This window comes from Seriola dumerili, unplaced genomic scaffold (assembly GCF_002260705.1).
Source record: "Seriola dumerili isolate Sdu_G_001 unplaced genomic scaffold, Sdu_1.0 BDQW01000121.1, whole genome shotgun sequence".
NCBI classification, from domain to species: Eukaryota; Metazoa; Chordata; class Actinopteri; order Carangiformes; family Carangidae; genus Seriola; species Seriola dumerili.
In genome coordinates, this window is record NW_019174376.1 from 1535352 (window position 1) to 1679530 (window position 144179).

General features: G+C 39.3%; 8 protein-coding genes across 12 annotated transcripts in view; 5 read left to right on the plus strand and 3 right to left on the minus strand.

The window, feature by feature from the left end:
• Positions 1 to 5682: 5682 nt before the first annotated feature.
• On the minus strand, positions 5683 to 11757 carry alas1 (5'-aminolevulinate synthase 1). The gene is made up of 11 exons (XM_022748306.1): positions 11599 to 11757; positions 10000 to 10240; positions 9644 to 9826; positions 9397 to 9543; positions 8933 to 9152; positions 8215 to 8399; positions 7881 to 8060; positions 7440 to 7604; positions 6611 to 6879; positions 6308 to 6470; positions 5683 to 6002 (listed from the first exon to the last, which is right to left on the minus strand). The coding sequence occupies exons 2-11, from the start codon at positions 10205 to 10207 to the stop codon at positions 5842 to 5844; spliced, it is 1881 nt and encodes a 626-aa protein (XP_022604027.1). The 5' UTR covers positions 10208 to 10240; positions 11599 to 11757; the 3' UTR covers positions 5683 to 5841.
• A 2528-nt stretch (positions 11758 to 14285) lies between these two features.
• Positions 14286 to 25563, plus strand: LOC111224005 (protein shisa-5-like). 2 transcript variants are annotated; one of them, XM_022748351.1, is made up of 5 exons: positions 14286 to 14445; positions 15879 to 16029; positions 16404 to 16537; positions 22114 to 22368; positions 23274 to 25563. In XM_022748351.1, exons 1-5 carry the CDS (start codon positions 14379 to 14381, stop codon positions 23441 to 23443), a joined length of 777 nt encoding a protein of 258 aa, XP_022604072.1. In that variant the 5' UTR covers positions 14286 to 14378; the 3' UTR covers positions 23444 to 25563. The 2 variants fall into 2 exon arrangements, with proteins under 2 accessions (XP_022604072.1, XP_022604071.1); XM_022748350.1 differs by having other exon boundaries at positions 14287 to 14445; positions 15876 to 16029.
• A 1565-nt stretch (positions 25564 to 27128) lies between these two features.
• Positions 27129 to 30672, plus strand: LOC111223984 (extensin-like). 3 transcript variants are annotated; one of them, XM_022748315.1, is made up of 5 exons: positions 27129 to 27266; positions 27556 to 27712; positions 27910 to 28064; positions 29171 to 29326; positions 29738 to 30672. In XM_022748315.1, the coding sequence occupies exons 1-5, from the start codon at positions 27200 to 27202 to the stop codon at positions 29881 to 29883; spliced, it is 681 nt and encodes a 226-aa protein (XP_022604036.1). In that variant the 5' UTR covers positions 27129 to 27199; the 3' UTR covers positions 29884 to 30672. The 3 variants fall into 3 exon arrangements, with proteins under 3 accessions (XP_022604036.1, XP_022604038.1, XP_022604037.1); XM_022748317.1 differs by lacking the exon at positions 27556 to 27712; XM_022748316.1 differs by lacking the exons at positions 27129 to 27266; positions 27556 to 27712; positions 27910 to 28064 and adding an exon at positions 28551 to 28806.
• A 4886-nt stretch (positions 30673 to 35558) lies between these two features.
• On the plus strand, positions 35559 to 72855 carry itga7 (integrin subunit alpha 7). Its single transcript, XM_022748260.1, has 25 exons — positions 35559 to 36058; positions 51220 to 51347; positions 53348 to 53427; positions 53639 to 53894; positions 55058 to 55189; positions 59335 to 59542; positions 59975 to 60171; positions 60653 to 60741; positions 60895 to 61022; positions 61193 to 61288; positions 61434 to 61495; positions 61833 to 61996; positions 62335 to 62484; positions 63389 to 63504; positions 63856 to 64042; positions 64207 to 64281; positions 64984 to 65063; positions 65208 to 65285; positions 65657 to 65759; positions 65872 to 66087; positions 67066 to 67182; positions 67432 to 67545; positions 68024 to 68122; positions 68431 to 68556; positions 70960 to 72855. The coding sequence occupies exons 1-25, from the start codon at positions 35841 to 35843 to the stop codon at positions 71113 to 71115; spliced, it is 3375 nt and encodes a 1124-aa protein (XP_022603981.1). The 5' UTR covers positions 35559 to 35840; the 3' UTR covers positions 71116 to 72855.
• Positions 72856 to 77530: 4675 nt separating this feature from the next.
• npff (neuropeptide FF-amide peptide precursor) lies at positions 77531 to 79889 on the plus strand. The gene is made up of 3 exons (XM_022748367.1): positions 77531 to 77680; positions 78614 to 78729; positions 79769 to 79889. The coding sequence occupies exons 1-3, from the start codon at positions 77531 to 77533 to the stop codon at positions 79887 to 79889; spliced, it is 387 nt and encodes a 128-aa protein (XP_022604088.1).
• Positions 79890 to 86417: 6528 nt separating this feature from the next.
• On the plus strand, positions 86418 to 115182 carry ppp1r1a (protein phosphatase 1 regulatory inhibitor subunit 1A). The gene is made up of 7 exons (XM_022748337.1): positions 86418 to 86654; positions 98858 to 98918; positions 107908 to 107945; positions 108081 to 108144; positions 110092 to 110274; positions 112676 to 112795; positions 115035 to 115182. The coding sequence occupies exons 1-7, from the start codon at positions 86574 to 86576 to the stop codon at positions 115112 to 115114; spliced, it is 627 nt and encodes a 208-aa protein (XP_022604058.1). The 5' UTR covers positions 86418 to 86573; the 3' UTR covers positions 115115 to 115182.
• A 4514-nt stretch (positions 115183 to 119696) lies between these two features.
• pde1b (phosphodiesterase 1B) lies at positions 119697 to 132283 on the minus strand. Of its 2 annotated transcripts, none has more exons than XM_022748313.1 (13): positions 132160 to 132283; positions 130553 to 130734; positions 130046 to 130112; positions 129804 to 129920; positions 129375 to 129515; positions 128291 to 128391; positions 126388 to 126513; positions 124444 to 124545; positions 124097 to 124217; positions 121908 to 121989; positions 121451 to 121568; positions 120409 to 120545; positions 119697 to 119879 (listed from the first exon to the last, which is right to left on the minus strand). In XM_022748313.1, the coding sequence occupies exons 1-13, from the start codon at positions 132271 to 132273 to the stop codon at positions 119782 to 119784; spliced, it is 1506 nt and encodes a 501-aa protein (XP_022604034.1). In that variant the 5' UTR covers positions 132274 to 132283; the 3' UTR covers positions 119697 to 119781. The 2 variants fall into 2 exon arrangements, with proteins under 2 accessions (XP_022604034.1, XP_022604035.1); XM_022748314.1 differs by having other exon boundaries at positions 130553 to 130735; positions 132170 to 132273.
• Positions 132284 to 138965: 6682 nt separating this feature from the next.
• Positions 138966 to 144179, minus strand: part of nckap1l (NCK associated protein 1 like) — a 22077-nt gene continuing 16863 nt past the window's right edge. Inside the window, exons 25-31 of the mRNA XM_022748290.1 lie at positions 144169 to 144179; positions 143394 to 143474; positions 141877 to 141970; positions 141642 to 141758; positions 140894 to 141003; positions 140469 to 140558; positions 138966 to 139617 (exon numbers count right to left, since the gene is read on the minus strand). The exon at positions 144169 to 144179 is cut by the window's right edge and continues 72 nt beyond it. Of these exons, the coding sequence (XP_022604011.1) occupies positions 139501 to 139617; positions 140469 to 140558; positions 140894 to 141003; positions 141642 to 141758; positions 141877 to 141970; positions 143394 to 143474; positions 144169 to 144179 (620 nt within the window). The 3' untranslated portion in view covers positions 138966 to 139500. The remainder of the gene's footprint in view (positions 139618 to 140468; positions 140559 to 140893; positions 141004 to 141641; positions 141759 to 141876; positions 141971 to 143393; positions 143475 to 144168) is intronic.

The window sequence follows — 144179 nt, forward strand, 5'->3', positions numbered from 1 at the left end:
AGTAAACTGGTGAGAGTGATAATTGTCCTTCTTTCCACATACAACCCAGTCAGGGTCATTTCATTCCTCTCTGATCTCGTGTTCCATGAAGAGGAAGCCTCTGCAGTCATAACACCATTCACAGTAAACCATCAAAGCTTATCTGTGTAGTTTCCTGTATATTGCACTCAACAAAGACTGTATTTACGGTAGCAGTATTTCCTTAAAGAGCTTGCATCAGTTGTTTAATAAGTAATTAATGAGCAAAAGGTACAAAGCTTAAAGAATCAATATACAGTGAGAAGAGGTGTTACAGTCAGCATTTTTTACTTTTACTTTTAAGAAAAATTTGTATAAAATCTAAATGTGATCAAGCATACAAAAAAAAACTGCTCATACTGCCATGAATCCAACAAAATAGTCACAAGGAATCAATACCCACAGTATGTGCATGTGTTGTACCTGCGTCAAACTCTGGAGGGAATTCAACAGGAAATCACTTCACTTGTCTTTTTAGTTTCTTTAACTGACACAGGAAGCCTTAATTACGGTTTTCTGGGGATATTTTTGTCATTCTCTGCTGCTGTGTTGCAAGAACAGATGTGTCTCTGATGATCTTTTTTTCTCCACAACAGACGTAATTGAGCAATAGCCAGTTCAATAACCGCTTGTCCTTGGTGGTCAATGTCAATACATTTACACAGGGAGGAATTATTAAGTGTTCCAGTGTGACTCAGGGTCGCCTGTGTTAAACTGTATGATCTAAAGGAGTCAGTGACAGAGATTAATGATAAAGTTGCCAACTTTATTGTCTTCTCTTTAGGGATTTATTTTGCTAAGTATCTGGCAAAATAACAAGTGCAACTAAAAAAGGCTCAAACATGAAAATAAACTAGAGAACCCGATAGTTAGAAAACTGATTGACCGTAATGTTTTGTCTGAGTTACAGATGCAATGAGAGTGAATGGAGCTTTAAAAAATGTAGCATTAGCATTTTATAGCCTACAAAAAGGTATATATCTCATAACTGTGCATGTCATCAAAAAACTTTTTCATGGCTGATCAGTGTGCAGAGGTGATCATTTTGTACTGTATACAGGCACTATGTTATAAATACAATGGGACTGAAAGTCTTTAATGTATCATACCACTCATAAACAAGACAGATCATTAAAAATGACGTATGTACAGTTGATAAGAGTGCAAAAGTGAGCATTTTAAAATCAGAATGGAGTCTGTGCTGTACACAATCAGTGGGTTAAAAATACAATGGGACTGACTGGGCCTCCATTTTCTTCACTGCATCATATTACTTGTAATAACTCACACTATGCATGTCATCAAAATTAGCTTACATACTCTTAATCAGTGTGCAGTAATGAGTACTTTAAGCATAAATGGAGTTTATAGCTTCTATATACAGGTTCTGAATTATGATTAAAATGAGACTGAATGGGACTCCATAGACTTGAATGTATTCTATAATCATAAATTGTATAGGCCATCATGATGAACTTTTTGCTATAATTGATCAGTGTGCAATATTGAGCATTTAAACATTTGATTGAAGTGTACAGGCAGTAAGTTATAAATACAATGTAACTGAATAGGCCTCCACTGACATTAATGCAATACACAGTATAAGAACTGCTGCACAGCAAACACATTAATTCTACAAATTTTGTCCCAGTAATGACATAGCCCACAGACCCAGTGTATACTCAAGGCATCTTTCTATTTGCATCTGACAGCACGCAATTCATGCAGACACATGCACTCCTCACCTTTCAGCTGAAACAGTGAAACAGTCACATGGTAGCATTCCTGGAGGCCCCAAGGACCTCCAGTTATCTGGACCCTGATGGCTACAGTAAGGCAGATAAATGAGGTCAGTGCTAAAGACAACCAAAGCATGAGATTGGAAAGAAAAAAACATTTTCATTATGCCTTCAGCTAAAATTATATTAAGACAGCAGCCACAGCCATTTTGATAATGCCGTGTAAGTCTTTTTTTGAATCATTGAAAGCAGAAATGATACTACCTGACCCCAATAAAGTAACAACCTGTATCTACTCTAATTCTTTGAGAGCCAGGTGAACACAGAGTTATGAATGATCATGTTACATTTCAAAGAAACTTCATTTTGAAAGATGACATTGCAGTCCTAATAAGGGACGTATTGTTTTCAAAACCCAGCTGCAGTGAGGACCTATCCGTGGAAACACAGGAATGATTACAACTTTGAAATCGAATGCCGTTTTAATCAGCTTCATACTCTACAAGACAGTCACACGCACACACATGATGCCAAGGATATGAACAAGTAAAAAATACTGTGTAATCGTGTGTGTGTGTGTGTGTGTGTGTGTGTGTGTGTGTGTGTGTGTGTGTGTGTGTGTGCGTGCGCTAAAACATATCTGCATATCCATGTTTTAGACATGCAGTGGGCTGTTTAACCAGTTAATTACCTGTTTGTCTCTGTGTACCTCTGTGGTCCCTGTGTAATGAGGAAGTGAGTTTTCTGAAAGCGGTTAAGCTCTGACAGACATAAGCTTTCAATCAGTCGAGCTGAGTGGTTGATTTATCCGTAGCCAGGGAGGTTGACACTTCTTTAGTTAGCAACTCAGTTAAAGAACAACTGTGATAAGCGCAGTCATCCTTTTAAAATGCTGTTTTTGTCTATTGCACCACGGCTGGTTCAACCAGCGGCCAGTTCCTGCTCTGCAACAACTGTTGCAGAGCAGGAACTGTAACTATTTCTTAAAAAATGTTGAATTAGCTTGGTCACAGATCCTTAATATCTCCTATAACCATAATGAATGTCCTTTTGGGTGAATGGACGTCTGGTTTCCCACTGTGGTGTTTCCAAAGTGCAATTCAGCATTGTTACCAGGCAGATAAGCCAAACCATTGAATGTTAGAAGTATCTGACACTTTCTAACCTCAGCTGTGAGCCTGCTGCAAGTTTCATTGCTCTTTGCTTTTGTCTGGACCCTGAGAGTTTGGCAGCCATGCAGGAATCAGTAGTCATGGAAATGGTGGATAAGGGTGAAGCACATGGAGCTAGCTGGTGGGGTCAGGGATATCACACACAAAGTAAACAAATCTCACAAAAGCACAAAAATGCTGGTCAGTTTAATGAGTCAATAAACCATACACAACAGTGACAAAGATGCCCTAACATCACAGATCAATTAAATGAACTATAATGAAACAATGACGACAACATCAAACAGTGACTTAGACGACACTCACATTAGTGACGGACAGAACAGAGTGCACAGTGTACTAGAACACCACACGCTCACCAAGGGTCAGGGTCTGAGATTTCCTATTAGTGATATTATGCTGTGGGAAAATAAGTTCAATCAAGTTCATGCACTGTTCGTGTGGACATGAACAGAATACACACAATAAAGGAAGAATACATATAAATTAGTTGATAAACATAATTGTAATTGTGGTTTCAAACAGGCAACAAGATGTGACTGACTGATTTGATGCGTCTGAAAATATATGGGGAATCATGTCCTGTAGACAGACATGCAAGATAATTCTGTCCACCGCCATCATTGACGCCAAATGAGGGAGCATTTTTTTCCCCTCCACTTCTTGTTTGAAGTGTCTTTGCTAATTTAAGTGTGGATGCAGGACTTGTAGGCCAAAGTGCAGAACCAGAGCTGTAGGATTAGGATAGGCCTTGTAATACATTTTTTTTTTATTTCTAATAATAATTTTAATAACAATATATATATATATGCATATGACAACTAAAACAGTTGAATCTTGAAATACAGGCATTTGTACACGTGAGTTTATTTTTGTGTATCTATCTTTGTGTGTGTGTATGCGTGTGCGTGCGTGTGTGTGTGTTTGTGCGTGTGTGTAGAGGGGGTGGGGTTGGGGGGTGTGAGTCACGTAGTTGAGGGTATAAAAATAGCTGAGGAGTCAATTAGCCAGAAGATACTGTGTTAGTGCTACTTTACCCTACACACTCCTAATCCCTCTACAATAGTAATACTAATACTGCCACAATTCAAAATTACAACAGCAACATGAGGGGATCGGCTACGATATTAACACAAATTACAAAGTACATTACTATCAATACTTATAAACATATACTCACATAATGTAAAGTTGCACAAAATTCCATGTAGAGAACCAGAATGTGCTGAATTCAAAATCATGCTCTAGTGTCTCCTGCTCTACAAGCTCTCTCCTCTCAATATAGAAAACCAAACTGTTTATTGCACAGTTGCACCGCAGATGTTCTTAAGCAGACAGTCAAGAAGAGGGCAAACATCTGTAACCACAGGATGAGGTTATAGCAGAACTGATACCCTATTTTTGCTAATGATCTCCTCTGATAGCTCAAGTAGAAATAGAGACAAACACAATTCAATCATGATCAGTATTTGGCTGCTCATCACATGAAGTATGTTTTGCTTTCTCTGGTAAGAATGCATGAAAACCCACTGCTTCATTAAAATACTAAAGTTAATATATTAAAATCTTTAATGTATTGAACAGTTGAGGACTAATATCAATCTTATACGTATGTATACCATGATATGAAATCTTATAAATGTGTGTTGATGTTACAGACAGTTCATAGTTTAATGAAGAGTCAACTCAAAAGAGGAAGTATCCTTACTTACATAAACCAGTGGCAACATCAATTCTTTGCAACAGCTAAAAATATTTTCTCACTTCCATTTTCATTTTAGTTCTGTCTCTTATGAGGCAACAGTGGCTTTTACAAAACCTGGACACTGTGTAAGATTGTGATTAAATTACAGTAACTTTGGATTAATACGAGCTGATAAAAGGGTGATCCAAACAATCACATTTTCTTGTCTGTGTGCCTGAAAGTGAGGCTGGCCTGGTGTTCATGTCCCTGCAACCACAGTCAACAGTAAACATGAGCCATCTGTGATGCCTTCTCAGGTGGATCTGGAGGATGTGTGCTTGCGCTGTTGTGACCATTGTGACCTCCTTTATTTTGTGGATCTAGGTCATCTCAGGTGTCATAGCTACATTTATGTCATCCCCATCTGAATTTACAGGACAGTGGGTTAGCAGGTCTGCCTCAGTGCAAAAGGTCACCCGATAAAATAGCACAATGTGCAATCTGTTGCATTTTATGAGGAGAAAATGTTTTATGTTCTAAATAGCAGAGTTGCTATTGCTTCCTTAAGGTGTTTCATCAGCGCCAAACAGGAAAACAATCTTTTTCAATGTCCTAAAGAACACAAGTAGGCCAGTGGATCAAAATAATTAGGTTACTAATGCCACCATCAGCACTACAACGGTTCAGCCTTTTCATCTTTTGAGCCAATCCAATTGTGGTGACCCATTTTTGTAGCCTTACAAAACTAGGCGGACTTCTTGTCAGTATCAGAAGTGTAATTACGCAATTCACAAAATTATACAAAAGTCACTTTTCTGCCTTCTTGTGATAGGATTCAGTCATGGCATCATTAGCCCAGTTCAGAGAATGTAAGCACATCATCTATGTAGCCTTAGATGGCCTTCCATAGGAAAACTGGTACACACAAAAATAATCTAAAGTGCTGAATGAAAGTCTGAATATATACACGTTACATGCATTTCATTTGCGATGCATTTGAAATCTGCGAGACTATTGTTGGCTTCTTAAATTTTGACAAAAAAATACCACACGAACACAGACTTACTTTCCATCCAATATTTTATTTGGAGCATATAGAACATCTGAACATAGAAGATTTTAAATAATGTGTACAAGGACTTATCAAAGATAATTAATACATTCCATGACAGTGACAGGGGAATGGGTGTGTGTATGTGCCGTCTCGAGCCTGCAATGATGGGTAGTGTTATGCACAGGCTGAGATAGGGTGGCTGAGGCCGCTGAAGTAAGACTTTTCTCGTTCGCTCATCAGCTCGAAGTGCAGCGGCTGCTGACAGAACGTACACTCTGCTGAGGAGTGGGGCTTCAGCTCCAGGCCCACCTCCTTCCATGTGTGCACCAGCCTCTCTGAAGAGGGAAAACAGAGCAGAGGGGAGGTCAGGGAGATAAAGCTACAGTCAGCTACAGTTCCAAGTTACTGAAGGTGCTGTGAAGGTAATTGTATATGAATAATTAAAGGAGTTTGACTTTAATCTTTCAAAGAACAGTGAAAGCATGAGGTAATTATGACATTTATACTGATTAACATCAGTCCATAGTTTAACCACCTTGAGCTGTTTGATCAAATAAGTTTAAATACTTTGTCCGACAGGGTTAAATTACAATTTCACTGAATGCACTGTCACATCAACAGGACAATTACATCCTCTTACCAACAAAGTATTTCATCATCTCAGGGGTGTGGTGAGGTGTTGGAGCGATACGCAGGAGCTCTTCTCCCCTGGCAACGGTGGGGTAGTTAATGGCCTGCACGTAGATGTTGTGGCGACTCATCATGATGTCACACACCTCAGTATTTTTCTCTGCGTCTGACACCTAAAAACAACAAAGACACACATGATGATTAGGAAGGAGCCATTGGGGAGACAGACTAAGAACCTCTTAGTTTGGTTTTAGTTGTAATGTGGCTGTGTGTATCACTGTGTCTGTTTGAATGGCATTAGGCCATAAATTACCCGGAGGGGGATGATGTGGCTGGGGCAGTGCACCACAGGCAGCCCTGAGTCCATCAACATCTGTCTGAGCAGCTTGACGTTGCGCTGGTGTTTACGTCTCAGTGTGCGACCCTCTTCCCCTTTGAGAACCTGGATGGACTGCCTGGCTCCAGCTAACAGCATCGGTGGCAGAGAAGTGGTGAAGATGAAACCGGCAGCGTAGGAACGCACTGTGTCCACCAAGGCAGAAGTACTTGCAATGTAGCCGCCCACACAACCGAAAGCCTTGCCTGGAAGAGGACATGACATACAGATGGTTATCCTCTCATATTATTTGATGCAACAGCACCAGAGACATCATTTTGGATCCCTTAAACCAAGATTCTTGTTTAAAAAGTCCCCTTAGAGGTCTATGCAAAATCTTCCCACACTAATCTCAAACTAGATCTTTCTGAAATGGCAGCTGCAGGAGTACAAGAGCTGTAGAGCTCTGAGTTAGAAATAATTGTCCCTTCAGCTTGACAGCGACACACACAGACAGAGAGTAATTCAATAAGAGCACAACAAGAGCCCCCAGTCTCCTAGCAACAACAGAGCTGCCCCAGCTTCTTTAAGCCCACTGGCGTATTTGTGACACAGCTGAGGCCTGATCTTGAGTATAACAACAACTAGATTCCTAATTTCTGAGAGCAGTTTTTTGTTTAATAAATAAAGAAATACAACAAAATAAAAATGAAAAGATCAGTTCAGTGATAGAAGTAGTAATGATTCAAGAACATTTAAGTCTGGCTTGAAAGTCAAAATAGCTCATATAATATTGAGTAGTACTGAGAAGGGATTTCATGCTGACCTAGTGTCCCTGAGATGATATCCATCTTGTGCATAACACCATCCCTGTCTCCGATGCCCCCTCCTCTGGCGCCATAGAGGCCCACAGCGTGAACCTCATCGACGAAGGTGATGGCCCCAAACTCGTGGGCAACATCGCACATCTCCTCCAGTGGACACACAGCACCTGTGTTACAGAGAGAAAAGTGCAAGCACAAACTTGGTCATTTTACTCTGGCCTTGCATCAATAACCTATGCTTCGTTTGCTAGACAAAAGTCAAATGGCTCAATTCCATCAAATGCTGGGATTTGTGCAAGCGCAACTTTCCAGGAATACATGCGGTAAAACACTGCAAAACAACCACTGAATCCCCATTCCTCACAACTGCCACATCAGTGATTCCTGACATTTTGATCACAACAATGATTAACAAAACGGATGGGTGACCATCCTATACTAACCATCCATGGAATGGACGGTCTCAAAGGCCACGATCTTCGGTTTGGTGGGGTCTCCCTTCTGCAGCAGCTCTCGGAGATGGGCCACGTCATTGTGGCGGAAAATGAATTTCTTAGCACCACTGTTCCTGATACCCTGGATCATTGAGGCGTGATTCCCTGCATCAGAGTAGATCTCACAACCTAAAATAGTTCAGAGTGGAGAGACAGGTGAGAATGAGAAATGTTAAAAATAACCCTAACCCCATAACGTTAAAGTGACTAAATGCCTAACTATAAAATATACTTTAATGTTAAATGTACTGTACAGTAAATGTATAAAAACTCTTTTGTATACCAGGCAGCATCTTGGCTAGGGTGAAGAGGGTGGAATCATTGGCCACAAAGCATGAGGTGAAAAGCAGTGCAGCGTCCTTCTTGTGGAGGTCAGCCAGTTCTTGTTCCAGTTCCACGTGGAATTTACTGGTCCCAGAAATGTTCCTGGTGCCTCCTGCCCCTGACCCATGTTTTCGTAAAGTATCCCTGGAAACAGAGGACAAATTTAGTTTTACCTTGTCTGTTTTTCTGAGGTCCCACAGGAAAAATGGTACACACTTGAATGCCAGATATAAGTTTAAGAGAGGGTAAGACTACAATAAATGGAAAATTTTCAATAATTAAAGCTGCTGAGTAGTAACTGACACCTTGGTTGAAGGTGTTACTGCTACACAGATCTGGGCAAGCTCAAACACGCCGCAAGGAAAAGAAGAAAAACACAGGGCCCATGAGGTTTAGGTGTAATTTATGGCCAACTAACACTCTACACCCACACAAACAAAAGACTAGGTGTCAGGTTGTATTTAATTATTACGTGCCGTCTCTTCCTTTCTCAGTTTCTTTCTGTCTGAACTCTGCACTCCCAGTGGGACGAAAGGTAAAAAGTAATCGGAGAAAGTGGACATGCAAGAAAAATATCTGTCCTATATTATTATTTGTCAACGCATCTGAACCCAAGGGACTGAATCAAATGTATTTGTTCCTACGCTACGCACACAAACAGCCCCTTCAATACTCACATGATGGACTGCACGACCCGAGGGTGTCGACTCATGCCTAGGTAGTCGTTGCTGCACCACACGGACACCTCCCTCTTTTCTGCTAGAGAGCCTGTGAAGTCGTCGGCCATGGGGAACTCGTTGGCCAGGCGATTCACTGTCTTAAACACGCGGTATGTGTGGTCACTCTTCTTCTCTTCTATCTTCTTCTCAAAAAAGTCATCATAATGGAAGCGGGACACTGCCAGAAGAGGAAGACAAAGCTTGCTTAATGTGGCTCAACACTTCTTGCATGTTGATGGATGAAGCAATTTCTAAACTGAAATCATTTCAGTTCATCTTATTCAAAAAACATTTAAATTACTACTTAATATCAGTATGAAGGTGAAGTCGTTGCAAGTAGGATCACAGTTTGAGAGAGTGGCAGTTCTATCTCAATAATTTTCCATTTGAATATGTTGTCAGAGCATCAAAATAAAACTTACTACTGCCTGGCAAGTTGTCCTGCAGCAAGTGGGAGACCATTTTAGGTCGCTGTTTCAGGAGGGTCCTCATTAGATTAGTTGGCTCCCCTCCGCTTCCCTTAGAGGTACTGGCCAAGGACGGTTTCTTCAACTGGGCAGGGGACACTTCTGAAAAGGGCCAAAGGAGGAAAAAACAATAGCATTAAATTCTGTTCAAAATGATGGGCAGAAAAAAGCATAGGCTGGTCAATTTCTAAACAACCCTTACCCTTCTGGACAGTGCGGACTTCCTGAACATCCTCTTGGAACTCCATGCTGACCTGACGGACCACACTGCTGTTCTTCTGGCCCATCTCAGCAGCCAGGAAAGGGCATTTTGAAGCCACCGCCTGGCCTGAGGGTGGGATAGGGTGACCAGCAGGCAGCTTGGTCTCCACTTCTTGTTTGGGTCCTGCAAGTGGACAAAAGGAGTTTTAGACCTCAGCTATATCAATTCTTAAAACCCCAAAACAATATCATATGTAGCAATAATTTAGTCTTTAAGTCAACTCGGATATTTTACTTCATGTAATGGCGATACAGTGTAAATTTAGATATTCAGGTTAAAAAGTTCATCACCCCTACCTTCAACAGCAGACATGGTGTCCTCAGTCTTCTGGTGGGAGGAGGATGAACAGAGGGCCCGTACCATTGAAGGGGCCATGGGCTTTGAGGCTAGCTCCATCATGATAGGGCATCGCTGGGCGTACACTACCAGAGATTTTTTAGGCTGCTGGAAGAAGGCCTGGGGCACACGAGTCAGGAACGGACATCGACGCACAATCACATCCATAATCAGCAGTTGTGATGATGATTGTCCAGAGATCTGAAGAAGACAGTTGAGACTTCATTGAAGCGTGCTGTGGACAGTTAGGTACTACTTTCTATGTGCTGCAAAGAGCTGTTTTGCAAGCTGTCGTCTTAAAGGTACAGTACACCCAAAAACACAAAGGTAGTAATGTTTTTGCCCTTTTTACCTGAAATGCAAACAATCCATTCTAATAGTTTCAGTGTCATTTCGACACTGTTACACAGTAATACACACATTTAATTAAATGTGTCATTTTCCTTCTATGTAAGGTATGCAACTGTTAAAATGCAATGGTAGAGAAATTGTTCTCAGTGAGTTCTCAAATGAAGAAAGTGAAAAGAGAATTTATTTTACTTGAAAATGTTTTAAAACGATTAGTCCATTATCAAACTAGTTGTCATTAATTTTCTACTGATCGGCTGACTAATTAATCGACTAATCCTTGAAGCTCTACATCTTTGTTTCTTACATTCATGACACATTTCTTCCGACAAAACCATCACCTTACAAGTGTATTTCTTTGACTGGATCAAATGTTGTGCTTATAAACAGAGGTCTCATCGTGACACAGTAATACGCGTTTAACAATTAAGTTTGGTTGCGCAAAACCGAAAATTACATAGTTTACGTCTATCCCTGCTAACCCTACCCCCAGCTGGAGTCAGATTTACACATTCCTCGACAGAGTAATCACTCCCGTAATTTTTTCCACTTCAAGTGCTCGGGAAAACGGACGACAGCCAGTAAAACAGAAAAAAATGCGTGAACATATTTGTGACTAATTTTATTTTCAAAATGGTCAACAGCCTACCTAAACGACTTATTTTGATGGTGATTTTAAAATCACACTGAGTGTTGAGTTTTTCTTCTAATGAGTCAACCCATGAGTCTTGTGCAACAGAAAATCTTCAGTTGTGTGACACTAAAAACTGTATCCTGACAGATTGTGTGTGACCTCATCAAATATCCTTTTAACAATAACGTGTGTAATTTTACCGATGGAATAAAAATGAGGACTTTGACACAACCCAGGAGCTACTTTTATTAAAAGCTCGACAATATTAGCCACGTTTAGTTTGCAAGTGCTCATAAGCCGATTGAGTTGGCCTTGACTGTCAACAGATTTAGTGGTTATTACACTTTCTGGGAGCAAGAGTCACGACTTGACTGTCTTTGACGTTAAATAACATTATTAATAAAATGATATATCACAGTTAAAGCATTTTGGGAAAACCTAATCTAAGACACGCTGAGTCTTTGCCCATCTGCTCGTGATTCTAGCCGGTTGACCGGTCTTAACATTAGCTAGGCTGCTAGCATTAGCTCAGAAATTACAACCAGAACAGGAAACGATGCAGAAAATCAGAACTTACCTCTACAAAACTGCAAACTTTAAGGTGTAATCCTCTTTATCAGTCGTGTAGTTTACAGGAAAACAGCAGCAAAGATACTGAGATGCTTGTTGTGAGGCAGTGAAGGTGATGAGCGCTTCGTTATCCTGCACTGAGGACGAACGAAAAGGACGAGGACGTGTTTGCGCTTATAAGAGCAACACTATGGACGATACCGGACGGAAGTCCCGCGAGATCTTATTCGTTTACGTCACAAGACATGCCAGGCAATCAGCCATACGAGTTATGCACGTGATCAAACACTCTTCCCTAATCTAAGTTTGTGAATGATTTATTTAATATGCAGAGGTGGATGAAGCACTGAAGTAAAAGTAGTAGTACCACTTAAAAAGTACCCCCCCCGTTCTCCTTCGTGATACGTAATAAATGGTTTACAATAGACTGTAATGAGGTTGTAAACAGATTTAGCTAATGTGTTTATTAATACACTTATTGACAACTATAACTCATCCCGTTAGTGGATGCTGCTGTATAAGCAGATGATGAATGACAGTATAGTAAAGAACACTATAATAATATGAAATAGTCTGTCCTCACGGGAGAAGCCAGAAGCTGTTTATACACACTTAAAAATGTCCTTTGATCTGGTTACTGCTATATTATAGTCGGCTATAAACCATTTATTACATGTTCATATCTATATATACTGATTGCACATGATAAATACTTGAAGTAAAGTTTACCTATACCTTCTTACTGGTTAGTAATTATCAATGTGTAAGCATCACTTAAATGTTACCATTGGTAAAGGTGAAGCTAATTTTAACTACTTTATTGCTGGGTAGCTCAAGCTATGATAATATGCCATGATTTAATTGTTGAACACATTTTGAATACATCTAAATCTTCAAAGTAACCATAGCTTTAAATGTGGTGGAGTAAAATGTATATAATATTTAACTCTCAACTGATGTAGAGTAGAACTAGCATGCATATACAACATAAAAGTAGCCTACTCAAGTCAAGTACAAATACCTTAAATCTGTTCTGTACAGGAAGGTCCTGTACAGTTGGGGTTCACAAAATCTTAAAGAACTTCTTCAACTGTCATATGTCTAACTTTTATCACAATCTAGTGTCTTTGAATGGATCTATCTACATGAGTTCTTACTTTAGATGAGGACTTGAAAAAATTACTTGATGCCCTGGAGTAGAGATTTTCTGCACACTTGTGTCCTCTGGTGTTGAAAAGGAGACATTAACCCTGAACAGGCTCTTTAACATAGATGTATACATGTGTGTTGAGTGACTGTATGTTAAGTCTGCTGGATAGATGAGAAAACATAATCTATGTATATGTGTGTGTGTTTGCATGGGTAATTGCTGAAGACCATTTAAAAACTATTTACAAAGGAGGTATCCACTTGAGGCACAGTGTTGATTTCCAACCTGTGTGTCTCAAACATTTTAGTCAAATTTGAAATTTTATTCAGAATGCATTAACACTTACATATAAATATCGGATACAAAAAAATTAAACTTCACTAAATATAACCGAACAGCACCACACACTCCTGACCAAAATGACCTCAATTCACAGGCTATAGGCAAATATAAGCAAAGCTTATATTTAGCAACTGTAGCAAACAAACACATAAATAACAGATCAATAAACTTGGCTTTTTCTAATTGAAAAAAATGCTAAATTGTCTTCTCAAAGAAAGAAGCAAATAACTTAGTCTGCATAATTGATTTATAAAATCAATTTCTGTGACATCTGAATGTGTTTATGGAGTCTTGTGTCCTGCAGACCTTGGCACAAAGTTACTTCCTTTGCATGGACAGCCATGGTGTTTTGCTGCCCTCTACAGATCTCTTTAAGCATTGGCACTGTTTCCTTTAAGAGTTTACCTGTAGATGAGGCATGTTGTAGTTTGTTTTAATATACCAGAATAGCCTTCTCAGACTGAAAACAGCAACCAATCAAGATACAGATAAATTTAACATACTATGAAATCTTTTAATGTATAGACTTGATTATTTAACTTTTTTTTTCTTTTTAAAAAATCTTTTCAGGGTTTTTTTTATCCACACAAACTCAAGAGTGTCTTGCTTTTATGTGGCAGGGGTGCAGGACCAGGAGAGGAAGCAGGAATAGAATAAGAGATGATGAGTGGAGTGAGAAGGGAGTGAAAAGCTAAAGTTAAGAGCAGAGAGGAGGAAAACATGTAATAAAGAACCAGGAAGAGAGGAGTGGAGAACGGGTGAGAAGAGGACTGAAGAAGAAGTCTGGATTTGATGAGTGAAGAAGAGAGTAGAAATGGAGGAATGAAAGAGATGGGGAGGAAAAGAATGAAGGAGAGAAAAGCAAATGAGATGTGAAAAGTTGTGGAGAAAGTAGGTGAAGAGCAAGAGGGACAAGTATGGAGGTAGATTTTTCTAAATATTAGTGTCTACAGATAGTGTAGACGAACTTTGCAGCTATATTTGCCCGATCCGTGTGTCAAGATAGCCTTGCCCTCCCATTACAGCGTCCCCTTCGGTGGTTAGGATTAGGACAAGGGTCATAATGGTACAACGTTAGGGTTAGGGGAAACACATAATAACGGCGTAACAGACTCCACCATAACACCGGAAACTCGATTTGCTCTACGCATGTGTGAAAATGCTCGCGCATGCGTGACGCAAATCGGGTAATGACAGCAGGAGCCGATCCGAACATATCAGACCAGACTTCCTCTTACTAGCAGTCGGAGTAGATTCCCATTTTCTGCCCTCAATCCGGGAATCTCGAGGTAGCCATGGCGTCCGGCCTGTGCAGTGTTGTTGTCTTGGTTTTATGTGTGGTTCTGGCCCCTTCTGTATCTGGTGAGTTTGATTTTGAAACTGTAAACTGACCTATTCTCGTCGTCTCTCACATTCTTTTTGGCGTTGTTTTGTGAACTGCGTATTTCAATAGTTAGCTCGGGTCGACATGTAGGTTTAGATACAAACCGGGCTAAACACTAACTAACTCAGGGCGATGTCAGTGACGTTAGGTCGGCCACTGAGAGCCGGGTTATTATTATTTTAACATTACTTTGTCTCAACAGACTAATGGGAAATCAACTGAATCCGGTCTCTTTATTTGTAGTATTTGTTGGTCAACATTGGTCGAGAAAGTAAACACCAAAATACACACAGACAAATTTAACGTTTGGGGAGTCAGCTGACTACCCACTGTCAGTGCTTGGGTATTTAATGTCTTTTCTTGTAGCTTTAGTCCACTATACTCTGATCATTTTAAATAAAAATTAGGCTGTCTTAAGAATTTCCATTTAAAAATCCGTTGTCTATACAGTATAATGTAACCATGAAATAAACACTGCCCTCGTGAAAGGTATAATGTTCAAATGTTATTTAAATCGTAGTTAGTGTTGACTTGTATGGTATTGTATTGAGAGGTGTCTCTGTTATGTACTCCATCTTCGTTGATATAGATGTGGTTGGACAGAACACGAGGAGCGTCTCTGTTCCGCAACATTATTCAACACCACCTCAAACTACAGCCTCCGAAATAACCATAAAGCTGAATCAGCACCTCTCTAAACGTGTCTAAAACATTACATTACAACATTACAACATTATAATCTTCACGAAGGTAGCTTAGATTTTTTTTTAAAAATTGATTTTAGATAGGTGTACCATATAAACTGGCGACTGAGTGTATATAAGGGTGAACAAGGTAACCTCTCTGTATAATGCAATGCAGTTAAACGGCACCACTAACTACAAATTACTGCAAATTACCATAAAGGTGAACCAACGCTTCTCTAAAACAGTTTCAACAGACATATGTATGATTTAGTTATTTTGTGGGTGTTGAGCTGAGTGTAAATGCACATTATAATTGAACAGAGCCCAGCAACATATTTGTCTTTTTTTTTTGTCCAAACAACAGTCCAAAACTCCAAGATATTCAGGTCATTAACATATATAATTAAAAAAAGCAGCAAATCCTTACATTCGAGGAGATGGAAGTAAAGAATATTTAGCATTTTTGCTTGAAAAATTATTGAAACAATTAGTCAATTTTAAAACAAATTTTCTATCCATCAACAAATCAGTTAATTGTTTCAGCTTTATTAGAGTGTCTTAGACAAGATAATATATTCCAGAATTACCAGTGATGCCTTTTTTTTTAAGTGGGTTCAGGGATATGTGTGCACTACTCCTATTTTACCTGTCTCTGAATTAAATCACTTTTCATGTTTCACTTTTCCTGCCTGTCTCTGCTTTTTATCTCTGCTCTGTTACAGCAGGGGACAATCACTGTAAGTCCTACACAGATTTAACCAACACCTACATTTCATCAAAATATTGCTACTCTGGATTTTGCTGTGGTTCCTGCATGAACAGATACTGCTGTCAAAGTAGTTTCCTGCGGCTTCCTGAGGATGAGCAAGATGAATGGTATTCTCTTCTGTTTTACTCTGTACTAGTTGAGGAGTTGCCTCTTACTTCAGTTGACATTGTTCGTATTCTCTCTCCTTTTTCCTGTGTAATCACAGTAGAGATGTGTGGTTGCAGGCCATTATTCACAAAACTTAGGGTAAAGAAACAGGAAGTAGTGTCTTCCTGTGCACGACCACCAGCATGAAGCAACAGTATGAACCAGCTAAAACTTGCAACAAAAGACTTTCACTTACGGATTCATAAAATACCAGCTTGTGTAGCTTATGTGCCTGATGTAGGATTGACATCATTCAGCTGTTATATTATTCTATATACACGAATGGCAACATAAATATTTTTAATTAATTAATTTTGTCTTTGTTTTCCTTTAGTTCTTCTTACCATGATATGACACCCTTGTCCATGGTCCTTGGTATAAGTACTGTTGTCGTCATCGTGCTCATCTTCATCTGCTGCTGTGTCTGTCCCTGCTGCTGCCTGTACAAGGCATGCTGCAAGCCACGACGTAAGTACCCCTTCACAAACAATTTTGCTGACTGTGGCTGTTGATGATGCTTTTAGATATAGAACTGGCAGCTAGTTCTTTGGCCAAGAGTTCAGCTACCTTGAAATTTACAATACCCAATGTTTCAGGAGCTCAGAATGGTCAGGGGTCTGATTTTTTTTGGTACATAGGCCTACACAAACATTTTTGTATCAGTTAGGCACTGATCCCTCATTTTGTTTGGAATTTTTCTCAATAGTCTTACTGTTTAGGAGCTATATCGTAAACACCAGAAATCCCCTCAAAATTTCCACTTATGATGAAACGTATTCCTCTTCTGTAGAGGGATGTAAGAAAGATGTAATTTTGGTGCAGTGCGTGCAGTTCAATGTTGCTACTAAAGTAACTACCGGGTAACAAAAAAGATCTTGAAGGGGTAGTTCAGCTTTTTTAATAATAAGGTGGCATGAGTTACTTATCATTCATGGGGTTAGGAGAAATGACAATATATACCAGAAGATGATATAAATGTTGTCTACTGTTATAGATTTTATCATATAGTTGATACTGTATCTATCCTTTCACTATCTCCGGTTGTATTGTTTACCAAAGTTTAGCCAAATCCTGTTAAGTCTACATCCCGGATCTACCTAATCAGCAAGTTAACACAAATGGGAGCAGGTGTTTAAACTAAAAATAAACTTATATAGAAGATTTATAGGGGAAATGTAAGGAAGTAACTTGATCTGAAAGGCATCTAATTAACTGGAATACCACAAAAGAAACATCTATTTATTTCATCCAGTTGTCCGATTGATTTACCAGAACGTCACTATTACAAGATATACCTTGATATCACAATATAAAATTACAGATGCTAGAAGATTTTATCACTCTTGTCACCTCCTGACTCATAGAGATATGATCCACAGACACACGTTCAGTCATTTGGATGGAGATATCCTCATTAGCTGGCGCTTTGTCAGACAAAAAGTGACAAGAGTGACAAATGACCCGGGTGCCAAAACATAATTATGTAAACAGATAATTAATAGCTAAAGCAGTGAGTCATATATTGACAGCTTGTAGCCATGTGCTGCTGCTTCTGCAACATGTCGCTGCTCATGTGCAGGTTTCCTGCACACAAGCAACATATTTTTGAGCTGCTGTCTGGCTGTTAAGACCTTCTCTACCTACATATGCATGTAGTGTCTGATTGTTTTCCTCTGTTTAAAAGAAGTCAAACTCTTGGTTTCCAGTGTGTTGGAGTGTTTGTCTGTCTAGTTTGCAAAGCAGAACATGAGGGGACTCATTTCAGGACTGTTGGCCCACCCACTGCATGACTTTCATTACTGCAGTTGCTTGGTCTTAATAATAACGCAGACAACAGGAAATGGAGTACAAATGATCTAATGCTTCCAAAATCACAATGATATGCAAAGGATACGTGGCACTGATATCAATTACAAAGAAGTACTTCATTCATTTAAGTTCAGCGCTGTGAAATTCTTCATTTGATATTTGTGTTTGTCATCATTTGATATGCTATGCAAAGTTTCACTTGGCTTTTGTGGTGAGCAGTGTATCCCACAGGTTAATGTTGCAGTGTAGTCGTCAGAGAGGGTTGTTGTTTGAATTCAGACCAAACTTGAATGCTTTTTGCTGCTGTGTTACGAGTCAGGGCCTGTATATTTGCAATGCTATGAGTAAGAGCATAGATATGATTGAATAAATGTTCTGTAAATGTAAACGCCAGCTTTAAGATGCTTAAAAAGCAGGGTTTATGGGTCTTTATAGTTCTGGTCAGATTGTCTTTATTAAAGGATAATCTGGTGATAGTCTGTATTTTGTCAACAAATCCCATGAAAAGACCAAAACCAGCAATGAATTGATCCTACTAAAAATTGTGTTGCCAGACACATAACGCATTAATAAACAACAACATTAACGGAGTGACATTTTCTTTTGTTACAATGAACATGGGTTCTGTAGTTTATTTTGAAATGATCCCACATACACTGTCCTTCTGTCATAAATACTCACTAGTGCACCAAACCACGTCTGAAAATAGTCCCCCAAAAATTTACTATTTACTCCTGTTTAAAAACTATTTCCTTAAAACTACAGTGCCCAGCTATTTGAAGAAATTATTTGCCTTTTTTAAAAATAGAAATATACATGTCTTACCAGTTTGTTTGTTTTTTGAAAGGATTATATCTACAGTAAAGGCCAGTGGGTATGTGGCTGAATGCCACAGACAGGGTGGGGAAGTTGGAAAGTTTTGAGAAGAGAACTAACACATTGTTGGCTTTAGTCTTTTCATGGAATTTGTTGTCACTATCCCTATCCTTTAAATGATAAGACAACTTATATTAATCTGTAAGTACTATATACAGCTATATTTACATCACTTAAATTACAGTAACACCCATCTTTATATCAGGTGTAAACATGAGCTGTGGTGTGCCTGTTAGCTGTCTCTGACATAGATACTTCAAACACTCTCTATTTTAATTTTCCTGCCACAGAATTGTGGTTAGTTTCCTTGTTGTCCTATGTGGAAGTCGGCGTCTGAGAAGCTGACATTAAGCTTTAACTGCTGCTTGGCTGTGACCACTCCTGCTTTAGAACAGCTATCGCGTTCCCACAAGACTCTTTCGTTTTTGAGACAAGACGTCAGAATCAGACAGGTTAGTTGAACATCTCCAGGAAGTGGGCTTAGTTTTATGACGTTAAAAACACTCACATGGTTTGCAACCAGGCCTCTGCCTTTCACAGTTTCATCTACATCACATGCTGATCTAAATGTAATGAAGTCTTGATTTTGTCTCGGTCTACCAGATTTCTTTCACTACTTAAAGGTTGAGTAATGAACTAAGACAATGACCCTCATGTGTGAACATTTTTGGTATCCTAAACCTCACTACTTTCTGTGAGGTGTCTGAGTATGAGTCCAAGTCAGATTCACCAAACCCCCTTAACTGGATTAAGTTTTTGTAAATCGTGTGTTTCAACCTGATGAATGTCACCTGCTCATGAGGGGTCGTCATCATTTACATAACCAGTGTCCTTTAAATTCCCATAGGAGTCGACCCGTTCCATCCCCTGTGTTTCTGTCACAAAAATATTACCAAAGAGTAAAAAGAAGTACTTCACACTGCGGAGCTTCAAGTCCTGCTTTCAGAAATCAGCAGACAAAAACATGACAAGTTTAGCAATTTCCTTGGTGGTGTTAGATGACCCAAAACAGTAAGAAACTATTAGTACTCTTATCCACGACATGTCATCAGATCAGTGGCATACTGAGATCTCAATACATATGAAGAACAAATAACAAATATTATAGCCAGGTGCAACAGAGGATAACATTGCACAACATGTTAATTTGATGAACAGAATATAAATTTTGCATCAAGTCTGTCTAAGTTATGTTTTATTTTAGTTAATATTGGAATCATATTTAAAGTCCAAATTCAGTCAGATTAAGGCGTTATGATTTCAGGTCAAATGAGCGTGTTTTCCTCCTTTGAAGAAAGGCAGACTGTCCGTACAGGATTAGTACGACAGGTCAGGACTACTTGTGAATTTCGCTTGTATCTAAAAATTACAGATTCTCTTAGATCGCTCGTACAAGCCACTTTAGATTGAATCTGTGGCGGGTCTTGAATGGGATCCCTTGTGCTTGGTTGAGACCAGCATGTTGGAAGGAAAAACACAGACAGATGCAAATATGTATTGGGCTGAGTGTTTGATATTGTCAGTCTAGTTGGTGACTCTTTGACCACTCACAGTAAGTATACCATGGAATGTGATATTTCCATGCCTTTTTCTGAGCTCTTTGTAATCAGTGACAGACAGCCTCTGTCCACTGCGCTCTCCGTTACAACAGGGTAGATTTCGTTGCAGTTTATGTCTCTTTAGTCCTTCTTGCCCTTAACCCATTATTCCTGCTGCCAGATTTCTCTTCACAGTTATTAAACTAGATAGCACTTATGTTCACCCTTTGATTCACTTCTTTAAATGATTCTCTTAAAAATTCCCCACAGTGGAAAAAAGCACTTGAGTTGTGTGAGTGTGTGAGTGTTTGTGTTGGCACTCAAGCACGTACATTGTTGGTAATAATACCCACTCTTGCACTTCCTGTCAGTTTGGTTCTTTCAGCCCACTTGCGCAGGTTGTGCCAATGCGTAGACCAGGCTCTGGCAGAGAGCAGCAGTAGGCAAAATCACAAGCAAGAATTTGGATTCCCTGACTCGGGCTGATGCATGTTGGGATCACATCCAGGAATGCAAAAGCTCCACCTCATGTGACTCATTGTTTCCATGACAACCGCAGTAGGGAAAACTTAAGATCTTCCCACGTCATTTACAGGAAGTGGTCATGATGCCTCCCCCACTCCCACAATAGTGGTGGAGTGACACGCGCATACACGCGCACACACGCACACACATGCACACGCACACATCTGTCTTCCCTCAGGTTTTTTTTGCTGTCTTTCAATTTCAGTTTCCCCATAAGGGTGAGGGCTTGGTTCTGTATTTATCTACATTTGTGTCAATTAATAAGTAACATGCTCTCCCTAACAGTGGTGGTAAAAAAATAAATAAACGCAAAGCAGTGTGAATCTTTGTATTGCTAATGCACTAAAGCAGAGGTTTCCAAACTGAAAAACTTAGCACAGAGGAGGGAAAGATACTGTGTGAGTAGTCTGTGTCTGTCATAAATCAGAGTCAAATGTCTGAACAAACAGATGTGTTATTTTTAGATTTAGTGTCACTAAGATTTTCTGAACATCTGGTCTCCAATGTCAGTTGCAAATAAACAACATTAAATCTGCTTTGAAGCCATACAAAAAACAAAATCCTTAGAACTCTAGCACTTGCCTGAGAATCATAAATTTTTTTATAAATTTTCACTTTTCAACAGAATTTCCAAAACAACGTCCATAAAGGACACACTGTTGCAGGTAAAGCTCAGATGAATGAACAAAAATTTTTATAACCTCTTCTCTTGTCTGGATTTTGGCAGCTGGACAGTCAGAGGACATTGTTTAGAGGGATTTTGAAGCATTTCCTCTGTGGACATAACACTCATGAGTACCTGTACCCTCCTCCAGTGAAAATAATCTGAAGACCATGCAATAATTTTAGTAGACACCATCTTAAGTAACAGCCAGTGGACGGGACAATTTTAGAAGCTTGTTGACTCGATAGCATTTTTTTTAGCTCTCTCTCTCTAGTTTCACTGTGAGATTTGTGCAGTTGGATAAATGCGGGAGTGGTAGTCTGAGATAAGTCTTACTGCATATTTAACAAACAGAAAAATTGCCTCTCTGTGTGAAATCTGAACTTCTCTTTTGTTTTAATGTTGTAATACTTGAAAGTGTTGGTCATGCTGGTTAACGTAGTGACAAGTTTAGCATATATTCGGGGGCAATTTTCTGTCAGTCTCAGTGATCTTAGCTTTTAAATTATTGCTGAACAACGCCTCCCATAACCGTACTCCTCCCACTTCATCGGAAATTGCGACTGAACCCCCTACCTAGTCCATATTAAATGTATTTCTCATCTCTTTCTGTGTTGTGTTTTTGGCTTCAGCTGTGGTAGCGACAACCACCCACACAACAGTGGTCACCACTTCTCCTCAGCCGTACCCCCAGCAGTCGACTACAATGCCCAGTCAGCCTCATTGCTACCAGGGGGCCCAGTATTCGTCCTACCAGCCCGTACCAGTGCAGCCAGGATATGGAACCCAGCCCATGCCTCAGGGCTACGGAGCTCAGCCCATGCCCACGATGCCTTACTCGGGCAAAATGTTCACACCAGGACCACCTCCAACATATCAGGAAGCCAGTGAGTGTTACAAAGGGTGAAAATATTACAGGTGTCACTGGGATAAAAGCTTGTTGTCCAATCAAGGACAACTTGACCACCAGTATTAATATCGAGAGCAAAAACATGGTTAAAAACACAAAAATAAAAAGTAGCCTTTGAAAATGAGAATGAAGGTGAACATTTTTCATCAATGAATAAAAACCAAACAATAACGTCACAGATGAGCAAATGGACAAGTGAATTAATATCTGTTTTAATGCAAAGTCTTCTTCAACCTGAATGCATCTGTGGAATTACACATTGAAACTCTTGATTGGTAAAATGTGTTGTCCTCCACCCAAGAAAACTCTTTTTCAGAGGGTGATTTAGCTGCTAGGCTAACGGGCAGAATCTTACATTCTGGAACACAATGTCTCCGTCTATAATATTATCTATTATAATTATCTATTTCTTGGAAGGAAAAAAGTAACAGATTAAAACTCAGTTAAAACTCACCTTTTTTTTTATATATATAAGAGCTGTCTGTGTACTTCATACACAACTTTAAGAGGGCTGTGTTTCTCACACAGAGCTGTGGGGAACTGACAGGGATGAAAGTCTTTTAGGAGTAACATTATCATTACACAAAGTTGATGATTGCATAGTGTTTGTTTTTAGAAACACACAGCATGCCATAGAAAAGCACCCTTTAACATAAGGTAATGACACATTACAGTGAAAATGCAATTTGGGAGCTTCAAAATGGCTGCAATCGGAAGCGGAGGTGGAATAACTGCTTCCGGTATACACTTGTGTCATGTCTGGATTTTGTGAAATAGGAAATCCATTTATGGTTACTCTGCTTGACAAAACTGAAGTTGTGGTTACTGTCTAAGCATTTTCAACCCTTTCATCCTCTTACCATGTTTTCTTTCTGTGTCCAGCCGGTCCCGCCTACCCTCCCAAACTGATGCCTTACAGCCAGGCTGCGTTCAGCCCCGGCCAGCCAGCGTACCCTATACAGCCTCCCGTCCAGCCACAGCCCAACGCTCCGCCCGCACACACAGACTACCATAACCAGCCTGCATTCAACCCAGATTTTGTTGCACCATAGACTATATAATGAACCACAGTGCCACACTCTCAGCCACTTTAAACATGCTGCAGAACTGGAAATGTGTGATCTGAATCAATATGAGAGTTCTTCCTGTGCGTCTTGATTCATGTGTTTCAGTGGTTAAATATGGAAATTTAACTACACATATGTAGTTGTTGAAGTGCTGTTGAAGAGTTACCATGTGAAAAATGTTGATACCTCTTGACTCGTATTGCATGGACTTATACAAGAGGTGAGATTACTTTTTGTTTTTATATTTCTTAATGGCTCCATCATAGTCATCTTGGTGAATTAACCATAAAACCTCTGAGTCTGATTTTAAAGAGTAGATGTAGTGATTGTCATCAGGCTACTGAACATGCCTCAACATCTCCCTCCTAGTCCTTGTCTATACAGTGCACTGGCTGAACCTGCTTGACCTCTTTAATTCACCATCTGCAGTGATTGTCGTCACACTCAGTGGTCAAATTTTGGAGGAGTTGTCAGTGTCCGTGGCCATAATTTAATTGCTCACTTTCCAGTTTACTTCAGACCAATAAAGTGCTTCGAACTATGTTTTTCATGTACTTTCCCAGGAAAGCGTGTAATGCTTCATGTGTTATACATCTTAATTGGGGTAAAATCAAGTCCAAAATATGTATTACTTCTCACTGGAGGCTTTATGATTGTCAGTTGACTACCGATATTCAGAGGGTATTAGGGTCTTCGTTTAACCACCCGGCAAAAGGGAACATTCATCATTTCAATTCAACAAAGTAAGCCTGGTGGCACACAGGGAAAGTTCACTTGTGTTTGTTGTTTTATGTTTTTTCTTTTCTTTTCTTTTTTTTATTCATTGTTTTCATTTGGCCATCTTACAGCTGTGCACGTGTTACTGAGCTAAAATGCATCGGCAGCTTTGAATCAATAACCAAAGGAGATTCATTACTTTTATTGCAACCAAACATTCACATATTCTGCAATTAACACAAATGTTATACTTAAATGCAAGAAACAATTGTGCCTTCTTAGTCATATGACTTTTATTAAACAACAGTGTGCATGTCATTTAGAGCACTTTAAAACCTTATTTTGTATTTATTCTTGAGTCTTTGTTTCTGATATTGTTGTGCTAGTTACACTTAACTGTTCTCATAAAGGCTTAGATTTAGCCAAACCTTCCACAATATTTTTCAGTGTGCCGTTTCAACATTACTGCCATCAAACTGTGTAGCCTTATCACTTCTCTATTTCTTATACAGTACTGTGTTATTTTGCTGTGATATTTTCCCTTGTCATTGCCATCACCATTGCCTTTATTAGATAGCACCAATGTACCAGTAAGGATTTTGGAAAAATAATCTTTAGGTTTTTTTTGTATCTAAAAGCTAAAGTAATAAGCCTTGTCATGTTTGTTTTCTTTGGTTAGCGATTTTGCAGCAAAGCCATCACTTCCTCTTTCTGCTAACTGAAATTACTTGAAAATAGTTTTACTAAAGTGACCTTTTCCTTGTAGGTAGTCACAGCTCATGTGATAGACTGATCTTTTGAGTCACCCTGTTGCCTGATTTCTCAACTTCCTTTGCAATTTTGGTTGTGGTCAAAGAAAATAGTACCTAACATATTGCATTATGTGCAAGTATCCCGGGTGCTGATTTAAGAACGGCTTCCAGCCACATCTATGCGGTGGCTTATTTTACCCTCTTGACATATGAGAGACCACACGCCAGCTAATGAAAGGGGGCTAATGACGGCACACATCACTTGCAGTTTGCAAAATAGTTTATCTGTGAGGAGGGGTTTTGTGCATGGGTTTCCTACATCAATCATGGATACATTACATACCAATCAGTTTATCTGTATTTCATGGTAGGCATGCCTTATGACTCAGATCTGTCTTTATAAATGTGTTCTGCCTCTGATTTTAGTCTTCTGGCCAGTGTTGATTCTTCAAGGTGACTTAAGTTGGAGTGTTTTTATTTGTGTGTGTGGATTATAGCCATTCATGTTCCATCTGTTTCTCGGCCAAGAATAGTTGTCATTGATGCTTGTATGACAATATATGTACATGACTTTTATTTTGTTAAAAACCCTCCAGTTATCCTTTAGAGTTCAATAAACTATATATTTTTGCTTTCCCCAACTGGTTATTGAATTTGCAGCAAAATGGTAAATTAGTGAATACAGTAACAAAGAACCGAAGATATACAAGTTAGTTGAAGGAGTGAATATAATTATTCAGAGTAATTCCATGAATTACAGGTCTAATCAACAAATAATTTCCCAAATGTTTTCTAGAAAAAAAAGTAAGGTACTATATAATTTGGTTTTAATTCTGGAGAAAATAGAGACAGTGTCCAGTTGGTACGTTTAGATTTAATTCTTCCAAATAATTGCAAGTGTAACTAAGAGAGGCTTTTTGTAAGAGCAGAACATATGTGAAGAATAAAGCTGATAAATGGAACTATATTACAAGTGCTAACATGCACAAAGGACAGATCACAGGACAGTGGGTGGAAGCAGATAAAAATACTAATTCAAAGTCAATTTGGGTGGAGTCACATGAATGTATTGCATCCACATGCTGTATTGCTCAACTGAACAGGAAGAACATTTAACAATGCCAGACCTGCCTGTGGTCTAAGTTTCTATATGAGTTGTTTTCAGTTTCATCCTTTATTACCAGTGGTGTAGGAAGTTTTCAAATCCTTTTAAGTAAAAAAACACCGTTTCAAGCAAAAGGTTTGTGTTGTATTGTATATTCAAAATGCACGTAAAGTATAAAGGTATTCAGACAAGGCAGACAAATGTGCACCGTATGCGTTACGCAATTAACTTCATTTACATCCCCAGTCTGCAGGAAGCCATTTGGCAGAAGAGACTAAAATCAGATATGGGGGGAGGATCCTAAGGCCCGATGATCCCAGGACTCTTGGTGTCTTTCCAAATATCCCACCTCCACCGACTGACTCCATTGTTTAGTCCGACGTCATTAGAGGCCTTGGTTATAAACAGCTAAAATTAAGTGTACATTGTATATACATTTTCTGCAAACAGATCTGAAGGTAGTAACTGATGGTGTGGCTCCGGTCAGTGTTTCTGAGATGGTAAATTACAGGTATTCCTGCTCATCTGAAGTACATGCTCATCCAAAATGTACAAGGACACGTGGGGTAACTTGCTCATGCACGTGGCTTCCGTCATGCCTCAACATTTGTTTTCAGCGTCTCTTTTGGCATTTCCCTACATCCTGTGCACTATTGAGGCACACCCAAACCGTGGATGCGTAGTATAAACTTTAAGACAACTTCACTGAGTAAATCAACTCCAAATGCAACTAAATCAAATACACAGCCATGTCTGTAACCTTCGGACCTCCTCTATCCTCTCCACCGGGAGACTGTGAGATTTCTGTGGTTTGTGGTTGATGGTAACAAGTTACCACTTTCTCAGCCTGTTTGTCTGTTTGAATTTATTATTGCAACACCTTTTTTTTAAACCTGTCGTCTTAGCCAGCTCACTTAAGAATAATGGTTTTAATCTTAATTAGGCTTTGAAATAAAAGAACGGAAAAAAAAGAATTTCTGGGGGTCAGCAGTAGTTAGATTTAATTTGAATACAGCAACAACTGCTGCAACAAACGTCCACAAGTGTTTCACATGAAAGGAATGTTGCTGGGTTACTTGCAAAAGGGTGGTACAGGCATACAGGTTGAAACGGTTGTCTCAGAGTAGTCGGAGTCCAGAGTTCCTTACCACACTACATATATCAGTTATGGTTTCAAGTGTCTTATCCAGTCTTGTGTGTGTTTTGTGTGTGATCCTGCTCCCGGCTGTTTGGGGTGAGTTTTATTTTGGTACTTATTCAGCAGGTTTAGGATGTTTAGGACTTCCTCAGTCATATGTCGACAGTCACCGAGCGAAGCCAAAATGATCCACTCGAGTTACACTAGATAATAATCACATGTCACAGTTTAGTAACTGCAACTTTGACTTTACTTCTCGGGAGGATCACTGGCAGTGACACTTGTTGTCGAGTTTAATTCATCAGTTCATATTACATATGCTAACTCCTTAATCTCTCACCCTCCACCCACTCTTCAACATGACCCTGTGTTTCATATCTTACAGCTGATTACTGTAGCAGCTATAGGGGCACGGATGGTCTCTACCATGATCCTCTCCAATGTGGCTCACAGTATTGCTGTGGAGACCTGAACAAAATATACTGCTGCAGTGAACAGGAAAACCGTTTATTTCAAGAAAATAAAGAAGGACATTTTGAAAGGTGTGCTCCTGTTTTGAACCCGTGTTTCTCTCTCCATGATTTAGAGATAAAAAAATTTTAAAAAAAAATCAATGTCACTTAAAAAACATGGTTTTCTAAAGTAGTGGCATCAGTTCACTGGCTAATTACCTCTGAATATTCTGTTTTTAAAAATATGATTACTTAAATCTTTATACTTTTCTGTGCTTTTTCCCCAGGCTTAGCAGACGTCCCGATATTGCTGCAATTATAGGGAGCATTGCAACTATTATTATACCCATTTTCATCTGTGTGATTCTCATCATTTGCTGTGTGTGTCCCTGCTGCTTGTTATACAAGAAGTGTCGAGAAAGACGCAACGGAATGCAGCAAAGTAGGACAAATTATTGGTTACAGTTTAGTTTGTGCAGGCTGCTATACTGTAAAACTCGATAATGCACTCACTATGCAGCTGATAACAATTACATTTAGGAAAAGTTCTGCATTTTGGGGAATACAATACACTTATTTGTTTTCTTGCCATGAGTTAGATGATACCACTCCCATTTATATACACTAGGCTAAATACGAAGTTAAGCCAGCAGCCGTGCTAACTTTTATATTTGTACTTCATTCATGTCGTGTGTTGTTTTAAACTGTAATTACAGCGCAGTCAAGTGGAAAAAAACAGTTCACGTCAGCCGCCTACATGTAACTCCAAGGCAGAGACATCAGGAATATCTAACAGCGATGATATCTCCCACTTGGTGAAAAAACATGCAAACAATCTGTCGGCAGAGTGGTTGCAAATACACCAACGATGGCAGCTACATTAATGTAAAATCCAGCTCTAACACTAATACAATCCATTTAGCTAATTTCATAGGGCCTTCACACTATTTGTGTCTCTATCACTTGGTAATGAGCTGCAATACACAACAACAATGCAGCTAATTTAGGCTACTTATATGGTGTGACCTAAAGGTTAGCACTAGGGCTAACCATCTCAGAAAAATGTGTCAACACTCAAGTCGGAAATAAAGGGTGTTTTTTCCATTCTGCAGACCCTGTGTGAACACAGCGTTAGCAATAAGACCTGATGCAAGGGGAAACAGCTAGTTTGGCTCCGACCAACGGTAACAAAATCCAACCAAGCTGCACCTGTACAGCCCCACTATGTTTAATGCGTACAATGACAAATTGCTATTTTTTAAGCAGTTATGTGTAGGCTTATCTCTTTACCTGTATCACTTGCTAGTCAACCAGTGTAGACTCCAGGAAGTCCTGACCAAGACATTGTCCAGCACATAACCACCTGTAAAACAGAAAAAACACATGATATATGAAGTGTTACTTAGTGAGCTTTTAGAGGTGCTGGTAGGTGAATTTCTATTGGACTGAGCCTCTCAACTCTTGGCAAGAAAGCAAATATTGTACTGTATTTCCCAAAACTGAACTAATGTGTATCTAACTAAACTAAATCTATGACTTTACCTACAGCTGTGATAACCACCACTGTAGTGAACCCACCCCAGCCGCCACTCACACCCTTTGGATATGAGCCATCCCACCCAGGCTACCAGCCTGTACCTGTCCTGCATGGATATGGAGGCCCACCCATGCCCACAGCACCACCACCTTCATACCTGGAAGCTAGTGAGTTCTGTAAACTTCTGATTCCCATTAAGGGATCAGTGTTGGTGTTTCTTACCACACACTGACAGCAATACTCAGTTTTAAAAGGACAGGTCTGGTGAAATTCTTTTTCTGTCAAACCTGTGAAAATACCAAAACCAGAAATGAATTGGTCCAGCTAACAAGTATTATATAAAATTGAGTGCCCAGGTATTTTAAAGCAAATATATATATATTTCTGACATGTCTTAAAAGATTTATGTCTTCAGTGGAATAGGCTTTGGGCTGAGAGCAGCAGATGGGATAGAGAAGTATTGTCATTGAATATGTTGACAATAACCAAAATAAAGAATAACACCTTTATTAGAAAACTGGGAAAGCAACAAACTTATTCAGTAACAACAAACCAAATATTTGTTTTTGTCTTTTCAGCTTATCCAGCTCACTCTCCAGTTCCATACCCTCAGGGGCAGCCGATGTATCCCCTCCCCCCTCCTGGCCAGAATTATCCCCCGCCATCGCATTTAGACGAACTCGTACAGATGCCCTACAACCCTTCTTATAGGCCAAACCCCTGAACTAGATAGATAACCTGATCACTGTATGGTGGTTGTACCACTATTCCCATGGCAATGTGTGGATGATTGTGTGTATTGGATTGTGTTTATACAGCTTTGTGAGATGTCAAATTAATTACAACTGGTGAAATTTTATAGTAATGTATCCATGATTTAAACCAAACTACTAAAAATCTTTGCTGTATCTTGCAGCTGCTGCTTTTTATGTGTAGACCTATATGAAGAACTTCAGGAATTACTAGTTATTTAGTATCCAATTTTAAATGATGATAAATTTTAAATTGAAGTGTTGAATGTTGAAAAATTCTAAATTTCAGGAGAGAAATACAAGTACCAAACACACATTTCAAGTCAGGAGAGACAAAAAACATAAAAACAATTATTGGATAAAAAACTGCAAACGCCTTAAACATGAACACGAAAATTAAGGCAATGTTTATTCAGAGAATTATTTCTCTGAAGAAATATCATTACACTGAGTTTTGGTTTATTCTTGAACAACTGAGGAGTTTTGGAATTTCCTCCGTATAAGAGGCATTTTAAACTGTTGTGTTGTAACTGTTGAAATTATGAGGAAATACTATTGATGCACTATTTAAAACGGCACTATGTAAGAAAATACAACTAAAAGTCAATTAAGTGTTGTTTGTCATGGAGTGTTGTTCTTGCAGATGATGATGATGATGTTGATGGGTTATGTGTTTGACTGTCCCTGTGAGCTGGTGATTCATGTCTTTATTTTACCTTGAAGTCCAATTTATTTTGTAATAAACTTAAACTGCCACTAGAGGTCGCCTCTGCTCCACTTCTGTATATAAAAAGGAACCAGAGGAACACACTATGCTGCAAGCCGGTGCTACACAGTACTGTTATCAATCAGATTGTCTTAAATGCAAAACAACAAACCTATGATTCTGACAAAAAGGCAGCCTCATTACAATTAAGTGCACTTCTATTTCTTGCAGAGGTCCAGGATTAAAAGTCCAGGTGACTGTATTTTAACCACCTGATGTACAGGATACATGGTTGGTAATCCTCTAATGTCTTTAATTACTGTAATAAGATATAATTTTTCAAAAATTACACAGTACTTGCACTGAGTGAATCAACAGTGTGACTTAAGTGAGTCACATAGGTCTTATAAAACCAACAACATTTTTTGGGTTGTGTAACCTACAGCATCTCCAGAGACAGTTAAGTACAACTCTTTGCTTTTTCAGCTCAAGTGAAGTACATTTATTCTCTTTTAGGGATACTTGGATTATTAAAACTTACTTTTTTAATCCTGTCATCCTGAGCCCATTTTGGTTTTGTGATTGTACTTTAAGGAATTGTAATAGCTATAATAATACAAGGTTGATAATACCTATGGTGATTATCGCTTGTATGGAGTATTGTATAATACATACACTTTTTATGATTTTAAATAACTGCGACATGAAAAACCTTTCTAAAAGTTCTTATCTATTTCATAATAAAACTGCAGATGAAGAAGAAAATGATGAAGAAATAGGCCTTCTCACAGTAGACATTTTGGCTTGTTGTAGCAGTATAGCACAGGTGTTAGTAATAGCATTAGATGACTCTGTTCTATCAGTGAACCAGCATGAACAATACCATGACCCTGAAACTTGTTTTTTAATTTTGAAACTGTGTGCAATATGTTTCGCAACATGAGCAATTAGTCCATTTCACATGTGGTGAAATCCGATGACTTGCTGTACAGATTCCTTTCTAAAAACAAATGGTTTTGTTTCTACTAATGCATCAAATAAATGGAGAAACACTGTCATTTATAAGATTGCTTCATGAATCATCACAATGAAATCAGTGTTTCTTATAAAATCCATAATGTTGTAGCTAAATATCAAAACCTACAGACAGTGTGATAAAACCACTGCACTCAGTTTAGCCTCTTCCTTTGGGATCATGTGCAATAAAAGGCCAGAGTGGGCGTGCTTGCATTTAATCCAGTAATAACCATCACCACTCCCTCTTATGGAAACCCGCACTATCCATTAATCAATACAGTAATAGTGCTGACTGCGGCTATCTCAGTCATCGAAGTGACGGGGGACTAAAACGGGAAAAATGAACCTGCCCGTATGCTGCATGCCGTCTAAAATAAGCTCTCTCCTTGAAGTGTGGCTCAAACTGCTAATGAGCACTTGTGTAGGGATGCCAGAGTCACGGACAATGTGGCAGATAATCTTTACAGCCAGCCATCTTCGCCTTCATTCTCTACATCCCTTTCTTCTCTCCTCTCCTCTGTCTCTCCCTCTGATTGTGCTCTCCACTGTCTGAAGGCTTTCTTGTCTGGCCTCCTGCCTGAGCTGCCATTAAGATGCTTTCAGCATTTTTCTCGACATCCCACACCATTCCTCTCTTCCTTTTCCCTTTCTTGTGCTCTGTGGAATCCTCTGTGGTATTTATATCTCACATCGGAGCTGCCCAGTGCATAGATAATGAACTCACTGTGTTATTGAATATCAGTTTGCTCAAGTTTTGCTGCTATGAGTCAGTGAGTTGTGCGTGGGAGCCACTGCTGACAAAAGCACAAACTCCCCAAAGTGTGCCTTTGCTCTGGCCAAGATGAGCCAAAGAGATACAGACATGCTGAACTGCATACATGGAAACACAAACAGACATGACATTATTTATATTTGGATATTTCTAAATCTGCTCCATTTGTAAGGATGAGTGATAAGAAATTTCCAACATTTTTTTTTCCATTACTAAAGATATGAGATAACAAGGCTCCGTTAAAGGTACAAAATATTGAGCTTGCAAAAGATTGAACTAAGTTTTGTTTTTATTAGCTATGATAACTGCTTAGCTTTATGTATAGCAGTGTGGAATATCTCATCCATCTATCTAATAGTCCATATCCATATAAGTTTGTACAGACATTCATGGCCCCCAGAGGATGAATCCTAATGACTTTGTCGAGTTCCTGACGTTTCTTTTACTGTCACTGTGAGGTTCATATCTGTAGTTTCTAGTAAAATGTCTAACCCTAACTGTTCCGAGAACTGAAATTTGATACAGAAATTCATGTCCCACTCAGGATAAATTGTAATCACTTTGGTAATCATTTCACGTTTCATGTAGAGCCATCATGAAAGTTTTATTTTCTCCAGTGCTTTGGTATATTCACCAATATACATAAACCGACAGCATTCCCATCAGCCTCTGCTGTACTTTGTGTTTAGTGCTAATAAGCAAATGTTAGCATGATAACACGCTAAACATCAGCACGCATTGTCATTGATAGCATGTTAGCATGTTGGTGTTAGCATTCCGCTCAAAGCACCACTCATAAAACCCCTGGCATGGCTGTAGCCTGTTATCAAAATATGTTGTTTAATCAGAGGAACGCACAGCTCACTGAAAAAAGATGTCATCCTCAGCACCACACAACAAGAGGACAATCAAAACCAAAAATATCAGACAGAATTTTTGAATTAGATTTTTGTCTTTTGAAGTTATTTTCAAGTTTATTCATGAAGCTGCAACCTGACTTCATTCATGACAGAATAACTGGTTCAACATGAGTCAGAAACTGAAAAATCTTTTTTTTTTTTTCCTTTCTTTTAAATATCACATAGGTGACAGACTGTTTGACACCAGAAGCGGGTCCATGATGCCAGTCAGATCACATGAGATGGATTCAACCTCATCCTTCCAGAAACCTGGTGTGTGTAGACATTGATGATAGTTCACAGAGACACAGTTATTGATATATACAGAATTTGTGTCCTCATTTTGATTTTCCAATTCCACCTCACCTGTGTATTCTTGGCCCAAGCAAGTCAGACCCTTTGGGTAAGTCAAAAAATAAATATATTGATGTAGCACTTTTAGCCACAAGAAAATGTATAACACTTGATTGAGAATCCAAATCGGTGTTGCAAGATTGGGCTGCTTTGTATTTACTTCTGCAGGTAAAAATAGTTTTGGGCGGGTTGTGATATTTTGGCTACTTTTTGTATCATTTGGGCAGTTTCCACCAATGTTACGTTAGGCTATATTCCAATAAATTGGTTCCTCCTCTCTTCTAATTAGTTTGATTGAGACTGAAAGGGGGACAGTAGGCTTTGCTTAACATACAAAGTAAGATAATTGATGACGAACAAAACCAAATATCATTTCAGTAAATTACAACGAGGCTGAAACTTATTTTCTTCTACTCAAATTATTATTCGGTTATAGCGCTGTGATAAAAATGACATCTGTTCCTATAAGTGAAAACTTTTAAAGTTTAATGTGACATTATCCAAGACTGTAGAGAAAAAATATTAAAATACTGTATACATAAAAGAACTCTCCTAAATGAATTTGGCTACTTCTATGATGACTGGGCAGGTTCTGGGGCTGAGGTTATTTATTATTTTCATTATTGATTCGTCCTCTGATTATTTTCTCATTTAATCAATTAATTAATCAAACTTTTGATCAATGAAATGCCAAAAAATATTTTGAAAAATAGGCCCATCACAACATCTGGTCCAGGTGACGCCTCTATGTGTGTTGTTTTGTCCAACCAACAATAAAAACCCAGAGATGTTCAGTTTACAATGATATAAAACTCCTCACACTGGAGAAGCTGTAACCTAAGAATCTGATTGGGCTTTTTTTTTGTCAGGCACATGTCGCACCACAGATCTGAACCTACAATACCTCACTGGCTTATTGAAATCCCCAAGTTGCATCCCTCTTGACAACCAAAGATGAAACTAACTTATCCAAATTAGAGAGCTACAAAAACTACAAGAATCAGACCCTCCTGAAAAACCTGTACACTGAATATTTCACCTGTTTGTGTCGTTGCAACTGTTGTGTGTGGGGTTTATTGTGCGGAACAGTTGAGGTGACTCACTGACAGCTGCACACAGATTGACTCAAGAGAAACAGAAATCAGCTGGTTAAAACAGAGCAGCTGTGGATGTAGTCGCCCCTCACGGACACAATGCAGAGAGGGCATAACTGAGATAGACTGGCATACTGTTGTTCGAGATATCTGCTTATAGAATACAGAATTATATTTGATATGGTTTTCCTGTTTATGTCCCTCTTTCACAGCTCATACATTTCTCCCACTCCGCCTTTTCAGAAGAGCTAAAGGTCTGTAATAAACTTTCCTGGGTCACTGTGCACATTTCAGCCCCTTTTGTCTCCCAGATTTATTCCAGATCGCAGCCACCAGAAGTCAAATGTCAGGCCTGTCAGTCCTTGAGTAAAAGATTTTTTTTTTTTCTATTCAGTAGCTTTTTAACTTCCAAGTTTGTACCTCAGTCTTTTCCCTTTATGCTCCTCAGATCTACAAGCACCTGCAGCAACGAGTGGCCCCAGAAGGAGGCAGTTTGGACCGTGTGAACTCTACTGATAAAACAGTCTGTCTGTCTTTTCACCCTCTCCCTCTCTATTCAATAGCCTCCAAGTATCTTGACAACCTTGCCTGGTATTTTGGCAGCAGTCCCTTGAGTGTTGATGTCAGCTGAGAGAGGGGAGGGAGGGAGGGAGGGAGGATGGGGTGGCTTTGGGGGTGAGGAGGGGAGGGCGGGCTGAAAGAGAGAGGGGAGGGGGAGGAGGAGTGAGCGGGCTATTCAAGGCACTTGTCCTCTGTCTCCCTCTGAGCATAGAAGAGGGGGAGGCGCACATGCATTGAGAGAAACACACTCACACACACATACTAGTAGCGGCCACATTTTCACAGCCTGCTCTCCAGACTGACAGCAGCAAACGGAGTTGAGAGCCAGCACGACACAGAGCAAGGGAAGGAGAATAGAGGACTGGAAACAAGGGAGGCATCCACAGAGGAGAGGGAGGAAGAGGAGACTTACACAGGATTTGCCTCTTTTTTTTTCTCTCCTTTAGCTCTCTGGGAGCTAGAAAGGGAATCTGCCCTGTTCTCTTCTTGATCTCAACTTGCTCTGCTAAAGGACCTGCACCCTGCTATGGCAGCCCCGGTGGGACATGGGAACATTGTTTCCCCCTCATCTTGCTCCTCTCATCGCTGGACTACCCTCCTCTGGGTACTGTTGACCCTTTCAAGTCAAGTCTGGGGCTTCAACCTGGATACTACCCACACTCTACATAAGTTTGGAGACCGTGGCACCTTTTTTGGTTTCTCTCTAGCACTTCACCAACAGCTTACCCCAGAGTCTCAGAGCTGGTGAGTGGGTGAATGTGGCATTGAGCTTGTCCTGTGTGTCCTGTGTGATTGTGACTTTTTGGTGCACCTTACATACTTGTGTTTTGTATCTGCACCTGCAACATAGTACACAAAATGCTATAGCATGAATTTTCTTTTTAAAAAGCTGGAATTTTATCTGTGTGGCTGCTACAGTCAGCGTTTCTATGCTGCACCAGTCCTTAGATCTGCTAAATCATTGCTACACTCATAACTCTGAACTGGGTGCTGGGTGAGTTTTAGCATGTTTGTGTGAGCCATGTAGAGAGGGCTCAGTTTTAGCATGTTTGTGTGAGCCCTCTCTACATGGCTCACACAAACATGCTAAAACTCACCCAGTAGCTTGAGCTCTGAGTTAGCCTAATAGATGATGATTTACAGTAAGTGGAGAGTGGATGAGAGTAGGTTTGCTGAGTCAGCAGGGATTTCTGTAAAAGGGATAAAATGGTTTTTAAGTGATTTTTCTGGAGCAGATCAGGTCTGATGCCAAAGATGCTTCGATGAGACACTGTTAGAGGAGAGGACACACTAAAGTGTCCCATAGTGTATAGGTCTGTGATTATGTGTTCATGGATGAGTTGTGTATGTGTGTTTGCTTGTCCATGTGACTGTGCGTTCTTTGATCTGCTGTTTGCCAACAGCTGTTTTGGTGTGTCTTTCAGTGTGACTGGATTAGTCATAAGCCCTGTTCCCGTCCTCCAGAAATAATGAATAAATTATAACATACAGTCTGCTAGTAAATGTTTGCAAGTGTTTACTGCATGACTATGAATAAGAGGCAACCTTAATTTACCTCTCCTGAAGTTTAATTAATATTGAAGAAAGGGGTGCAGATATTTTTTCTGATTACATGACAGAGAAAACTCTTTTGTAGTACACTGTATTAGCCCATAGGTCTGTGCTGCATTTTCCACTATAAATTCACTTGGCATGATTAAAGCCATCGTAGATGCCCCTGTACATTAACTACCTCAAGATCAACATTTGTTAAACATCTCCTTTTAACAGAGAAGCAATTGAGCATCACAGATGAGACACCAACACAATGCACAGATACGGGAATATGAATCAAACCAGTGATGGAAGAAGTAAAACTATCAGTACTACAATATAAAAATACTATTTGCGGACTAAATACTAATTATAGCTGTGAAATAAGAGTTAAAAGTAGAATATATGTCTTTGAAATGTAGTGTAGTAGGAGTATAAAGTAGAAACTAGTAGAAACTAGTAGAAAAGTGGCTCAACACTGTACTTAAGTATTTCCACCTGTGAGTATAACAAATGCAACACTGATGCGTGGTGTAATTCAAAATGAATGAATAAGGGAGTTAATTTACTACAGCTCCCCATTTTGGAGCTCCATATTTAACTGTTGGCTCCTCAGTTTACCCAGCATGCAGTCATCCTGTCGCCTGGTAAGACAGGGGGAATGAAATCAGCATTCACACAGACAGTCGTCAGAGCCGGAGAGTCAGGTCACCCCTCTGAAACCTGCTCACTGTCCAGCAGCATTCCTGGAACTTATTTTAAAAACTGACTGTGAGCTTCAAGTATTGTATCACTCTCTGCTGCAGCCTGTTTCAAACTGCAACAGAGGAAACACTCCTCAGAAACAGTCCATGCTGCATCAGCACAGCTGATACTGCCAGGAGATGGTCAATAAACTGGTCTAACCTTAAGTGCTGATGTGATGCACCTACTGGAAGAGTATGAATAATCCTGTTGCCAGTACGCCTTGACATCACACCTGCTGTATGACTTGCCATAGCCAGGACTTTAGAAATACTCATGTCATGGGTCAGTGTTCCCCCTCCCCCCATTGGACACCAAAATTAATGTATTGTATGAATTTCTTGTAATTATTCAGATTTTTAGCATTTTATTCATTTCATTAACTGTAGTTATGTTATTTGCAAATTCTACATCCCAACATGAAGGCTTATTCTGTCCTGTGAAAACTACGAGTCTCAGCTTTGTGACAGTGTAGTCCAATGTCCTTTTAAATGCTTTGGAATAAGAAGTAAAGGAGAGTTTACTCAGCTGGTAAAGTTACACTTAATAAACAATAACTGACTTTTTGTGCACTTGGGGGCAGAAGAAACAGGTTGTAAACGCAATATCCTTATCATTGCCTTTTAAAATTGATATGGCAAATTTGTTAGCACATAGTTGTTTGTAATTTGGAATTATGTCTCTGGCTACCAGGTGAATGGAAGTCCAATGTTCATTCTCATTTAGCTCTGTTTTTAGTCTTCACCAACTCCTGAGTGAAATTTCTTCTCTCTTTAGCTGCTTAATGCTGCGCGCTGTTTAAATGTTAGTAACTAACATTGTCTGTCTGTTGTTTTTTTATGGAGCATGTATTGTACAGTTGCTTTTCAGAACTGTTTTGCTGAAAACAGCTTCCAGGTGCATTTGAAAACAAAGCGAAAGACTAAAAGAGTTGTCGGACAGTGAGCTGAAAGTCACTATAAAGCTTCATAAGAGTGGAGCTGCAGATTATCCTCTGTAGGTTAATTGCCGTGACAAAAACCCTTTCACGCCGTCATATTGTTTTCACTTTTCATTTGATACATTTGTAGCTGCTGCAAGTTTATCTTAAAAATAATAAGTAATCAAATCCCCCAATATAAAATGTAAATTTGCAGGTTCCTTAAACTCCCAAATTTCCAGAAAAAATACAGAGATAATGTGCTCAGTTATAGCTCTACGGCCCAGATGACATGAGATGACTTCATGTGGACTGTAGGATGTCAAAACGTTTTGGATTGATGTTATTGCACTTTCAGAGTTAGAGAAATATATTATTGAGGTAGCAATCATCTTTCCTGTCTGAATAATACATTCCATTAACCATCATGATAGTGCCCTCTCTGTTTTATTGCAGTTCAGATCAGGGAGTTTAGTTTCGAAGGTGCTCCCGTTATTATCTCTGCTCATAACCTCTCTTCTGATGTACTGTCATGAAACTATTTGTGCGAAACTTACTGTAATTAGATGCTATTGACTCATTTTCTCTTTGTATTATGAAGTTTTGTGTTACTGTGGCCTGTGGCCATACTGTGTTGCAGTCATTGTGCATTATGCCACCAAATTCAAGGGTGAAAATGATATTACTGCTTTGATGTGCTGTCCTGTGCTTACTTATGATTGTATCACACAGTCTGTGATGTTAGAGTGCAAATACAAATCAGCTTAGTCATACTGTGGAGTTTCACCTTTTTTGGTTTTGGAGTTGCCCAGTTTGTTGGAGGCTCAGGAGAAAAACTGATTCCTAGAGCATCAGAGAAGATGCGTTGCATTTTTTTTTAAAGGCTGAACCACAAAATGTCAAGGCACAGGAATTCAACTTCACTGATGGCAGGTGTATGTAATCAATGTCTTCTTCAGCTTTACAGTATCTCCTCAGTACAGGATTGTGGCTGCTCCAAGCCCTACGCTTCCTTTTCAATATAAGACCAAGGCAAAGGTCAACCGATGTGACACAATGATCTCATATTGATTGATGTGCTGTAAGGAGATCCTGGACAGTGACATGTCAGGAGGAAGTAAAAGTATGCCACACTCAGAGGGGGATAAGCGCCTCGATCTGGCATCTCAGACCTCTGTAAACCTTCTGTATTATCTGTCTTGGTTGATGTTGTCCTGAAGCAGAGGCCCCAAGCTGAACTTAAGGGGCTTCTTATGCTGCTGCCGATGCCAGACAGAGGATGAGATGAGAGGGTATTTAAGTACAAGTTATGTGTGTGTCTGCTATTTGTACTGATGAGAAGTGCTTCCATGAATAGTTCACTGCCTGGTGAAGACAGGAAGCCCCCTGACCTTAATCCCTCCACTGCCAATCTTCCTGAAAACAGCTACTGCATGTTGTATTATAGTAAATCTGTCAAACAACATGCAACAGTAAAATACACCAGTCTTCTCCAGAAAAGCAAAATAAAAATATGATAATATGATCAATTTTAGGAGGTCATATTGGCAAGAGATAGATACCAAATAGGTGCGTTTTGGGCATGTCAGCATATTTGCTAATTACCACAACATTAGCAATTTCAATAGTTTTGTATCTGGTATCTGGTAATAAACCAAAGAACTGGACAAATAAATGTTTCACTTGATGACTGCACTAAAGTCAAGGGATCGCCACAGTCCTTAAGTCATTAATGTCCTTTTCAAGTTTTATTGTAATCCTCAAAAAGAAAAAAAGTGAAGTGTGTTCAGTCAGTAAGATTCATCCTCTGGGAAACATGAAGATCTGTACAAAATTCCATGGCAATCCATTTAATATTTGTTGAGATATTTCAGCCAGGACCAAAGTGGTGGACCAATAGATCGGCATTTCAGTCCCTTGAGCCACCCTGCTAATGTGGCTAAAAACACTGATAGTCTATATTCAGGATAAGCTGATTCTACACACTGCAGGCTTTTAATGTCCTACTTCAATATACTTAGAATAGACCTATGACAGCAAGATATAACATGCAGCTTTCTGCGTACAGTGCAGAATGTCAGAAAGGGTTAAAACCCCTTTAATATTTTTCACATTTTATGTTGCAGTCTTATGCTTAAAAAAGAAATCAACCTTGACACAATCATGTCTCTGAGCTCTGCAGGTAGTTCCTTCCTCCTCAGAGCTTTGCTCTGATATGCATTGTCATCGGTGAGCCCTTATATAGACAGGTGTGTGCCTTTCCAAATCAGTTCCAATCAGCTGAATTGACCACAGGTGTGCTGCAATCAAGGTGCCGAAACACTGCAAAGCTAATCAAGAGAAATGGGAGGCACCTGAGCTAAATTTCAAGTATCTGAATACTTATGTCAATGTAATATATTTTTCCTTTTTAATAAATTTACAACAATTTGTTAAATTCTGTTTTCAGTGAGAGTGATGAGGCAAAAGTTATTTTTTGTAAGGCTGCAACACAACAAAATGTGAAAAAATTGAAGGGGTCTGAACACTGTATGTAAATGTTTATGTCACTGAGCCACAGGCGTGTAATATCTAACATACTCATACAGGCTGGAAAACCTCCAGCTTTTAGTTTCATGTCTTTTCTTTATATTGATCTGTCCCTCATGATTTAATGTAAAGGTTTTTTTCTGTTTGTGAGTGCTTTGACAAAGGTGGGGGAAGGCAGTTCTGCCTGCTGCTCTGATGTAGGCCACAAATCATCTGTTATTGTTTTTTTCTGTCTCTCTGGCCTTGAAAGACACCTATTGTGCTTTATCTCTTCTGGCCTGATTGCTAGCCCCCCTTTGTCTCGTTTCGATTCATGAAAGTTATTTTCTTCCTCTAAACACTTTTTCTGCAGCAAATTAATAAATATTAAACAATGATTTTTCCCAAGACCCTGTCAAGTCTGTTTTGGGTGCAGCATGGCTCATATCATTGACAATATTGTCAGGCCATGATTTATCAGACTGTTGATTCAATAGATCTAGTAATAGTACTGTGTTGCATTGCTGTCATGGAGAAAGTAGGTTCATGTTTACTGTGGACCTGCTTTGGAGCCTTTCCGAGCAGGAATACTCAGTCTCACTGGCAGTGGGGCCACAGGTAGCTGATATAATCCCCGACATCTAGTCTGGAGTTCAGTTTCACTGGCTGAGTAAGAATCTAAAACAGAGCTTTCTGAAGCTGAACAAATCCTCTCACTGAACTGGAGGCTTGATTAACACAGCTTAACAAACAAGAGTGGCGGTGGAAGTCATTTTTGGATGACCTCTGAAAGGTTACAGAGATTGCAAGCAAAGTCAAATGCAAAAAAAAGAGATTGGTATCAATCTTCTAACTCAAAGCAGGAAAGCAAAAAAGCATATTTTCCAAAATGTTGATCTATTCCTTTAAGTTTATTTATTTGTTTTACAGTTACACATTTTTTCTTTGCGGTTTAATTGTGAAAATTAACAATACGTTTGCCTTCCTGGGTCAAACACAGTATCCTCTGTACCTAGCGCCATATGTGATACACATAAATGTGTTTAAACGGGGCCCAGCATAACTGCTTCACACATTCATATCACAAAGAAGAATTTCTGGGTGCTAATTTGCATTAAAATAGCTAAATAAAAGCAGCTTTTTCAGCCCCGGCTTAACAGTTGAGAATGAACCTTCCCCCTTTTACCCTCCCTAATTCAATTCATGACTTTTCTCCTGCTCCATCTCTCCCTCTCTCTCTCTTTCCTTTTCAGTTTGTCCCACAGTAACTCTTGTTGCTAAATCTCTGAGGCCATTCATGTGAAAGCCTCATAAATGTAGGAACTCACCCTGCTGCAGTGCTTATTTATATGAGAGATCAGAAAAAGCAAAGGGTATATAGCATGGGTTTTACAGTCTAGCATGCACACACAAACACACAAAAACACACACACACACACACACACACACACACACACACACACACACACACACACACACACACACACACGATTAATGCTCTTTACTACCTCCCACTTACTCTCTGTCTATTTAGCATTCTCCCATTCCTCCACTGGGCTGCCTGGGTTCGGACAAAAGCTCGGTGGGAAGCAGCGCTGCCTGGCTGAGAGCTTTCAGGAATATTACTCTGCGGACCACGTGCTCACTGGAGGGAGAGGGACAATCTGCAGAGTCAGGAGGAAACATACAACTTAGATCAGATGGAGGTGCAGAAAAAATACACAGTTTGGCAGTGTAGGTGGAGCAGAAGCCGATGCTGCATCTGCACTTCAGAGATAGTTGGCAGATACAGACCTGAGGTCACACGAGAATGTCAAGATTTCTGGTGTTTTGTGGTATTATCAGTACAGATACTCATTATCTTTGGTGTGAATTACTCATGTTTGAGAGTATAAGGCTTGCTTTCTCTGTTAGTTGATGAAAATCTCAGCTGTTAATTCATTACCTTGACATGACTATGAATATCATATGATCTGTGTGTTGGGGGAGGGGCAGAGGGACTGATGGGGACGGGAGCTGCGGGGATGAATAAATCATGGCAGGCCTCCCCTTTGATTAAATATGTGTGTGTGAGAGTGTGTCCACACTTAAGTGTGTGTGCATCTGGAGGCAGTTGAGCCAACCCTGATAAAGACGCAGTTTAATCAATCAGATGATGGCAGCTCCAGAGGGAACCGATACTGAACTGAGATCAGCGATAAGCCATAAAAAGCAGACAGGAACAGGAAATTAGTGTGAGTGTGGAGGCTTTTTGTTTATATTTATCAAAAGACATTTTCCATTGGATTTTGCAGGATATATTCTGGTTAAAAATAGTCGTTCAAAAACATCTTATATAGATATCTTTTGCATTATCACAGGCTTCTTTTCTTGTAAAGGTTTTCTTTTGTTGGCATTTTGCCTTTATTGGACAGTAGATAGTCTAGAGAGAGACAGGAAACAAGGACAGCGAGTAAGAGGCGCATGGCATGTAACAAAGGTTCCCTGGTCGGGAATCAAATCCTAAATTTTGTGGTTACGTGTTATACACCGGATGCACTTTGTTCACCTTTTCTAATTTCCTCACAGAATTATGGGTTGAATTAGCTGTGTCAAATCTGCAATAGATAACCATCTCAAAGTACCAAGACCATTCTTTTATTGTGACAAAAGCCTTTAGTTATTGGCTTGTTCATTTTGTACCATAGTGCTGTAAAGGGAACGTGGCTGTCAACCTGTAAATATAGCTGCCAGTGTTTTTAAACAATAACTATCTCAGTTTGGTTGAGGAGGGGCTCCTAGGTTTTTTTAATACCCCATACAGGGGTCAGTATGACACAAATGTTAAAGAAGCAATTAGCTATGTTTACTTTGTTGGGTGAGAAATTAATCACTGTCTCTGCTCTTTGTTCTTTCTCATTATCAGATTTTTTTTTCTAACAGTTTCTGAAACACACACACACACACACACACACACACACACACACACACACACATAGATGGATGGATAGCTGAAGCACATGACCTTAACTACAAGCAAATTGTACAGTATTGCAAATGCTATACTTACAAGACAATAAGAAAGGGAAAGATAGAGCAACTAAAGGTGGAATATGAGAACCAAATGGATAAGTATCTAGATAGACAGATCAATAGATGGATGAGTGGGTAAGGGGGGACAAGAAAAACAGGAGGTAAAAAGGAACAGGGGACGGATGGTGTAAGGGGCTGTGTCCTCTTTACACTTTGGACCTGAGGGCCAATCATTACCCCATCTATGTCTGGAAATAGCCGTTCATTTATTGATCAGTAGTGGGGCAGGTGGTGAGCTCAGGGGTTGTTAAAGATGCATGTAAAGTGAGGATGGGGTTACCATTGTCCTCTAACATACAGGAAAACATTCTGTTCTTACGCTTAGCCGTCCCGAAATCTACTTTCAGTGTTGCCTTAAGTTCCAAGGGTCTTTGAAAAAATTTTTTGTTGAGTTTTTTTAATTTAATATCAAACAGCCCTTGCAATTTCCACAGAACAAATCTTTTAAGTAGGAAGTTGAATCACATCCGTGGGCAGTGAACCACAATATCCCAAAGGGGTTTGTGCATGGACTGGCAGCTGTTTCTGTCTCTCTTTTTGCACTTTATTGTGCAACTCTTTTCTCCCCTACCCAGAGACGGAGAGTGTCGAGATGTTCAAAACGAGATGATTCAGAGTCGGTCACCTCATTCTCAGCTGTCGTTTTCTCATCAGCAAATCTGAAAGGTGAAACTGGAGTCAGGTGTGAAAGCAGCATTTTCCGAGACAGGCCCTTTAGCTCTGTTTTATGAGACTGATCGTCACAGTGGACGTTGTTGGACAGGCTGCAGTCACTGTGTTGATCCATAGTTTACACAGTTGTCGCAGAGCCTTCTGTTGTCTGGTGTGTATCCACTTGTGTGTGCGTGAGATTGTGAATAAATATTCAAGTTATTTGTACACTCATGCCTCTATTAATGTTTACATGCTTGCACATGTCTTCCTTTGCATGTGTGTCTGTGTGTGTTTCTGTGTGTGTCAGTGTGCGTGTGTGTTTGTGTGTCCAGGTCAGAGGTCACGGTCTTGCCTCAGGATAACAACAGACGGCCTAGAGAGCCCCTGGCCCCCATGCTGATCCTATAGAGCCACTGTCTGTAGAGCAAAAGCCTCACACTGATCTCGATGGACAGATGTTAAAGGGTGTGAGCAGATAGATTAGAAAGAATCAACTGAAATGATCTGGAAACTAAAAATTTTAAATGTTTTGATTCAGCATTTCACAAGGGTCCACGCCTGGAAAATTCCAAGGAAGGGTTGGGTTTTTGAAAAGGCTGCATGCGCTGTTTCAGTTGCTCTTTAAATTGATCTTTATGCTAAAATTAAATGTGAAAAAGCCTCTATTCCCTTAAGCACACCGTTTGGATGATGTGCAGTTACTTTGAGGCCCTTTATGAATAGAGGTAGAGACAGCTTGTGTGGCCGCCTTGTCAACACCTGAAATGTTTCCCTCTTCTCTTTCTCTCACTTCATTTCTTTCGCATTTTCTCCTTTGTTAGTTTCAGTGCCAGTACTTTGTCTCCACAAACAAGACAGGACTTTGAAATCTCTTGGGATTACTAAATACCCTTGTGCAGATGTTTGCGTGTATTGTTTGACTGTATTAGTGTGTTTACATGTCCCTCACATCGCCAATATTTTTTAAGTAACAAAAAAAAGGCAGCCTTGTTCTCAGTTGGATGTTAGTGAACATTTGAGTCTGAATAAATAGATTTTTAGCAACACAAAAGTTGCCAAAATGGTATTTAACAAGCTTCAAGTGTATGAGGACGCCAGGCTAAAAATGACGGGACTTAATCATGTTTTAAGGTTGTCAGTCAACGCTCTGACACATACCTATATTTTCTGATCTGCTTCTGAAAGAATGCTGGTCTGAATGTGATGTCCTTCTTTGCTATGATCACATTGTTTTGTCTTTCTGCCTCTTCCACTGAGGCTGTAATTCCAGGGCATGTGACCTTCTAGGGGTGGGGGTGGGGGGGGGTTTAAGGAGGATTGGATTTTGTGTGTGCATGTGTGTGTGTGTGTGTATGGGGGTTTGCATGGGGGAGGGGTGGACAGGATTGTGGAGAGTGTTGGGGTCACTGCACATGGGTATGAGTGCAGTGTAATGAGGATGCTGTGTGTGTGTGTGTGTGTGTGTTTTGTTTGTGATGATTAGCTGGAAAAACAAGGATGATGACCCAGCGTGGGCTCATAAACCACTGTTAAACAAGCTCCAGCTTTATGAATTTCCGGGGTTTTGGCAATATGCTGTAATACACTGTTATTGTTTCAGTGATAGCAAATTTGTCCTGCACCATGTTCCATGTTCATGATTCATACTAAGTACAAGCTACTATAGGGTCTCCAAGTAGCGCTTAAAGTAACTAACTTACAAATACAAACAGTAGCTGAACCACACTGATTTCCAAAGACGCTCTTTATAAAATGAGCAGTTTATCTTTGATTGGTGTTAATTATTTGATTGAACAATGACTGACAGCTTGATGGACTCTGTGACTGGCTGACTCTTCTCTACCGCAAGTCCAATACTAGTTCTTGATGAATGACGCAAGATGTCTACATTTAATCTCTGTGTATGTTTTTATGCTTATACTATTTATTTGACCAGATTCTATATATTTACCAATGTTAACAGTCGAGGACCAGTCTGTCTGTCTGAGTTCACCATTGCTATCAACAACTGTTGGATGGATTGCCATGAAATTTTGTATAGTGACATTTGTGTTCCCCAGAGGATAAATCCTAGTGACTTAACTTTTCCTTTCGCACCATAATGAAGTCACATTTCTATTTTGTCCAGTAGTTTGATTTATGACCAAAACCAGCTGTACTACTGTTACCGTTTAATGCTAATTAGCAAATGTTGGTGTACCAACATGCTGAACTAAGACTGGGAACATGGTGAATGCTGACATTAGAATTTAGCTCAAAGCCCCACGATGCTGCTGGAACGGCTGTAGACTTGTTTAAATCAGTTTGTCAGATTTGTCTGATGCAGACGGGCCCCAGGTGTATGATCTAATCTATACGTACAACCTGGTAATGTAAATCACACAAATCCACACACTTCAGCCATGCTGGTGCTTGCTTTGTGGTGTCTGGGTTCATGTGGGTATTTCACTATAGACTCCATCACCGTCACACTCAACACACTGATATCTCCCCCAGACTCAATGTGCAGCAGCAACAACACATTACGCACAACCACTCACATTACACACACACACATACACATACTCCTCTGACTCAAAGTCAAATGCGGGTTTAGTGAAAGATGAGCTTGGCAGAGGAGATCACGATCATACTATGTGACTCAATGGAGAACAATGAGGTGAGCTAAGACGTGGGTAAAGGGCAAAATAATTGAAAGCATTACTCAGCCTTGACGTTTTATCTGTGTCAAATGTGTGCCTGTCTGCATCTCCACATGCTCCCGACTTCAGATAATCAATCACTTAACTTCACAGAAAGAGGATGAGCTGTGACAATTTTTGAGAATTTGTGCATTCCCATCTTTCCCTACAATAACATCTCATCCTATCCTCAGTATCTCATCTGACCCTGATAGCCAGACATTTTCTCACAGTGATCTTGTATTAAAATGATCTTGCATCTATCGTAACTGAAATGTGATGCCAACAGGTATAAATTTACCTGCCTTTGAGCCAACATATCCCATTTTTCATTTATGATATGATGCTCTCTTACTGAAGAATTATTTCTATCTGTCAGGGTTGACCACATATAAGGTTTTGCTACCCAGACAGGTTGGAAGCCATCCACCTCTCTTCACCAAATACTGGTGGTATAACAGCTTAACAGACCTCCCACCCTTACACCCTGACACCTGTGTGTGTGTCTGCAAATGTGGGGGGGAAGAGAGGTATCACCTTAACCTCCTGAACATAAACCAGAGCCCCCTGGAATGCTGAGCTGCAAGAGGGACCTGATCTTATCAGTTTTTTTTACTGATATGTTCTTCCTCTTAACCAGATCCCTTTTGTTTAACATGTGTTTGCATTAGATTAACACTGGTTGGATTTTTTTTTTTTTATGTGGACCACCACTGATGTGTGCAGCTGCCATTATCACATGAGATGTCTTTGCTTTGGGTGACTGTTTTGGGTTCTCATTCATTAAGGTAAGGGGAATCATTCCTGAGACATGCACGGCTGCACCTCAATAGAGGTAGCCTATTTTTCAGGAAAGACCAGACAGTAAAAAATAAAGTGAAGCTGTCTGGCAGTCTGGGTGGTATCAGCTGTCGTTTGAGTCTCTGAGTGTAATATTGTGATTTGCCAGGATGAAAGGGTGGACAAACGTGTTTTCTTACACTGGAAGAAAAGACAAGTCAGGATCTACTGCTGTTATTGTGGTGGTGTAAAATTAGTACGACAGTGAAACTTAAAACAGTATGGACCATGTTTAGGTGTCCATACCTCTCAGAAAACTAAAATGTTGTTGATGTAATGTAGTGATGTAGTGAAACTCTGCTATTTTAAGATCCTTACTGCTAGTACTTAATAATATCTGGGCCATGTTGACGGCATGCTTAAAGTTAGCAGTTAGCACTAGCCCCAAGTATGACCTCAAATGGTTGTATGTTACTCTATGATTAGGCTGCATTCAGACAGACATTTGCCCTGTGTTAAAACAATGCTAGGGCCTGTGTTGGTGTGCGTGTGTTGTTTCATGTGCCAGGGAGACATTAAAATACAGGATGTCCAGTTGGAGGAGTGGCCTTGCATGTATGTGATTGGCCAACTCAGATGATGCCACAATGCAGCATTTGTGTTACAGCATTGGCATTGCAGCATTTGCTTAATGGCAACACAAAGAACAGTTGTCACAGATGCAAGTATTTAGTCATAAACTGAAGTATTGGGAAAATTATAATTTGCATTCCTTGCACGGCGATCAAAAGTAAAAGCGCATTTTTCATGTGTTACAGCAGCAGGTTGCAATCTCAAAGGTATTTTCATGATCCCACAGGTGTTTAATGTCCAAAAACATTTGCCCAGTGTTCGAACCAACATTTAAATCCACAGCATTCAGTAGTGAACATCAGACAAAAGCCAAACTTAGATCAAATTATCAGAAAGAATATTCTGGACAGTCTGTGGAAATATTGGATCTAAAAATTGGTTTCATTCTCAGCAAACAGCAAACATCTGTTGGATCACAAAACACCTTTTGAACATGTATGATTCTACTGCCAGATAATAGGTCCAATTAGCATATTAACATATGATATGTAGAATTAGCAGACATTTTTTAACCAGCTATTGGTGCTAACATTAGTGTCAGATGAAAAGTCAGTTGATCACCAGGTCTCCTGGGGACTATGAATGTCAGTTCAGTAGAAGAAACTTTATGAAAATTACCATTGTACAATCATGCGAAATCAATTAATGACCACATCTGTAACATTGTAGGTAAGTGAGAATTTAGCAAGCTTCGTATTTCCCCATTTTGACTATGAAACATGAAGATACATACTGTCTAGAGGGTTGTAAATAGTATTGTGTCTGTGTGCTTGCTGTCACCTGTTGCTCAGTAGGAAAGGAACATTTGACTCACTTACGAAGAGAGGAGCTAGTATTGTCAAATGCTTATCATGTGCTGTATCAAACATAACTATCTCAATTATCCAGCACAAGAGTAAAAGGGAGTTGCTGTACACCTGACACTCATGTTATGGCTGCCTCTCTGAGATCACTCAGACATCCACTTCTCTGTTTGTCTGCATGGTCTGTGCAGTGCTATCAGCTTGCTGCTCTGTATTTATAGGCAAAAATACTTCCCAGCCACAGAGATAACTTTAATTTAAGTGTGTACACAACAAGGTAGATATGAAGGGGGCTGGTGGAGGGCACCTTTCATATAGGCATTGCAGCTAGTTAGTCACACTACTGAGCCAAGCATTTTCTTTGCCAATGTCATTGTTATAATTAAGCTGTAGGTACAATGTAGCTGCTGTTGTTGCACCAAATTTAGGATCGATCTCTCTCACTCGGTATGTTCTAATCCTCTCTTTCTCTTGTCTCTTTCTTTCCATTTTACATTCTGCTTTTTACGTTACGATCTGTCTCCTCTCCCTCAGTTTCTCCACATCTAGTCACGCTTCCATGCATACAGTATGCCACGGCTGACGGTGTTGGGTGGAATGTGGCCCAACGCTCGGTTTTTAAATAGCATCCTAGACTGAATCAGCCACTCCTAATAAGGCAGAGGACAGTGACACTGGCCCCAGAATATCAGCAACCAACTCACTGAGAATAAAACTTTTCCTTTCCTTGATAGTAAAGCTACAGTATCCACAGACGTCACAGAAATATTCTGAATCAATTTCAAGTCAAGATAATGTGGACAGCTCAACTGTAGGCTGTGTCAGCAGGATTTGAATAGTTTTGCTTAAGCGGCAGGTGTTTATACTTTAGAGTAATGGTGGCTTTGGTCAGCTGAGGCTTCTTGCCAAAACATGTCACATGCCCCCCTCACTGTTCAGAATTCAGTTTTTGTCCACCGCACTTTTTTTGTTTTATTGTTTCCGTATATTTGATGTCTGAGTCACCTTTAGTTATTGCCCTGCACGCAGAGAAATAATATTTAGGAGCAGCAGCAGTCAGAGCTCGATTGTTGTTTTACCCTGGGTTTTGCCTCTTAGGCAACATACAGGCTGCTATAGATTACTGCTTTTTGGGGCTGTGTACAGCATCGAAGCAATACCTGCAGACACTACTTGGGGATGAAACCACTATTACCAACTTTGTTTTTCGATTTGAAAAAAATCTATGTTCATACTTACAGTTAAAAAAAAGTATAGCACAGAGCTCTTTGTTGTAAAGAAACAAATATAAAACTATCTATCAGCCAACAACAAAAGTCACATTTGATTGGCATCACATATACAGTCACATTATGTAAATATCTTTGACTGTGTTTTAATGGCTGCATTGATTGTACCTTTCATAAATATAGACTCGTAAGATCTTAAGTATGTGTGCATGAGAAGTTTCTTTCATGGGATCCCGGACAAATTGACAATGACATTTCTGTTATGTGTGTGTGAGACATACCTCTGCAACATCTTCCATCAATCTTGGATGCCACGTATTACAATTAAATGTCACTGATGTTCCCTCAGGATCCTGGTGGGCGCGCCACAGGCAGCGGGGCAGGGGAGGTTGCAGGGCAGTCGACCAGGAGCTCTGTTCAGGTGTCCAATCACACCAGAGGAGTACGACTGTGAGAGGGTGGATATTGATGGAGATGGTGAGTTTGTAGTAGAGCTGAAATGATTAGTTGATCAGTTGACAAATAAGATAATCAGAAACTATTTTGGTCGTTGATGAATTGTTTATGTAATTTCTTGCCACAAATGATTTTGTTCCAATTTCTCTAATGTTAATATTTTCTGCTTTTCTTAGTCCTTTATGACAGTAAAGTGAACATTTTTGGATTTTCAACTGTTTAAATTTAGAATTTTACTGGAAAGATTAGTGCCTAGGGAAAATAAATTGTTTATTTCAGTCCTAAATTTGTACACAGCAGAGATTTTAAAGCACTATTAAAACACTTGCTGTGCTTTCTATTTTTGACTTTTCCACTGACATTAGTCTTGAATTTATCTTCTGACTAAAACTTTATCAGTATAGTAATATCAGAATAAGCCTTTGTAGGTCCACTGGCTGGCTGCAAGATTATGTGATTGTGAATATCAACATACTTTTGTATCAGTGGCATGCATGACAGATAGGCAAGCAGAGCCAAGCCCCCCACAACCAAACTCAGTGTGCATTTCAGCTGTTTACTACTCTGCAACTAAACTCAAAAATATGGACCAGACTTAAACATACCTTTTCATGACAGAAGCAGTAGAAAATCTCTATTAAATTCTGGGCCTGTACTAACTCTTGATTTTGCGCTGCCTGTCTTACCTGAGCTTAAGTCTCTACTGCATCTTGCCGCTCTCTGCCTGGACATCTTCACCTTTCACCTCCCTGGATGAAGAAGTATTAGCATTATTCTTCTGAACTGACAGTAAACATATCAAATGTACAGTATGGAGGTTAAATATCTAAGAAATAACTTAAATTAAAAACATTTACCATTAACTGACAAATGACACACTCTGTAGTGACAAAGTAGAATCCTGCATTTTCCAGCCTCAGCGTTGTTATCCCTTCCTAGCTCATTGTCTGGACTGTAGTTGGGAAGCACAGGGGAGACGAGGGACTTCGGTCTTGAGGAGTTGTGGCTGTAGTTGTAGTTGTAGCACAAACAGCCTAAAGTTTACTTACATCGCACTGTATGTTCAGAGCAATACTGCTAACTGCGAACTAACTAGCTAACTCTCTGCTCCGGTCGCCAGCACTGCTCTCTCTCTCTCTCTCTCTCTACGCACACAACCCACGTACTGAGCTTGTGTAACAATATTCTGTCCCAAATTTACTGCATAATTTGCACGGAGATAATAAATCAGTGTAATTTGCTAGTTTACTTCCTAATGCTGCCTCTTAACGCTAAGTCTAGTTTTCACACACCTCTGCGCATGCGTATAATGCGTCATATATCATAAGTGATCTCAGAACGGTCGAAGCTTAGTCAAGTATTGTAGTGTATTAGCTTGACAAGCACACTTTGGCTAAAGCTAATCACCATGGACCGTCAATAATCCCAGGATTATCCTCACTGCGCATGCGCAAACCTAAAACATACAAACAAACAAACAAACAAACAAAAACAGGATGCTGTCATCTCCGCTTCAGCCTTTGTCAACGGGACATGGTCACACCCACGAAAACAACAGAAACGACGGACGTAACGGTTTGTAGTCAAGCTAGCTTTCATAGACAATGTCCTGCTGCCACCACAAGTGGGCAGTAAATTACATGATGAATGCAAACAGACAACACATCCTTTATGGCACAGGACGCTGTTGTGAAATCAGATGTATGGAGAGATATCGCTTTCACTTCGGTATCTTGCTAATCTATTTTTTATCTGTAACTGGACAAGCACTGCTTGCCTTGCCTGCCCTGCACGCCACTACTTTGTATTCAAAAGCTTCTAACTAATGTTGCCATTGAAATGTATTTACTCTAAATTTTACTTAGTCATTTGCATTACATAAGAGAAAAGCATATTATCATTTGAACTCAAATAACTCCACTGCATAACAAAGTGCTGTTTGCTTTCTGTGGCTCAGATCCTAATTGGTTTACAGTATGGAAACCAACATGACTGCCATTTCCTACTGTGTTTTCTCTCAGTGAGTCTGGACAGAGAGAGCAAAGACAACCAGTGGCTGGGAGTTACTGTCAAAAGTCAGGGAATTGGAGGGAAGGTGGTGGTAAGTGCAGATCACATCATGTAAATTCATCAGTGCAGGAAGCTAGGTCTGGTTTTTGAGAATGAGACTTAAATGATAACATAGAAGACACATTTTCAGCTTTGGATGATCTGTTACGTTTTACTGAATGAACCATTATAACTTCTTTTCTCATCACTTCCAAAAAATAGTGAAAATAAATATGACAATGCTGTTACCAATCCCTCACCAGACCTGCGCTCACCTGTATGAGCTCAGACAACGTGTAAGACAACCTTCAGAGACTCGTGACCCCATTGGACGCTGTTACGTGTTGAGTGAGGACCTGACAGAGCGAGATGACCTGGATGGAGGGGAGTGGAAGTTCTGCGAGGGTCGACCACAGGGACACGAGCAGTTTGGTTTCTGTCAGCAGGGCCTGTCTGTCAGTTTCACCCCAGACAACAACTTCATTCTGTTTGGCGCTCCAGGAACATACAACTGGAAAGGTGAGGACTCTTGTTGGCCTGCAGAAGTGTTACAGATATGTTTTATTCTTATGGAGAAATGTTTAATATTTTTATGCCTCTAGGTGGCAGCAACAAGTGGACTCTGCCAGCATACATCGCCTTTTAAAGATATTATGGCTACTGTGTGTGTTATGGCTAATGTGTTTGCCACACTTTGAAAAGACAGAATGCAGTATCAGATGTTGTATTGGTGTGTAGATGATGTTATTAAAAGAAATGTTTGTCGGGAATTACATTTTATTGAATTCCCAATTTTGTATTGATTACCCTCTTTTACCATTACTATGTTTCAAATGCTTGTTTTGTAGATTTTTCTCTGATTTAAAGGAATGATTATACATTTTGGGAATTATACTAATTAGCTTTCTTACTAAGAATCAAAAGACATGTCTGTATGGTAAATAACAGGCTACATCCAGCAGCTGATTAGCTTAGCAGAAAGGCTAAAAACAGGGTGAAATAGCTAGCCTGGCTCTTTCCAAATGTAAAAAAATCTGTCTACCAGTACCTCTGAAGATTGCTAATTAGCCTTACTTTAATTTCCATTTCAGACCATCAGCAGAAAGACCAGAAAGTTACTGTTCCTGGCAAGAAAGCAAATAAGTTTATTTCCCAAAACATTGAATACTGAGACTTTTTATTGTGAAAAAAATTTAGTGTGAGCTAGAGAAGACAATGAGGCCATTTAAACAGTCTAAATAAAACAGTGCTACTAGTAGGGCAATACACAGAGATAAAAAATTTAAGCCAATGTAGTGATTGGACAATGAAATTATTCAGAGCGGCAGCATCCAGTTAATCAAAGAAAGCACTGAAATTTATCTGATGCAGTAATAAGTTACTGGATTGATTTATATTGTATTGTCATAGTCTGCCACGCAAGATTAATTCTATGCTTTATTGTGTAATTGTTTCAGGCATTTATATAATGCACATTGTAGTACCCTGAGATTTGATTCTGCCATATTGTCTGCCAGATATGATTGATTGCTCTGATTTTACTGAAGGTAAAGAATCAGCCCAGTGTTTCCACTGGAATTTATCAGTATAGAAGTGCAATCATGCACACGTGTCCGTAGTCCTGCATCCTCTGCCAATGTTGTGTTGTTGCTTTGCTGTTCCCTCACCTATTTCCATTCCAGGTGAGATGCGTGTCCAGCTCCTTAACCAGACTCTGCTTGACCTCGGTTTCTATGACGACGGACCCTACGAGGTGGCAGATCAGAAACAACTTAATGCTCAGCTCATCCCTGTGCCTTACCACAGTTACCTGGGTAGGATTCGCCCTCCCTGCTCACTGCTGCCTGCGCACAGGAGAGAAAGCGAGGGCCGGAGGAGGGGCGACACCAGGGCTCAGACTGTACCCTAACACGACTGACATAATTACTGGAGCTAGCAATAGTAGCGACTGCCAAACTGCCCCTGACCGGTTGTGAGAAAACATGTTTTAGTGTCACTGTCATTCCCTGGAGATTATTTCTGGCTGATCCTGTCTGTGTGACTCATAAAGCCTTGCATATGACCCCACCTCATTTTTTTTAAAACACTTTCCCATGTGAATGTGTTTATCATGTTAAATATTTCCAGAGCTTATTGTGGCCTGAAATAAATTCTCATGATGTCAATATTTGTTCCCTTTCTTGGAAGAATGGGGTGTGATCTTCATTCCATCCACTGCGCTCTTCTAGAAATGAAGCGCAAGGAAACATGTCAAAACTTTAGGTGGGTGGTACAATGTCAGGGTGCAGTCTGAGCCTTAAATGTCATCTCTCTACCGGGTACCTAGTGGTTTTGCAGGAATAAAAAAACCACTGTGGCACCACAACGACAAAACTCCAATCAATCACAGCTTGTCTCACCTGCACCTCCCTTTTCCCCTTTTTTCTCTCTTGTCACTCTTTTTTTTCTCCTCACCATTCCACCACCCCATCACTCCCCTCCCACACTTCTCCCTCTGTCTCTCTTTCTCTTTCTGCCTGTCTTTTCCTGTCTTGGGCCATAGGGCTCTTGTTCATGGCTAGCCCTGTTGAAGATGCACTGCTGTACAAAACTCTGGAGCCATCCAGCCGGCCCACACCGTTTGAGGATGTAGCTCATAATAGCTACTTAGGTTTGTAGGCGTGAGGTGTTATTGTTTGGACCGGACTGGGCTTGTAGTTGAAGTAGTCCAACCTTCTTGTCCGTCTTCGTCTTAATCCTTTCTGCTAACTCCGCCTCGTGTCTACATGTATGGATTTTAGCACGTAATTTATGTACAACATGGGATAATATCACCTTCACTATTGTAAAGAGACAGCCATCCATACCTGAAAATATATTCTAAAACCATCTTAATTTAATTGAAAACTTTTTTTAGTGTTTGATTATTTTTTCTTTTTTGTCCCTTACTAGTAGTTGAATTGTAAAGATGGTTGTCTCTTTGAGTAGCAGCAGGGTGTTTATCTGTTCTGTCTGTAGATCTCTGTCGTCTGTAGTGTGTTGAGTCAGTCTGTCAGTCTGCATGTGTGTGTCGGTAAGAAGCTATCCAGGTGGTGGTGGTTTTTCTCGTCGGTTGTCGTCGTTTCACTGATAAAAAGGGTTTTACTAACAAACAAGACCAAGTTATGTTAGCAGCACTACATGCTAATATCAGCGTGCTAATATGCTCATAATTGCAGTGCTAACATGCTGATGTTAAGCAGGAATAGCCTAATGTTTTTGCTTAGTTTAGCATGATAACATGCTAGAATTTGCTGATAGCACAAATCACAAAGAATAGTTGAGGCTGGTGGGAAGTTTTGCAAGTATTTAGTCGTAAACCAAAGTATCGGACTAATTTAAATTTGGACCTGATGATGTTCACGGATAAAAAGTCGGGGATCACCAAAGTTATTAGGATGCATCGTCATGGAAGCAGGAATGACTAAATATTTCCACCAATCTGTCCTGTAGATGTAGAGATATTTTCACTGGATAAGTGAAGACTGCTGAGGAAAAGTCATGGTATCACAAAAGTCAGAGAGATTCATCTTCTGGGGAGTAGGAATGTAGTTGTTGAGATATTTTAGTCTGGACCAAATCGATGGACTAGCATTAGTTTTTTTAATGAAAGTATTCTGAGACCCTTTGTCATTAATCTCTCAGTATTTCGTCTCCATGTGTAATGACTCATCATCGTCTTAACAGGACTTTTATATTTATTGTTATCACTTGGTTCCAGCTCTTAATTTGCACTAAGTGTGTGGATCTGCTATAAATCTCTTTATTCACATACCTCCAAGCCTGTTTACCCTCCTACTCACCATATTGAGCCGTCTCCTTGACAACACTAATTCCCACATGACCTTTTAGCCATCATCATAACTCACATGCTTCTGTTGATCCTAACCAGATGATATGCCACACCTATGCATGCTTACTAAAATGACACAGACAGTGTTGTAGATATTTCTGAATTATTTTCCTAAATGCTTATTAAAGCTCACATGGCACAGGATTCCAGTTGTTCCTTTTCTTATGGATACAAACAAACAGTAAATCCACAGTATGAAGTAAATCCATAGTATGACATTCCAAGGCGCAGTACTGAACAAAGGCATATGTCCCTTTTTACCTCCATCAAGGCTAAAGCAAATCACATCCATATAATGGTTTTGTGGGGGTTTTATGCCACATTGAAGTGGTTACAACTGTTGCCAAGGTTGTCCATGTTTTCATTTTCCGAAAAAAAAACAAAAAAACGCTCATCAGCCTTTGTCCTGGCTTTACATTGCTTAGTTTGTCCAAAATGAAGGGAAAAGAGCAAGAACAAAAATAAGTTACAATTCTAGTCGCTGGGATAAAACTGAAAAAAATAGACACTGAAGAAAACAACAAAATAAATACATAAAACAAGAATGTTATAGGAGTAAATAATAAAGAATAAAGAGTCCATTCATAATGCCTCAGAGTTGTATGACTTAACAAAAACATTAATTTCAATTATATCAAGCTTTTGCCACTGTGGCATGACACAATCCCATGCAAACTGAAATTAAATGGGTGAAGGTTTTGAGTTTGAAATATAGAATTAGATAAATAATAATATTCATACCATCACTCATGTAATACTTGGAAATTCTCTGTTTCTAATGGAAAATAATCAATTGATATTTTCTAACATCAAATAGATTCTTGCTGAATAGTCCGTTGGTGATCATAAGGTAATGAAGAAGTGCACAATGGCGTAGTGAGGTTATAGGGTGTATGAAATATAAAAATATAATTACATATAGACTGATCATACAGATAAAATCATTTGAAAAACACAGCGCACAATTATTACAAGTAATTTCTTAGGCCTATGAATTTAAGCAAAACCAGAACAGTTTATTGAGATTTCCACTGCTCGCCCCACCTTTGTGAGGCTGATGCAGGGCCCCCATCCCCTTTAAAAACCCTTTGCGGCATTAAGCTTCCATTCCCCATTTAGTTTTACAGTGTCGACCTTGTAGTAAGCCTGTGTGTTAAAAGCCACCCTGTGTGGAAAAAGTAGCGCCTTGTCTCTTGTCAGTTGGTTTTTACAGGAGCTGAGATGCAGACTGTTGCATTCCACATCGCCACCCTGGAACTGCTCACTGTTTGTCTCTGTTTTGTCTCCCTCTGCATGTTTACTCAGGACTAACAAATGTCCTAATTGATTATCCTCCCTTTTCACACCCTCTGCATGTTTTTTTTTTTGTTTGTTTTTTAAAACTAGCTAAGCAAAGGCATGTGGTTGCTTCTTTTTAGGTGAAATGTTTGATATGATGTGCATTTTTTCACAGCTTGATAAGAAAATATCTACGCAATCTTGTCATGAAGCAAACACACACACACACACACACACACACACACACACACACACACACACCCATCCCCCCCTTTCCACTTGTTCTCTCCTTTGCTTTACTTGATTTACATGCAAACACATCCTCACATTCCTTCACACACTCACACACACACAGACACATACAGATGTACACTTCCACAATGCACACTCACACAAAGGAGGAGATGCTTTAGGCTATAAATCTGATTAATATCCACACACTGTGTTTACATACTGCCTTCCCCATAGGCAGCTGATTCAGAACAGCAGGATCATGAATCTCGTGAGACATTAGGTGAAGCCCAGTACGTCTCCCTCTGCCCTTTTGCTCTTACTAGTGGACACACAACCATTCACTGGCCTCCGACAGCCTTCCTCTAGCAAACCCAGCGCACAGGACATTTACACCCATCATGAGTTTGGCATAAAATCAATAGTCACTTAAGGCAAACATTTCATTAGTAAGAAGATGAGCAGAGCATGCTACACTGAGAGGAGATGAGCCTCTGAGCCCCACGGTCAATACTAACCCCTGACCCCTCCTCTTCCCCGGCCCTGCTTTCCTCCTTCTTCTTCTTCTTCCTCCGTCAGGCTTTTCCGTGGACTCGGCCATGGGGATAATGAGCCTCAGAGAGCTGACCTTCGTGGCGGGTGCACCCCGGGCCAATCACACAGGGGCGGTGTTGCTGCTGAGGAAGGATAACGTGTACCGGCTGGTGCCACAGCACATTTTCTGGGGGGAGGAGCTGGCCTCTTCATTTGGGTACTCGGTTGCTACGACGGATCTGAACAGTGACGGGTGAGGGAATGCTGAATGTGAAGTCTGTGTGGATAATCATCATAAAACAAAGAGGGATAACTGAGGATGTGAGGGCGTGGGTTGCAAACAAAATAATGATAAGTTCTAGTGGCGACCTAAGCAAAGCAGTTAAACTTTTGAAATGAACCATACTTGTGTATTTATTGATGGATTCTGGATTTTTCAATGAGGGAGAAGAAGTAGATGTAATTTTAAAAAAAATTAAACAAAAAATTTTGAACTTCTCTTCTTCTGCTTCATTGTCAGATTCAGCCAATTTTGGCTACATACACTATCAAACCTTTTCATAATCTTTTAAAAATGATATCATACAAATATAATTATTCACAGCAGAGTATTTTGCATTATACGTTCATAATGTCTAGAGGGGGTCTTTAACTTGTAATTCTCTTTTCCTGTTCCTGTCTTTAGCTGGACAGATCTGATTGTTGGAGCTCCTAACTTTTTTGACCGTAAGGCAGAGATTGGAGGAGCTGTTTATGTGTACCTGAACCCCTCTGGCCACTGGGACGATCAGGCTCGGCCGATCCGTCTCAATGGGACGTATGACTCCATGTTTGGGATGATGGTCAGCAGCATTGGAGATCTGGACCAGGATGGATATGGAGGTGAGAGCAATGTGTTTTCACTCAGCTAATCATGACCCAACATGAAAAATGGTCTTGAGGTATTTGTCATACCCCGAAGACAGTATTTTTTTAGTGCAGGTGTGCCTGGAGTCTAGATATTCATGTGTTTAAGTTTCAACCCAAGACTTCTGATATTTAAAACAAAAAATATATATATTGTTGCAAAAGAAATATTATGTGTTCCAAACAAAATATAAATGTAAATTTGATTTGTCTTTAACTTGCTGCGAACAAAAAAAGTATTTTTGCTGATTTTGTAGGAATTCATGATTGTATTATATTTAATTGTATTATATTAAATAATAATATACAGTCAGTGCTAGCATTTTCCCCACTTGTCCTTACTACACTATCTGAGGTTTAGCTATATTTTAAACTTTTCATATGTAAATGAGAAGAATAGAATGGATTTTCAGTTCTAATAAAACTGTAAACCAGCCACTCCTGTATATGTGTGCAGATATCGCTGTGGGAGCACCGTTTGATGGAGATGGCAAAGTTTTCATCTACAGAGGCTCAGGTGCTGGAATAGAGACAAAACCTGCTCAGGTGAGATATAGGTTTCATATGATGAATGAGTGAATGTTAGGAAGAAAAGAGGGATAAGAATGAAAGGACTGAATGAAGGAAATAAATAGATTGTGAGACTGGCTGAATTAATGACAATGAATGATAATTGATCAGTGTTTCTTATCCGATCAGGTGCTGGACGGTCGTGACTTTGATGTGAAACGTTTTGGATACTCCATCTCAGGTGGTCTGGATATTGACAATAACCAATATCCAGACATTGCAGTGGGCTCTCTTAATGATTCAGTGGTTCTCTTCAGGTGAGAAATATTTGAAACATACCGGCCCAAAAATCTCAATTTCTAAGCAGACATTAAACATACACTCATGACATACAAGTTTTATCATAAGATTTGCATAGGCTACATACAGTCTGTTTTAACATCACTTAGTCATAATTTGTCAATCTACAAATCGTTGTGTCCCCAAGGTCTCGTCCAGTCATTCACGTGATCAGAGACATATCTTTTGACCCTAAATACATTGATCTGGAGCAGCACAACTGCAAGGGCAGAAATGGAGTCTGGTAAGAAAACATCCAGGATAACTTGACTTAGCCCAGATTTTAAAAACATAATTTTGCAAACAACCTTCTGTGGTATTTTATGCCGTGATTGCAGTAGTAAAAACAGAGACTGTGTTTTTCACTCTCCACCATTTGTCTTTTTTAGCGTGGAGGTCAAGGCCTGCTTCACCTTCACCGCCCACCCAGAACACTACTCACCACACATTAGTAAGTCACACCTCAGTTTTCACGACCATTTTTGTCCTTCTCTCACGTGGGACTTCATATCAACCCTCCACAGTGACAGGAGTCATTTCTATTTACAGTGGAAAGTAACCTTATCTGTGGGATAACATTAGACTTTATTATGATTAAATCACAGCTGTGTAATACTGTATTCCCCAAGATGGGGGGTTTATTATATGTTCCATCCCTGGTGGGCTTTTAAGTGCTCTCTGTGTGTGTCCTGACATTTCTGTATTTCAATCGCTCTCTCTCTCTCGCTCTCTCTCTCTCTCTCTCTCTCTCTCTCTCAATGCATCACCCCCGTTTTGCTCCCTTCAAGCCCTGGTGGTGCACTTTGAAGCTGACACCGAGCGCAGGAAGCTGGGCCTCCCGCACCGCGTTAACTTCCTGGGACGCAGTTCACTAGATCCAGAGTATACTCAGACTGAAGAAGTGGCGCTACAGCGTCACCCTGTGTGCACCACCGCTGTCTTCCAACTCCACGTCAGTCACTTAGATTTGTTCATGTTGTCCACATCAGACACATCAACTAGTTTTTATTGTGCGGTTAAATTAATAAAGTGTCTGGTGTTCAGTTTGAGGTATTTGTGAACAATAATTTTTTTGAATTAGTGGGTTTTGGTCTTGGTTCTTATCTTTCATTTTACTTTGGTAGCAAAAATAAGTGTAAATGATGCTTAAATAACAGCTAAAGGTGTACAAGGTGACAATCTGCCTTTTTTATGCTGAGTCAAAATGCTGCAATGCTTTTTTTCTACCCAAACTCTCTGACCAGCTATAATGTTGACCATTAACCATTTTTATAATCTCTGTCTCTGCAGGAGAATATCCGTGACAAACTACGCCCCATCTCACTGGCAATAACCCATACTATCAAGCCTGTGCCACCACGCAGACACTCAGGTGTCAAGAGGCTGGAGAAGCTGGCGCCTATACTGAGTGTTTCTCCCTCTAACACACTGCACTCTGAGGTCTGTAAAAAAAAAAAGGAAGCAGAAGTATTTTATAGTCACGATTTATTTTAATTGGTCACTCCCATTCTCCAATTTCTGTAGAAACAAGTTGAGGCTTTATGTAGTGCTTCCCATCAACAGCTTTTTCTGCAGTAATTCAGGCTCGACATAGGTAGTTAAAGCAGAATATATTATATATTTTATTATATTTTTATTTTATTATATATTATATATTTTTCAGCCAGCTTTCTTTCCTAGAGCCTTCTGCTGATTCATCCTGACTGCTCTCACACACACACACACACACACACACACTGGCTGTATCCATGGTTTTGCTCTCTTCAACCCCCTAATATTTGCTGCTTAATAGACATTTTTACCATGGTGAGGAAGAGACACACGTGGTTAAGTTTATAGAACGATGATGGTCATGGTTAAAAGAACCAACATTGACTATCAGTTGGACAAGAGAAACACGTAGCAATCTCTCGCGTTAAGGTCCAATGTTCCATCGAGCCATCGATCCACCCTGACCTCCTCCAAACATGGACTCCTAGAAGGATCTGTCAGTCTAACGTAAACATGTTGTTTTGGGGCGTGTGGGGAAAAGACTGATGCTGTCTGATGCTAAATGTCACTTAAAAATAAAACGCAGCTATGGGTTGTAGAAGGCTGCTTGCACAACTGGTCTATGGGGTTGTTTTTTTATGGGAGGAAAGTCACTATAGTACAATACGGAGTAATTGTACTTAGGTGCATTCCTGTATTTTAAGCACATAGACACAAAAAAGTATAATGCAATAAAATACGTTTTAGCACTTACGTAATTTAATTCTGTCTTGAAAGTTGATACTTATACTTATGTCCACACGTTTACACCTACACACAAGATCTCACGTCTGCCTTGTTTTCCCCCCTGAAGGTGAACTTCCTGCGAGAAGGATGTGGCACAGACAAAATCTGCCAGAGCAACCTGAAGCTGAGCTACCAGTTTGGAACACGACCCCTGAACTCCGACCTCTTCACCCCTCTGCCAAAGTTAGTATCTGCCTAACCCATTCTGTGTAAGCTGGTGGATTTTATAATGTAATCGGTTGCCTGAGAAACTGTTGCCTAGTAACCTAAACCCCAACACAAACATCATGTTATGCAGAGGGAATAAAGTGTATTTTAACTGTTTGTATAGTGTTAATACTTGAACATTGATCATTGAATTGAACTGGATTTCATCTTTCTTAAATACGAGTACTAAGGTACTAGTTTACAATAAGGAGTCCTTTATAGCGGGAGGGTTTATAAGCTATAAGTAAGAGGTGGAGGAAGTATTCCTGACAACAGTAAATGTGTGTTTTCATCTCCATTCCTACTGTCTTCCTTGCCTTTCTGTAGGGATGAAGATGACGTGCAGGTGTTCTCCCTGTCAGACCAGCGGCTGGTGGTGCTGGAAATCACCGTCACTAACATGCCCTCTGACCCTCTTGACCCTGAAGACGATGGAGATGACGCTCATGCTGCTCAGCTGCTGATCTCCCTTCCAAACACACTGTCGTATGCAGGCTCCAGGGTCCCAGCACAGGTATGGGGTGAAATCAAAGTGCCGTTTGGAACAAGTCTTGAATTGGTGCTTTAGACGTGGGTTTGTATACCAGAGCCATATATTTAAAATGATTACAGTGAAAGTTACCTATCCCATGTGGGATTGTACTAAAAAGCTCTGTGATCTGTCATGACTGGCTATAGATGAGATGCCAAGCGAACCAGAATGGCTCCCAAGTTGAATGTGACCTGGGAAACCCTGTAAAGCGAGATGCGAAGGTAAGGAAACAACTCAGTGTAGATTCAGTCCAAACCTGAGAAAAACAAGACAGAAGACAGACAGAACATATCAATAGTGGTGTCATAAAATCATTAAATTGCATGTAGCACTTTAATTTTAGCTTGGATATATTTTCTGACATTCTCATTCAAAAATGTGCTGAAAAAAATATTGTTTGAAGAAACATAAAAGCTGAAGTAAAAGTGACAAAAAAGTAATTCACAACAATTAGTCAATTAACAGAAAATCAACAGAATGAATTGGCAACTATTGTGATAACTGACTAATTGACTAACGTTTGCTGTTTAAAGCTTCTTAAATCTGATGATTTTCCTCATTTCTTTGTCATATCTGATTATAATCTGAATATTTTTCTTTATCTTGGTCTTTGGGAAATTATGGCAAGTATCTGCCACTGTTTTCTGATATTTTATAGGCCAAACGATTAAAATCGAGAAAATAAGATAAATCGTTAATGAAGCTCATCGTTCGCTCCCTTCATCATCATTTTAAGAATTTAAACCAACTGAAACAAGATGATAATTTTATAGAACAACAGAGAAACCTGCTCCATTCATTAACATGTTAAAGAACAAACATCAGCAGAAGCATCAATAAAATACATTTTTTGCTTATTATCTGTCATTTTTTTTGTCTTTTCCTTTGTTGTAATATACACACGTGTGTTTTTTTTCTCTCAGCTGAAATTCTCCATCAACTTGAGCACATCAAACATCACCATTGAGACCACTGAGCTGACAGCAGATCTCTTATTGACAACGTAAGTTCAGTCAAAATGACAGCGTGATGGAATACAGTGTTTTATTTCACTCACATCTTCCTTTGGTTATTTAATTGGGAATGTTTGACATGTTCAGACCAAATGGTTCTCTGATCACTGTGTGTGTTCACTGTTTGCTCTCAGTATCAGTGAGCAGCCTGACCTGGTCCCAGTCACAGCATTTGCTAAAGTTGTGATAGAGCTCCCTCTGTCTGTCAGTGGGTGAGTAAAACCTGAACAGTGACGTCAATGTTTATGACCTTCTCTAGCTCTGGAAAGCTGCTTTTATGGTTATTTTATTAAACCCCTTACACACACACGCACACACACACACACACCCCTTCTTTTTCCTTCAGCTTTAAGGTTGTTAAAATCATCTTATTCCAAACTATCTGACAGTGTCACATGTGAAATATTCCAGTTGTTTTCCAAAATTCAGCTTGACATTTGAGGTATTCTTGGAAACTTAAAATAAAAGTTAATTTTGACTGAATAAAATTCAGTTTAAACAATACTGCTACCAGCCATGTGAAGCTGTGTGAGTGTGTGTGCAGCTGTCTGACATACTGATGTGATGTTGTGTTTTACTGCAGGCTTGCTCGTCCTCACCAGCTGTTCTTCAGCGGGGCAGTGAGGGGAGAGAGTGCCATGACTAGTCTGGAGGACGTCGGCAGCCCTGTGGATTTTGAGTTTGTGGTGAGGAACTCGTGTGTGTATGTTTTCATAAAAATAAAAAAGACCCAAGAAAGAAAAATGCCAATTATTACAGTTTCTCAAATAATATACTGTAAATATTTTTATGTGTCAGGTGGCCAATCCCGGACAAGCTCTGCAGACGCTTGGCTCGGCCTTCCTAAACATCATGTGGCCATACGAGTTGGCCAATGAGAAATGGCTCCTGTATCCCGCGAGCCTGAAGTTTGAGGGTCACCCAAACACACACTGCACCCCCACAGGGGCCCTGAATCCTCTAAAGCTACAGAGCTCCTCACCTGCAGAGCTGCCACAGTCTGTCAATCCTAAAGTAAGCAGAGCAGAGTTCATTTCTCACTCTAGAAGGAAATGATATTTAACACCACCAATAAAGACTCTTCACACTTTTTCCATGGACCTAAGTTTCACTCAGCCTGCATCCACCTTTGAAGGTGCAGTTGAGTCATGTTTTTTTACCCTGGAAGGTTCCTAAATTGAGCAAAGTGACCTGAAGGAATCTCAGGACATGGCTGGATTAACCTCCTTGAGGGGCTTCTTGACAAAAATTTGTTGTTGGGCTTATTCAGTTTCATTATTTTCCCAGACACCCAAAAACCATCCAGTACTCTAGAGCTCAAATTATCAAGTTAATTTCCAAAAGTTCACTGGTACCAGCTTCTCAACTGGGAAAATTTTCTAGATTTCTATGATAGTAAACTCAACACCTTTGTGTTTCTGACTGTTGGCCAGACAAAACAAGACATCTGAATATGTTCACTTGGACTTCAGAGAATAATAACCAACATCTTTCACTATTTTCTACACAGAACAATCAATCAATTATGAAATAAAGACAGACATATTGATGAGCCTTTCACTCCTCCTATGATTGAAAACTACTACATTTTTGAAGGTTTTCTGTGTGTTAGTTACTTTACACACAGAAAAAAAATGTAAGCAGTTTGATCAGTGGCAGCAATGTTCGTTGAATTCAGTTTCCTTTCCATTTAGCCCAGGAATCATCGGCCCATCATTTGTGAAATCCTCACTGGCCCACTTTTAGTTCAATTTTGATATTTATTGGGTTTGCTATTAGTACAGGTGATTTGTGTAAAAAGGATACAATGCAATCGAACGTCTCTTTATCAGGCCTACACCCTCTCATTAACAGCGCTTCAGGTATTAATTCATGCAGGGGGAGAATTCAAGAATTCATGCTGGAATATTTGGCAGATTTTAGTGCTTTTTCCTGAACCATCTCAAGTAACTGATCCATCTCTGCCTGTATTGAATGCATCACTTCCACCAGGCTGGGAGAGCACGCCGCTCCCACCCAGAGGATGAAGGTCAAGTGATGGCAAAAGGCAATGTAGGACGAACCACCCCGGCTGTGGCCGCTTCAGAGCGACGCAAGTCACTCAAACTGGTAAGAGGGGAAAGAATAGATAATGCAAGAGGAGAGAAAAATAGAAGGAAGGGCAGAGAAATGAGAAAAAGGGAGTGTTTTATTGATTTGCTGCTAATGCATACAGCCAAATGAATAGTGCTAAAATGTAGACACACAAAAGAAGATGCAGACTTTGTCCATTTAGCTTTTCACTATTCTGCTTATGTCCGTCTCCAGTTCAGTCCAAAACATTACCCAGAGTGCTCATCTGTCATTTTTTTCTTCCAGGATTGTCTCTTGGGGTCGGCACGCTGTGTCCTGTTCCAGTGTCCCCTCCATAGCTTCTCTGGTCAGGCTGTCCTCAAGATCCATGCCAGACTGTGGAACAGCAGCTTCATAGAGGTGAAAGAAAAAACATCCTGTCATCATTATATCAGAGCCTTATTGCACATTACTCTCACTCTCTGCTTCAGTTCAACTGTTGCTCAACAGTTGCTGCTGGCACTCGCACTGATTTAAGTACTCATGCAAGGGAATGAGTGATAACTGAAGCAAGTGCATTTATAGAATGAGAAATGAGAGGTGTTAATAGGCTTTGATGTTGAGGCAGTCAGCAGTCTGTTACTACAGCTGTCAGCTTTGACCACTGAATCACCGCAGCGCTGCAGCTTTAATAATCAGATCCAAATACAACAAATACAGAAGAAATATACAACCAACATGGTCCTTAAACATCCAAGGAATTTTGAGATGGTACTTTTCTTCCCGTGGTTTGACTTATTCCACATGAATCAAAATGTTGGTATGTTGGGAGGGATTTGATTTGAATAGTATTGTGACTTTAGAAATAATTATTCATCTCTCTCTCTCTGTCTCTCAGGAGTTTCCAGCAGTCAGTGCTCTGGAGCTGCTGGTCAGAGCCAACATCACTGTCAAGTCGAGCATCAAGCACCTGGTCCTCAAGGATGCTGCTGCACAGGTACTCAGCACACTTCACTTCCTGCAAAGCAAAACTTACACCTGCCTACATCTCTTTGTGTCAGGCACTCATCGTCTTTTTGAAATGTTTTTGTTATACAAGTAGGAATACTGTTTCCGGCAGCACATCGTGACTTGACTTGACTTTGTGCACATCCTTACCGTCAGAGAGCAATACAAACTCATTTCGCCACAGGCATGGGTGACTGTGGCCTGACTCACTTATTGATTCACCACATGGTAAATATATCCTGTATTTCTTGTATGATGAAAATAAGCACTTTGATTTTTTCCCTCCCATTCTCTCAGGTTCCAGTGATGATCTACCCTGAACCTGGTCTGGCTGACCAGTACTGGATCCCCTGGTGGATCATCCTCATAGCCATATTGGCAGGCATCCTGCTTCTGACTCTGCTGGTCTGCATACTGTGGAAGGTAACATACACAAGATAACACTTTAACAATGGTCTGACACCTTCTTGTCCTATGTCCTAAGTCCCAAAACAGTGAGTATTTGGTCATTGATAATACAGAAAATCTTCAAGGTGGGACATTAAAATGAACATTTACCCCTTAAGATTCCCCTCATAGCAAAGACTGATAAACGCCTGTCTGTATATAGTTTCATTGACTTCATCCTGTCACTCCCTTTGCCACTACTCTAGCATTTTCTCATCATTTTCCATGGCAGTCCAATTACTTGTGTCTGCTTTGTTCTGTTCTGTCCTGTAATCATTTTATTCCTTCCAGCTCCCTCTCATCTATCCTCTTTTGTTCTTGTGTTTGTCCTCTGTCTCACCCCCTCTGTTTTGTCTATTCTCAATCCCATCTGGGGACTCTCTTATCTCTAAATCCCCTTTCTTTTCCATTTCTTATTGTTTTTTCTCCCTGTTCTACCTCTCCCCACTTCCCTGTGGTGATCTGTTGCCCCAGTGTGGGTTCTTCAAACGCAGTGAGCCACGCCGCCACTATGAGACGGAGTACTACCACGCCCATTTGGGGGTCCAACCCTCGGAGGCGGAGAAGCAGGCATCAGAACTATAATACAAAATATATTTCACTCTGGCCTGTTCTCCCCTCCTCCTCTCCCTCCAAGCGGTAAAACCCTCACCCACAATCGCTTTGTTCCTTGACCCACTCTGGTGTGGCTGGTGGTGTTCATTACAGCATGAAATATTAGCACATTTTGGCACAAATGATCACAAAAACAAACAGATGTAATTATAATAAAGAAGTACCTTGTTTTCCAAGACCAGTTCCCCTTAGTTGCTGTTGCTGTGTTTGCATGGCCATATTAACCTCTTAATCTAACATACTCTAGATCTGCAATGTGAAAATTAGCAATAATTTTGGTAATCATTTAAATCATGCTAAATGCCAAATATGCAGTGAGTCCGTCTTTTCCCATTTAAATATTTCTTAAATTCTTATCCTTACCAATCAGTGATCCATGTAAAATACATGGAAATAAAGAAATGTATTGCAATGTATCTTGGTCTTAATATTTTCAGTATGATAAATGCAATATACTCATCTCTTTAGTCTCTTTGCCTGTTTTGCTTTACAAGAGGTTAGATAAATGCTTTATGTTCGGATTTTCAAGAAGTGTTTCATGTTAACATTACCAAGGAAAAGGCCTTTAGGATGAGAACTAACCTGCGTGTTTTGGGAATGTAACTCTATGGTACCTTTACTAGGGTTGCTGGAGTGTGATATAACTTCCCCAGATCTGGGCTAATGTTGGCTAATCTCTGATACCATCCAAGACCATTTTCCAGTGTGAGGAAATAATGCACAAAGAATGCACTAGTTGTTCATGGGGCGTTTTTAACCTTTAACCCCACAAAATGTAGTGGAGCTTGAGGGGTCTGCTGCATGTGCCTAGTTGCGGTTGCTAAGCTACGATTGGACAGTTGTTGTTCAGGGGTGGGTTTAGTAGTTAGTTATGGTTATGTATCAGCTGTGCTTTCCAATATCATTAGAAGGTCTCTTTAACCAATCAAGCACAGCCTATACGCTTTTGCCACTGTGGTGCTATTCGCTGTTATTAGATCATAAATAGCAAAAATGTGGATTTTAATGTATGAATTTATTCAAAACTGTTTCCTTTATTCAGCATTGTTTTCCCAATTTAATATGTGCTTACTGAACACCATCCAGCCATCTCTCCCTCAGGGCTGCAAGATGTTGTGCTGTTGTGCAGTGTGTTTTGCCGCTATACCGTCGACGTCACTGTTTAATTATCTGCACTTGTTCAGTCTGGCACCAGTCAATGAAAACGATTCATTTTCAGGATGCGCTTACCAGAAGCTTTTCAATATCTTAACACTCCTATTTGACATGCATCTCATGACCAACTGATTTTCACAGGTGTCAGAATGAGCTTGTCATTGGATGTTTTTGTTCATATTAATGTGTGCGGATTATATTAATAGCAGTTTGGTAGTGTGTTGGTGTGTTAATCAAGGGCTCTTAAGACTGATGCTGAATTAGAAATGTAGAGCATGGGAATATGCTTTTTTGTGGATTTGCTTTTTATTAAAAAGTAACTCTGACTGCACAAGGTCACCATGATATAATCAGTTTTCTTTTCATCAGTCTGATGAACAAGAAGACACTACTTCAGTTGAAAAACTGAGATGATTATCTTACTAGGCATGATATTGGAAAGTAGACCTTGTCTTATCTACTGAAATAAGGGCAAACAAATGCAGGTGATTGTCAGTCGCATTCTCATATATGGCATCAGTTAATTGTTTTTTTTTTCTCCCTTTCTTCCCTTCTATCCCTCTTTCCTTGTCATCCTCTACTCGCAACCCTACTTTCCTGTGCCGACAGTGTGGCTTCTTCCAACGGGCCCACTACAAAGACAAACTGCCTCAGTACCACGCGGTGAAGATTCCTCGCGAGGACCGGCCACAGTTCCAGACTGAGAAGTCAGGAGTTGTCCATAAAAAGGAATGGGCCACGCACTGGAGCGACGGGACCTCGTAACTCGCTTTGAAGCACTGACTGACTGAATTCATTCAAATCACCATGTGTGGCACTCATTCTGTCTTTTGCATTGGAACTAACGGACTAAAAAAAAAGTGCACATGGACTGAGATCATAAAATCTTGTGCACACTGTACTGCGTCAGTACTTGCATATTGGTGGCCTGTTACACTGTTGACTGGATCTATATTCTCCCATACTGTAGCCCACTGATCGCTGGCCTTGGATAGTCTATTTATACCGTGCATCTTTAACAGCGTTTTATAGTAAATACTGAAGAACCAGTCTAGCTGCTCAATATGTTTCATAGCCTGCACAGGGAGCACTGATGCTCACTGCCGGTTTTGACTGGCACAACGTTGGAGGACAGAAAATCACAACTCATAGACATGCATGAATGCACAAACATACAACATATTAATTATATTAGATGCGTACAGACACATTGGACATTGTTGATGAAGAAGCCACTGCCCACGACAAAGACTACTTTTTTGCCTTAACTACTGTGAGACTGACGACTGACATGGGCAATGAAAAAAAAAAAAGAATTTTTTTTTATATAAATGGGATGTTTTGGGATTTTCATGTAGTTAGCACTGGCAAACAATGAGAAAATGTCAGTATGTAAGATATCCGTAAAGTTGTTACAGAACACTGAATGTGTTGTTTTCTTGGCCTGTTGAGTGCTCTGGGCTGGCTGAAAAAGCCAATAAATAAGTTCACCTGATGTTCTTTCTGTATCTTCAAGGAATATATTTTGTGTTCAAGGAAAAGAAAACCCTCTAAATGAGGAGCCTTTTCAGTTTGTATCTTTTGCATTTTTTTTGTTAATCTGCCAATCAGATGTACTGTACATCAATAGTCGATTGCCTGAGTGAACTTGAATAAGAACAAGAGAACCACAGTACAGCCTATAATAGCAATGACTGTAGCACTGTTGTCGCATGGAAACCAAATGTGTCAGAAGAGTGACGCAATATTTAAAATGTGGTCAATGTTAGCATTTAAATTTCTGAACCAAACACTCACTTTTGAATGGATGTCCTGGCTGATAAGGGAACCAATTTTCCCAGGGTATACAATTATTATGTGTGAAATCAAACTTTATTTCCAAATTGAACAAATTGACACATTTAAAATCATGAGGTTTTCAAGTGACACCATTATTATTATTATTTTTGTTTTTTTTACTGAGATGTAAAAATGTTTCACCAGGAGACATCATGACCTTTGTACCGACATTGTTGTTTTCAAATTGCAAAGCTGAAGTATATTCATCTGCTTGTAGCACTGTTCCTGGTAATATACTCAAGTCATATCAGTCAGGACAAGATTGTACATTCATTTCAGTACTGACATTTCTAATTGCATACAAGTGCCTTATGGTAAATGTGGCAGATTGTGAGCTACTGGTTAAGAACACAAGGCTACTGCAAATTAGATCATGCTGCCCTGAAGCATCTGTCGGGACACCTGGACAAATAAACATCCCTCCATCGCTTACACAACATGAAGAGAAGATGATTTCTAGAGGAGCAGAATTCATCAGAACCAGACAAACTTTTTTTGGATCTAATCTGGGTCAATGAAGTGGCTATAAAGCATGAAGAGTCAGCTTGTTTTTAAGGTATTGCTGGACAATCTTGTATTAGCTGCATGAAGCTCTTGTTGCTGTTTTGACGTTCCCCAATTTTTAAATTTTTTTTTGTCATTGTCATGACTCAGCGTTTTATTTATTTTTTGTTTGGCAGCACTGTTTTAACATTGTAAATAAAATAAAGGAAACGAAATAAACCCATCAGACAACATCAATTGTGTGATTGTCATTACACTTTCATCCAGTTGTATAACAGTGGGTTTGTGAAAGCTGCAGTTCACCCAGAGAACACCAGGTGGTGCCAAAATTCTTAAAAACTTTTTTGTTCATGAGCTACATCAAATAAATTCATATTGATGTAGCATATGTTTCCATTTTAAGTATCGAACAAAAACATAATTTCAAGTCAATAATAGCACTTGATGTGCATGTTTCTAATTTTTCGGAAAATGCACATAACTTTGTACTGTGAGTTGGATTTGTAACCATGATGAGAGACATATATGCACCACAAGGACAGAGATTAGTGAAACATAAAAAGGGGTTTGTTGCATTCAGAAAACCTTGACTTACTCTTCTAGAAGGGGAAATGAAGGTATATGGTTTTTAAATACCATTTGTAACTGTTGTTTGTGCGTAGCTAAAATGACTAAATGACTGTGAAAAGAGGACACTGATTATACACTGTCAATCCAACAGCAATCATCACCATCATCATTATCAGGGAGTGCCACAGTCACGGAGATCAGCCTGTGCTCTGGCTCATAAAAAACACTATAAGGTCCCCCATATAAAGCTCTGGGGTAAGACTGACCTATGTTTTAAATTGTTAGCTCATTTCCTGTTCTGACTGGCTCTCAGCAGAGAGATGATTAAAGTGTTCGCACATGGTCTTTGTCCTTTAGATCCAGTTAAATCCCAGCAGCAGCTACATACAGCTGAGATGTTTCACGAGTGTTGCAGCAGACTGAAAAAAAGATTGGATATAAGCACAGATGACCTTCTCCAGATCCAGGGAGGATAACACTTATTCTTGATATATTTCTCAACTGTACAAAGAGTAAGAATATGAAGCCCTTATAGCACCTGTGTATTAGACTGGTCTGGTTAAAGATGCTTTAAGTTACAAGTAGAAGTTTGACCCTATTTTTACACCTGAATCTAGCTGGACAACGACAGTCCAATCACAAAGTGGAGTCCAAGGTGGTTCTGTTGACTTCATATCCACGGCATATCCTGAAAGGTGTAGTAGATTTTCAACCCTGCGCCATCGTCCATCTTGAAAATGTACTACACCTTTCAGGATCTGCCAGAAATTTTTACTTTAGGTTTCTGCACTTTATCTGTACATAGACGTTGGCAAAAGCACTTCCTTCAGTGTCTTTTGAGTTACCTCACCACTAATGTTATTTGTTCACAGATTTTAATCTCATTTTCTAACTACTAACTACAACTAAAACTGCAGCAGTTTTTCTGGATAAAAAGCTTCATAGTGATTATATTTCTCAACTGATTTCAATGAGTCGTTTTTATATGCAAGGGTTTATGATCTACGTGCAGCAAAAATAAAAGTTTGGTCCCAAGTTAATTAGAATTGTGATAGTTTAGGCTGTAATCCCTGCTTTCCATAAGGAGCTGCGTATCAAGGTTAGGTTTACATGAAGTGAATAAGACTACATGGTGGAAAATAATTAATTGTCATAAGGAATTGTTAAAACTAGAGAGTAATATGGTGTTGATGTACGTTCCAGCGATCCAAGCTTGTTTTCATCACAGGCTATTTAAGTTTTGTAGCTGAAATTACTTCGAGCCATTGGGAGAAATGCATTTCCTCACTAACCCCATATTCAACAGTAGCTGTGTCGTCTACCTCCTATCAGGTCTCATCCAGATTTTAAATTGGACATAAAGTTTAAGATATAAAACATTCAATTTGGTGTAAGAAATCACACAGACATCTTATGGCCTCAAAGTGTCAGAGCCCCATCCATTGTTAGAGAGCAAACTGGGAGGACTGCACATTTTAAGGTTCTCCCTTTGGTTTCTAACTGTAGAGGCGAGTGCAGCATGTTCACAAACATTCACCAATCTGTTCTGGGGCACAGGAAGGTGTGAATTCTTAAAGAGGGTTCTCCTTTAAATGCATAATCGACGATTATGACATAGTGTTGCATTCTCAAAGCATTCGGTGCTGAACAATAACAGGCTAAAATTATAAATATCAAAATCATTACAGAGGTCTTTTGTGGACTTTATAAAGATGATCATGTAAACTTAATTCCATGATAGCAATGTCATTTTCCACATGTATGTATGTGTGTGTGTGTGTGTGTGTGTGTGTGTGTGTGTTCTAGGACCACACTAGACTTGTAATATGAATATGAGCAAAGCAGGAGGAGCAGTCAGCAGGTTCCATTTGAAAGTATTTAATCGTTTGCTTCCAGTCAGTTAGGTGTGATTGGTTACAGCTGAGTGGTTATGCTTCACAAATGAAAGAAAGCGTACACAGAGGTCAAACTCTATCATATTATCTTAAGTAAAGAGACAAACAAATCATCTAAATCAAAATCAGTACATCAATACATTCTCACTCTAAAAATATAACCACGTGAGAACAAACCAAGGAGATTAGATGTACTAACAAAATAAACACGATTTAAGGAAGTATAATGAAATATACCCAGTATACGCACTCAGTAACAGAGGTGAAATGACAGAGGGAACCAGCTCAGCTGAAGGACAAACAGAGAATGAGCTCAGGACACAGAACAAAGAACACTCAAGGCACCTGTGTGAGCTGCCCAATCAGCACACCTGTTCTGCTGCTGCTGTTCAGCCCAGCAAAGTCAAGACAATTAAAAAGAAAATGCCGTAATCCAATTTGCATTTTCATTTTCACATACTCATGTGGGCATTCTATGACCATATTAAAAAGAAAATTGAAAAGCTATTAATTATTTAATTAATCTTTAAGACTTAACCTGCTCTACAGTGACCATATTCAAATACAATAAGCAAACAGCACCCACGGACCATTGCACTTACGTTTACATGTCACTACGCTCTTTTGGGATCAAAATGAAAATGCGACCTGTCAGTCCTCTCATCAAGGCAGGTTTTAGTTTTATTAGTTTTATTGGAAACTTTGTGGCTGTGACGACGAGTTAAACAAAAATCTTTCAGACCCGTTGAACAGCTTCTCTTCAGTCTGTGTCAATTCATGACGTGATTATTATTTCATGATGATGACACAGTGACATTTCCTGGCTCTGTCCACAGGTCAGATCTGAGCTGATACAGTTTGTCATTTTTATTAAGTGATTCTGTTTGAAAATAACTATCTTAAAAAAAGACAGCAAACACTAAACACAAACGTTACTTTTTATTATCACATCAGAGTAAGTGAATTAGATTTTTCTCTAATCCAAAAGCTTATGTTCTTATTATAGTCATGAAAACTAATTCCCCCGAGAATCCTTCAGATGTCATCCTGGTTGCTATGGCAGTTAAACAGGGACAATTGCGCGTGTGTGCGTGTGTGCATGTGTGCGTGTGTGCATGTGAAGGCAGATTGTCACCCATAAGGCTCTTTGACAAGCCAAATCTGTTGATGTCTCATCCAGTATTGGAGAGGTGACTAATCATTACACACACACACACACACACACACACACACACACACACACACACACACACACACACACACACACACACACACAGTGACAAAGTAAACACACTAATAAAGCAAGTGACACAAATCAAGCCTAAAGTTGTCTTTCTTTGAAATTAACAAAATGAAGGAAACTGACATTTATCAAATGGAGGCTTTCATTCTAAGACACTCTTTCCCTTGGGAGAAGCGTCTTTCTGAAATCCCTTTATCAGCATGTTGAAAAAAACTCATAAAATTGTTCCTTTTACTGTGTAAGCAAAATCTTTTGATGACCCATAATGTCACCATTGACCTGTGGTGCGCTTTACATTCATGCCAATAATCATTTGGAGACAGCATGTGTGAAGCATTCTATACGCTCCTGATAATATTCAAAATAAGAAAAAACATCCACTTACTACTTTATTGCAAACCCTGAGGAGAGAGAGGTTATTATGGACATATCCTCTAGTTTAGAAACATTAGCTCTGGAGCAAAATATTTAAAAAACTAATCACCAGTAAATGTGTTATTGTGTTGTTCATGTCTTTTGCAAAAATGTTTTTCTGCTTTATAAGACTTTTTTTTAGGTTCATTACTTTGTTGCCTAAGATCATTAAAGTTTTGTGAGCTAATCTGTTTCCTATTGACACCTGGTTTAGTGTGTAATGAGTGTTTTATACATATTGTCTGTCTGTACATGCAGCATGGACCAATGGACAAAAGGGACTGGGCTCAGGGTCCATTTGCGGGGATTTATCTGTTTAATAACTGGGGGAGTTGTGTTGCACTACCCTAAGGGCCACATAATAACGCACTCTGGTGCTCAGTCATCACTAATGCCCTGATCCTGCTAAATGGACCTGTTTAAGTCTCATATTAGGGGCTGGTTCTTCCTGCATCCTGTCCCCTGTTCCCCTTTGTACAGTAGCATCTTTCTCCAGCTCTCCTGGGGGTTTCCAGCCTGTGACCATGAGGTGTATATAAGCCCCGGCAAGGATGTTGCCACCACTGACGTTAGCCAGGACACCGCACAAAGAGGACACTTTAACTCTGACCAGGAGCCTTTGAAGTCAACAGGTGTGATCGGAAAGCCAAAATCGTCTCTTCCCTTTCCGCCTTCGTCATCCGCTTTCATCTGACCCCCTCTCCAGACTGAGACCATGGACACAGCTGCGGTGGTGACTCTTCTGGCTCTGCTTATGGCGATGGCTGGCATCAGTCAGGCTCTTCGCATCCAAAGTGGTCTGGACAAAAATGACTTCCTGCCAGACAGCTCAGAGGAGAACATGGCTGACCACCTGCTGGGGCTGGTGAGACAACAAACCACTCACAAACTTGAATTGCAAATTTTGTATTTCATTCTCATACCTCACTCACTCACTGATTTATCTGTAGCCACGGACGCAAGGGAATATGCCATTAGAATATCACCATTTATGCATGATTTCTATCATATGATTACATTTGCTAAAATAATTTTGGCACCTGAAAATAAAAATCTCAGGCACACATGGTTATGTGTTAAAATATACTGTCTGTCTGTAGGCAGGATTTAAATATGGACTGTCAGCTGCATGTGCCACATTAGACGGAATGAAGAATTCTGTGCACAACCAGAAGTCATGCCAACATTTTCGGAGAAGTCTGTCATTCCATGTGACACAGCATGTAAATGGGATTTGAGCTGTTTTATCAAGAGAGAAAAGCTAAATCATACAACCCATTTAGATCTCAGATAGTGTTCTTCCTCATGTGTGAAATACACTATAATATATTCTGGGGCAAACAATCAGAGCAGGAGTTTGATAAAGGAAGACGAATCACATCATGAGTCAAAATATAAGGTTTTCCGTTTGTGTGACAGACACATCTGGGTTTTATTTTGCATACAGATAAAGGTGGATGGATCTTTGGCTGATCATGATGTACATTTCTTTGCATTTGTAGACTGATATTTTCATCTCAAGGTCCCTTGTCACAGCAGGATAGACTTTCTGGAGTTGCAACCCCTGGAGTGTGTGTTGCAACCTGGAACTGAATGCATTTATCGCTCTTGATGTTCCCAACATGTGTTTGTGGGCTTTTTATTCAAAAGAAAAAAGACGTTTTTTGATAATAAGCTTTGCATTTCTGTGGGTGTGTGTTTGTGCGACTGTACGCATGTGTGTGTGTGTGTGTGTGTGTGTGTGTGTGTGTGTGTGTGTGTGTGTGTGTGTGTGTGTGTGCATGCGGGTGTGCTGCAGGAGAGTGAAAACACAGAGAACAGCATTGATGATCGTCTGCTGACCTCAGTGCTGAGAGCTCTGCTGCTCGGATCTCAGAGAGAAACCAGGAACTCTGTCCTCCATCAGCCGCAGAGGTCAGTGACATGACAGAGCCTTTATTGATCACACACATAAACACACATGTGGCAAAAACATGCACACAGGAAATCAGTAAAGACAACAGTATCAGCTCAACCTTCTGTACAGCTGAATATGTGTCAATTCTACAGTGGAAAAATGTGATATTAAGTGCCAGTACATTAAGTCCACTAAAGTACGTTTGCATAAAAACAACACTTTCTGTGGCCAAATGCCACATTAGAGCCAGGAAAAAATGCAACACACACAACTCTTTAAATGGGAACCGATCTTTGAAATTATCAGTGTGCTGTTAGAGCCATGCAGACAAAGCTTCAAGTGACAAATTCTGACTCTAATTTTTAAAGAATTATTTTCTAAATTAATTGATTCATCATTTAAAATCTAATTCCCACCACAATTTCAAGGTCATGTCATGAAATGTCTTGCTCTGTCAAAAAGCCAAAGATATTCAATCTACTATAATGTAAGATAAGAAAAGAATTTTTGGTATGTAGGCTTAAAAAATGACTTTTAATCAGTTATCAGAAAAGTTGCAGACTATTTTTCTGTCCACGGACTAATCAACTAATTGTTGCTTCTGTATATGCAGATAAAATGAAAATACATTTACTCATTTGCATCGTAGCTAAACTTAAAAATGTCACCACGTACCATATGTTCAGCTTTTAAACATTATGTGCTTGAGATGTCCATTAGTAAAAGTGTTTCTGGAGCCATCAGCCTCTGGTATGGCAAAGATTAGATCATGTTTTTGACCTGAAATTATGGTCTTGGCATTAAGGGTTTAAACATCTTAGACTGTTGTCTGTAATGATGTTACCTTTCACCCACATCCCATGTTACAGCTACATATTACATTCCTGCTCTGATCAGTTAAATACAGTAAATGTTTAACAACACAAGAACAAATTGGACATCTTTTGTATTTGCTGCCTGTGACTTATATTTGTCCACATTTATCCAAAGCAGCTTTTTTGTTTTGAAATAAAAATGTCTTACATCAGCTCCTGCTCCTGTTTCTCCTCCTCGCAGGTTCGGCCGCGGATCCAGAGGGCAGGTAGTGTCAGAGGATCAGATACATTCCCGTAACTGGGAGGCAGCCCCCGGTCAGATCTGGAGCATGGCCGTGCCCCAGAGATTTGGCAAGAAATAATCTGGCAGGCAGATTCACACACATCACTGTCCTGGTGCAGGGCCAAGCAGAGGGCGAATGTGGAGAGACTAAATTTGAATGAATAAATATAAATTATATTAAAAACTCTCCTGCTCTTTTCAACATCGTCCCAATCCATTAGGCCTGACTTGAAACCTGACATTTAGTGAAAGATGACAGGAGCTTCATCTTACAGTTTTCTGTAAACCGCAAAGCATGTTTAACTGGTGCCTATTGAAGTTTTCTGTCCTGACTTGAATGTTATTAAGAAACCAAAAGTTTTTGCTGTAAATTGATTGTTGCATTTTTTTGTTAATCTTTTGTTCTCTGGTCAAATAAAAGAGCTTTAAACTTGGAAAAGCTAAACTTGCGCATATATATATGTGTTCATTGTGAATAGGATTGCACTCACCTATATACAAAGCAAGGTAACTAGACAATACTGAAATCTTATGAAATCTCTTTTTAGTTTCAGCTGTTCAGTGCGCTATTTGCTAGATACACATGAAACATGAAAATAATGTGATGAGAAATTGTTTTATAATTTAAACACTAATCACAAACTATTTTTCTACTGCACCAGCAAACAGTGAAGAACATCTGCTAGACCACACACAAGCACATAATTACCTTGGTCATTTTTCCACTACATTAAATTTGGCTGTAGTGTCTCGCTCACATCAAAGCAATGCAAATTCAGTAATGGATCCACAAACGCGCATATATGAAAGACGATATCTTGTTTGTAAAAATATATCACTGAACGGTTACTTTACTTTTGCCTCTACACCGACAGTGGTGTGGAGGATTAAGTTTCACGGGACCTAGATGGAAATGTTTTTTTTTTTATCCAGCTATCATCTATCTAATGTAAAGTGAAGCCCACTTCTTTACAGACCAGCAGTGGCTGTTTGGGTTTGAGGGTGGTGGTGGATTTACAGGCCACCTGGGGAAGCAGCATGCAATAAGCTTCAATGCTAATTAAAACACAGAAACATGCAATTACTCTACACTTTCACGGTTTCCGCAGCCAATTACTGGGAAGGACAGTGCGTCAGTCCCTCTTAAGAGTCTTTTATTATCCTGACCTTCTATTCCTCTTTGTGGGGCAAGAAGACAACATGAAGAATAACTAGTGCTGATCGGAGACTGTTGACCTCTCAATTTTTTTGGTTTATTTTCACAATTTTAATCAAGGTGCATTGTTACAACATGTGGGTCACAGGTAGCCTTTTTTTTATTTATTTTTTTACCTCTTACTCTTACACTGTCAATTTAAGACCCAATAGTTTTTGTAATTTTAAACAATCCAATATCATGAATACTTCTGTGCATTATACTGCATAATTCTTTTTACTGATCTAACATCATCACCACAATAGGAAGAATAAAAAATAAGTTCCCAAACTGAAAACATGAACAGATTAGACTGATGACAAGGTAATGTTCAAAATAAATCACAATGATTTATGTTTCTATACACCAAATTAGATTATGGGGTCATGGGTCTGTGGTGATCAAGTAATCTTATCTGCTGCTAGATGCAAAATTGAAGTACAAGATTTAGCAGAGTAAATAAAAAAATATAGTAGCTACAAGTATAAGCTTGATAGGGCTAAAAAAGTGAATATAATTATATATATGATATTTAAGAACTAGACATTGTCTGTTACCATCAGACATTATATTACAAAGATACAATGGCTTGTTTGTGGCTTGTTGCTAAGCTGCTTGCCTGCAGTGTAACTGCTATAGCTAAGACTATCCAGTAAGTCCCTTGGCTGCTATAAATAATGCATCCGGTAAAGCATCACTCAGTGTCTTAATCGGAGATAGAGTTTAATTTCTCAAACAGGCTGAGAAATTAGTGTCACAGCATGTTGATGTGCTCCCAAAATTGCTAGCTTCAAAGATCTTGACAGGAAAACAGAATGAAAGAATGCTACATAAAGATAGGATTTATATAATGTTCCTGCTATTTTCATACAATATGAGTTGACAAACCTGCTAACTGCCACAATACAGGAGGTTCCAAGTTTAAGTTATTTTGCTAATTTAGTAATATTTAAATGTGACAAAGAATGAGAAATGTCCGTCTGGCTGAAACGCTGAGCAAAACTGCAATCTTTATCAAAGGGAAGATGTTTCTAAAAGGGTTGGTGGTGGAAAAAACAAGGAAAAACGGTGAGCCAGCCCTTCAGCCTCATCACAAAGCCCCTCATCACAAAGCCCTGCTGTCTTTCACGACTTTTTAGACAAGCCCAGCCAAATGTAACTACGCAGCAATCATCCTGACAACATTGACATGAAGCAACACAGAAACAAAACAAAACACACCACATCATCCTCACCAGCAGTGGTTAATGATGAAGTGTTTAAAAAAAAAAAAAAAAAAAAAAAAAATCAAAAGGGATCTCCCACCAGGATTTCTAAGCGTACATTAGGTGCACACCAAAAAAAAGAGTAATGATGTCATATCAGAAACAACAAGAAGCATGTTGAGATAAAAAAAAACACGATGAGAAAGATCTGGGTGTGGGTGCTGCTCCACGCAGCTGTAGCCTCTGATCTGCACAGCTCAGTTAAAGAAAGACTCAACTCATCTGAATTTCATGAGTCTGCAGGGGGGCTCAGGCAAAAAGTCTCTGTGTGCAGCAATTATAAGCGACAGAGACAGACAGACAGTGGGGGGGGGGGGGGGGGGGGGTGATAACAGCGACAGAGAGATATAAAGATACTGTATTGTTATTGTCACCTACTGTATACATTATTTTTTACATGAATTGCATTTACCCTTCAGGTAAATAACTTTTCCTTTTCTATCTACGGCTTCTTGACCTTTCCTACACCCCCCGCCTTCTCCCACTTTCCCTCATGGTCATCATCTTGGAAGGCAGCCATGTTGAAGAGCGGAGAGGGAGGCCTCAGCTGTTATTGGCCATGGCCATGACACAGCACAATTTGTCACACACAACAGGCTTAAATGGCTACAGAGTGAGTGAATGATGTGGTTTAACATAAAAAAAAAAACAAAAAAAAAAACAGTAGCAATGTCAAGGGTAAACTGCAGAGGCGTGCTCTCCTGCATTACTGAAAAGCACAAAGTGGCGATTGTGTCATCTCATAAAGTACATAAAAGAAAGTGAAGATTAAATTCTTCATTATGTACCGTACAACGCTTACTTCAAATCAAATATAACAGGTTACTCTCCAGCTTTTTTCATTTCTCCTCCCTGTCATTAAGGAGCTATTTGTAAGTTTTGCTTTTGCTACATAACATGTGGTGACTTTTATGGTCAAAACTTACAAATAGCTCCTTTAAGAGGAACATACTACATACCAGTGGTTTTTATATAGTGGCACTTATAAAGAAATGCAACAACGATTATGCAATTACATTTTAGAAAACACAACAACAAAACAGAACAACATGTCATAAAGCAGGGCATAAATTCTTTGTTGTGATTGGACAGAACCCAAGTCAGTGCAGAGTTTAATGAAGCCTGGTCAGTTGTACTAGTACCTTTATCCAATTGCAGTCAACCATTTTGCAAATTGTGCAAAAAAGGGGACTAATTGTTTAACTGATGCTGAAGATTTGGAAGCATTTTTTCTAAAGCTCCAGGGAGCCGTTGTTTTCAATTCATGCCACATATCTATATAATAACATAATCTATTAGCTGGCTCTTTAGCAGTAATGGGAAATCAAATGTGGCACCGATTTCTTTTTCATTCATTTAATTTTGCAACAAGAGGCCAGGAAATATATAAAGGAGACAATAATTTTGTTTGACAGGATTGCTGAATATAGTTTCCGGTCATCACTTGCAGAACTGATGGACCTGCAGTGGCTGAGTGAGAAAACAAATCCAGCTCTTTGATTTTACATGGTTTACAGGGATGAATCAACAAAACACTGGACTTTAACATGAGAGATTGTTTCTTTCAACCATGACCCTGAATGTTCTATAAGTGTACCTACCCATGTGTTTATTATTGTATCCATGACGACAAATACCCCCTGTACCCTTAATGACGTACTTATTTTAATGCAAACGCTGGAGCCGTGTCATGAGGGTAGGGACAAACGACCTTTATGGACATTTAGGTTGGAGCACACTCATCTATTGTAAGAGATAATTGGCTGAATAGATGAAGGCAGATTGGATTGAAGCTGCATGTATGTACATACGTTTGGTTTAATTATTCCCAGTAGTTTGTGACTTTTTTTAATGGTTTTCTCTTTCCGACTTGAAGCGGTTAAAACTATAACATAAAATAATGCAGAAAAATACAGAAGACTGTAGTCTCTATAATTTAATTTAATTAAATTTGTAATAAACAGAACCTCTACGACTCTGTGCATGGTTGTAGGCATTTTTCTTTGAAGCTTGCTCAGCCAGAGACACAAACACTATGCTGGTATGAAGAGATAAAAAGAATGTACAGTTTGACCAGTGCTTTCTTTGTATTTGCTGTAAACATCAGAGGATGTACAGGAGAATATGCAGCCTATTATTGTCATCTCTCTCTCTCTCTCTCTCTCTCGCTCTCTCTCTCAAACACACACACACACACACAAACACAGAGCGTGTGGGGTCTTATTAACAGACTGCTTTGATGACAAAGACATAATTTAGGAAAAGCTGACAGTGGCAGCCTTTTATTATCAGTCAGTCTTTCATTCTTAGCTACAAGAAAAAGAAAATGTGTGTTTTGTGTGGAAGATTTTTGTGGCACTCTTGCAGAGCAACATAATCACTGGGTTGAAAAAAGAAAAAAGCATTCAGAGATTATTTTCATTTATTTATACATGAATATATAGAGAGGGATTTCTTATGGTCAGTTGTTTTCATTTGTGAGTAAAACTCTTTCCCAGCTCATCCAGGGACTATTAAATGAGGAGTTATAGGCAAAAGAAAGACTGCTTCTGAATTTATTGTATAAAGTACAAATGAAGGCCTATGGCCCAGTTGGTCAGGGGTGTGTGGCTTGTGGTCACTTCATCCCTGGTTCAGTTCCATGCTGGGGACCATTGTTGCATGCACACTCTAGAGTTACAAAGAAGTGAGCTTACCAGCCCTCGGTAGCTCTCTTCTCTGCTTGACTTGTAAAATGACCACTCAGAGAGGACGTTTATAGGCTCATTCATGTTTGTCAGCTGCTGTTTGGTCAATTAAATAAAGGGCAGAAAGAGGTTTCTGACCTGCACACTCCGGCCTGCAGCGCTAAGTTGACATACTGTCTGTAAATGGCCCCTGATGATGTAATAGAAACAATTTGTGCCAATTCATTTTGAAATAGGAAATGGCCAATAGAGAAACCCCAACAGTTGGCCAGCCAATCAGTGATGTAACTACATCACTCAGTCAGTCAGCAACATTAGTGTTTATAGGGCTGACCCTGCTGTTGCGATCCAGACCAAAAGATGATGCATTGATTTTGGTCCTTTCTTTTTTATTTACTGTCCACCATGAATCAGTTGTGGCAATTTTATGAGTGAAATGATGAAGTACTCCCTTAAAACCTATTGTGATAGTGATATGTTTGTTTGACAAATCATAATATTTCTGACAATGTTACTGCCTGGAAAAAATGGTCGCCCCAAAATGTAGGCTACTGCAAATCTGGCACAAAAAAAACCTTGTCTAGGCTACTTCTTGGCTGGTGTCAGGTGTCAGGTCCCAGTAGATGTGGGATGTAGTGACACTCAGGCTAGAGACGATCAATAAAGATTGTGCTTGCCAAGCACAAGCCTGGTCAGATATGAACAAAGCTCACATTAGCATTTCACAGCTTTGTATTAAGTTTCAGGTCAAGTTTTGGGCTCAGATTTGTTGTCATGCAGCTTTTATTTATGAAATATACGGCAGAGATCTGGTCGTATAACAGTTATTCATCAAAAAACATGCTAACATGTTTAGTGAAATTACTTGTGCCATTGTATTGAATTTTGTCAGAATGTGTCTATAGATGTAACTTCGGTGTGAGAGAGTCATTGTGTGTTTGAATCATTCGTGAGACTCTTTGTGTTTGAAATAGTTTATATTTAAGCATGTGTAGGATGGTGATTTTAAAAAATACTTTCTTTTCAAGCGGAAGCCAGATGATGCACCTACCCATCCAAGATTGAGAGAGAGAGAGAAAGAGAGTATGTCTTTGTCATCCTCACTCTCCCGTCCATGCAGGCGCTGCTGCAGAACAGCCCTGATCTCAAACATCCAATACAGACAGAAAGAAATGTGAAGAGAGGGTGGGACTTAGTGTGAAAGGGAGTCAGGCACAGCGAATGAGAGCGAAGGAGAGGTGTTCCTAGCCCAGAATGCCCTTGCCTCTGTGCTATGAGCCGGGAGAGACAGAGAGGAAGGAGAGTGAAGCCACAATAGAGACACCAGCAGGTGCTGAGGATAGAAAAAAAAGGATAGAATAGAACTAGGGTGCCAAAAAAGCAAGATAATCTTGGAAAAGTGTGTTAAAAAGATTTAGGTGAAGAGCATAAAATAGTCAGACAAAAAGTAAAACAATCTGCTTATTTTTTCCTAAGCTGGAGCCCACTTATATTTGTTTCAGCCACCTTCACTGAGCTCTTCACTCTCCTTCTCTTTTACGGATTTTCCTTCCTCGGATCATCCCTTCCTCCTCCTCCTCCTCCTCCTCCTCTTCGTCCTGACAGACAGTGCCACCATGGAAACTGGGAGCCCCAGGAAGATACAGTTCACCGTCCCCCTACTGGACACCCACCTGGACCCAGAGGCGGCCGAACAGGTAAGGAGGAAGGGGGGAGAGGAGAACGAGAGCCAGGGGGGAAGGAAGAGGAGGTGATGTGGATGATATGGGACCGTCAGGCTTTTAAGGGTTTCTTTATGCATCAGTGACATTAGTGGCTGTGTAGCAGCATACATACGAAATCACAGTTTATACTTGTCACTCTATTGGAACAAATAACTGAGAAATATTTATTCCAGTCATTCAAGCCAACATGTGCAGTCATAACTGAGCAAACTCAGCTGGAATGAAAAACGCAGTGTGATGTGTCCAAAATGCTGGAATATAGCCCGATGATAATAAATTGCTGCTCTAAAGAAACCGCATCATTACCAGTCTCGTATTACTTCGTATTCGTATTACTTAGCAGGCTGTGTCTTTTGAATGCAGCTCTAAAGTGAACATGATGAATTTGAGATTGATTTTTCCACCTGCAGCCACAGAGTAGCAGTTGTTCTTCAGCAGTGTTGAAAGGGGGTGTTGCAAATGTGTCCTCAGGGGTTTGGTGTTGTTTTTGTTTAACTGACTGCATGTACTGTACAGCAGTGAGATACTGACAAAACCTGTGTGGTGTCACAAGACAAACTTGTATCCTATCTGCTCTCATGCAATGTGATAATTTCTTCAATTCATTCTTAAATATATCACGTTGCTTGTCATGGCTCGGTTTAAGGCAAGTTTGAAAGGATTAAAAGATGCAAAAAGTAATTTAATCACTTAGTTTAGGATCCTATAAACTCAATATCACTTTATGACACAAGAGCAAAGGCCTCTTTTTAGTGAGTGAGTATCTTGCAGTTAAAGTGCCTGTAGAGAATATAGTGGAAAGACGTGTCCCAATTTCTCATTTTTATAAATATAATATGAACAGGACAGGGCATTCATAATGAATGAGCCTCAAGTAAATCCAGCCAAGATTTATGAGTCTGACTACAAGGCGTCTATGTCTCTCTCTCCCTCTTTCTCTCTCACTTTACTCTTTTCCCCAATGAGACAGTGAGAGTCAGAAGAAAAGTAGATCTTAGGAGGACACCTTTGTGCATGTGTGCAGTGTGTACGTGTAGGAGTCTGCCCTTGTCAGGACATTTTATGGGATGGTTTGGGAGTCTGGTCAAGGTTAGGTTCAGATTGAGTTAAAGCGTCTGGTCAAGTATTATAAGTCTAAAAAGCTCAGATATGAAGAACTGGCTGAGAAACAGTTGAATTATTGTTGGTGTGCACATGTATTTGAGTGAGAGCTTGGTTGGGTGTGACATGATTTTCCAAAATGAACACCAGTGATTCAGCAGATGAGATCGATGATACAAAACCTACAGCCATTTCATGTCCAGAACTGCATGCAACTATTTCAGTCACGAATGTCCACCTCTGCATACAAAGAGAGAACTGCCAGTGAAATAACTTTCATCCTCACTGGAAGGAGCTGTAGTGTTACTGCCCAAATCGTTTTTCACATTCTTTGTCATGCTGTGAAATCTTAAACTACAAAAACCTGATGTAATATCCAAATTTTTTTTGCTGCTGGTTTTTCTCATAGCCTAGAAGATTTTTCCCTCAGCCTGTCGTGACAGTCTTAACACTGCAACTCCCGGTGTAACGTCACTGTTCACATTGCAGCACCTATAAAAAGTACTCACCCCTAGTTTTTGTGTCTAAATGCCAAAGTGAAAATAGATATTTACAAACTGATCCAAATCAATAACTGATCCAAAAATACAGGATATTTAATCCTAAATCATCACTAGTGCAGCCAACAGACCCTTTACACAGCAGACGTCTGGACGTGTCTTTATAGCAGGAAAACCACAGGTGAAACAAATCTCATTAACGAAGGCTCAGTTCCATTAATTGTCCCACTATGTCGTAACAGTGAGACAGCACGAAGAATAATAAAGCCCAACTAGCTCACTTCATCATAATGCAGTCATTGTTATTATTATTAATTGCACCTGTGTTTTTCCTGTTATGACATGCAAAAAGGTCTGCTATAAGAAAAAGGAAACAATGAGAGTGTATTCGAGGGGTTTCGACTGATTGTATTATGAGTTGCATAAATGTCAGCCAACCTTCCTCAGCTTTGATCCTCCATCTGTTGTAGCTGCAGTTTGGAAGGATTTACACTGCACTGTAACTACAGAAGAAGTGCATTTTTTTAAACTACGCATACAATACAGAATCAGAGTTACTTTGAAGAGTTTTGCTCCACAGAGAGAAATTCAATATTAGAAAGAAAAATCTCTTGAAGACAGAGTATGTAAAGCATGTTCTCGCTGACAAAATCCTTCATATGGTTTACAGACACCAAATGAAGAATTGAACATAATTACAGTATGCCTCCTAACTTAAATTTACAGCATTTTGGAATAAAAACTTTAATTGCACTTCAAATTGCTTGCTCTGAATTGACACTTTTATCGTGAAGCAGTATTCGTCACCTCAGTTTGCATTGACAGCAGCATTTATCAAAAATGCATCTACAAAATAAGACATGGTCATTTTTGGTATTTTTGACAATGGATCAGTTTGAAATGTTGCAGTGAAATCAAACAAGTTTGTTTGGCTGCACTGTAAATAGACACACCAGTTGCAACACTTCATTTGTATTTCTGATAAAGGAGCAACTCAACAAGTGTTTGCTATAGTATTGAACTACATTTGCTGCTACCAACACGGGTATCGCCTAATCAACCTAGACTGAGATCATCAGGATTATAACCTTAATACAAATGCCAGGAGACGAGCATAAAGGCTGGATGGCCTGAAACGTATTAGCTTGCGTGTGGTGTGGAGCTAATTACATTGGTGTGTAATTGGCCAAGTGATATTAGGAACACTTTGTAAATTGGTGTCTGTGGTACATTTGTGAAAATGAATGTACCGTGTATTTGTCTAGTTGTGCACATGTGTGGAGCTGTACCTTCCAGTCTGCCTGTGCATCTCTATAGAGCATTTTGTCAACTTTGCCTTCTTTTCTGTGTATCTGTTACATCTGAAAGATACAGACATCATTAAAGCTGATCCTGTCGCTCTGTCTTGTTTGTGTCTGCGTGTCAGGGACACTGTCTGTATTTATTTTGTAATGCCGAGGTTTTAGTGATTCAATAGAGGAGCACATCCAGCCTGGTGTTTACCTACTCCTCTACCCCAGCAGACAGACCTCCTTTTAGCTGTATACAAGTCAAGTACAGTTTACTTCTGCAAAAACTCAAGAGAGTTCTTACCTCTCAACCTCAATAAGCATGACCAAAAGCTTGGCTGATTGCCACTGGGACTTCAATTTATTCTAAGACCACTGTGAGTGGCCACTGAGCCTGCATGGTATGCTGGTTATTAAGTGTGTGGTTTTATGTGTGAGACAGCTGAGTGAGACAAACAGCCCAGAAAAGTACCATCAGATATAAATAAAAGAAATATCTATTTAAAAAAAAAAAGGAATTCTGTAGATGTAAAAATAAATAAATGAAAAATAATAGGAAACGTGCCTACGCACTTGTGTTTGCAAGCGTACTTATGAATGTCGCACCAGGGGACTTCACCCATGGTTCAGTAATCTCTGCAACCTGACACCTCCCAGCATGGTGAATCAGCCTCCGTGGAGAACTGCACGTCAGTCAGAACAGCCTCCCCGAGGTCAGACCCTCACAACAACACACACACACACACACACACACACACACACACACACACACACTCCTCCTCTTATCCACACACAGATACAGTGTGTCCCACTGTTATCATAACCTTACATTAGAGCCCACTGTGTACCTACGAGCACAAACTGACTGTACCTGATACAAGCCAAGACCTGATGGTGCCATTATCTAGATATTCTTCTCACTATTAGTATCTGTATTTGTCTAGTTGTGTGTACGTGTATATCTCTGTCTTTGTGAGTGAGGGTTTCAAGGGATAGATAGACATTTTGGGAAATGTTGTCTTGTTCATATTCTTGCTGAGTGTTAGATGAGAAGATTGATACCACTCTAATATCAATTTGTTAAATACAAAGCAGACACACATCGAGTCCCCCCCCCCAATAAAGGTACAACTTGGCATTTTTTCACTTCATTTTTTATATGTATTAAACAAATGAAATCTAATGTATTAATCAGTGAGGTTCAGCGGCGGTTCAGGCTGGAAGCAGACCTGTATAAAGTTCAGTTTGTGTTACAGATGAATATGTTTTACAACTTAAAGTTATCACGAAAGCAACTTTTTTCTCCTTTGTTGAGCTAAACAACAGAAATATACAGTTGCAGTTGCAATTTACAAAGTAATCTACCAGGAATGTGCACTTGCAAGTATTTGATTGGCCAACGCAGACTGGCCCCTTAAAACGAATGAGAGGGCTGTATTTTTTCATGCAGGTCTGTTGTTGCTGAATGTGGCCTTAAAGGTGCTGGTGGGCATATTTTCTTTTATATTTAATAGAGCCAGACTACCTGTTCCCCCAACTTTCAATCTTTGTGCTACGCTAAGCTAAACTCCTGGCTCCAGCTAAATAGTATTTAGCAGACGGTCATGAGAGTGGCATTGAGCTTCTCAATAAGTATACTTAACAAAATGTGTAACAATTTCTTTAGAATTTACACAACAGAGGCCGATAAGGGCTTGAACGTGGCAGCGACCACCATTAAATAGAACTCCTGCTGAATGGATGAAGGTGTTTTAAAGGGTTTGAGGGACTGTAGTCTACATGTTGTAGAGCAGTGGAGTGTATTCTCACATTAAGGTTTTCACGGGAGTACATAAAACACCACCAACACCATTGGTTTACCTAGAAAATAAACTCACATTTCTCTTTTTTTGTTTACAGTTTTGAGTGACAGTTCTCCCATAACAGAAAGCTGATTTTAAACTCAGTCATTACATCTATAATTTAGATCGAGGAGACCATGAGTGCTTTTGCTCAGGCGATATATTCCATGTTGAGATGATGAATTGTGACGTTTCGAGGTAATGGTCTTTTATCACAGACCTAATATTCCCTCTTTGTCCTTCCTTGAGAACATAACAATTACTCTGCATTGCCTCAGGATAGCCATTTCCCAAGAACTCTTGAGTGCGGTAGATTAGTATTATTCTCACAAGATGCATATTTCTTGCACATGAAGGCAATCAAAATCTGTTAAAATGTAAAGTTTTAACCAAGATATACTCATATCTGCCAAAGCTACATACTGCTTTGTACACTTAGAAACAGCACATTTTTATTTGTCATTTTGCTACCACTTTCTGAGAAGGCCGATTCTAAAGGCTTCAGAAGATGAAACAAACTGCTTCATTAATGGTTAATAAACCAATTTTCCATAACACAAAAGTTACTCTTATTAATGGTTTATAATTGATCTTTAAAGCATTAGTAAATGATTTATTAACCAGTACTAGAGGAATTAATTACAGCTCATAAACCTTTTATAAGTGGTACCATACTTTTTTGTGCAACTGACCATTTGCTGAACCCCTTCGCTCGGCACCACAAGCCTGTCAAACCAACTGGTGTCTGGGTGTTTCTTCGAAGAACAAGGAGCTTATCATTAGCTAACAAACTAACTTTAGTCCTGTTCACAAATATAGACCGTTAAGGCACAAGTACAGGCACCTGTACAGTTTCACAGCTGCTGCAATAACAGGCCTGAGCAGATAACTTACAAGCTTTAATGCACCAGTTATATTTTATGGTAAACTGCTGGTATTTAACTTTATTATTCCCAGCAAAACTTTCCTTGGATCTAGTACATAGGCTAAATTACAGCCCCCCCGCTTCGCATCTGCAGCAGGTTGAGAGAAGTGTTAGAGAAGACGATTTCTATCTCGCTTAATAGAAAGTGAGCTGGAGGCCCGAGGACTAAACACTGAGATAGCAGAAAGTAGTCAAGTCAAGTCAATGGTTGGAGTTTTAGAAGTTCTGTGAATGCGATAATTATTTCTATTCAGAGCCAAATGAGACCACTGTTGGTCTGTGAGGATTTGTAATGGCTGAGCACTGATTTCAGCCTGAACAATACCAAGATCATATTTCAAATGGCAGGATGAAGAATGAGGAATCACATGAATCCTCTCAGATTGTACTGGCCAGTGTTTTGTACTGAATTCCTATAACTCCTTGACAGCTCAGCGCTGCTTTGGCTCAACCAATAAGAAGGTTTTGGGGAAGTTTTCTTTAACCTTTATTTCTGCAGAAAAATGACTGGGTATGAATGCCCTTTTTCTGATTCAGGGTGCTGAGCGGTGCAAACACATTGTTCTGCTGAAGGTCGCAGAGCAACTGACAGCGCAGGGATTACAGAACTACCAGTGATTTTCTCAAAGGCAAATTGCAGTTAGGAGGTCAAGTTTTTCAACCACAGGATTCCCCAAAGTAGATTCTGGACTATAAACCTTTTATGTTACATCAATTACTTATTAGTTAATTAGTTCATTTGATTATTCCATAATAGGAACAGCTCCCAAGGTCAATTCTGTTTCAAGTGATAAAACATGACCGATAGCTGTAGGTCCCCTAACTCTTGTAATGCAGTTCCACTGAAATCTAGTTGTGTTTATGTGAAAACACATGGGTCATATGATACATGGACTAAATCCTCCAAAATGATTTGAATTTGAACTTTGGACATGTATCAGCAGTCAGCTCCAGACAATGTAGGATCAATACAATGGATTTTTATATATTCTGTGTCTGTGATTGGTGATGACAGTGTTCACACTACCGCTCGCATTCATGAATAGGTCTGTGCTTTTGTTTTAGTAAACAAAAGGAATATATTGTTTATGCATAACCTTGGTTTGCAATTATTCTTCCTCTTTTTTTCCACATACGCCACTGGGGTCTGCTGGGGGAATTTGTCTCTGCATCTCTCGGCGTGACCTGTATTTTCCAGCAAAGGGTATTTTGTCCGCTTGGCCTCCACACAACAAGAATATCAGGCATGCACGGCCTTTCCTGCCCACCCATCACTTTCGACGGCTGTTTTTGTTCATTGTTGTGAGGACTGACAGAACTGCATCTTAAATGGACTGTGGGTTGAAAAGCAGGCGTAGCGGTTTGAGGGCTTGAGTCTGTCCAGTAAGCGGTGGCATTTGTGTGAGCGAAGGATCAGGGAGTTCGCTCTGCTGCTGGCTGAGGAGAATAACAATGACTCTGAGTATAACTAGTTCTACACAGACATGGCTTGTTGTGCTTTAATAGGAGCCAGCAGGGTGGATTTTCTGAAATGGCAACCAAATCCACACACAAGGCTAAAATATTAGACAACAGATTTGTAGTACACACAAGAGTACTTAGTAAAAAAACATTTCTATTGTAGCTATGAAAACCTTGGCTCCAAAGTGCTTCACGAATACACAGGACAAATCAGTTCACAAAAACAAAATGTCAGGAGGAAAAAATTAAAAAAATATCTAAAAACAAAACAGGATTTACAATCTGATGTGATTTAAATCATCACTGACCTGACCCACAGGGGGAGACCGCTCATAAACCTGGCATCCAGAAGCATGATCATCTGTAGCTTTGATTGTGATCCAGCTACACGGGAGACCTTGCTGAGGGGACGAGTAGTGCAGCAGACATATGGAGTTGCCCAGAGTCTTATAATTTATAAGTTAAAGTGGTTTTGTTTTTAAATGAAACTTCACAAAGTATAACCCTTCTGTATTTTCAGAAGGTTCAGATCCCCTATTTGTGACTAAAGGGCAGGAGTGCTCAAAAGTCTTAAAGGTCCAAATTTCCACAGTGTACACAAAACACCCGCACTTTATACCGCAGGAAACATACAAATGAGTTTGCTGTGGTATAGGTTTTTCACTATATTCGTATTTGACTATCCTAAGTCTTCTGATTTTACAGTTACTCCGGGTATTCTGGTAGCTGGATGTGACGTGACTGAAATGTTCTCATTCTTACCAGAAGGTAAGTTCTGGGGAATTTTTGAAAATTCTTACAAAAAATGGCCACGGTTTGATTGCAAAAGAAGCAACCTGGTCTCATACTTTCCGCATGTAAATTAGCCTACTCAAGCTTAAACATGGTTTTCACAGTCAGCCTTTATTTGCATCAGCTAGTTTTGAACCTTCCTTTTCACTTTTTTAATTCAAGCTTTTAACTTAAGTGACGTTCTTGCTTGCTGCTGGCAGCTAAAAGATGTAGGTGTGATCTGACGTGAGATCCATATATCTCTTGCAAGGGAGCTGAGTCAGATTGCACAAAAATTTTGCTTTGAGTCAGAATCAAATTTTCCCCACCTATGGAGTATGTGGGCCATAGGGTGTGGGTGGGTAATTTCTGAAGTCTAAGCCTTGCCAGTGACGAGCATTTCACCAAAGTGCGATTTGTAAGATCATCATTCCTCAAAGATGCTTTAAGCTGTAAGTATCGATAGAATAAGAACAAGCCATTGCCTGCATGGTTCAAACCAGTGTGTTGTATTCAAGTAAGTATATCGATACTGTGTCTACATCAGTTGGCTGCAATTCACACCTGGCATCTCACCATTACTCAAAGGTGGCTCCAGTGATTACTTGTTATTGGATTTTGCTTGCCGTGTAAGGTTTTAGTTTATCTGTGGAAGAAGTGTGACTTCTACTTAACAGAAAAAGAAAAAAATTAAGCTCCAACATGCAGACAGAGGAGAAGGTGGCTATTTCTGTTTTTGGTTTGCAGACCTAAAAATCTTGTCCAAGTTATAACCATGTGTTGGAGAATCATTCTGTTCAACCCTGTTCCCTAGAAACTATGTTTGTGCTACTAATTTTCAATGGCAAATATGTTTTGTAGGAAATGTTATTGCAACCAGATTACATTTTATCCTAACGACAGTTGTATTCATGTATTTGACAAGTCATAAAAATGTTGATACACAACAAATTAGTGAAATATTTATGTCTGCCAAAATATCTGATCTTGCAGTACAATATCCACCAGTGACTGCAGCATGATTAAACTTTGTTATGGTTATGTTTAGGCAGGTCTAATGCAGAAAAACCTCACTATGACTTCAGACACAGTGCGTTTATTTAAGTTTAACCCTAACCTTAACCAATGTGCTTTTGTTCCGTAAACCTAATTGCAGACGGGACTGTGAACCCTGCTCTCTGGTGTGACGGTTGTGTGCCTGTCATCCACCCCAACCACCTCCTATAGGGACGCTGCTGCCTTTCATAAAAAAAAAAAAAGAAAAAAAGAAAGAAAACATTGCCACTGAGCAAAATCCATCCAGTGATTAAGTTGCCACCAAATAATTGATAAAGCATTTCAGTAGTGAATGAATATCTAGGAGACAGGGTTGCCCAGTTTTCTTCAGTGTGGTGTGGATCACTACTCTTAAACCCTACTTGTGGGCGTACCTGGATTTACTTGTGGTTTTATGTGACCAGATTGCTGTCCAGTAAGACAAGAAACAATCTCATGCAAAGAAAAGCCTTCTTCTACCTGTGTGAAGATATTACCATCAGAGACACTGATGCAGAAAGGAAAAACAGCAAAAGGCAGGCAACACTGAATAGCTGACATGCATCTCAGGGTATGAGGTCAGCAGTTTTCTTGGAAGAAAAGTGTGCAACACAGTTGACACATCTCTGCCTGCCTGTTAAAGAAAAAGAAAAGGCACCCAATGCTTCTCATTCACAGAGCCTTCCTGTAACCCATGGCTGTGATTTGAAAGGTGATGATGCCTCTCCAGATCTGAATACCAATTTAGACTGTGCTACTGAGATAAAACTGACTGCTCATTTTTCATTACTGCACATTATTTCTGAAGCTACATCTGTATCTCATGTCATTATAATGTAAAGCTAATCGGTTTAGGTTTAACACTGAACCGGGCTCAAACCACAAATGTGTGTGTGTGTGTGTGTGTGTGTGTGTGTGTGTGTGTGTGTATACATATGTTACATACTGTTGTGTTGTTACAAAGGCCAAGAAATTAAAGAGAAGAACTTTGATTTATAAATTTAATAACAGATACAAGTGCAATCAGTCTAATATCAGAGGCCGGGACTTCTAGATTCAACAGATCTCCCATCTCTACTTCAAAGGGACACAACAGGACAATGACTGAGTTTAAATAAATCAATTTACTACGACATACTAATATAGTATAAATACAATGTCTGATAATTACTAAGATGAAAATTGAAGTAAAAGAACAGGGTTTATCGATATCTGATAAAATAAACTGTGTAATGAATTGGGCAATGGTAGGAGAGAATATGTTTGGGCTATTTGTACGACTATACCACTAAACGATACAGAGATGTCTACAAAGGAAAATTTGATGGTTAAAATATTATTTTATCTCGTCACCAAACCAGAAGAGTAAGTTTTGCTTACTGTGTGGTGCGCTGTAGCTGAAGATTGTCCTGGTCGGAACCGGCAGTTGTTGGTGTTGGAAGCCTGGAACTTCTTCACGATGAACTCTTAGGTGGTTTCCCTGGAGACGACGTGCGGCCACCGGCAACTGCCTCCACCGGTTCTCTCAGCTGCTCGGTGCCATTCCATCAAGTCATTCTTTAGGATAGAGATCTGAGGATTGATTTATTACATAAAAAATGACATTGGATGGATAGTTAGTTTTATATTATTTGAGAAATAATGAAATATGTCTGAAAAGAGTAAATAATCACAGTCCTTTTGGAGTTACTTTCCCTGTATAAGCAATTATTAAATAGATTATTATTAATGAATTGTGACGTTTTTGGGTCCATAAGTCTGCATGTCTTTACTATGTGACTGTTATTGTGGTGTCATGAGATTTCCTGAATAGAGGGACAGCAGCAGAGAGAGCAACAATTAAAAACCTGCACTTTGGGATAATAATCCAAGGTCTGTCACTTTTTTGATTTTAACTTTGAATGCTTTCTCCTGCTTTCACTAATGTACCGGGGTGTACTGTAGTGTGTGTGCAACAGTGATTTCATTTGAGAGTTGCAGAACCAAGCAGTGAATGTTTGCCTCTCAGCTCTGGGATAAACATGATATTTTAGACCATGGGACCAGCAAGGTGACAGGTGAAAAGTGCCTTTGTTGATAAAAGTGTAAATGGGTAAATCTTTGTGAACTGTCGTGTTTCCCATTGTAAAACCAACAAAATGCAAGTGTGCTCAAGGGTTGTGCTTGGGCTGAAATATCCTGGTGTAGAGTAGGAACTTAAGTAAAGAGGAAAGTATACGTTGCATCATTTTACCAAACTAAGAGTTACACATTTGTGGAAAACTGATATTAATGGACCTCAAACTAATACTTCTTTGGACAATTCTGAAAGCCACCACAGCTCATGGTGACATACAGTGATGTCTGGATGTTTTTGGACAGAGATCCTAAATTAGAAGTGACAGTTAAGACTATTACCAATTATTGTAACCTCTACAGTTTTACCTGTGTTATCCCTGTTTCCACTATAATACAGTGAAATTAAAGGGTAACGTTTCTGGTACTTGTGTATTTTGGCATTTCCATCAAAAACCTGTTTGTAACACCCCGTACATTTTGCATCACAACTCCAGTTTTTATACCCACAGGCCGAGCTTTCTTAAAAGCTATAGGTTTGAATGCTAACTGCTGAGGCAGCTCAGTGAAATGTGCATGTCTTTTCATATACTATTCCTGAATGCCTCATAGCTGCCAAACTCCACTACTCATGAGCCAAGAAGGAAGTAGGTGGTGGCAGGCTGCCCTGCTGTTTTCACTGCTCAGCACTGTGAGGGCCAGCACTGCTCTCCCCCAGCTCAGGCATCCTCAAACTGCAAGACACCCAAATATGGATCACACAGGCTGTGGTATGGGCTGGCAGCATCATAAAGGATTGAGGATGCTGGTTTGGGTAATGATTGCCACACTCCATCCCTTGAGGCAACAGGGCTAGACTCTCCGTGACTGGCTGAGAAATAAGAGTATGCAAATTTCAGTGCACTACTTAGCATTTTGATTGGTGGAGCCAATATAACCCATTTTAGAGCATTAGAGGGCAAAGTCTGTGTGAAATTCGAGCCTGGAAGTGCCTGAGATTTATCACTCAACATTTCAAAATACTTCAAACTCTTCAAGAACAGCTGTTTAAATAAAGGTCTTGATATTATTCTTAGTTTCAAAAGCTTCTTAACAACTGTACTGTCATGGCAGCAAACATGTTTATTCAAACCTGTTTTTTTTTTTCACCTAAAGGATAAAAGTCTCACTTCAGCATGAAACTGTTCTGCTTTTTCAGATCAGAAGACGTAGACCCACTCCTGCCACTTTAGTGGCATCCAGTGATCAGTCATCACCTGGTAAGGCACTTCAATACAAACACAAACACAAACATACTCATACGCACACATACACAAGTGGCTCCACTCCCCCTCTCCTTAACTGAAAAACCTTTATGTCTTATGTTTATATTTTTTTATCCAAGAGAAAAAAGTTATCAACAGTCCTTAAATCTCAAAACAAAATAACATGCGTAGAGATTTTCTAGTCTGTTGGTATTCTACAAATCTTTCACAGCAGCTCCCCAGTGTCTCCCTAGAAATGCACACAAGGTCAGTTAACAGTTAAATCCTGGTGTCCTGTTAGAAGATATAAATAATGAATGAGGATATCCACTTGTCTGTAATATTACGGACAGTTTTGGAGAGGTGGGATGAGTGCCTGTGCCATCGAGCCCGTCTGAGCAAGAGGAAAGACAAGTGGAAAAAATTTACTGAAACCTTGTGGAGTGCTTCTGCCTGCAGAATCTGTCACTGTGTTTTTATTTATTTATCTGTGTTATTTTATTAAGTTATTTTAACATTTACATATTGAGCTCCTGCAGTCTTTGCCTCTACTGCCCAGCAGCAGCTCGGAGCATGTGTTACTGTATTAGCCCACTGGTCAGGTCAGGGGTCGGGTCCAGAATCCATTAAAATATAATTGCAGTAAAAGGGTCAATCCCAATGCTGGGCTTTGCAGGAGCACACCAGGTTAACAAAACTGGAAGAGTAAGAGTCAGAAGAAGATTGAAAATGGCTCCCCCTCATACAGTATTTCACACACTGTGGAAGACCCTTTGTTTTCTTGCTGGAGCCCCTCAGTGTTTGTACACTTGTTTCTGAATGAGTTGTCTGTATTTTTTCATGCAGGTCTGAAGTCAATCTGATCTCAGTTTTAGCCAGACTTATTTGGAGAAGAAAGAAATGATCATCCAAAATGTCAGTTGTAAACAGACTGGATTTGTCATTCATCTGTAACCAACTTCAGGGCAGTCAGAGATTTTTTTTTAACTTTTCAATTGTGGCCATTTTCAGTTGCACCTCATAATAAAGTGTTGTTCATGTTACCTGCCCTTTTGGACTTCATTGTGTTGTGGCCGTAGATCTCAGAAACTACTTGAGTACAGTGTAAGTGTAATCCCTAGAAATGATTGCAGGAACCACCGAAGTAAGATAATATGTAATGAACCGGAATTATCTTTTTTAACCAAAGCCTAATCTGACCCTCAGCCAAACCTAACCTTAACCTAAAACCAAATCTGAATATTGAAATAAATGTTTAACCTTTCAGAGATTATAGGTTTTTGTACCCAGAAGAGAAATGAATCTCCATAATGTGACAGTGATTCATGCAGGAAGCTACTATGTAAACCACACACTGACAAGTTACAATAGTCACAATATGTTTCACACACCTACAGACAATTCTATTTCTTATTTTGAATCCTGTGATGTTACATCTCAGTCTTATTATGCACCAAATGAACCTTCTTGCTGCATCAGAGCAACAAATACAGCCGTGTGTGTGTGTGTGTGTGTGTGTGTGTGTGTGTGTGTTTCTCCTCTCATTGGATCTTAATGATCAAACACAGCAGTGCTCCTCTAGAGTGTTATCCTATTCTATGAGTCATCCATTGGCTCCCTGCTTCCCTCCCTGCCTCGGCTGTACTCTGATGTGCAAGTGTGTGACCTGCTGCAGAATTAAGAGATGGTCAGCTGGGAATACAGGGCAGAGAGAGTAATTTTCTCCAGGTGAGAAAACAGAGGGTGATACTCTGTGTTTTTGTATGAATAAATGAATGCTGATGTGTCACTGCGGATACCAGCAGAGACTGCCATTGTCATATTTATCACAGAGACATGACAAATAATTAGTGTTTTCATCTTGAAAACAAGTCTTTCTAATTGGATATGTTAAAAAGGTTGCCTTTGCCTGTGATCTGTTTGCTTAATGCGTGTCTATGTGTGTGTTTGTGTGTGTGTTTTTGTGTGTGTGTATGTGTGTGTGATTATAATGTGCTTGTCTGCGTGTTTGATTTGGTAATTGGGTGCTGAGCACGTGGAGCGTCTCAGAAACAACTTTGATCAGATTTGAATGAAAGTGCAGAGAAAACCCTCCACAAGCTTCCAGATTAGAGAAGAGTGAAAACATAAAGAAGAAACTTAAGAGACTAGAGTGGCGAAGAGGAGACATTGTTTGTGATGTGAAGAAATGGAAAAAAAAAAAAAAAAAACTGGAAGATGTTACTTGAAGATTTTTTTTTTTTATTGTGTTACACTGTTCTTCTGAAGGCATTTTACTTGTTTTAAAAGATGAAGAGGTTAAAGAGTGTCAAGATAACCCATGGAAATTTAAGTCTCAGGACTCCAGTATAGAATATCTTAGGTTTAGGTAATGTTTAATTTCCAATGCATTGCTTATTTTATGCATTACTACATTGGCTTTTCATACTTAAACTAGAATGGCACTTGGTACGGCGTATACCTCCCCCAAGGCCAAACAATCCTACACACGTCTGTCAGCTCCAGATTATTATCTGATTCTGCAGCAAATTGTAGAAAGTCATAGATCTCAACACCATAAATATGTCTGTTTTTTTTTTACATCAAGATCCATATATTATTTACTCAAAAACTGACAAAAAATGTTAAAGAAAATGCTCTGTCTTGCAAAGTTAAGGAAAGTGATGAAAAATGAAAAAAGCTTTTCACCTGATTAGCACCAAAATTTGATGTTTCCCCCCAGGCCCATACCCCATCCTTTCACCATGTTTGGTGTATATTTGTTCAGCGCTTTTTGTGTAATCCTGCTGACAAACATACAAACAAACAGACACAGGTGAAAACAACCTCCTTGGTGGAAGTAACAATTGCATTTACTTTGGTTTTAACCATACAAACTGCATATGTAGGTTGGTTGGTCGGTCACAAAAATTAGAATATCTCAACAAATTTTCTACAGATGTTCATGGCCCACAGATGTCGAATCCTGATGACTTTTTATGATGCGCTGACTTTTCCTCCAGTCACTGTTCAAATGCTCTTCAGTAAGCTCCCATAGCTGGACATTCAGGGCTGATTCTGACTGTCTTCGGTTCAATAATACATACACAGTCTGTTGCTGGTTCAAGATGCTCCCTTCAGTTGAATACAAAATGATCTTATACAAGCACTCCACATAAGGTTAATAGCTCTGCAGCCTATTATTTGTGATAGAGTTATCAGATTATGATTTTTTTTTTTGTTGCTTTCATGGGCTTTTAATATCCTTTCAATGAGGAAGTAACATACTGTGAACCGCAGCTGAGCAGAAATCGATGCTCTCAGTCACTAGTAAATGGAGCTCCATTGCTAAATGCTGCTGTTTCCGTCAGTGAAACAGCAGACAGTGCAATTCAAAAATTCATTGTCAGAGATTCATTGGTACATGTGCTGAACATGTCTAGCTACCAGTGGGTTGTCATTCACAGTAAAAGTCTTTGGGACCCAAGTCAAAATAGATGCAAATTATACACCAGTCTAATTGGGCCACATCTCACAGGTCTTGATGTAGAGTATCTAACACCCAAAGAGATCTGTATGGATCAGAGCGTACTATCAGCTCTTATCATGTGGTGCAGCATCAAAAGAGAGAGAAAATGTTTAGGGAAATCTTTTTTTTTTTTTTTTTTGCGGGGGGGGGGGGTCACAAATATAAAATTGGCTTGAAAATGATATCTTCTGTCAATCTATCACCCAGTTGGCTACAGAATTATTATTGCTGGTGCAGGAGGTGGAAATGGGACTCACCATATCAACAATTACTTTTGAAATGAGTTTCTGTGACTTTACATCTATTCTTTGCACATTATTATTAAATTTCTGCCTTCTTCAACAGGTGCTGGTGTGTGTAGTGTTAGTGCTGTCGGGGCAGCATGTCTTTCATATGTTGGTCTGCTGTGATCTGTCTGACGTTTGTCGCTTTGGCGACCAACTAACAATCTCTAATCTAATCTAATCTGTTTCTTGAGAATTTTTGCCCTCACTAACGTTACTGTATTTAGGCCGATATAGCCAGAAATATTTGGGGAATAAGGCATTGTATATTGGAGAAAAGCTGTGTGTACTTGTTTAAATTCTTTATGAGCTTGTATTTAATCTCACACCAGTTTGTACCTTTTGTGTGTTTGTGTGTGTGTGTGTGTGTGTGTGTGTGTGTGTGTGTGTGTGTGTGTGTGTGGGTGTGAGTGTGTGTGTGAGTGTGTGTGCGTGTGTGTGTGTGTGTGTGTGTGTGTGTGTGTGTGTGTGTACGTGTCTTCAAAATGAGAAATTCAGAGAAAGACAGCCATGTCATGGAAAGATTCAAGACAGAGATAAAAAACTAAATTAGAGCCAGAGACGAAGGGATCGTCACAGACATCAAATCAGACACAGGGACACAATCAGAGACCAAGACCGTTCCAGTTGTGTGTGTGCGTGTGTGTGTGTGTGTGAGAATGAGGATGTGCCAGATAGAAGGGGGATGGGGGAGGGATAGATATGATGATGAGGGAGAGGAGCTGTGCTGGTGCAGTAATGGTGTGCCCCACATCAGAAAGAGCTCTGCATTATTTAATGCTCTGCAGATTGCTCCGCCCTGTGCACCGTGAACCCCAATAGTGCATCAGAAGAACAGCCACAGATGTACAGACAACTGGGACTCAGGCTGAGGGCTAAATAATGAGGAAGCAGGAATTGTGTTAAGTGTGTGTCTGATGGGAATCTCCTCTGAAGAGGAGGCTGGCTTATTGGGAGGATATATGTCTTTACTCATTCCTTGAGAGAGACAAAGAGACAACTTGATTGAGATAAAACAAAGCTAGACAAAAAAACAAAGATAGAATAAACTTTATTATAGTACTTGAAACTACTTTACTGACATCTATTTTGGTGTTTTGTGTTTCCTGATGATAAGCTGCTGCAGAATTACTTTACTCAATGCTTCTGTGAACATTTCAGCATTTCAGTCACCTACACTATATGTGCTTTGAAAAGGGAGGATACAAACACATGCCCATATTAAACCATCACATGTCATGTAGTGCCTTTTAAGTGAGATTCTTCATCCCTACAAGCACCAGCAGCAGCTAGTCTGTGGGTCTGTGGTGGAGTGCGCGCTGCCAACTGACAGGAATGCATAAAAAAAAAAAAGCAAAATATTGATTAAGATTAATGTTTAAATCAAGCCCTTAATGAATATTACTGGAAAAAGACGGCTTAAAGCAGGGGTGTTATAATCACATGGTCGGTGTCTTAACTGCGATCTTTGCAGGACAAACGTCAGGACAAATGACTGATGTCACTAACTACACTATCTTGATCCCACTCTTGCACCAGTACTGCAATACTTTGTGTTATGTTAGTGAGTTAGTGAGGTGTTTCCTTACTTTACAACTCACATTTGAAGTAGAAGTGCTGTTTCCGGTTTATTGATGTTTTTGCAATTAAAGGAATAGTTCAGCATTTTGAGAAATATGCTTTCTAGTCTTTTATGCTAAGCTAAACTAACTCATTGGAAATTAGAAAGCAAAAAGGGATATTTCCCATAAATGTCAAATAATTTCCTTTAAATTGTAAAACGTGGGATCTTGCTGGTGTGTGCTGATTAAAAGGCACACAAGGCACAATAATACCTGTTTTATTACCCTGTCTTTCCTCATTATATCCACTTTCTGACGATTGCTTGATTATTATCATGGTCAAAATATTATAATATCAAATAGTAATTCAATTAGCATTTTTATTTTTTTACTGTTGTTGAGTAGATATCTGTGTTTGAATACAACACTGCCAAGCCATTTCTTTTCCTCTCCCACTTCTCTTGCCCTTCACTTAGCTACAACTGCAAGAAGAACAAAGATAAAATAGCCGTTTTAGATGCATGACTGACTTCTATTTCCTTTTTCGTTTTACACACGGTTCAAGAGTTTTCTTTATTTTCCTCATTTTTCTTCATCGAATGCGGTTCAACAACTATGAACTGACACCAGCTATGGTAGGCAGTTAATTTCGAATCAGAGACCCTCTCTGTTCTCATCCGACTTTGTGTCAGGCAGTCAGTCAGCTGGGAGTCGCAGTGATGGACTCATCACTGCTGGAATGGCTTTTTTTATTGGCTTTCTCTCTCATCATCTGGGTTCAATGCGCAGACGAAACAATCTGAATATCATCCACATGAAAGCCATATGTTGTGTTTATTGACCCAAATGATATTTCAGCCATGTTTGGTACTAATGCTAAACAATAATCCTCAATTTGTTTGTTCAAATGAAGCCGCAGCTGCTCAATGTTTTTGTCTTCAGCTACAGTGTATTCATCTTATGCAGTATTTTAAACATATAATTAAGAACTGAGAACACACCTGCTACATTTGAAGATACAGTTTCATCGCATCTGTGCAAAACCATGTGTAATTATCATGTGTAAAACAGCTGAATTTTCTGGCATACTCTTAGTTCATCGTTTCAGGGTCAAGAGACCTTTGTCTTCTTTTATTACAGTATCTATTTTGACTCTTTAAAATCGCAGCAGGTGTAAAATTGATGGAGCTACTTAAGATTCAATGATTCTGCAGTTAAAACTACCATTATCACTACAAGTGAACAGCTGATTTATATCTAAAACTTTTTCTTTATTGATCTTTACTGTAAATTACATTATAGTAATAATAAATAACAATATAACAACAAAAAGGCATACACAGCTCCACAATAATGAGTAAATGTCAAGAACAGATTGTAGATTGAAGCCTGAGCTTATTACACCCTCATCCTTATGACAAAACCAAAAGGGTCTGTGTACAATATACACTGGGTACAAGCTACACAGATTACTTATGCATACATGTATTCATACACACACATCCCTTCATATATGGCTTTGTGTTACTGTGTGTGCCAACACAGGTGCGTACACATGTACATATGACAACCAGAGAGGAAAAAAAGCAACAGATGTTTCTGCGAAAACCCCAAAACAAGATGTTGATGTTCAAGTGACAGAGCCCTCTAGTGGCTGGAGTACTTATGACGGGAGCAAAGGAGGAAGTCAGGTGATGTTATTATAGAATGATAAAGTTCACGTAGGGAGGAAGTCGGGCTTTGTCGACAGGTCTGTTTCCTGTTTTAAACTGACAGTCAAAACATTTGTTAATTTTACGCAGGTAAAGCTTAAGCTTTACCCTCTGACTCGAAGGACAGCCCTTGGCCTATTTCCTCTGATTGATTTGTAACAAAATCCATATTGGTTGTATGAATCTCACAATTTTGGGAATTGCTAAAAATAGGAATCAGTTTCAAGAGCCATTGTAAACAGGCACGGCATAAAGAAATGAAAATGAAATGTAATGGTTTTTGTGTCAGGTTTTCATAACCACCACTGGTTTGTTTTTGGTGCAGATTAAAGAGAAGAGTGAGAGAGTGATGAATAAAGAAACAAGTACATCACTGGCATTTTGAACAGCCTAGTGCATACTTTTAAGTAGGAATAATATATGCACATGCTCACTGGCACACACACACACACACACACACACACACACACACATACATACACACACACACACACACACAGTGCCTTCCTAGTTGCCTAGGGATGCGTACGTTGCCAGGCAACAAGGTGGTGTCCTAGAAAAAAGTTCCAATGCTGTAAAACACAGAGTTGGATGCGGGTTCAAGACAATCACTATTGATCACAGTTAATGGTTTCACTGTACTCCGCTCAAGTGACGTTTGATTTCTATTTCAGTCCTTTCCTGCAGTGACCACAGACTCATGTTTCATATGTTGATGATAAAGCTTTTCTTTATCTTGTGGGAGTTACATGAGCCTCGTATGTGTGCGTAGTATCATGTGGTTACTGAAGGACTGTACTATTAATATAAATTTGTACTCTACATGAGTATTTTGTTTTCACGCCACTTTATATTTCTTAGTACTTATATTGTATTTGTTACAACACCTTTAGTCACTGGTTGCTTCACAAATTGAGATAAGAGAAAATTAATTTGTAACTTATTTCTGAAATTGTTTATGTCATTTTTCATATGTGGCTCAATCAATCAATCAATCAATCAATCAATCAATTTATCGAGCAGAAGATTCATTTATACAGGATATAAACTATATGAAAGAATTAAAACTTAGCTCCACTTCAACCAACTACAGCAGTAAACTGCTGTTTACACATTATAGTATGACTAATAATTTAATGATATATAATACAATAACACTGTATAATATTATATAATAATAGTAAAAATACTCCATTAATCCTGCAGTCAAAATGTCACTTAGTAAGTAAAGTGTGACAGTATTATTGGAAAAACATACTTAAAGTAGAAAAATAAATTACTCACTGTCTGTGTCATATTATACTATTGGATTGTTATTATTGATGCGGGAACATAAAAAAAATCTTATTCTAAAGATGAACAACAACCTATGGCTGCCAAATAAATATAGCGGAGTAAAGTAGCATAAAATTAACATACTCAAGCGTTTATAAATCTCAGCTGCAGAGTACTCTCACTTACTTCCCTCCAGGGGGTTTGTATAAACAATGTTTCACTGTTTATCTGTCATCAGTACTTGGCTGTATGCAGGGGTTTATTAGGAAGTTGATGAGAGTGGATTAGCATCCCCTTTGTTAGCAAAAATTATTCAGAGTGTTTTTATTCATACATGATAGTGTTGAATAGAAAATAAAGTAAGTCCGCCCCCTTTACTGGGTAAAAACACTCACTGCAATGCTTGTAGTGTGTCAGATAACCATCTGGCTGGAGGTCACTTCATATCCACTCTGCTCTGCCTGGTCTGAACACAGAAGCACTCCAGCTACAGCACTCTGACATACTGAAGAGAGCAACTGTTCTATTAAAAACATTATCAAGGCTGCGTAATATGCAGGACCCATGAATTTAGTGCACCACATGTTTGCCTGTTTAGTCTCTAAGTGCTTTAAATCTCTTTTATTGTATGTAGAACCTAACTGATTATTTTCTTTATCGCAGAAATAGATGAAGATCGTCTCCCAAACCAGCTGTACAAGGTAATCTAATCCATGTTGTATTACAGAAATAAGATTACAGAAACAGAATTATGTGAATTCTGTTTTTTCTTTTCTTTTTTTTTTTAATCAACTCTATCTCTATTCAAACAATCTTTTCCATCTTGGTGCTCACAGGCAGCCTTGTTGAACTCCCCTCGACAACGGCGAAAAGGGCAAAAAGGAACTCCTACAATGAAAGGTAGTGTTGGTTATCAGTCTTGTCATTATTCTTTATGTGACGTTGGCATTTAATGTGTGAGTTCACACTGTTGGCACCCGTGAAACAGTAAATGTCTAAACTTTTGCTGCTGTTCCTAAAATAGCCTATCTAAGAAGACAAGGAAAAACACCTGAAAACAAAAATGTCCACAAGCCATTGGAGGGAAAATTGGAGAAAATGTCACAAGACATAATTCAAACAAAGAGCATAATTCAAACAGTCAAGAAAAGGAAAATTACAAAAAAATACACATAAAGTTGTAGCAGTCACTAATAAATCAGAACATAAGGGTGTTGTATCAAAAAATCTATGTAATATATTTCCTAAAAGGAATGTAATAAATCAAACATAAGATAATCAGCGGTTACAATGAAAACATCCAATTAAATAAGTTAAAACGATCGGTTCACATTTCAAGTCTTACTTAAAACAACAGTTGCACGCCCATGTTTACACTGAAACAGTTTGTGTTCACTATGAACAGTATTTTTAGAGTGACCGTGTTTCTATCCCTCTATCGCAGCTCACCGAGAAAACACTGTCTGGGAAATGTACGAGTGTGAGACTGTAACTGTGATAACCACTTAATCTTGACAACTCAGACTGCTGAAGCTTCACACAAACTTTATAATACAGTTTTGCACAGAAAAAGGGCTCTGGATTTTGTCCCCCTATCACTTACACTTTATTTATGTAAGAAAGTGATCTTTTCAGGGCCGTATGAACAGGAGGAGTGATTACAGAAACCAAAGAATGTGTCATTGTGAATAAATATACGTGTAGGCTTGTCAGGATTGTTTGAAAACTGTGATTGGTTGAAAAATGTCAACCTATCCTTTAATTGGATAAAGCTATTTGTATGTCCAGTTTCCAGTCCTGGATATCAAATTTCAGCTACCTTGAATTTACTTGGTGAGCTAGCTAAGCTAATGATGGAAGTTTGCTCTGCCTTCAGTGTCCCATGTCAACCTCAGAGCCAATCAGGGCTGCACTTGCCACAGCGAGGACTCATTATCTCGTATTTTCTGACCAGAATTCCTCTCAGTTTTCATTTTTTGAGCTGAAAGAAGGATCCATGTGAGATTAGGTCCTGCACCACCTAAGGAGCTGCAGTGTTCCAGCACCTGATATTTCTGTAGGTTGGTTTTTGTCACAGCGGTGCAACTCCAATCCTACTTTACTAAGTGTACAAATGTAAACGTTTTGTGGAGAGTGCATGCAATAAAAACAGAATCATTCCCAACAAAGAAACTGAAGCAATTGAGCAATAATGAGAAGTGAAGAGAGTGAAATTTGGAGCTCTAGGATGTTTATACTTCAATTAGTTTCAGAGCTAAACAGCTCTAAGTGTGATGAGTCACTGCTCGGAGAAAACCCAGGCAATAATCAGTGTGCTTTAGTTTCCCACTACAGGGGGATTAAAAGTAATAAAATCATTGGATGAAGGAGGTCGAAAAAAAAAGGTGATTAAACTAATCATCTCCAAGCTCTGATGCATCTTTACTTGCCCCCTCAGCCCAAACAGAGCAGGTTGTTAATTCAATCTCCCTAATTTATTAAAAATGCTTAACCTACAGTTAAGTGGTGGGTTTCTTGTTGAATCTCCACCTACACGCTCGCCCTCCGCCCATCTTTCTCTCCTGTTTACTGTTCATAATGCCTCTCTCCCATTGGTTCCCTTCATCTCACGCCACTTTTTTTTTTTCTTGCTTGTCCTCCTTCTCCCTCCATCTCCCCAATGAGTTCACGCTTTTTACTCTCCACTTTAACTTCACTGTTCCTTCCAATCCACTCTCCCCCCTCTCGTCTTTTCTCTCCCCTTCTCTGTTAACTCTTCCCTCCTAACCAACTTTACTTCCCCTCCCTTTCCATCTTCTCTTCCCTGCTTCTCTTTCACCTCTCCGATCTCCACCTCCCTCCTCTCAGAGCTGCAGTTCATGGTGGAGCACCACCTGTACAGGCAGCAGCAGGGAGCTGGGGACGAGTGCTCCTCAGAGAGCTGCCTGTCAGACCGGCCCAGCCCTGACTCTGTTCCCACCGGGGAGGAGCTCCCACACGACGACGAGGCCACTGCGGAGGCCTTTGAGAAACTGCGCTGCCAAATGGAGGGTATGTCTGGAGAGGATTTCATTTGGATGCTTGCAGTGTGGCTGCCTGCTCAGCTACACGACCCTCCTTGAAAATCTACTACTGACTTTGGCACAGAGGAAATCAGGTCACGATTTTCCTCTAGGCAGTCTTAACTGATCATAGATGTAAGGGTGAGGAACTGTCTGGCTGGACTTGTCAAATGACATTTCTGCGTGGAGGATGAACTCGCCACCTTCACTTAAGTGAAAGCACCAACACAAAAATGTAAAAATGCTCCATTATAAGTAAAGACCCTACATTCAGATTTCTAGTAAAACTGTTTAAAAAAAAGTATAAATGGGAAAATATACTTGGTAAAAAGGGTGTAGCTAGTTTTAATACAGTTAGCTAATATAGCCCAGTGGTATCCAGCCTGAGGGTCTTATCCCACCAGTGGGTAAAGATGCTGTAAACCTGAGTGGTTGTGAGATGATTAATAAGGCAGAGAAGAAGTTGTTCTGCAGTTCTGCATTGCTGTTATGTAAAAAGGAGAAATGAAGAAAACATTTGTAAGGGGTCACAAGCCAAAAAGGTTGAGGACCACTGGTTTACTCTGTAAAAAAAAGTGCTGTATTTAGTTTTTAATGTAAAATCTTAATCTGAAAAGTAACTTGTAACTATAGCTGTAATGTAGTAGAGTAAAAAGTACAATATTTCCCTCTGAAATGTAATAAAGTAAAAGTATAATGTAGCATTAAACGGAAATACTCAGCAGTACCTCAGGATTGTACTGAAGTACGGTAAGTGAGTAAATGCACTTTCCACTTCTGCATTTCAATCATTGTAAGCTGACAATAGGTACAGTATAAAGAACTCAAATGAATGTGTGAAGAGGGCCAAAAGGGAGTGTGCAAGAACATGTCTAGCTCAAGAAAAGATGTAGAAAAAGATTGAATGGATGGACACAAGAGGGAAGGAAGGACATACGAATGTCTCTGCTGTGGCCTCTGAAAAATGGATGATGTGGTACCACAAGAAGCAGAGAGCAGATGGAGGGCTGAGGAAAGAGGAAAGAGGGGAAGGGGGAGATGCATAAGTGTATTAAAGAAGAAGAGTGAAGCCAAAAACAGCCTATTAACATGAGGGGAGGGTGTAGAATTAAGAGAAGAGGATAAAAGTAGAATGAGGTAGGAAGCATGAAAATGGCTGGAAAGGATGTGTGTGAATGCTCGATAGGGTTAAGGAAAAAGAGGGGGTAGAGGATAAGTGAAACAAAGGGATTGGAGGAGGGCATAGAAAGAAATGCTTCAAGCAATTGTCAGATATTTTAGGAAATACACTTATTTTCTTTCTTTTTGAGAGAAGATCCACACCATTCTCATTCTAAATCTGTAGCTTGAGCAAGCAGCTGGTTAGCTTAGCTTAGCATAAAGACTGGAAACGGGAAACTGGAAACAGTAGCCCACATAAAATGCTGGATACAAATTTTTACACCTTGGTTTCTGCAAAGATATAATGTATTATTAATTGAGCTGTATTAGTGTTGGTAGGTATATTTTATTTCCTTTGGATAGAGCCAGGCTAGCAGTTTCCTCTCTTCATGCTAAGCTAAGCTAACCTGCTCCAGGCTCAAGCCACATACTTGGAGGGAGAGTTTTATTGATTTTCTCATCAAACTCTCAACAAGGAAGCAAATAAGCGTATTTCCTAAAATTCCTTAAACTAATCCTTTAATGAAAAAGCGTATATACTGTCAAAGTGCTTCGGCAGATTCTGTCTCCTCTCTGTGCCAGATACTTTACATCTAATAACAAAAAACTGAGGTCAGCTTTTCAGCTCATAATTCACTGTAATAGCAGGCAAAGAGATGGTCACAGAGTGCAGCACATACTGTTCACTTTGCCCAGGACTAATGCATCATGAGTGGACAGGGCTGTTTTTCTGAAGCAATAGCACCAGAACGCCAACATTACATTTTTGTAAATGTTATAGTTCCATTTTAATTCACTGGGACACTTATTTTTTTTGTGGTTTAAAACCTTGAAAAAAAGGTGCTGCTTTTGTTAGGATTCCTCATATGTTATAGGGGAGCAGCAAATTAAGTCCTCTGTCCAGATGAAAAGAGCAAAGAGGAAGCTAGGGGAAACAAATCAATGACCATTAACACCAGTCCAGTCGAGTGTGGCTTCACTGAAAGATCAGCCCTTTGAATTCTCTCAGCACGAGTGAATAAATACAGCTGTAAATGTCATGTGGCACCGATTGATGATTCGTGGTGGACTAGTTCTGTATTCTAATATAAATCAACAATGAATATCGAACTAGAGCATTTTACTGTATGATGAAGAGATTTGCTTCATTTCTCTGTGGTTTTTTACTGTATATGAGTCACTATCTTCACCTCCATTGCTTCCTCTGTTTGTATCTCTGCCCCCTGCAGAGTTCTCCAGGGAGAGTCTATTAGAGGCTGCAGGTGGACTCGAGCACCCCCCCTCCAAGGAGAAAGAGGATTGTTCCAATGTAGCAGATCCTTCGTCGCAACAAAACAACACACAAGCAGGTACATCAGAATATAAAGAGCCACAGTTATCCAGGAATCGTTTCCCTCTCACATCTCCCTCAGGGGTCCATCAGGGGTCCCTCAAGGGACCCTTAATTATCCATCCAGTTTATTTAGATATGTTAAACAGTTTCACTGGCTTGGTGTCATGTAATCATGGCTCATAAACAAACATCTGTGAAGGGGCTTTGATCAGCACTTCACAGAGCGCCGCCATGGCTGGAATACCCTGGGAGGTATGAAAGTGGAAAAATTTGTTTGTGTGTGTGTGTGTGTGTGTTTTGGTGAGGTCTTTACTGTAGATTTTTCTTCCTACATTTCTTTCTTTCTCTATATCACTGATCTGTGTGGACCTATTAATCGTGAAAATTGTGTTTATTGTAAGACTAACCACTTGTAACTACTTGTTAACACTGTTAAAGCATATGTATATGTATGCAGTTCATTTAGAAAGTGTTCAGACCTCTTCGATTTTTTCACATTTTGTTATGTTGCAGCCTTATGCTAAAATAAAAAAAAAAAATCCTTTATCAATCTGCACTCAATACCAAATAATGACAAACTGAAATATCAGATTGACATAAGTATTCAGACCCTTTGTTCTGACACTTGAAATTTAGCTCTTCCTCCTATTCTCTTGATCATCTGTGAAATGTTTCTACACCTTGATTGGAGCACACCTGTGGTCAATTCAGTTGATTGGACCTGATTTGGAAAGGCACACACCTGTGTGTGTGTGTGTGTGTGTGTGTGTGTGTGTGTGTGTGTGTGTGTGTGTGTGTGTGTGTGTGTGTGTGTGTGTTTGAGGCACAGATTTTGGGAAGTCTACAAAAAAGATTTCTGCTGTATTGAAGGTTCCCAAGAGCACAATGGCCCCCATAATTCTTAAATGGAAGAAGTTTAAACAACCAGGACTCTTCCTAGAAGTGGCTACCCAGCCAAACTGAGCAGTTGGGGAAGAATGGGACCAAGAACCCGACATTCACTTTGGCTGAGCCGTGGAGATCCTGTGTGGAGATGGGAGAAATTTACAGAACAAGTACTGAGTAAAGGGTCTGAATACTTTACTTTATGTCAATGTGATATTTCAGTTTCTCCCTTTTTAATAAATTAGCAAAACTTTCAAAAATTCAGTTTTCATTTTTCTGGGGTATTGAATACAGATTGATGAGGGAAAAAAATTCTTCTTATTATTTTTTTCTTTAGTTGGAATGTAGGAATTCCATCTTCAGGTGGCGTTTTAGTTGAAATTTCTAAATGGGAACTCGGCATTTCCGACTTCCCAGTCGAAATAGAACGCACCATGAGATCAGTCAGAGGTTGAGCTAAACACAAACACACACAGGCAGACTCCCACAGCCACAGTCAGAGCGTTAATTTCTAGCTAGCTACAACTAACAACTACTAACTGTGCTGTGCAGCTGTTATGTGTTGGCTGTTTGGGGCAAATAAACACAAATTATGCAGTGGTCAAATTTGCACATATAACACTGGGCAAAACTTTGCTTCGCTTTCTGTCGGAGGATCCTTTGTTGACTTTAAACTTTTTCTCAGACATAGAATCTCTAACACTGCTGGCTTCATCTAGTGTTAAAGTAAACACATACAGCATATGCTTGTTACCTAAATGTTCAATTAATCAGACATGAGATACATGGAAATAGCCACACTTTTCATGCAATATTTCCCAGCAGGTCCACACAAGACGATATATCAACATTAACAATGTGATTTCTGCTGTGTGCGAAGTTATAAAAAAGTTTACTGAGAGTGTTATTGTCGATTTTTACGTTAAAGTGACTTGGACACTGATTCAAACATGAAACCGACCATCATATTTACACAACGAACGCATGTCTGAAAGGGGTTTAAGAGATCATGACAGACTTTTGTTATGTCGCAGCCCAGATAAGCTTCGTCAGAACATTACTATACCTTCATAACAGAAAATACAAAACGCTAATGAGTGAATTACAGAATTTCTCTCTGGCTTCCCGTCTAACCGTCCACCACTTGCACTGTAAAGCCAAATGGAATAATGAATATAATGGCCTTTGTTTCTATGTGGTTAAAAACAAAGTAATTTTCTTTTCCTTTGGAGAAACAACCGTCCCCTACATTGGTTACCAAATTTGTATTTATTGTTGGGCTGTGAGAGACCATTAAAAAATCTCTCATGCCAGCCTCCTCTCTCTCTTACTGTCCCTCAGTCTTTTATGTCTCTGTCTATATTTTGCAGACACAAAAGCTGCAGCATCCACTGCGAGTCAGCCGGCAGAGGAAAAGACAAAGAAATGCAGCCAAGAGAAGGAGAAATAGAGTTTTCCTCTGTACAACACAATGCTGCTCAGTCTGCTCAGCCAGCCCAACACAATGACAGAAGATTGTGTCTGCAGATCCACTTTTTAGAAACATCAGGGCATATAGTATATTCCTCTACAGTCAGGCCTTAGTTACCACCTTGAGAACAAGAACAAAGGTTTCTACACTTATTTTGTGTCAAAAATCCTGCGTAAAGGGACGATTATTTAATTATTTTTGTTTTTTATTGCTTCCCCTGCGCTCACCTAAAACTAAAACTAGCCTACTGTATGTATGAACCAGACTGGGAGTTAATATCTAGTTAATGGGACACAGTCTTTTCCTGTCTCTGTCACCCAATCATTATCATAAACCACCACAACTCACATGCTTAATGTCTCTTTTAATGTTCAAAGGCAACAAATATTCTATCTGCAATCCTTTTAGGCAATTTTCCTCATTAAATATGTGCCATGACTTCTGCAATGATCGTTCCATCTCAGAGCAATAAAAATGAATTTGTACCTCATAAATAACTTGGACTGAAACCATCTTTTTAAATTCAAATGTCATCACTTAGGCCCCGTATATTTGGGTTGACTGACAGTTTAAATCCTCAAATATATGTTTACACTACTAGATTGGACATCTACAAATGCATTCTTAAAGTCCAACTGAAATTAACTACATCTTTTTTTCTGTTAAAGTATATACAGCTGCAACAAATGAATTTATTAGTCGATCAGCCGGAAATTAATTGGCAAGTATTTTGATAATCGATTTAATAAAAAAAAAAAAAAAAACATAATTCTCTGGTTTTAGTTTCTGCAAAGTGATCTGTTTGCTTTAGTCCGTCACAGCTATAAACGTAATATTTTTGGGTTATTGAACAAAACAAGACGTGAAGATGTCATGTTGAATTCTGGGAAACTGTGAGGGAGATTTTCAGCTATTTTCTGACATTTTACAGACAAATTGTTTAATGGAAATAATCAGTAATAATTTGCAGATTCATCACTAATGAAAATAATCATCAGTTGCAGCAATAACAGCACACATGTATGCAGAAACCAAAATGGAGAGATTTATATATATATATATATATATATATATTTATTTTTTGTTTGTTTTGTTTCATCATAACACCCCTGATTTTAGCATTTTTACTTCTTTGTGCATGTTATGGCCTACATTGATGGAGAGCTTGCCTCCATACAGCCAATCATGCTTCATTTGAAACCATATTTGCATAAAGCAGTAACCTAACTGTTCTATCATGGCCAGTTAGTCAGAGACAATAGTCAGACAGCAGCCTGCTACACAATATGAGACACAGACTTTGAACAACTAAAGTCCATCAAACTTGCAAACACTCTCCTGCACCTTGTCTTGTTGGACGAGCGACCCAACAAACATTCACCAGGGGACAACAATCAGCTTGCAAATTAGCTGCACAGCTGCAGCACATTAAACAGCATGTTAACGAACCTACAGATGTCACTTCAGTCTTGTTAGATGCTGGTGTGATCTTTACTCTTGAGTACCACGAACAACACACCGTCTGCCCATGACTTCCAAACTATAGTGTAGGTTTGTTTGTCTCTCCTTGTCCTGCCAGAGGAAAATCTACCAGCTGCTGTCAGTCACTCACAAACACAGACACACCCCCAGCTGCTGAGAGGAAAAGGAGTATTTCTGATCTTTTCCCAAGACCTTTTTTTTTTATTACTTAGCTTACTATAGTTACGTATAAAAAACATATTGACAGTAAAAAGTTGTTGACATTATTTTGACCATAAAGAGGGATAGCTATATGTGATTTCAGTTGGACTTTATTACTTTTATTAATGGTAATATCTCAATTAACAATAATGATGTCACGTCTAGTTACAGTAACGCACTGAAAACCAGACTTTTACCAGCCGAACCACGTGGTTGTGAATCCCTGGTTAACTAGCAAATGTGTCTAAATGGATAAATCCACGTCCAGTGAGCTTCATATTCAAAAAAACCCATGTTTTTGACACTTGAATGCTTCTGGAAATCGAAATCCTGATCATAAAACACTCTCTTGCATGGTACTGATTGTACAGTGACGTTTTCCTAAGCCCAAGGTCTTTGTTGTGATTCATTTTGAATGGGAATTAATTTAAACATTTTAAATACCAGACACAAACTGTAACTACTGGCATTCCCTTTTGATTCTAGTTTTGTCTGCAACAAGAACATCACCATCAAAGTCATCACCACACTATTCCAGTAAACGTTGGTCATCTCATCAGCTCATTTGTATCACTGAAGTTAATGTAGATTATGTGACAATCCTTCCATAAACTTCACCTTCATCTCGACATGTGTGAATGAAGTGAAACAAAACAAAAGAATAAAACTGAAACAGAAAACTGAAGCCACCCTAGTATTGATGTCACTTTAGCAGATTATTTAGCCACACTATGAGCAGTTCATCTACCAGCTGCCAACAATGACCACTATGTCCACAATGAACAAGACAAACGGTAAAACATTCCTGTGCAAGCTTTCGTTTATTTCTTCTGCAGTGTATTTATGGACCACGTAATGTTTGTTCTGTTTTTGGTAATAGTGTATTTACATGATTTAAATCTGGGGAGTTTTTTGTTCCAATTTTACTTGAATTGATTGATGATTACATCTGTAATCTAAATTTGTTTGATACAATAAAATGTTTAAATTGGTGATTGGGTGTTTTTCCTTCACACCAGTCCAAGCTTCAGGATTTACTTTCCTTTTTTAAAAGTAGAAGAGGTATCGAGTTAAACCAACAGTGTCTGACCTCATTGCACCACTGGTCATGTGTTTAGCTGAGGTTCACTTTGACTATATCCTAAAAATAGGCACGCTGTCAATAAATAATTCAACATACTCAGTGCAGGGAGCATAAAGACACATACATTTTTTATAAACAGAACTGTTTTTTACAAATAACTCTGCAGCAATTTAAGCTACATGTCTTATCCATGCAGGCATTTCCAGTTGCCTTTTGAGGTACTGTAGCCTCAGTGAGCTTGATCACTTCTAGTGCAAATTTTTGCTGTGAAAGCAAGTTGCCATCATCATCTGAGGTGGAGATGCTGTGTTATCCTTTGAGAGTAAAACCCAAAGTTGATGTTTTGATCAATTTTCTATACCACTCTGATCTTGTAATTATTAATTTGGCTCAGGGGAACATATTGAGTATCTTAAAAAAAAAATACAGGACATCCTGAGCATCTTCTGCTTTTGTGCTGGGATACTGCAAATACATGCACACACAAAAAGACACACAATAAATGTCATCCCTGTTTTGTATAATGCATTTTCCTCATCACTATGTATGCGTTTGTGTGTGTTGGGGGTTGGGGGTTGGGTTACAACTGTGTGAGCACTGCATGCACACCTTAGATCACACGTATTTTTCTTATGTTCACTGTGATATGGAGCAGCTTCATTTTGTCTCCTCTGCCCTAAAATGAGGAAAGCTGAGGATGTACTTGTAAACTGCTTAACTGACAACTGTGAGAGTCAGAAACTGGGTTTGAAGCTGAGGCCTCTGGGCTCCCCTGGAGCCAATTGTTTCACTTCGCTCTACAGCCCCTCCTGCTGGGAGAGCAGAGAACTGAAATTTTTTTACTGTGCATGTTAAAATCAAATGAGGATCTAAAAAAACAAGTTTAAAAGGTGCATATTGGAAGAGTAGGGTCAAGGTTTTGGTTGGATTTGAAACTTGAGCCATATATTAAGGACTAAAAGTCAGAAAATATTGACCTCTGCTGCATCAGTCCCCCAACCTTATACTCCTTTACATGCTCAGTTAAATTTTCTGTAAGTTTTAGCTCCTAATATGAGAGTCTTGATGCTGTGTTAAGAGTTACTAATGTGTTGGAGCTATATTAAAATCATATATTTTCTTATAAGCCATGTGAATGATGCTTCCATTGTCCTGCTATGATTAAGAAGCAGACATGGATATACTTTAGCAGGTCATGACAGGACAATGGGCTTTTGGTGGAGACACACTGCCTGCCTCTTTCACAAGCAGGCTCCAGTTGCTTACTCAAAGAGCAACTAAATCTGACTTTATGAATCTGAACAGGAGTAAACATGGCTAAATAAACTTCAAACTGCTTCAAGTGGTTTTTAAAAAAGCAGATCACATTAGAACTAAAATTACCGCTTTGCGATTAGGATCTTTGATCTTGAATCCTTTAAATGTTTCAGTGAAAAACTAAAAAGCATGATCTCCTACAACATCAAAGCCAGCCTTATAATGAATCAATACGAAGCAGCACGTATGACAAACACTCACAGATTTTCAATGTTTATTGCAAGGTTAAATGATTTGTGTACAGTTCAAACTATAAAAGTGTTTAGGTGGCAAATTAAATTAATAACATGGACTATACTGTATAACATGGCCAGCATGTACACTTTGCATTTAAATTAGCATAGTATACTACACTTGAAATAAAACATGAGGACATATCTCTGATTACACGGCATCTTACCTTGGGAAGATGATCTTAACCCTAACCCCCCTCCCCACCCCACCCACCCCTCCCCCGATCTCGCTGTCATAATATAAGAAGGCATTGTGGTTTTGTTACAAACAGTGACCCAATGTTAAAAAGCACATATCACAAATGAAGACCTACTACTACTACTACTGTCTACTGGTTTGTATCTGTGCTGGGGTCTTGCAGGGATTTTTCTGACAGCTCCTCTTGTCTGGACCTCTGTTCTTTTGTCAGTCTGGGGTCTGAAAATCCTGAGGGATAAAGAATATTGGAATAGGCATTGGAAAATTTTGTTAAGCCGAAAGGGAAACAATATCTGTATCTGTTAATCACCTCATGAGATCACTCTGAAATGAATGTAGATAACAAATCAAATCAAGGAGACTGAGCACATTTATGGAGTTAAGTGGCTTTGTTCCTGCCAATTCAGTCACTTATCTCAAAATAAAAAAGGTTTTTTAATCCGTGTGAGCAGGGGTTGTCAAACATTTCATAGGTGATCATTTTAAGTTAGAAGTATTAAACCAGTACAAAAGATGACAGAAGAAAAGTATAAAAATGTTCAAGACTGCTATGTTGTAAGAATTTCTTAAAATAGTGTCGACCTCTAAATCCTGAGAACAGAACATCAGCACAATTAGTGTGGGTCTTAGATTTCACTCTGTAATAGATTTATTCTGTGGTGAGGCACTCTATGTTAAGATCCCATGAAGGTTTTGTTCACTCATTTTACACAGGGCATTCTGAGCATTAAATGAATTAACATACTGTGTTACGTACCATTGGAGCCACTCTCCTTCCATTTGAGCTTGTTGTCTTCGGTGTGTCGTGTCCACGTGGAGCGGAAACTCACCAGCTCAGCTGTGATGTGAGCGAGACTCCACTGCAGACCTCTGGAGCTCTCCTTCCAAAGATTACTATTGAGAAATGATAGGTTGCCGTCATACCAAGACATTTTCATTTTTGTACTTTCCCTTTTCACCTTTTCTTTTTTTCATAAATATATATATATATATTTCTTTATTTTCTTGCTAATTTGTTCTCAGTGAGGTTCAGATAATTGTAAGTCCCTCTATAACATTCTTGTTTTTACCGAAAGATTTAAGTGTCTTTTAAAGGAAAAGTTTGACATTTTGGGAAACTGAATTGTTCGCTTTCTTGCAAATTTGGATGAGAAGATTGATATCACTCTCATATGTTTGATAAATTTGAAGTTACAGCCAGAAGCCAGTTAGCTTAGCACCGACACCCGGAAACAGGGGGAACAGCTCGTCTGACTGTCTGGTGGTAACAAAATCCATACCAGCACCTCCAAAGCTCACTAATTAGGACATTATATCTTATCTGTACAAAAACCAATGTGTAAAAACAACAATTTGTGGTTGTTGGTACTATTCAATGCCAAGCAACTGGCAAAGTCTCCAGGAACATCTCCTGGCCATAAAAATAATCCCCCACATTACTCCTGTAAAATCACAAATTATTGTCTTTACACTACTACCAAGTTAATTAGTGAGCCTTAGATGTGGTGAAAGGCAGATTATCTTTTGACAAAAGCCAGGCTGTTGTTTCCCCTTGTTTTCAGTCTTTATGCTAAGATAAGCTAAGCTAACTGGCTGCTGGCTGTAGCGTCATATTTAACAGACAGATATCAAACTCCTGGCAAGAAAGTGAATATGTGAATTTCCCAAAATATATAATATTTCCTTTTAGCACTCTGGTGTTAGCCTTGAGTTGTGTTAGCCTGTACCCCTTCATTCAGTACCATAACCATAAATTCCAACATGTATCACTGTGGTACATGCCCTGTCTTTGTGTATACCTGTGTCTGTTACATGGGTCTGGTGGACCTGGATTCTCCTCCACCAAAGGAATGACGATCTTTTCAGCCATGTCCGTCAGCAGAGAGAATGTAGGATACACAATGAAGTCTATGAAACCTGCAAGAGTAAACACTGGCACATCAGCATGTGAAAATCAGATGTTTCTGAGCTATAAAAATGTAAATTTCCCAATGCAATTTCTTTTGCAATAAGAAAGAAACTCAAATACAGTTCAATAATCTTAGCAATAAGGTGTAAAAGGTCATATTATGCAGTACTGAACATAAATCAACATAAAGCTTGTCACTGAGTGGCTTATTGGATTCAAAGAGAAGGGAAAGAGAAGAAAGTGCAATTATGAAAGGTGAGTTTTAGCTATAATACAATACAACTAGCTGCAATTTCATGTCTTCACAGGAAGAAATTGTTTTTTGGAAAGTGTTTTGTGAGACATACCAATCTGGGACTCAGCTACCAGGGTGCTTTTTCGATCACACAGAGGAGAGAAGGGCAGGCCGAGCTCCGCCTCTCTATCACCCTCACAAAGATAGAAAGAGAGAGAGAAGATATCTTAAAGGGCATCCCACACATCGCCTGAAAATAACTTTTTAAAGGTTGTTTTATTATATCACTCATAACCTGAGACTTTAAGATTGTTCAAAAAAAACAACAACATGCAACTGCTTTTGTTTTTTTGTTTTTTAAAGTAACACAACACACATTAAGAGGTTTTTCAGAGGGAGGTTTCTCACATCTTATTTTCAAAGAGAGCAGGGCTGCTCAACACCTCCTCTATTCTTTTTTTTTCAAATCCAGGCAGTGAAAATAGAGGACACACAGAGAGGAGATGACAGTTATAGCAAGTTATTTCTACATTTACTGGAAACCCACTCAGTTAATGTACCAACCACTCAATACCTGCCAATTTTTTCACTGCTTTTTGGCAAGGCTCAGTGGGCTTTTACTTGAAAATGGCATTTTAAATAGGTTGTAAGAAGGATGATTAACGGTTTTCTTCTTACAGTAACTCAAAACAAGTCCTCCAACCTAAATGTCCATTTTAGTCATTTGTCACTACCCTCGCAAACAACCTAAATAACGACAAGTGTACCTGACCTTCATCGTCATGGTAGGCTGTCGAATAGTCACGGTCTTGTTAGGTTAAGGCTTGGTTAGTTTTAGGAGGAGATCGTGGTTTGGGTTAAAATAAGAACTTCCTCAAAGTTAGAGGACCAGCGTCGTCATGGTTACAATAAAAATGTTACAAACGGCTTCACCATCACTGTGGATTATTTGCACGTGTGGTAACAAAATCGCAATAAAAAACATGAACCCTAACCCAAACATCAAATAAAATCATTTCCATTAATACTGAATAGAATTATCAAAATAATAAAATTCCCAGTCCTTTCTAATACTATGCATATAATAATAAACTCATCAAACCCTATCACTCGTCAGTTTTGGCTCTTAATTCTGTTTCCAAGGCTAAGATCAACTTTTGAACCTCAGTTAGACAAAATAATCATCAACATCAAAGGTTATACTTTGGCCATCCTCCTCACCTTTTTGCCTAAATTGTTTGGTTACATATTTACATATGGTTCCCAAAGGTCAAAAATAAACAACATCATTTCAACAACATCAAATGGTTTATCTGATCAATTCTCAGCAGATATTTTCCAGACTTAAATCTGAATAAAACTTAGTCTTCTAAGATAAGACTGTCTCTCCTTCATACCTTAGGTGGTATTTATGTCGTTTTCTTTAGCTCCGACGTAAGAAACTCTTTGAAGGCTCCCATTCTCGCTTTCAGACTCCGATGAGTCATTTACAAAACTGTTATTAGGTGTCCAACTTTTTGACTTATCAATTCTCAAGATAAGTCAAGATAATAAGAGATCAAACCAGTCAGATAAGATTAGAAGTAGGTAGGACCTGAAAGAACGGCAGAGTAGAAATGATCTGAACATACTGTATCTGCAGAGAAGACAAAGATTTTCTTTACCGTTAGATTTAAGATCTAACATCCATACTTGGATGGAAAGACCATCTAGTACCCTCTTTTTTCTGTGTCTGTATTCATCGTCATATTTTCTGTTAATGTTATGCACCTACATGATGGTCTAAATGAAACTCTTCTCTTTTTTTTACATGTACATGTATTCATTTCATTCATCCGAGAAACAGTAGATGATCAAAAAGGCCCTTTCAGAATAAGTGCCTCAACATTCAGTCCCACCTTCTGAGAAAGATAAAAAGCATATTAGCTGAGTGACTGCTCTCGGAAGAGGTAGGTCTAAAGTGATTTTAGAAGATGCGAAATCCAATATATTTACACTTTGGTTTTAATGTATGAATTAAAGAAACACAATGTAATGTGTCAGTTGGTGCGCTGTGAGATGCTGGTAGGAGCCAGGCTCGCTGTTCCCCCCAGCTTCTAGTGTTAATGCTAAGCTAACCAGCTGCTGACTCCAGCTACTGCACCGAAAATTTTGAACTATTCCTTCACCCAAGATGAACAATTATGCGCTGTGGCATTCCAACTTGTTTTCTGTTGTGTTTGAGAAAAGAAAAAAGAAAAGAAAAGAAAAGAAAAAGATGAAACAGTCGCATTGACAGTTCAGGTCTATTAGAGTTCCTACCTGTCTGAAGAACTCCTCCATCAGGGCTTTGGTCCAGCGAGAGTGCAGGGCCCAGGGCTTGGACGGATGGCTTATATCAGCCGTGTGAAGTAACAGAGACAGTGCTTTTGGCTTGTCAATCCTGTTAGAGAAAGCATAATGCACCTCTTGTTTTTGTTGTTGTGCTGTCGTGCCCCCAGACATGTCTGAAAAGCAGACGTGACACCAACCAGAGTGACAGTAATTTGGCCGTCTGCCTCTGTGTGTATGATATTTTTCTAATTAGTTGACTCCGCGGTGAACATTGATTTTGTAACATTGTGATTACACAACACAGTGTAAACAACAGCATAGCCCATTAGCGTTACCGCTCTTGTTGTTGTAGACAGGATTTCATCGCTTTGACTTGGAGTAGGTGGGAGGACATGTCTGTGGACAACACCATCTCTATAACCAGTGATCGCAGCTCCCTAAACAAAAACACACACAAAGACACACAGTTTACTATTTGACCTTGTATGATGGATAGGAACTGAATAGAGTAAAAAAGGCAGGAAGGAAGACTCAGTGGGGTTGTAACCTTTTAAGATTTCCTGATGGATTTTCTTGTTCCCATGGTAACACTGGCTGCTAGAAAAGCCCATAGACTATAGTGCTGGTGTTTATCTTTGCTGATATCTGCGGAGCTTTTCCATGAATAACACAGTCCCATACTATATCTATGATATATGAAGCATCAGCCTCCATGAATATATAAACTGTATATACAGTATGGATATTTTCACATCGCAAACTCTACTCCAGTGTACTCAAGGATTGTTTACACTCACAGGAATACATGGAAATTGAGCTTATTTAGTTTAATATGATGATCAATGACCATTAACCATATTTGACATTTACTTCAGTTGCTAATGTAAATTCTGTATCAAAAAACTATTATACAATATGATAAGTTTATTTCCCTGACCACATATCTGATTGTTGGTGGAAGCAAATGTGACTCATTCACTGTTCCACTGCGGATTAGTGAATGAGTCACTAAACAGTGATAGTAATGTGATGCTTTATTGATTCATAATGGAGACATTTTATCTAAGGGGCTCAAAGGTCAGGGTCTAACTAGAGGACAATTATCCTCAAGGGGAATTTATCCCATCACTGCCAATATGTCACCCCAGATGTTCTTATTTCCATGAAATATTTAAAAAAAAATCTACACTTGATGTTTTTTCTTAGTGTCAACATATACCATGAAAAGACCAAAACCAACAATATGTTACTCTGTGTCTCAATATTTTCTGAATTCCCCATCCTGTTAATGACACTCAGCCCCAAACCCCATATTTCCTTCTTCAGTAGTATATCTTTTCACATATATATTTTCATTTTTTTAAGGCTATAATATTTTTACTAAAATAGTTGGACACTATAGTTTTTAGCAAACGTTACTCAATTAGAAATAAATATTGTATTTGTTGGGGACTATTTTTAGCTGCGGATTAATACACATTTGGTGCTCCACTAAGTATTTACAGTATGGCATGTGTGGGACTGACCAACACTAAAGTGCTCATGTGCCCACTGATGTGTTTTTAATATGTTTTGGGAAAAATGGAGGTCTATGGCACAGAAAAAAGCTACACAGGCAATATTTATTAGTAAGATTAATTCATTGTTTGTTTTTGGACCTCTCTCTTTTAATAGGATTTGTTGTCAATAAGAAAAATATACCTTCTATGTCCATAATAAAAAATGGCAAAAAAATTCTATAGTCTCCAACACAATAAGTGCACCAAAACAATTTGACCCCTTTACAATTCTTCTTCTTCTTTTTTTTTTTTTTTTTTTTTAAATTACTACCTTGGTTTTGTTGTTGGTCTCTTTCTATTTCAGTGGGTGATTTCTCGGTTGCGAACTTGTTACATTCAGGTGTGAAGTTATGTAGGCGGAGAGAACTCTTGGGTTTTTCCAGGAAATAGTGCTCTGTATGCCCCTTGTTCAAAATGCAACTGTTGGTGGAGACGGGTGAATATTTGTCTCTGCATCTGTCATTGATCACTGGTTTATTTATAAGTCTATATTCTTTCACTATATCTGCATTTACTGTATATATCTTAGATGGGTAATTGTAAGTTAAACTTCATTATTGCTGTGGTGGAAATTTCTTGACATCAAATCGAACAAAACTTATTTTCTACATTTGATTTTCCCTTGAAACTTTAATAAGCTATTGTATCCACTTTGAAGTATTTTGAAGTAAAAGGTGAACAGCTAAAAGAATTCAGATATTAGATTTGTTGTCATCTTACATCCATTCCTCTCTTGTCAAATTAATGAAGATGTTCATTTGGTCGTCCTGCAGCAGCCGAAACGCTGCACTCAGGTGATGGCTTTCCTGTACCGACCGGTCATTGTAGATCAATGCGAACTCGGACCTGAAAAAGAAAGAGGAGGCAAGCGAGGCAGGAAAGTGAGACAGGGTAAGGCATGAGACAAATAGATGGGTTAGTTGAAAAATGTGAGTGTGCAACACTGTAATAGTGTGGGGTGGAGGAGAGTGGGATAAAAGCAGAGTCCTCAGGGAGTCATTAAAGCACAATGGCTGCAGGTCTATAATGATGGATTTAAAAGTGCTGAGGAGTGGGATGTGATAAAAACTGGCACATGTGGGTATTAATGACTCAGTATAGCAGGTTAATTAACTAATTTCTCAATCAGGCGCTCCTTGTCCATTCATTTGCATAATCTACGTTATTAGATTGTTAAAAAGTACTACACTGTGAAATGTTTTCCATTTAGTGCTCATTTTGAAGCTCCCGCCACCCTTAAAACATTCGTGAAAATGCTTCAAAGACAACACTGAGTTGTGTGTTAAAATGTCTTTTGGTACCTAAAAACATCCTATAAAGGCAGTCTCCCGGTAAAATAATTTGGCACAACAGTTAAAAAAGAGGCAGTGCTCTGTATCTGTAACAGATGTTTTACTCTACTGTAGGTAATGGTACACTAGAAATACCGAGGTACTGAAAAGATTTTTCCATATCTTTGGGGAGGGGTCATTCCGAATAAATACAAACAAAGTTATTTTATTTATGCATTGAACCCAATCGAACTATAGGGACCAAATGAAGAAATGAACTGATCTTGTTTTCGATGACTTTTCCTATCGGTCAGATAAATAAATAAAAGCTGTGGGCTTCAGACCTCATCTTAACAGTTACAGTTTATTGTAATTGTTTGTTGTGAGTTTGGAAGGAGTTGTTGATTTTCTTAGTGGAATTGCCTTGAAAGATGTGCTCTATTCATATCTAATCCTAACCCTCTTTTTTAAGAAATTGCTAATTAAACTCAGCTGCTGTTGGTCAGTTGGTCGACCAGTTGAAACTGCCTCTTTCTTTCCTAAAATTACAATTAAATTACATGGTCTTTTTGAAGAACATTCATATGAATTTTGAGTCACGTACTAATTCCTTTTAAGGAAATTATAGGAAACTAGGCATAAAATTGTGTTACAGAACCAAAACATACATAGAAACCGCTACATTACATGCTTTTTAACTTTTGTACCATGACTTTTTTGGGGAATTAATTCCCCTGTTTATATTGTCATATTTAGTTTGTTTGTTTGTAGGATACAGGTGGACAGTGGAGAAGGGCATTCTGCTGCAGGAGAGGTTTGAGAGGTTTTTAATATTTTTTCACTGTGAATATAGAGTCAAGCTGATCAATACTCCTCATTAGGTAACAAACAACAAAGTTACCAGCCTTTTAAGCCTAGAGGACGTGAGTGTGTCACAGTGTTTGAAGATATGATTTGGGTGGAGTATGATTTTATGACAGATGCTGTTTATATAATGTAACTAAGACATGTTCTGTTATTGTGGAGCAGGCATCTTTGTGCTTTCTTCCCAAAATAAGGCCTGATGATGATGATGGGTGCCAAGAGACTGCGTTCTTCAGCCCTCCTATGTGGAAAATCAGCATCTAAAAATACTGTGTTCCCTGCAAGAAGATGTGTTTGCTTTAGAGTGCTCTGTCTCTCTCTCTCTGTTACCAAAACTGCACAAAGGCCTTTAAGTAATACTACCGTACTATTTCTACATTCCCTGTCATCCCTTACTATTCTACAGTTTCACAACAGGATGCGGCGTATATATAGCTGGTGCTTTATAAGACAGGGCTAATAAAATATGTTTCAGAAAAAGAGCTTACTTTGTGTGGATGTGAAAGTTGTTTGTGGTTCCTGTGTGTTCGTAGTCATGGATAGCTGCAGCAAACAGCGACGCCATCACCTCAAGCTCTGTCAGCCAGTGCTTTATAGACACAAGAGATGTAACAAATAAACATAAAAACAAACTGCACTTTGAGAGGAAGATGTTCGTTTTTATGTTAATGTATCAAATGTTAGTATGGTGACATAGGAATAATCAATTTACTGATTGATTTAATTGACCATAGATCTCCATTGTTGTCCACAAACTACAGTCTACAGTAGTACCGTGAAGTTTGACTGTTACTTTACCAGGGTATACCTGGGTCTGGACCTCCAATTTCTATTAAGTAGTTTGAGTTTTCGAGTACAGAGTGAAATCCTTCAGGCCACAAAGTGTAGGACACACTAACATGATATGAGGGTATCAAGTGGAAGTAAAAATGCTTCACTGTCCTCCTTTCATTTCAACGGCTGGCAGTTAGTTTGATGACATATAAAAGCAGAGTAGGTGGGAGACGACGAGAGCTTTTGTCTGTCTGACTTGACTGTGTGAGCAGATGGCTGTTTCCTGGAGGCAGTGTGTAACAGAAGGGAGTCACTATATGTGTCGAACTCGCAAAAATTGGTCGTTCATTTTTAGCTAGCACTAGTCAAAGCCATGCTAGCGGTTCTGTGAGACTGTGCCTTAGACACAGCGATGCTTTCAGCTAAACGCATACACCAAAATGTCATCAATGCTCACAGTGACAATGACTGAAAGTAGCGGCCTGGCCGACTGACATCATTAGACCAATGGTACTGGTGTGGCTTAAAAAAAAACATAAATGGGCTACACTGTTGCACCGCGTGACGTCTTCCATCAATCAGTGTCCTCTGTAGGAACAAATGAGCTTGGGGCTAAGTGTCACAGACATGTTAAGGAGGATGGAAAGTGTTGAGAAACAAACTCTGTTGGCAAACAAACATATTGTTGCTTTTTATCTTTTCATAGGATTTGATGAAATTTGAGGAAAAAAAATAAATAAATAAAAAAACACCAGCCATTAATAATACTGAAAAAGTATTCAGGTGAGTCCAGTGTACCACGAGTCCTGAGCGTAGCAGCAGGCAGTGCAGTGTTTGAGTCACATCAGCAGCATGAACGTGGCTGTGGTAGGGGTTGCTGTGTTTGCCGTATCCTCTCTCCAGTGCAGACAGGAACTCTGTCAGGCACGAGATGGGGATCTGCAAAATACATTACATAATCATTACAAGTGTGTTTAAAAATCCAAAGTTCAAAGGTTTGTGTCAATTTGTACACATAATCTGGCAACCCACTGTTTCTTCAAACACCACAAATCGTTAATAAAACCCATATGCCTGATTATATCTGCAAATTACAACACAAGTTTTGGAGCGGAGTCTACAAGGGCTGTAGTGGTGATATTAACTGTTTTTCATCCAAAGCACTGACATTCTTGCATATCTATGACAACATATTGTATGGAAAGTTTAAATCTAAAATGAGAAGACCTTAAAACGACTGTTGAGCTCATATCTGGTGATCAGCTCAAAGAAAAGAGTTCGTAGTGCGTGATCAGAGCTGGCCGAATTCAGAGCAAACACGTCGAAGTTCCAGCGGTCGACATCCTGAGGAGAAGGAGAGGACTGTGTTATTGATGCATACTTGTGCTGTGTATACTATCTTTTCTGTGATGTCAAATTTATCGCACACACATGACTCACTGTGAGATTTATGATTAGTAGGGGCTTACCCTGAGGCAGTTTACAACCACAGCAGGTTGGTCGGGCATGGCTGCAGTGTAGGCCCTCTTGAACATCCTGGAATAATGCAATGTTTATGTTGAGTTCAGTTAAAGTTCAGATGTTGACACTGTGCAGTGAACTCGACTCAGGAGCTGTTTATATAAATCCTCCAAAGGCCCTGTCCTCTTTGGAAGGATGTTTTAAAGAGAAAAGGAGGTTAATGTTTCACAGTGCAGTGCAGCTGTCTGTGTTTTCTGTAGCTGTAACAGTAACAACACTGTATGAGCTTACATTAGAGTTATAGTACAGATATGGAAATCAGTCATTTACGATGGGAGTTTTATGGTATGAGATGATAATTTCCTTATATTATTATATTTAGGTGTCATAAAGAAAACATATAGCTGTATGAGTGCTTCTGTATTCTTTCTACAACAGCTGCAATGTTACTGCGAAGTATTTAACATCCTGACATAATTACACAATTTGGATTTCTTGAACATATGTTGTTATACCTCTCCACAAATATCCCAGCCTGCACTGCATGGACGATGCTGCGGAACTTGGGCTTCTCATCTGAGCGTCGCACAGGCCGTCGAACCCTCTGGGTGAAGGTGGATGCCAGCCAGTCGGTGACCTCCGAAGGCACCCCATCTGACTGCAGCTGCTGTAGATCGTCTTCAGAGTCCAGACACTGCTTGAGAGAGACAAAACACACACACACACACACGCACACACACACACACACACACACAGATTGTTAGACAGATGATATGAAGACACAGAGTCAATAACAGCTGGATGAAAGCACTAAACTACTAGACTTCTTTAGTGGAAGAATACAGTAATGGCAGTTGTGAATGTTGTCATTATAAAACTTTACCATATAAACATATTGACAGTGACTTTAAAAGGCTTTAAAAACAGAAATATACATTTAAGGAGTTCTGCAAATCTCTGTTATTGCTTTAATTATAGAGCTCAAATGGAAACTAAAGGTGCCATATGTAAGTTTTGCTACTGCTACCTAGCCAACATTAGGAGCTAAGAGCTGTTTACTTACCTGTCTAGATGCAAGTTCAGCATCAAAATTCATTCGTTTACTCACCAACAGCTGTCTCCAGTGGTGGAAACAACAGCAATTTTAACTCGTTTTGAATCTATTTCTATCACTTCTTTTCTTCTACTGAAGTTAGCATGCTAACCAGCTAGCCCAGACCTGTCCCATCTTGTAATGCTACTATATAATAGCGTCCAGTCTGCCTTCAGCTCAACATGAGAGGATGAACATGTAATGCTGATCAGAGGATATATTCTAATGTCTTGTCTTGTAAATGCAATGATAGCTTAAGTTCTTGGTAAGTGACCATTATCACCACCACCACCCACTTCCAACAAGAAACAATGCATAATGGCTGAGAAAACTTACATAAAGCACCTTTAAAGGAATCGTATTGGAACTTCTTTACAAAATACGCATATTAGCTCTCTGACAGTTAGATGAGATCAGTACAACTCTCATCTCTCTCTTTAAAATATGAAGCTACAGGCTGCAGGCAGGAAGCTTAGCTTAGCATAAAGACGGGAAACTGAGGCAAACAGGTAGCCTGGCTCTTTGCAAAGATAGTTCCCAGGAAGTTACTACTCAGCCAAGAAATTGTCAAGCGCATAACACTCTGTAAAACAACATGTTTTTTTTGTATGGATTAAAAAAAACAAAATATATCATGTCAATAAAAAGCTTTAGGGGGGCTGGTAAGCAGATTTTGTTTCTTTTGGACAAGGCCTAGCTAGCTGCTCCTGTCTTTTTTCTAAGCTAAGCTAACCAGCTGCTAGCTGTAGCTTCATATTTACTATACACAATGAGAGTGGTATCAATTAATTCATCTGAATCTCTCACAGAAAGCGAAAAAGTATATACATGTCTTTTATATACCAAAGTAAAGTTACCATCTTGTCTTTTTGCAGCCTATTGGGCTTGGAACAAATACAGTGTCCTGTGCATGCCAATAAATGGCTGCTGCTAATAGTGTTTAAAGCATGAAGCGAGAACATAAACACATGAAAATTGATCTAAAATGTCAATTAATTAGCTTTTGTTTTCAAAAGCATATTATTCCACTATAGTGTACCTTGTTCCATCAAGGTAAACTGCCTCTAGTAACGATGCTGTGAAATCTAGATTCTTTTTGATCTCTTCAAAGTCGACATCTTTCTCCTCCAGCTGTTTCAGCATGCTCCTCAGCCTGAAAGGAAACATAATTATGTATTTGGGTGTGATCCAAACAAAATAAAAGGAAAGATGCCCTTTTAGAAAGTACTGGGAAGCTGTTTCACCTCTCAAAACAGTAATCACTGACAGGCGAGTGGTGTGAAAATGGTTGGAGGTTACGGCAGTTTGGCATTATAGTCTTCACATTAAATCACACTAGGTACAGCAATAAAAGTTATAGCTACAGAAGAAAGGTCATTCTGAAAAAAAAATGGCTTTGTGTGATAGAAGCTTTCTAAACGTGGCTCTAAATTGACAGCACTTGTCGTTGTCTTGAGTGAGTCAAACAAGGTCCAAACAGTGTTTTAACAACAGGTTGAAATATTTCCTCGTGAATGGAAAGAGTTCATTTGGAAGCGATTTAAATGCCATGCTGTCCAAAGAAAGCCAGTGGCAAAAGGGCATCGTTAGTGCCAAATTTTCCATGAGAGGAAAGCTTCCCATGGTCAGGGTCTTATGTAACCTGCATTTTGTCAAAGTGGGCCATGTGAAGAATCATGTTTTTGAGTGTTAAAGTGTTGGCCGCATTCTGATCTCATCTGAGAACATGTTGCTCACTCTTGCTTTTGAAACTTTTAATCAAATTACAAAAGGGAACTGATGGAAATGCATTAATCTCCTGCTGCATAATAAAAAACAAATGCTTGGAGCTCATGTCACCTACAACATGACCCACCTGCAATGTGCAATGTAATCTTATCTCAGTGATCAATCCAAAAGCTTTGATAGATAATACAGCATCTGATAAAGAATCTCACCTCAGTTTATAGAACTGGAACCTTTATGCTTTATTGGGATTTTATTTTCTCCATGACTGTTTGAATGAGAGATTTATTTGATATGAAACATTTTGGTGGGCTGCCTGCATGGTGCCATGACCATAACGACTGTATTCAAACTGCGCCAGGCCACGCTGTGGAGCCAACTCCTGGGGATGAGACGCTCACAGCTTTTCAAGTGTTTATCACGCTGGCAAAGGCTTTCAAAAGCTGTTGAGTCATAAAAATAGCATGCATCTGAATACCACTGCTCGCTTTCAATCTCAAATAATCTTTCGTGATAACACAGTCTTTTTTGTTCCAACTGTTCGCGGTAGAAGAGCCTCTGACAGCACGTTTACAGGAAATTACTCGTCAAGTGCACTTGAGAAATTTTGTTTATAGAGACAAATCTCCCTTTGGCTCAGACTTTGTTGAATCTACACACTGCATAGTGTCATCCTTACTAAGTGCGTATCAACACAGTAATGTAGAGGTGTTTGAATAGTATCAGCTCTGTCAGCACAAATCTTTTAAATATATTCCTGGAAAAGAAGGAAACAAAAACTTAAATCCACATCACATTATATCCCAATTCACCATGACCCGCTTGAAAGTTCACTTGTAAATATCGACAAACATGGTGAAAGAAATGTGTGGATTTCTGTCAAAAAAATAACCCCAAAAACACTTACAAGATTTGAAGCTGTGAATCCTGCAGACACTAATACATCAGTGTGTTAACCAAAACAAAACCACATGACCCATCACCTCTGCAGCACATTTCCCTCCCACAGCAAAAGCATGAGTAAGACAAGTGTTCGCACAACCACTCAGGAGCAACAAGTGTCTGTTCACATGCTGCTAAGAATATTCGGAGACAAAAGTAGTAACATGGTAAAAGGATACTTTTTAAGGTCAGAATAAGCTTCTCATTTTTTGCCTTACGGAACATGAAGGTGTGCAGATGTAAAATGTGTCCAAAAAAATTCACTGAGGAGTGATGCATTATCACTCATCACTGTTCACTGCAGGGTGTATTTTTAAGTCACATATTTCCATTGCCACAAAACAAGAAAACTACTCCAGACATGAGAATATGATCCAGACAGCCTAACTACACCAAACACTACAGCTACTTGTGTTAATTTCAAAGATGTAGCATGTTGGGTAAAGACCTCCAGCCTTATTTATGCACTTACAGAGAGGCTGAACATGTAGATAGCTTACTATGATATAATCTGTACTAATTTTAGCCCCCTGTCTTACCTAGAGATGGGGATCTGCAGCCGTTTCTTACGGATTCGCACCAGTTCAGCCATTCCACACTCAAGCTGCTCCCTAATGGACCCCAGAGTTCAATAAAAAAAACAATAAGAGTATGAAAAAGGAAAATGATTGCAGAGGAGTAGTAAGCAGAAAAGTTCTCCAAACCACCAACGCAAACTTTGAGTGTCCTGAGACAGACTTCTGTTTCAACAGCTCTCCCACCCACTTCTGGGGGACCTACTCCACTTCAATCTGATTGGTTAGGCAGGCCCAGACTGTGTCAGTATGTGTGTGTCAGAGAGAGAGAAAGAGAGAGAAGGAGAGAGTGCCTGGTGTGTGTGTGTGTGTGTGTGTGTGCGTGCGTGTCTTTGTCAGTGAGTGAGTGTTTGTGTATATGTGTACATCCGTTGTGTGAAGTGAGTTAGTTGACCTGGCTCACTGATGAAGTGTTGACTGCGAGACTTTCAAGCCGTGTGTACTCAAATCCCAAATGAGAATTTTCCACCGCAGCCGCAAATCAGGGAACTACACAGAGACAGTCTTTCACTGAAACCCACCAGTCACCCGAACCAAAATACATAAACAAAGCTTGTCCTCGTAAGCCACCCACAACAGCCCGATAGGTTAACTACTGTTCTCGATACTGCTGTGCTGGGGGGAAATGGGCACCCTTACATTTAAAGTACATAGTTTTGTTGCTCTGATTTTCTACAAAAGTCACAATGCAAAAAGAAAATTATTTAACAAAATATAAGAAGAAGACAAAATTTACTACAAACTAAAACTGCTCTGGCAGTTTCAATCAACAGCGCAGAGCCTCAAATCGTAATTAAAATGATACCAGTAATTTATCTTCATAGCACAGTCAAAACATCTTTACTGACATGCCTCATCAATAAATGTCAGCTGAATGTTTTATCTCTGACCAAAAAAAAAAAAAGAAAAAGAAAAAAGGCAGTTCTGTGTCCAAAAAAGGACAGCACGCAACCTTCAAGATCAGACAAGACAATGAGAGTCGTCCCTACACACTTTTACAGTTGTAGGTCCTAAATCCATTACTAGTCTTTATTTATAGAGTATTGTGAGAGCTGTTCTACAACATGGCTTGGGAAAACCCCCTGCCTGCTGTCGGTCTCCCTCCTTGCTTGTCCTGCCTTGACTGCTGGGTCAGACTGACTCTCATGCTCCCATGCTCTTTGACATGGCACAACGTATTGCGAAGATGAGGAGAAGCAACATTACGACGTATGATTCTCCATCTCATGTGTCACTTTAGGTTGCCTTTCTCCCACCAAAAAGAAAAATGCCTAATGTTGTAAAGCAAGGGACTCAACACATAGAAATGAGAGTATAGACTTACACTCATTCATACTTTGATGTCTTTTAAAAATGTCAATTAAATACTAAAGAAGAGTAATTCATCCAGTGTCAGTGTCAGTCAGTTACAAACTCTAAACTTATTTCCCTTTGTGTGCTTGCCAGCCTTTTGCTTTACACTTTATTTTTTTTTCCCCCTTCCATTCGTCCGTCATCCTCTCGGTCTCCCTCTGATGATGACGAACATACAGCCTCTGATCTTTCTCTGTCCACCCAGTGACCTGAGCCAATTATTACTCACAGACTCTACACTTCAGAGAGAGAAAATCTGACTTAGCGGCACCATAAATCACATCAAAATGTTTCGTGTCTCCGCATGGGAACGAGCTGTTCAAGAAACTGAGGGTGCTGAGGAGCACAGAGAGCGGTCATTTTGGTTTTTACAACAGTGGAATCAGGTATATTTCACCCAAATCAACGTAGTGGTCAAATGTTTAACATCTCTGACTAAAGCTTCCCTGGTCTCTGGGATGAACCTCACACCCAATAAACCATCTGGGTCTGATTAAAGGCTGGTGCATCCAAATCACAAAAATCATGTTTTCCCACTTAGCTGTACCTCCTGTGGTATGAAGGCATGCAGATAGTTTTGGGTGTATTTTGTATTTTTTTGCCTCCACCCTGAAACACTGAGGGTGATGGTATGTTGTTTGTTGTGCTCACAGCTTTGTGAAATTTCTCCTTTTTTTTTTTTTTTTAAATGAAATGTCTTGACATTTGCCATTTGAACTGCAATCACAATGGTGATGCCATCATTCATCATCAGGTCAACATTTTATTGTTAAAGCAATAGTTTGCTTTATGACCAAATTCATGGAAAACTAATGATAGCTCCGTCAGCTTCAGCTGTGCTTTGTGTTTAGTGCTAATTAGCAAATGTTAGCACGATAATATGCCAAGATAGTGATGATGGCAAACCTTGCTGCATGCTAGTATTGTCATTGTGAACATGTTGATGATTGCTAGTGTTAGCATTTAGCTCAAAGCACCACTGTGCACAGCCTCACAGAACTGCTAGCATAGGTGTAGACTCAGAGACTCTTGTTTAAATGTAATTTTTCAATGCTGTGAGCACCACAAATTCCATTCGCCTCCATTGTTCTGTGCTGAAGTGTCAACATCTCAAAACCTGGGAAAATAAATTTAAAATATATGCGCATAGATGAGGCTTAATGAGATTATTTTTGGGAGAACTGAACCTTTAAAATTTTGCAACATATGAGATTACTGTATATTAGTATTCATATCAATGATGAGAAGCATACAAAGTATATCTCTATGTTCAAAAAAATACAGTGACACCTCATTGCACAACACACCATTCACCGAATAAGCAAATCTAATCCTTCTGCATCTTTATTGCCTGTTACAACCAGGGAATGTGACTGTAAATATACATGTGCAGAAAGTGTAAAGTTAGAAGAATAAAACATTGGAAGCAGTATCTTACCGTTCCAGTGTGGTCCTCCATGTCACAAGACTGAGACGTCTATCACCTGCTCTGTGTATTTTACAAGTCGGTGTCATGACCTCAGGCTCTGAATGCTGCTGCAGACCATGTGTGTGTTTGCCAGTGTTTGTAAGAGAGACACAGAATGAGCTTATGCCTCTGTGTATTGCTATGAATCCAGCATGTTTGATTGTCTTCTGTTTAAGTGTGTGTGTATATAGCTGCTCTGCTCACACTCACGGATATGTCTAGTCCTTTTCATCTCTTTATGTATACTGTATTTGCAGCGTGTGTACAGTATTTGTGTGGGTGTGGGTGTGTGTGTGTGTGTGTGTGTGTAATCTTCAGTGTTCGACAAGTCAGCAGGGGTGGCTCTGCGTCACAAACACAATCAGCAGAGTCTTTATATCAGGACCAGAGTTTCCACCATTAACTGTCCTCAGAGTCTTGGAACAGGATAAACTGGAGCTGCAAGGGAATAGTTCATTTGCATGTAAAGCCTGAACTTGCAGAATACACATATGATCACAGCATTATTACTATAGCAATAATCATATTTTTCATTATAATTATTTTGCTTTACAAAAAATGACATAACATCGGTAACACTTACTTTACCCCACCCCCCACCCCCATTTAGCATTTATAAACACTATATTAACAGTTTATAATACACTATAACGCATTGTTTCATTTTTTTTTGTTTTAATAATTATTTATATTTGCTCACAATGACATTATAGCCTGTTATTAACTAATAATTAAATGTTTAAATACTGCTTATAAATGCAAAATAGGAGGGTTAAATAAAATGTTATAATGTCATATCAAACCCTGGTGATGAGGACACAGCCTCCTCTACAACAGATAAAGAAAAGTTCCCTTAAAATTATTTAAAAAAGGGGGCCTAATGAGAGGTATGATGAAATAAGAATGAGCAAACCCCCTCAACAGAAATATGGCTGCTCCTTCAAAGCATAACAGGAAGTATAGATGATAGAAAAATTAAGCTGGATCTTATTTTTGTAGCTTTGATCATTATTGAATGTAATTCTATTCATTTTCCATTCGATGCCAACGTCTCCTTTTTTAGGTTTTGTATCTCATCTTGTTCTTTGGTCGGTGAGTCTTTAACCCTTTATACACACACACAACACATAAAGACACTCACTTACACTGTTTAATTCTGTGCTTGTAGTTTTGCATTAAGTGTGTGGCTTGGTAATGCAGTGCTTTAGGATCTGCCATGTTTATTCATGAATGTTCATCTGTGTATTCACGTCAGTGTTGCCTGTAGTGGGAATTGAACCTTTTGTGCTCTTGTGAGAAGGCTGGGTCCCTCAGCCTTGGTTGCTGAAACCCTACATACAACTTACACACACACACACACACACACACACACACACACACACACACACACGTACATACACACACGTACATACACACATGCTGTACACAAACGGATGTGAGCATTCATATCTCCAGTGTGGCAACCATACAAAGCTGCAGAATGGGGCGAGGAAAGAGGAGACAGAAGAGAGAGGAAACAAGGAAGAAAGAAGGAACAGCGCTGGTTGCAAAATAAAAATCACTCAAGGCCAATCTAAAATTAGCAGCAAGCATTTTTCGATTCTGTAAAACTGGAGTGCATCATTTAAATTGTACATGAGATATGAGGAGGACAAGATTCTCACCCTGGGAGGAAGGATGGGAGGATAGTGAGGGTGGAGAACGGACTGGAAATAGACGAGGAACACATGTTGAATATAGACCAAAAAGAAAACAAACAGTTTATAATTATCATCTTTATTTGGGGAAAATTTGTGAGAAATAATGTTGTGCAGCAACTATTAAAATAATAATCTATTAAAAATCTGAATAAATGTGGATTCAATCTAAAAATATTTAAAAACATATTTTCTTTAAGATACCATGGCACTCATTGTGTCTGGAGCTGATATGTGAAATATAAAAGAGAGGTTAGAGAATATACCTGAATTATATTTAAAGGATACAAGATGATATTAGTAATACTACAGTAGTCATAAATCTACCCCATAATACTGGTGGATAAGAGCCATAAAAGCGAATCTAGAGTTTGTGAAATGAGGAAGGATTTTTTAATGTGGGTACATCAAGAGTGCTGACTCACAGGAAACATTATCAGCACTAATGTGATCAAAATGTCCAAGGCAGCGGCTGAGCTGGTGTGAATGTGCTGATCTGTATGACTCAGAGGCTGAACAGTGACGGAAATAAAACGCAGATGCACATTAAAATACTCTGGTGGATAAATAAAAGTTAAATTAAAAAGTATTTAAAAAAAAAAAAAGGTCTTCAGCCCAGAGTGACGATGAAGGACCTGTACACCTCTCTGTAGGCGTTTCGGAGCAGAACATACGGGAAGCAGCTCTCCAGCATGTCCTGGCTCAAGAAGGGAGACTCCTCGACAATCTAAATGAATCAGTGTTAAAAATGTTACAACTCGAGTTATTTTATGTTTTTCCTATTGTCCTGTTACTATCCCATTAAAAGACCAAAATCTGCCCCAAGCCCATTTGCTCCTACTGAAGATGTAAAAATCTTCTTTTTTTTTTTTTAAGTCACTGATATATACTGTAGTTTCCTACAGGAGGTGGGTACTCTGGTTTTTAGCAAACGTAAACTGCAGTTTGTGTTCACTGTAATGAAGGAACATGCTTTCCTGGCCAGTGGTTGCAGTTGATTCTATGGCACAAAGAAGTTGTATCAGACTCTGCAGAAAATACTCTTTTGTAAGATGAATTCATTCCTGGTTTTGTTATTTTCATGGGATTTGTTATAAATACAAAAAATATAGAATAAAAGCAGTCTTATATGTCAAAGACATTGGGACCATAGTGATTTTCCATAGCACAAAATGACTGTAATATTTGTTGAGGATTTGATAAAGCTGTTGATCAATACCATTTATTCATTATTTACTGTGCTGTAGTTATGGCTGAAAACAATAAAAACTCACTTTCTCATCTGTATTTATGATATAAAAAGGCCCTTCTCCATCCATTTTAAATGTCAGCACCACTTCAAATATGCATACTATAAACGGTTTATAAGTTTTCACTAATTACTTTATTGTTAATCATTCATGCTTTAGAGATAAGAAATAAGCTTTTATAGAAGACCCCGCAGGCCTGATGGCTTATTGTAAAGAAAAAAAAACCCAATTACTGAGTCACAGATTTTTTCATTAGTCAAATTATGAACCCATTTATGCCTTATTGTAAATTTGAAAATACATGACTAGTACGAACTGGAAAGCTTACCATGTGCAGGAGCAGGTAGATGGATTCTCGGTTTTTGACCTCCACTCTCTCAACATTTTGTCCCAGCTGAAGCAGAGTGGAGGAGGCAATCTGTGGAATGACACGAGGTAAAAAAAAGAGTCAGATCAAACAACTGGAACATTTTTTTACGCTGCTGGACGTGACCTCAACTGGGGCAAAGGGTTGGCAGTGTCTTGAGAAAGTAGTGTGCCCGAGAAACTATTTATTTATGAGTCATATTTAATGGTTTTACATAAGAAAATCACTATTCATTCAATGCTCCCAAATAGTTTTGCTTGTAACCCTTAAATATGAAGAAACTTCTTCATTTGAATAATGTTTAGAGGCCTGAAGAGTTACAAGTGTACACATTATTTTTTATTACTTAAAATGGTAAGAAACTTTATAAAATATTTGCCACTCACCAAGAGAAACTCTTTGAGGTGCTGCTCTATGTTCTTGTTCTGAACAGTGAACATGGCAGCAGCCAGCTGGTTGATAGCTGTAGCTAAACAGTGGATGTTGTTGTTGTGACCTGAGGAGATAAAAATACAAAATTCATCACTGACAAATAAAGAGAATGAAATGGCACGTCCTGCGACTTTAGCCAGAGAGAGGATGTTTTTCTAGCGACGATTAGAGAAATTTACTTAATGATCCATAACACTTAAGAGGAAGCATGCTGAGCATATTTCCTCAGGCTCACAGGGTAAATCTATTTCAAACATGCCAATGGAAAATAGAGACAAAGAAAATAATCGGAGACAAACGCCACCCTGTGCTTTGATAGAAATCTCGGCTATTTGCTGCTCTTAATGTTGCAGTCCAGGCTCAGAGCCAAGGAGTTAGGGTCAGCAGGGCCACATGCCAAGAGTAACTGTATCGATGCACGTCAGCCAGAGTTATCTGTAAACAAAAGTCTCTCAACAGAAACGTGTTTCTCATTAACCGACATACTTTGCTTCGGACCACGTCAGTCAGACTGGAAAGTATGATACACAGAGATGCTAATAAGCTTAGTGTTTCAGGGTGGAGTACCTTTGTTATCCACTATCAGCAGCTGGCAAGTAATGGCTGGAAGAAGTAGTGATTAGTAGTTGGTCGAGGGCCGTCTGGAGACTAATTACTGTCAAGCTGTTTGTAGCAGATGAAAATGAATGAATGAATATGCACCTCCATGCTCTCGGCTGTAGGACGAGTTGTTGTCCAGGGCCAAGGTAGGCAGGGACACGGCGATGTAGACGAGCAGCAAATAGGACAGCTTGTACTCCTCATCAGTGGATGTGTTATCTGGAGGTTTTTGATAGACAACAACAAAAGATGAAAGAACACTCTATCCTCCTGATCACTAAGCCGTTCGAGCACCTCATGCTGTCTACAGAAACAGCACTAATCGTTTTAGTCTTACCTGTCTGCATGTTGTCAATAGCTTTGACGAGGGCAGGATCGATATCGCATGCCAGCCCTGCAGCAGACGCCAACTCAAAAACTCTCAGAGTCACCTGTAAGGTCATAAAGGTTAAAGGGATGCTGACATAAAGTACAATTTAAAACTTTAGTACCTTTAAGGTTGTAAAAAGGATGTTGTTTTACACCGATTCTGTATTAGCTTGTTCCATGTTTTCATTGAAGCTCTGTGATGTGTCTTTGTGTCTTCTACGTGTCTTGTCCATTATGTTTTCAGTGGTGAACAAGTGTTCAATTGATTCACTTGACGAAAAGTAGAAACACCACGCTCTAAAATATTCCAAGTAAACGTCCTAATCTGAAATCTTACTTACTAGTAAATGAAAACACTAAATTTCCCTCTGTAATGTAGTGATGTTTACAAGTAAAGTAGCGTGAAACTCAAGTAAATTACCACTCAGACAAATGTGGACTTACATAGATAAATATCACCACTGCATACTATGCACATTTTCTCAAAATACAGCCTGAAGTGTTTGGCATCTTTTAAAATTTTACACTACAATTGAAAATGAAGTTGTGTGGGTTTGAACAGTGTTGAACAGTTGCACAACATGAGTTTGCAATGACTGGCCCACCGAGGTTTAATGGATTAAATTTAATGCACCATTTAAATGTTAATCATTTTATCACATTTTATTGCCCAATTGCCACACCACAAAAACACAGCCAATACAAAGCTAATCTGTGATTTGTATTTTACGCTACAGCCATAAAAGTGACATACAGTATATCCTCTAAGGAGTGACACTAAATCAGTAGTGGGTGTCTTCGTCTTGACACAGGTTTTGATCTCGCCCTATTTCTGGTTGCATGGATGGCTGGCCTGTCTGGGCAGAATGTTTCCACTGATGTGGTTTAGAGTGCAGAGCTGCAGCAGCGATCAGAGTCTCTCTCACGGAGGCATGAGGGGGCTGCTGACGTCTTTGGGGTTATCCTGGCCCGGGCTGTGGCACGGCTGTTATGCCTCACTCAGAGACCAGACGTAAGTAAAGGGAGCGGGAGTTCATGAGGCACAGTCACACAGATTGCTCCAGAGGGAGATAAGGAATTTAATTTGGTTGGTACTAAAGAATACAAAAAAAAAAATGGTTCTCTCTCTCACTGTTGCTCGGTGTCTATCATTTAAATTAATTATATTCAGCCTCACACTGTGCTACAGTACAGTCCGCATACTTAACCTCTGATGGCAATCAGTCACCTCCCCGCAGTCTCAAATGTAAATATACATTTGAATACATGTCAATACAATAATACTTAAACCTAAATTCTCCCACAATAAGTTGACCCTGTGAAAATAAACTGTTAATATACTGTTGATAAACTGTGATGGGATGATTCATGCACAGTGAAAACCTGATTATGGCACTTTATTCCTCTGTGGGAGCCAAAAATATGGATGCTTTTTTTTTTTTTACAATGTAGATCTTTAGAAGTGCTATAAAAGCTGTGTTTTACCTTGATGTCTGCTTCAGGGGTGATGAAATCTCTCAGGCCCATGATAGGCCCCATCAGGTACGGGCAATGCTTATGCAGGATCTAGATTATAGGATTATATGACACACCACTGATTATACATAATAAAGGAAAGACCGATATATACAGTATGAAGCAATCAAGGAGTTTTTTCTTCTAGCCAATAATGGGTTTATATATACACACACACACAGTATATACACACACACACACTGCACCTCTTCTTTCACTTTCAACATAATAAAAAGATACATGCAGAGCTGAATTAAATTTGTCTTGCTTTGTGACACATTGTAGTAAAACATATACTCGCATTGGTTTTTCTTCACTTTTAAAAGTAATCTCTGTCTGCGATTCTATATTAGAAATGTGGTAATGATTGGGGGCTGGGGTTGGATGGGTTCTCAGAACAGAGGAGATGAATGTGAAGTAGTTCATTTTAATCTTAGTGAACTGAATTTTGAGCTAGATTTTGTGCAGTGAGAACTTGCACAACACTGCATATGACAGGAAAGCAAACTCTGGTGAACACCACAAGATGCAGTTCAAGGCTCTAGAAAAAAAAGTGACCCTTGAATTACTTTTCTTTTTTTTTTTGTCAAACCACTATTTCCAATGTCAAGAAGGACCTTTCATATCACACTGAATATCACATGCCCTTATCTGTTGTACCTGCACTGCATTACAAACAGTTTCATCAGCAGTTTATCAGCTGCCCAAGAGTTTTACATCATCATAAAATATTGTTGGACATTACATCTTTCAGAC

Coding starts and splice junctions, on each gene's coding strand:
- alas1 (XM_022748306.1), bottom strand. CDS start 10,207: ATGGATGTGATTGTGCGTCGATGTCCGTTCCTGACTCGTGTGCCCCAG. Junction 9,544..9,643: donor AGTCCGCACTGTCCAGAAGG/GTAAGGGTTGTT, acceptor GGCCCTTTTCAG/AAGTGTCCCCTGCCCAGTTG. Junction 6,003..6,307: donor GATGATGAAATACTTTGTTG/GTAAGAGGATGT, acceptor TTCCCTCTTCAG/AGAGGCTGGTGCACACATGG.
- LOC111224005 (XM_022748350.1), top strand. CDS start 14,379: ATGGCGTCCGGCCTGTGCAGTGTTGTTGTCTTGGTTTTATGTGTGGTT. Junction 14,446..15,875: donor TCTGGCCCCTTCTGTATCTG/GTGAGTTTGATT, acceptor GCTCTGTTACAG/CAGGGGACAATCACTGTAAG. Junction 16,538..22,113: donor GGCATGCTGCAAGCCACGAC/GTAAGTACCCCT, acceptor TTTTGGCTTCAG/CTGTGGTAGCGACAACCACC.
- LOC111223984 (XM_022748315.1), top strand. CDS start 27,200: ATGGTTTCAAGTGTCTTATCCAGTCTTGTGTGTGTTTTGTGTGTGATC. Junction 28,065..29,170: donor ACGCAACGGAATGCAGCAAA/GTAGGACAAATT, acceptor CTTTACCTACAG/CTGTGATAACCACCACTGTA. Junction 29,327..29,737: donor ACCTTCATACCTGGAAGCTA/GTGAGTTCTGTA, acceptor TTGTCTTTTCAG/CTTATCCAGCTCACTCTCCA.
- itga7 (XM_022748260.1), top strand. CDS start 35,841: ATGGCAGCCCCGGTGGGACATGGGAACATTGTTTCCCCCTCATCTTGC. Junction 65,064..65,207: donor GCAGATCTCTTATTGACAAC/GTAAGTTCAGTC, acceptor GTTTGCTCTCAG/TATCAGTGAGCAGCCTGACC. Junction 65,760..65,871: donor CTGTGGATTTTGAGTTTGTG/GTGAGGAACTCG, acceptor TTTATGTGTCAG/GTGGCCAATCCCGGACAAGC.
- npff (XM_022748367.1), top strand. CDS start 77,531: ATGGACACAGCTGCGGTGGTGACTCTTCTGGCTCTGCTTATGGCGATG. Junction 77,681..78,613: donor CTGACCACCTGCTGGGGCTG/GTGAGACAACAA, acceptor GGTGTGCTGCAG/GAGAGTGAAAACACAGAGAA. Junction 78,730..79,768: donor GTCCTCCATCAGCCGCAGAG/GTCAGTGACATG, acceptor TCCTCCTCGCAG/GTTCGGCCGCGGATCCAGAG.
- ppp1r1a (XM_022748337.1), top strand. CDS start 86,574: ATGGAAACTGGGAGCCCCAGGAAGATACAGTTCACCGTCCCCCTACTG. Junction 110,275..112,675: donor ACTGCGCTGCCAAATGGAGG/GTATGTCTGGAG, acceptor TGCCCCCTGCAG/AGTTCTCCAGGGAGAGTCTA. Junction 112,796..115,034: donor ACAAAACAACACACAAGCAG/GTACATCAGAAT, acceptor TATATTTTGCAG/ACACAAAAGCTGCAGCATCC.
- pde1b (XM_022748313.1), bottom strand. CDS start 132,273: ATGCTGAAACAGCTGGAGGAGAAAGATGTCGACTTTGAAGAGATCAAA. Junction 126,514..128,290: donor AACTTTCACATCCACACAAA/GTAAGCTCTTTT, acceptor TTTCTTTTTCAG/GTCCGAGTTCGCATTGATCT. Junction 121,990..124,096: donor TGGAGGAGTTCTTCAGACAG/GTAGGAACTCTA, acceptor TATCTTTGTGAG/GGTGATAGAGAGGCGGAGCT.